This window comes from Sorex araneus, chromosome 5 (assembly GCF_027595985.1).
Source record: "Sorex araneus isolate mSorAra2 chromosome 5, mSorAra2.pri, whole genome shotgun sequence".
NCBI lineage: Eukaryota > Metazoa > Chordata > Mammalia > Eulipotyphla > Soricidae > Sorex > Sorex araneus.
Window position 1 is genome coordinate 3787168 of NC_073306.1, and position 106422 is coordinate 3893589.

The 106422-nt window shown below is 60.7% G+C and overlaps 2 protein-coding genes across 4 annotated transcripts; one reads left to right on the forward strand and one right to left on the reverse strand.

Moving 5' to 3' along the window:
* The first annotated feature begins 20409 nt into the window (after nt 1-20409).
* On the forward strand, nt 20410-44209 carry PIK3CD (phosphatidylinositol-4,5-bisphosphate 3-kinase catalytic subunit delta). 2 transcript variants are annotated; one of them, XM_055137606.1, is made up of 24 exons: nt 20410-20595; nt 21818-21936; nt 34693-34864; nt 36022-36250; nt 36607-36836; nt 37611-37790; nt 37863-38012; nt 38214-38303; nt 38992-39213; nt 39643-39739; nt 39823-39953; nt 40176-40226; nt 40299-40466; nt 40557-40678; nt 40886-41029; nt 41142-41241; nt 41327-41505; nt 41574-41686; nt 41780-41858; nt 42104-42271; nt 42693-42816; nt 42905-43050; nt 43128-43260; nt 43564-44209. In XM_055137606.1, exons 3-24 carry the CDS (start codon nt 34724-34726, stop codon nt 43699-43701), a joined length of 3135 nt encoding a protein of 1044 aa, XP_054993581.1. In that variant the 5' UTR covers nt 20410-20595; nt 21818-21936; nt 34693-34723; the 3' UTR covers nt 43702-44209. The 2 variants fall into 2 exon arrangements, with proteins under 2 accessions (XP_054993581.1, XP_054993582.1); XM_055137607.1 differs by having other exon boundaries at nt 37629-37790.
* Nucleotides 44210-44503: 294 nt separating this feature from the next.
* Nucleotides 44504-95104, reverse strand: CLSTN1 (calsyntenin 1). 2 transcript variants are annotated; one of them, XM_055137608.1, is made up of 19 exons: nt 94832-95104; nt 71040-71162; nt 63508-63537; nt 62213-62408; nt 60364-60572; nt 59202-59351; nt 58932-59117; nt 58170-58418; nt 57948-58069; nt 52189-52351; nt 49367-49423; nt 47995-48152; nt 47384-47532; nt 46910-47136; nt 46634-46804; nt 46401-46546; nt 45837-45972; nt 45567-45751; nt 44504-45484 (listed from the first exon to the last, which is right to left on the reverse strand). In XM_055137608.1, the coding sequence occupies exons 1-19, from the start codon at nt 94914-94916 to the stop codon at nt 45290-45292; spliced, it is 2937 nt and encodes a 978-aa protein (XP_054993583.1). In that variant the 5' UTR covers nt 94917-95104; the 3' UTR covers nt 44504-45289. The 2 variants fall into 2 exon arrangements, with proteins under 2 accessions (XP_054993583.1, XP_054993584.1); XM_055137609.1 differs by lacking the exon at nt 63508-63537.
* Between the last annotated feature and the right edge of the window lie 11318 nt (nt 95105-106422).

The following is a 106422-nucleotide window of genomic DNA, read 5'->3' on the forward strand; positions in this document are numbered from 1 at the left end:
GGGTGCTGGGCTTGTGAATTGTTACCGTGTCTCGTTGCTCTCCCCGCCGTGAGCCCCAAGTCTGGGGTTTTTGCTCTTGGGCGGTGGAAATCCCCCCACAATCATATCAGAAATGCCGCGGGGTTTCAGTAGCAAAAACAAGCCCGGGACCACACGGACCTCCCTTCTCTCTCCTGCGCCCCCGCCATGGCCGCCCCCTTCAGACAGGATGGGGCGCCCCTCCCAAGGGGGTCTGGAGCTGGGGGAGGGCGTGGATGGGGGTGCAGCTTGGCTTCTTACACTGTGTTCGTCCCTCTCCTGCCTTGGGCGTTGCTTTGTACTGAGAAAGTCAAGGGGTGCCAGGCGGGCCGCCGGGGAGAGGAGACAGACACCAGGGGGCGCTGTCCAGTGTGCCTGTATGTCCTGGTTGCAGGGCTGCGGTGTTGGGGGGGTGAGGGGGGGTTGCTCTGTTCCTTTCTTCGGGTGTGTCAAGGAATGACCACGGTTTTGGCAGCTGAAAACTACAGAAAATCCATCTCTTTCGCTTCTTGGTGGGGTAGGTTCAAAACCAAGGTGTCAGGGGCCAGAAAGATAGTGCAGTGGGTAGCGCGCTTGCCTTGAACACAGCTGATCCAGATTGGATCCCCAGCAGCACGTATGGTCTCCCAAGCAAAGAGCCAGGATTCAGCCCTGAGCACCATAGCCAGGTGTGGCCCAGCCCCCTCTATTCCCGGCGATGCTCAGGGGACCCTATGGGGTGCTGGGGATTGAACTGGGGTGGCCATGTGCAAAGCAAGTGCCCTCCCTGCTGTACTGTTGCTCTGGCCCCTCTTCTGTTATAATGGACACGGGGAGCCCACAGGGGCCAGGGAGATAGCACAGTGGGTAGGGCCTTGTGTGCCTGCACACAACCCACCCAGGTTCAATCCCTGGCACCACATATGGTCCCCTGAACACTGCCAGGAGTGTCCATAGCACAAGGTCAGGACTAAGCTCTGAACATTGCCGGGTGTGGCCCAAAAATAAATGAAAGAATTAATTTAATTATTTAAATTTCTTTAATTTAAGTTTATTCATTTATTTTCATTTCACCCACCTCTTGAGAGGCAGTGCCTAGCCTAAGGTACTTCTAGAAGAGATGTATTTTTATTTTCAGAAACCAGAATTGTCCTTGCAGCCACAATGCATCCATCAAAATCAAGTTATTGACATGGCATTTTTGCAGCTAATACTCAGACCCCATTCATGTTTCACTTGTCCTAAGATGGAATATTCCAGGCTCATTCTTTCTTAGGGCTGGAGCGATAGCACAGTGGGTAAGGCGTTTGCCTTGGACGCAGCCGACCTGGGTTCGATTCCTCTGCCCTCTCAGAGAGCCTGCCAAGAGTGTCTCGAACCCATGGCAGAGCCTGACAAGCTACCCATGGCGTATCCAATATGCCAAAAACAGTAACAAGTCTCACGATGGAGACGTTACTGGTGCCCGCTCGAGTAAGTCGATAAGCAACGTGATGACAATGACAGTGGCAGTGACATTCTTTTTTTTTTCTGTCTTTATATATATATATATTTAATTCTTTTATTAATTCACCATGTGGAAAGTTACAAAGCTTTCAGGTTAAAGTCTCAGTTATACAATGCTCAAACACCGACATTCTTTCTTAAATCCAGTTCCTTACTTCACCTTGCCTTCCCTCTCTTTTTTCTTTCTTTTTTCTTTTTTTGCCTTCTCTTTTTTTTTTTTATCTGTTTTATTTTTCCTTTTAAAGCTCCTTGTCTTTAGCCTATCCAGGGATAATCCAAGATGAGTCAATTGATGATGATAAAGTATATCTCGCAGGACTCTCCCCACATAACTTTCACTCCGTATAAGCCATTGTTAAGGCTCGGACGTAGTTAGGCCAGAAGGACGGGGCAGCAGCGAGGGTGCTTGTTTTGCACGTGGTCGATCCAGGTTCGATCCCCAGCATCCCACCCCATGTGGTGCCTTGAGTACTTTCAGGAGTAGTAACTGAGTGCAGAACCAGGAGTAACCCCTGAGCATCCCTAAACGTGGCCCCAGAACAACAACAAAAGACAGAAGTTAGCTAGTGACTGTCCTATGCTAAGTTCCTCTCCCGCGGGGGAGTTTCTTTTCCTTTCCCTTTTCTTTTCCACTAAACTTATTTCCAAAAAACAGAACCAAAACAAAATAAAATGTGGAATAACTTTTATTATTATTATTATTTTTGCTTTTTTTGGGTCACACCCAGCAATGCTCAGGGGTTACTCCTGGCTCTGCACTCAGGAATTACTCCTGGCGGTGCTTGGGGGACCATATGGGATGCTGGGGATCGAACCCAGGTTGGCCACGTGCAAAGCAAACACCCTACCCGCTGTGCTATCGCTCCCGCCCCAAAATGTGGAATAACTTTTGAGGGAAACCATTCAACTGCTCCCGACAAGAGCCTGTCAGTCCTTGCTGGGAATGTCATTTGAACACAGAAACCTGAGACTTCTCATTGTTGCCACGAGGGGGGGGGGCAGGGGGCGCTCATTAGGCAAAGCGTCAGGGGTTCAGTCCGGGTTCCGTGCCTTCGCTGTGGTGCCGTGGCTGCAGAGGAGCAGAAATGACACATATAACACATGTTGCTGTGTCCCCAGGGGCCCAGAGGGCTGTGTTGTAGTGGCCACACTGCAGACAGAACTCAGGGCTTGCTCTTGGCACAGTGCTCAGGATCACGACTGGCAGTGCTCAGGGGCCAGAGGAGATGCTGGGGATCTAACTCAGATCAGCCATGTGCTATCGTTCCGGACCCAACTTTTTCTGTAGTTTTTAATTTAAAAATAGTTGGGGCCAGGGGCTGGAGGGATAGCACAGTGGGGAGGGCGTTTGTCTTGCACATGGCCGACCTGGGTTAGACCCCCAGCATCCCACATGTTGCACGTTGCCAGAGAGCCCCGTCCCTGGCTCCCGCGTGCAGACGCTCTTCCCATGAAACCGTCTGTCCCTGTCCCCCTCCCCAGACCCTGGCAGCCACTCTCCTGCTCTCGGTCCCTGTGACCTACACTCGGCCTCGTGTCGCAGAGAGAGTGCAATGGGGAGGGCGTTTGCCCTGCACGCGGCCGACCTGGGTTCGACCCCCAGCACCCCACATGCTCCCCTGAGAGCAGAGCCAGGAGTAACCACCGAGCATCACCCAGTGGGACCCAAAAAATCAAAAAAAAAAAAGTGATGTCATGTGGTTCTCTGTGTGTGCCTGGCTCGCCCCAGGGTGTGTGCTGGGCCCCAGGGGAGGGCAGGGCGTCAGGGGGGCTTTACCCCGCTTCAGGCCCTGGCACTGAAAAACTCCTGAGCACGGCCCGCAGCGCGCCCTGAGCACAGAGCCAGGACTGGCCCTTCATTCAGCACCGCCGGCGGGGGTGGGGTGTGTGTGGGGGGTCAGCGCTCCCCTCCCCCCAGAAAGCTTCTTCTGTAGCACATGGTACAATTTCCTCCTCCTCCTTCTCCTTTCTGGCAGCCAGTGCCGGGAATCCGCGCTGGTGTGTGGTCTCGTATGTGTCAAGTGCTCGGGCCACGTCCTCAGCCCTCCAGGTCCTCCATCCGCGGCTGGAGCCTTGGTCCAACGAGGGGGCGGGGCGCTTGCTCACATGCACAGACTCGGGTTCAGTCCCCGGCATCTCACACGGTCCCTGAGCAGCACCAGGAGTGCTGAGTGCCAGGAGTGACCCCTGAGCACCGCTGGAGTGTGGCCCCCAACAAAAACAGACCCCTCTATGTTTAGGGCTGAATCTGTGTTTTTTTTTTAAATTATTCTTTAGGGGGCCAGAGCGATAACACAGCGGGGAGGGCGTTTGCCTTGCACGCAGCCCACCCGGGTTCGATTCCCAGCATCTCACAGGGTCCCCCGAGTACCGCCAGGAGTAAGTCCTGAGTGCAGAGCCAGGAGTAACTCCTGAGCATCGCCGGGTGTGACCCAAAAATTAAAAAAAAAAAAATCTTTAGGAATGAGTATGTGTGTTCATTTTTTTTTTTGCTTTTTTTTTGGGGGGGGTCACACTTGGCTATGCTCGAGGGTTACTCCTGGCTCTGCACTCAGGAATTACTCCTGGCAGTGCTTGGGGGACCATATGGGTACCAGGGATCGAACCCGGGTTGGCCACATCCAAGGCAAACACCCTCCCCGCTGTCCTATGGCTCCCGCCTCTGTGTGTTCATTTTTAACAATTGTTGTGGTTTAGGTAACAAGGTTACAATAGTATCAGCATCTGCGGCTGCGATGGATACTTTCTGCACCCACCAGACCAAGAGGCCAGGGCCCTCCGCCAGCGCCCCGGGGCCTCTGTGACCCTCTGCCCTTCCCCCGCTGCTCAGTTTCGTAATCCTGGCCAGGGTCACTGTCACTGGACACTGCTGCTGGTCCTGTTGCTATATATCCAGCAGGCGAGTGAGGGGTCTGGAAGCGGCCTGTCCCCTCCGCCTTCCCCCCCCCCCAGTGCGGTGCCTCGAGTCCCAGGAGGGGCAGCCAACGCCGGAGGCTTCTGAGAGCGTTTCCTGAGAGCCGCTCTGTTCCTTTCTGCAGGGCGACCAGTCGCTTTATCTGTGCATCTGTCGTTGGGTGTTTGTGTTGTTACCATGTCCTGACTGCTTTTTGGAGTGGGAGGGACACCTCTGCAGTGTTCCGAGGTACTCCTGGTGCTGTGCTCACAGATTGTTCCTGGTAGGCTCGGGGGACCCTCTGGGATCCGGGGATCAAATCCAAGCTGCCATGTGCAAAGCAGGAGCCCTACCCACTGTACTATCTCTCTGGCCCCCTCTCCTATTGTAATAGTACAACAATAAACATTGGTATACATATACCTTTTTGTTTTGTTTTGTTTTGTTTTTGCTTTTTGGGTCACACCTGGTGATGCACAGGGGTGACTCCTGGCTCTGCACTCAGGAATCACCCCTGGCAGTGCTCAGGGGACCATATGGGATGCTGGGAATTGAACCCGGGTCGGCTGCGTGCAAGACAAACGCCCTCCCCGCTGTGCTATCACTCCAGCCCCCTATACATATACCTTTTTGAATTAGTATTATTGTTGTTATTGTTGTTATTGTTATTATTATTATTTGGGTTTTGGGGCACACCTGGTGAGGCTCAGGGCTTCCTGGCTTTGCGTTCAGGAATTACTCCTGATGGTGCTTGGGAGCATATGGGGTCGCGGGAATCAAACCCGAGTCAGCCACGTGCATGCAAGGCAAGTGCGCTACCTACTGTACTATTGCTCCAGCCCCTGCGGTAATGGCTTTTGTTTGGTTTTGGGGTTCCACCCGATGGGCGAGGCAAGCGCCTTACCTGCTCTGCAGTGTCTCCAGATTCTGAACCAGTGCTTCTATGTTTGGGGGGCAGGTGCCAAAATGCAGATTCTCTGGGTCCTCTGGAAATTCTGTACTTAACTTCTTGAGAACTTTCACTGCGGCTTTCCATGGAGGCTGAACCCGATGACATTCCCTTCAGCTGTGAAAGCGGGTCCCTGTCTTACCGCGGGCCCCCAGCTCTGGGTGTTTCCAGTCCTGGGTATTTGCACGCTCCCTGGCCGGAACTGTCTCTGTGTCATTCTGATTTGCATTTCTGATAACAAGTTCTCATACACTTTCTGTCTCTGTGCTTTGGGGGAAGTGTCTGTCCATCTCGCACCCGCTGTGGGGGGGCAGTTTTGGTGCCCAGCAGTGCGCAGGGCGTATGCCTGGCTCTGTGCTCGGGAATCGCTCCTGTGGGCTCAGGGGGTCACATGGGATGCTGGGGATCGAACCTGGGTCTGCTGTGTGCAAGGCAGGTGCCCTCCCCACGGCACTATCTCTCCGGCCTCCTCTCCCGTTGTTTCGATTAAGCTTATTGCTCTTCTCTTGTTGAGCTTCATGATGTGTTCTCCATGGTGTCCTTAGCCCCTCACGTGATGATGACGTGTGGCCGGAAGGTGACTCCAGCCCAGCCCCGCCTCTCACCAGAGTGAGTTGGGTTTTTTTTTTGTTTGCTTTTTGGGTCACACCCGGCGATGCACAGGGGTCACTCCTGGCTCTGCACTCAGGTATTATCCCTGGCGGTGCTCAGGGGACCATATGGGATGCTGGGAATCGAACTCGGGTTGGCCACGTGCAAGGCAAATGCCCTCCCCGCTGTGCTATCGCTCCAGCCCCCAAGAGTGAGTTTTGCTGTAATTGGTTTTTATCACAGCAACATCTCGGCATTTCTTCATGTTGCTTTATACCCTGGCCCTTCTTTTTTCCTGACATTATGGATGTCCTTTTTTTTTTTTTTTTTTTCTTTTGGGTCACACCCAGCGATGCACAGGGTTTACTCCTGGCTCTGTACTCAGGAATTACTCCTGGCGGTGCTCAGGGGACCCTATGGGATGCTGGGAATCGAACCCGGGTCGGCCGCGTGCAAGGCAAACGCCCTCCCCGCTGTGCTATCCAGCCCCTGTGATGGATGTTCTAAGGCAAAGGCTACAGCCTGTCCTTCTGCAGGCTCACGGGGGGTGGTTTATGGTATTCACACCACAAACACACACACCCTTACAAACACACCACGCCATTCTCAAAGACTGTTGTTGGCTTTGGCTTTTGTTTGTTTGGGGCCACACTCAGCAATGCTCAGGGCTTCCTCCTGGCTCTGTGCTCCAGGACCCCTCCTGCCGGTGCTCAGGGGGCCAGATGCAGGGCCAGGGGACAGGTGTGCACGGCAGTTACCTCAGCCGCCGTGTCCTCTCTCCAGCCCCGTCCTCAGCACACACAGACAGACATTTCCGACGTGTGAGTTTTCTCCCATTCCCACGGTGTTGCGTCAGAGCACCGGGAGGGGTGTGGGGAGGGCGGGTGGGGCGGCCTCACACCCTGGCGCTCAGAGGCTGCTCCCGCCTCTCCCAGGGCTGGCAGTGCCCTGGGGATTGAAGCAAGTTGCAGGATCGAGACGAGTGACCTGATCCTTCTCTCTCTCTGGTCCCAGACTGGACATTTGTGTTATTGTTGCTGCTGTTGTTGTTGGGGGCGAGGGGCTGTGCACGGGGCAGGGCTTGGAGCTGACTCCTGGCGCCGCACTCTGGGATCACGCCTGGGGGCCGTCTGCAATGCCGGGGATGGAACCCGAGCTGGCTGCCCGTAAGGCACGCGCCCTGCCCGTTGTACTATCATTCCGGCACAGTGCTGGACAATTTTTTTTTTTTTTTTTTTGCTTTTTAGGTCACACCCGGTGATGCACAGGGGTTACTCCTGGCTCTGCACTCAGGAATCACTCCTGGCGGGGCTCAGGGGGCCCTATGGGATGCTGGGAATCGAATCTGGGTCGGCCTCGTGCAAGGCAAACGCCCTATCCGCTGTGCTATGGCTCCAGCCCCCAATTTTTATTTTTTGCATGACTCTTAGAGCTCAATGTCTTTCCGAGGAAGAGCAGCACCGTGGGTCATAGGGAGAAGCAGTAAATAGCTTTACTCCCTTCCTGCAAGCACTGAATAACGTTGAAGCCATGTTTGGGGGCCGGGCCGGAGCGATAGCACAGCAGGGAGGGTGTTTACCTTGCATGCGGCCGACCTGGGTTCGATCCCCGGCATCCCGTAGGGTCCCCCGAGCACCGCCAGGAGTGATTCCTGAGAGCAGAGCCAGGACTTAACCCCTAGGCCTCGCTGGCTGTGAACCAAAAGGAAAAAAGGAAAAGGGAGACGTGTGTCACCGAGAGCCCTGTGGGGTCATCATTTCACGGGTCCCTTTTGCCGCCGTGGGCGCTGGGCCCAGCGAGAGGCCTGCCCCGCGTCCTGCAGTGGACGACTAGAATTCCCCAGGCAGAGCCAGGCGGAAACGCGAACCCCCCATCCCCAGCTGGGTGGGCCCCGGGTCCCAGCTGGGCCCCCTCTGCTCCGCCGGTTCCTCCTACGGCAGGCTGGGGGGACCGTTCCTGGGGTGGGTGGTCAGGCGAGAGCTCAGGTGGGTCAGGCTGCAGGGTCCGAGCAGAGCCTTGTGCTCTGAGGAGAGCGGCTCCTGTCGCTGTCACTAGCCGAGTCCCCTCCGCCCCGGGCCCCTCTGGCCAGGGCAGGGGGCCATGCCCACGGCCCGGTGGCCTCATTTTCTGCCCCTTCCCCTGAAGTTCCTCAGCGTCTTGCCGCAGAAGGGCCCGACTCTCCTCTGTGGCTGGATGTGGGTGCGTGTCCCCAAGCCGGGAAGTAAACTAAAGTGGCCTGCGGAGGGCTGGTGGGGGCTGTGGCAGTGGAAAGACCCCTCCTCCCCCGACCCCCCAGAAGGGTTGGGTTAAGCCCGACTGGTCATCACTTGTGACGATGCAGATGCTTGGCTGTACATTTTGGGAAACTGAGGCAGACTCAGGGGATTTGACCCTAGATTGGGCTACTTGGTGGCCCTCAGCCAAGGGGATGGGGCTGGGGTCTCTGGGTCTGTCTCCTCTGCCTTAACTCTACGCTGAGCGGGGTCTGAGGGGGAAGTCCTTAGAACCAGGACCTTGGTCGAAAGAAGCTGCTTTCTTGCTGGATCTCTTTCAGGAGGCCGGAGCGGTGGGGACCCCCAGCAACCATGTGACCTCCTCAGGCCAGGCGTGACCCCAAAAGCTCTTCTGGGGAAAAGCAACCCCAAAAATACAGCTTTCCCCTTCTCTGGTCCCACTCCCCCAAATAAATCCCACTAAAAAGGGGTTCAAAGTCTAAGATGAACAAGGCTGCTTCCCCCTCCCCGGACCCCAAACCTGATCTGGGCCTTGTTCTCCCTCGAGTGCTGAAGTGCGGCCTGTGTGAAATGAAGCGTCAGCTCTAGTCCGTCCCCCTCCTCCCTCTTCCCTCCTCCCCCTCCCTCCCTCCTCCCTCCTCCCCCTTCCCCCTCCCCCTCCCTCCCTCCCTCCTCCCTCCTCCCTCCCCCTCCCTCCTCCTCCCTCCTTCCCCTTCCCCCTCCCCCTCCCTCCTCCCTCCCCCCTCCCCCCTCCCTCCCTCTCTCCCTCCCTCCTCCCTCCTCCATCCCCCTCTCTCCTCCCTCCCTCCTCCCTCCCTTCCTCCCTTCCTACTTCCTCCCTCCCTCCCTTCTCCCTCCCCCCCTCCCCTCCCTCCCCCCCTCCCTCCCTCCCTCCCTCCCTCCCTCCCTCCCTTCCTTCCTTCCTTCCTTCCTTCCTTCCTCCCTTCCTTCCTTCCTTCCTTCCTTCCTTCCTTCCTTCCTTCCGATTTGGGATCACCCAGCGGTGCTCAAGGCTCACTCCTGGCTCTGAGCTCAGGGCTCACTCCTGGTGGTGCTCAGGGACCCTATGGGGTACTGGGCATTGAACTGAGGGCAGCGGCATGCAAGGCAAGCACCGTATCTGCTGCCCCGTCCTTACCCGCTGTCCTGTCCTTACCCGCTGCCCTGCCCCTCACCCTCTGTACTATCTCTCTGAGATGTGGGTCCTAAGATGTGGTGGCTTTAGTGGCCTCATAGTGCATTCCCGGGGACCAGGGCGTGGAAGAAGGCGCCATGTTTCTAGAGGAGCGAGAACGGAAATGTCTGAGGAGTTCGAGCTTCAGAGTTCGAGGAAAGTTAGAGTAACACAGACTCATGATGAACTTAGTCTCCGGAGCCTGGCGTGGTTCGGAGGAAGCACACATGCCCTGGGCCAGGCCTGGCTCATCCCCGATACGCCCGGAACAGTGAGATCTGGGGGATGGAAGCTCTCATAGGATTATTTATTACAAAGGCAGAAATAGTGAAAACTGCTCGTAGGGTACCGTAGGGTATGCATGCACACACACACTCGCGCATTTTTTTTTTTTGGTGGTTGTGAATACATCTCTTAGAAAATATACAACCAAATAATATTTTGCCATTAACATTTGTCATCGTAGAGAGAAATAAATACTTCGGCAAGCTACCGAGAGTATCCGACCTGCATGGCAGAGCCTGGCAAGCTCTCCATGGTATATTTGATATGCCAAGAACAGTAACAATAACAGGTCCCATGCCCCTGAACTTGAAAGAATCCTCCAATCGTTGGGAAAGACGAGGAAGGAGAGGCTGCTAAAATCTCAGAGCTGGGACGAATGGAGACGTCACTGGTGCCACTCGAGTAAATCGATGAACAACAGGATGACAGACACATGCACATTTTAATAAAAAGTTTCTTGAGGGACCAGAGAAACAGCACAGTGAGTCGTGTGCTTGCCTTGCTGGCTGACGGGGATTCAGTCCTCAGCACCCCACAGATCCCCTGAGCCCCCCAGGAGAGACCTCTGAGCACAGAGCCAGAAGTACGCCCTGAGCACTGCTGGAGTGACCCAGGAGCAAAACCGCAACAGCATGTTAAATGATCATCTGTCAGGGCCCGGCCACGTTCCGTCCCTGGCAATGCAGCACCCCGGGGCCTGAGCATGGGGCGGCCTGGAGACCCTGAGCGCTGACCCCTGCCCGTGGCTGTCCCCGTCCTCCGGGATGGCTTTGCATCCTCCCAGCTGGGCGGAGACTCAGTCGCCAGCTGCTGGGCCCTGCGCCCCCCCCCCCCCCCGCAGAACCCACGCACCGTGAGCACGGCCCACCGAGGACGTGCGTGCTGCCGTCGCGGGGACGGAACAGTCTTGTCCTTTGCTTTCAGCCCGTCGTCCATCTCAGATGTGTCAAAGCCAAAAGGTTTCGCTTTCTCAGCTTTTTCTGACGCCTCGAGGTCGCTGAGGCCAGTGGGGGTGGCTGAGAGGCCTTTCTAGACCACTTCCTTCTGTCCCCTCCAGGAGGCCTGCCTCACCTGACCATTCCCGGTAGGGAACTGAGGTCAGCCACCTATGGCCCTGGCCCTGTCACCTGGGAGCTGCTGCCCCCACACCAGAGCTCTTGGGAGAAAGCTGCACAGGAAGTGCAAGGGCCCTGGGGCCACCGGCCTGTGGGAAAGCCGTGCTTCTCCGACTTTCCCACCGGTTCCTGGGCCTGAGGAGCTGGGATGCAGAGTCCTGTCCTGTAGACACCCCCTCCCCGCCCCCCAGCCCCAGCCACGAGCCGGCTTTGAAGCTCGGGTTTTATTTTTAACAGTGTGACTTTCGCATTCTAGTCCAGGATAAGCCCCTGTTTGTTTGGCTGTGAGGATGATCTCCCCAGCGTTGAGTCAGATGGATGCTCTGGGAAGATGTTTGTGGTTGTGTTTTTTTTTAATGTGGCTTCCGCTATTTCCAAAATAGAGCTTCCTGACCATAGCCAGGCAGAAGAGCAGGAAAAATGAATGAGAGGTCGGCCCATCAGGAAGTGCCCGGGAGCTTTTAGTCCCTACGGCTCATTCACGGAGGAACTGGATGTTGGGACTAGGAGAATCATTAATCACTGGAGCACTGTCGTCCCGTTGCTCATGGATTTGCTCGAGTGGGCGCCAATAACGTCTCCATGGTGAGACTTGTTGTGACTGTTTTTGGCATATCAGATACCCCACGGGTAGCTTGCCAGGCTCTGCCGTGCAGGCGGGATACTCTCGGGAACTTGCCGGGCTCTCCAAGAGGGACGGAGGAATTGAACCCGGGTTATCCACGTGTAAGGCAAACGCCCTACCTGCTGTGCTATCGCTCCAGCCAGGAGAATTATTAATAATATTATTTAAATAATTTATTATTGTTTTATATAAAATACAAATATTTTAAAATAATTTTATTAATCTAATTATAATATTCACTTGTATCACTTGCCTTCCCGTTGATCTTCGATTTGCTCGAGCAGGCGCCAGTGACGTCTCCATTTGTCCCTGTCACATGCTAGTGTAGCCCAGTGGTATCTACACGCTCCAGGGACAGGAATCATCTTAAGAAAGATGAGCGATTCTAATATTATTATTTTAAAATAATTATTAAAAGAGGGGCTGGAGCGATAGCACAGCGGGTAGGGCATTTGCCTTGCATGCAGCCAACCTGGGTTCGATTCCCAGCATCCCATAGGGTCCCCCCAGCACCACCAGGAGTGATTCCTGAGTGCATGAGCCAGGAGTAACCCCTGTGCATCACCGGGTGTGACCCAAAAAGGAAAAAGAAAAAAAAATACCTCTTTATTCCTATGACAGTCCTACGCGAGGAGTTCTGGTGACCCGTGTTTTACAGAAGGGGAAACTGAGGCACAGAAAGGCTAACTCCCCGGCCAGGAGTGGGTCTGTTGTGGGGCTTTGAAGTGAGGGTTAAGGGTCGGGATCTGGTTCTGCAGCGTCTCTGCCCGCCCTCCTGCCCCTTCCCTTCCCGCCTCTGTTCTCCGGTCCCGGTACAGGTGCCTGCAGGGCTGCCCCGGGAGGGGGCCCTGGCTGGAGCTTCTGGTGGCCTCCAGCCCTCTCCTCACAGTGCTCCCCTGCTCCCCAGTTAAGGGAGTGCTCCTCCTCCTGCTCCTCCTGCTCTTCTAGCTTCCTCCTTCTCCCCCCTCCTCCTCCTGCCCCTCCCCCCTTGCTTTACCGGGGACGCAGCCCCCCTCCCCCCTCCCCCCCCATCGTCGTCATTTCCATTCCCCATGAAGCCTGCTGGCTCTGTCTCCTATTCCGGATTGCAGCTGTCCTTGTCATTTTCTCTGATTTATTTGTGTTCATGGTGCTGGGATGGAACCGAGGGTCTCACATATGCAAGGCAGAAACCGGACTGTTGCTGACCCCCCCCCCTTCCTGGCTCCGGTCATCCTTTCTAGAACATTCTCGTCCTTCCAAGCCCCTTGTACCAGGCAGGCAGCCACCTCCCCGCCCCCCTTCCCATCTTGAATTCGCCGCTGCTGCACCTTTGGGACTCAGGATGTGGGCCTGGGGGGCTGGCAGTGCTCACTCAGCCTCGTCCTGGACAGGAGGGATGCCTGGTCCCTCAGGACGGGTCACCCTGCTGCCAGCCTGGGGCGGAGGGGGGCGGTTCCCTGGCAGTTTAAGATGTCTCCTGGAACTTAGGCAGCGGTTCCTCTCCCGGCTCTGCGGGTGAAAGGTGGCGGGGCGGGGGTTGGTGTCGGGACCCAGTGGCTGATGGCCCAGTATCTCAGTTGTCGGCCCCTGGCCATGGGCACCTTTCAGGGGGCAGCTGGGGTGTCCTTGGGGCATGCTGAAGGCTTCGGAGAGGGAGTGGGTAAGGAAAGGCGGGGGATAGCACAGCGGGGAGGGCATTTGCCTTGCACGCAGCCGACCTGGGTTCGATTCCCAGCATCCCATAGAGTCCTCCGAGCACCACCAGGAGTCATTCCTGAGTGCAGAGCCAGGAGTCAGCCCTGAGCATTGCCGGGTGGGACACACACACACACAAAAGGGGGGGCTGACTCAGGTCAGCAAGATTCTGGCTGCAATGCAGACCGGCAGGACCCTCAACCCAGCTCCAAGCTGCCTCTCCCGCGCAGGGGCTGCTGAGTGCTGGCCACCCGCTGCCCCCCGCCCCTGCTCTTGGACAGACGCAGGCAGCGTCACGTGGGCGGCACCAGATTTCCCACTTCCGGCAGAAGAATCTACAGGCAGTGCCTCCAGGTATTTGAATTCCGTTTGCGTTTTACCAAGTTGACGCTGTGATTTGGGGATTTCTTTCTCTGGTGTTGAAGAAAGTGACTCTGAGTACTGGCCTCAGACCCCAGGCCTGTGGGTCCTGCCACCCATCCAACAGTTACCGGGGACCCCCCCTTTTCTTGGGTGGTCCCTAAGATGTTCTTGAGTGGCAGGATGCGGTCAAGGATAAAATGGGTATTTATCAGACATGAAATGTAGCTTGGTAGTTGAGCACTTGCCTTGAATAGATGAGGCTATGGATTCTTCCCGGGCACTGAAAAAAAAAAAGAGAGAGAGAGAAAGAAAGAAAGAAAGAAAGAAAGAAAGAAAGAAAGAAAGAAAGAAAGAAAGAAAGAAAGAAAGAAAGAAAGAAAGAAAAGGAAAAGGGCCATATATCATGCAGCAAAAGTGAAGCCCTGAGGGCAGAAGTGATGGTCCAGCAGGGAGGAATTTATCTTGCTGGCGCCTGACCGGGTTCGAAACCTGCACCCTGTATGGTCCCCTGAGCCCACTAGGAGTGACGTCTGAGTGCAGAGCTGGGAGTAAGCCCTGAGCATTGCCGGGTGTGGCCCCCAAATAAACAAAAAAATCAAGCCTTGGGACTTGGAAAAATAATTCATTTTTATTTATTTATTTATTTATTTATGTATTTATGACTTTTTTAGTCACATTCGGCAATACTCAAGGCTTACTTCTGGCTCTGCACTCAGGAATCACTCCTGGCAGTGCTCAGGGGACTGTGTGGAATGGCGGGAATCGAACCTGGGTCAGCCACATGCAAGGCAAATGCCCTGCCCCCTGTACTATTGCTCCGGCCCTAGAAAGTTAATTCAAAGAGCTGAGTGCAGGCCTAGAACGGCATGGACCCCCAAGCACCCAGCGTTGTGGTCCCCCCATACTGAAACAACAACAGACTGGATTCTGGAGGCCAGACCTTGGTAGGGGTTGGAGCTCTTGCTTGGGCTTACACAGGGCCCTGGGTTCGATTCCTAGTACGGCGAGGGGTCCAAACAATGGATATTCACTATTGATTGAAAATTCTTATGAGCTGTACCCTTGTTAAATTCACCTTGAGTGTCTGGGGGTCCTGATCCCCTGACTCGGCCAGGCCCACTGCCTCCACTTTCCTACTACATGGCTATTGATTTAGCTTTGTCTGGGGGGATCACATCCAGTGCTCACTCCTGGTGGGCTCCAGGGACCACCTGGGCTTCCGGGGATCAAAGCTGGCTCAACCGTTTGCAATCCTAGGTGCTCCGCCCACTAAGCTATCTCTCTGGCCCCTGCTGGCCCTTTAGACATGGCTCCCTCCTTTGCTCTAATATTGCCAGAATTTTTACTTTCTTCAAGTTTGGACCCGCAGGGCTGGCCTTTCATGGGACCAACCCGGGATCAGTCCCTGGCACACAGCTTCCCTGAGCACCGCCAGGAGCAGCCCTGAGCACAGAGCCAGGAGTAAGACCTGAGCATGCCGGGTGTGGCCCCCAAACAAAAAGAATAAAATTGTTCCCTGTCCTCTGGTTTCTTGCGCTCAACGGTTTCTCTGAGCCGCACACAGAGGCTTCCTGGGGAGCGTGTGGAATGTCAGGGTCCCCGAAGCCCAGCTGAGCCCGCCCGGGACCCTCCCCCTGCTCCTCTCCTGTCCGCACTCTGTCCCCCGCGGGTGCAACACAGGGTGTCTGCTCAAGAAGAGGTAGAAGGAAGGGGCCGTCCCAGCGCTGCCTGCCCCTGAGCACTGCTGGGAGGGAAACCAGGCAGCCAGGTGGGAGTCGCCCCTGAGGACTGTCTGGTGTGGGCCCAAAACTGGGGGTGGGGGAGAGAGGGAAAGAGGGAGGGAGAGAGAGCGAGAAGAGAGGGAGAGAGAAAGGAGAGAAGGTGAGAGCGAGAAGAGAGAGGGACAGAGGGACAGAGGGAGAGAGAGAGGGGGAGAGAGAGCAAAAAAAGAGTGAAAGGGGCTAGAGCGATAGCACAGCGGGTAGGGCGTTTGCCTTGCACGCGGCTGACCCGGGTTCGAATCCCAGCATCCCATAGGGTCCCCTGAGCACCACTAGGAGTAATTCCTGAGTGCAGAGCCAGAGTGACCTCTGTGCATCGCCGGGTGTGACCCAAAAAGCAAAAAAAAAAAAAAAAAAGAGAGTGAAAGAGAGAGAAGAGGGAGAGCAAGCAAAAGAGAAAGCGAGAAGAGAGAGAGAGAGAGAGAGAGAGAGAGAGAGAGCGCGCTAGAGAGCAGTCTGAGGCCTGGGGTCCAGCCTGCCGAGCACCCTGGCCCACTGGAGGCATCCCCCGGCCCCACGTTTGCACCCCCTTTCTCGGCGAGGGAACAGGCTCAGGGCGGATGGCCATCCAGATCCACGCGGAAGGGCCGGAGGGATAGCACAGCGGGGAGGGCTCTTGCCTTGCTCGCAGCTGACCCGGGTTCGATCCCAGCATCCCATGTGGTCTACCGAGCACCGCCAGGAGTAATTCCTGAGTATCTCTGGGTGTGACTCAACAAACAAAAAACAAAAACAAACAAGAAAACTCCACATAGGACTCAGAGCTTTGGCCGCCTGTGGCTGGGGGGTTCTCCACCAGAGGGTATTTTGGGGTCTGCAGCTGAGGAGCTTTTTGCCCCCCGGTGCTGCTCCCTCCCCCACCTCTGGAAGCTGCAATTAAGGGAGACTTTGGTCTCAGCCTTGAGAATTGGTGAAGAAAGGAGCTCCGCGCTCTAATTAACTCGGCTTCTTAACTACAGATGAGCCTATCGGAGCTCGCGGGGATGAACGTCTCAGAGGTCCCCGTCAGGACAGGTCTCACTCCCACACCGAGCCCCCTGCCCTGGGCCCCGGGAGGAAAGGGCCCGGGGGAGCGGAGTGAGTACGGCTGGAAGCACCCGTGCAAGGATCATTTTCCAGGCCCCTGCTGCTTTTCCTGGGAGAATTCAAAGCCAGTCCTGAGCCAGGTTAGTTCCTTCTGTCTTGGGGGAGGGAGATTTGGGCCACTCCCGGCTCTGCACTCCTGGCAGTGCTCGGGGGACCAGGTGGGAGGCGGGGGTCGAACCCAGGTCCGCTGTGGGCAAGGCCAGTGCCCTCCCCGCCCAGTGCCTTCTAGTTTCAATTCTCTCCCCGCTCCTGCCATCACGGGGGATCACACACCCGCCTGGCTGTGGGCTTGGCACGTTTGGGGCTCTTGAGGTGTTCGTGGGGGTTGCATGGAGGTGCCCGCCAGGGGTGGCACTTCCTGGAATGGCGCTCACGCGTCCTTTCAGGTGTGGTGCTCACAAGGGGACCAGCCCCATCATGTGCACGCGCGCGGGTGCTGGGGACAGGGTGCCCCTTGGCGCCTTGATGACACTGCGCCTGAACTCCTCACAGCCTGTTGAGTGCTCCCGGGCCCGGTCCTGACGTTCTGACCAAGGCTCGGCTCCTTTCTGTTGGCCGCTTGGCCCACACTCGCACAAAGGGTACACCTGAGGGGACCACGAATAATCCGGCGACTTTTTCTGAAGGGGTGGGGGGGAGGCACACCCAGCGATGCCCAGGGGTGACTCAAGAATTATTCCTGGCAGTGCTCAGAGCATCCTGTGGGATGCCGGGGATTGAACCTGGTGCAGAGCAAGCGCCCTCCCCGCTGTGCTGTCACCCTGGCTCCCACACTCGGGAGTCTGCTTCTCTCCCTCCCTGCCGGCCAGAAGCTGGCTGACGTGGGGTCACTCGTGTCTCCTGCACGTTGGTGTGAGCCACCTGCTCTGGAATATTCGCTGTCCTCTGTCCACCACTCCTGAGATCTCCAGGCATCTGCTCCTCCGTTAGTCCTTCCCCCAAACTAGCCGTGTTCTGGATCCTCCCGGGACTTGTCTGTCCAGGCGCGGCCCATCGCTGTAATCCATAGAGGACGTTTGTGCCTTTTGGCCATTTCGGATTCCGAGGCACCTGCATTGCCTGTGGCCACCGTGGCCCCGATTCTGGTTCAGATCTCGGCTCTGCATGTGTTCCTGGGCTGCCACCAAGGGTCACTCCCAGGCAGAGCCAGGACAGTGTCCCCTGCTGGATAGGTCCCAGCCACTCACAAGTAATAAAAGTTGGAAGAAGAAAAAGTATAGTGGGTTGGAGCGATAGCACAGCGGGGAGGGCGTTTGCCTTGCACACAGCTGACCTGGGTTCGGTCCACAGCATCCCATATGGTCCCCTGAGCACTGCCAGGAGTGACTCCTGAGTGCAGAGCCAGGATTAAGCCCTGAGCATCGCTGGGTGTGACCCCAAAATCTCTTTTTCCCCTGTGGGTCTCAGAATACCCCAGTGCCCTGTTAGGACCCCGAGACTGTTCAGCACCTGGGTGCCTCTGCTCGCGGGGCCTTGTCTGAGCTTTCCCTTCCTCTCCGACCGCAGGAGGGAGCAGGAAGCCTTCGGGCCGGGCTCCAGGCGGGAGCACCCCCAGGCGGGAGCACCCCCAGGCGGATGGCAGAGCTTGCCAGGGACTTTTTCTTTCTTTTTTTCTGTTTTTCTTATTTTTTTTCTTTTTGGGTCACACCCAGTGATGCTCAGGGGTGACTCCTGGCTCTGCACTCAGGAATCACTCCTGACAGTGCTCAGGGGACCATATGGGATGCTGGGGATCGAACCCAGGTCGCTGAGTGCAAGGCAAATGCCCTCCCCGCTGTGCTGTGGCTCTGTTGGCCCTGTTTTTCACCCTGGTTGGGGTCCTTAGGGGGCACACATATATCCCGAGCCTCTGGTAGCTTTTTTCCCTCCTGGCGCCCCCACTCAGTGGGCAAGGACAGCTCTCAGCCCTACCAGCCTCCCCCCACCCCGCACCACCCCCTGCCCGACTCTTGCGCCCCCCACCCAGTCTTCTGCACTGTTGCCGGCCCCCAGGGCGAGGTGGGGACGGGGACGCAGCATCTAGCTGTCCCTCCACAGCGTCTGGTCGGCTTCATGGGCCAGGCAGGGGCGGTGGGTGGACAGTGGCAGCGCCTGACTGTTCATGGCAGCTTCTGTTATGTTGGGCGTATGTAGGTGTGTCTGAAAGATGTGTCTGTGTGTGTGTGTGCACGCGCGCGTGTAGCTCATTCGTCTGTGTGTGAAGGACTGTGATTTAGAGTGTCTTTTTTTTTTATTGGGGGTTGGGGGCCAGAGCTGGTGGTGCTCAGGGCTTACTCCTGGCTCTGTGCTCGGGGCTCACTACTGGGGGCTCGTGGGACCGTATCTAGTGCTGGGGATTGAACTGGGGTCAGCCGTGTGCCGGGCTAGTGCCTCATCACTGTCCTGCCCCCCTGACCCTAGAGTATGTCACTGTGTGTGTGTGTGTGTGTGTGTGTGTGTATGTGAGAGAGAGAGAGAGAGAGAGAGAGAGAGAGAGAGAGAGAGAGAGAGAGACCCCCCCTGAGGGCAGATGGGGGTGGTACCTTCTCAAGCCCTGGCCCCACCCCTCTGCCTTCCACTTGCAGGTGGCAGTGAGCCCAGCCCAGGGACGCTGGTCATGAGGGTTCCCCCCTCCCCAAGTTCTGACATCCCTTATGACAGGCTGGCCTGGTCTCCCTGGAGGTGAGATCATCAGTGCCCCCCAGGGTGCCCGCTGACCTCTCCCCCTCCCTCCCTCCCGCTCCCGCGCCGCCTAAGCCGAGCCAGGACTCGGACCTCTGGACTGGGCAGAGCGGGGCTGCCCATAACGCCCAAGCGGCCCCAAGCTCTGCTGCGGACACGTGTGTGCCCGTGTGTGTGTGGAGGCTCTTTCCGTCCTCGGAACTTCGCTTTTCTCAGTCCCTAGCAGGGGGACCCCAGCTCCCACCTGCCTTCCCGCCTCGGCCGGCTTCCATCCCCGGCACCCCATCGGGCCCCCAGCGCCCCGGGAGTGAGCCCTGGGTGCAGGGCCAGGAGAAGCCCCCAAACCCAGCAGCCAAACAAAAGCAGCCTGCGAAACGCGCGGGGCTGCAAGCGCCCTGCGCTGGGCGCTGTCCGTGGCAGAGGTCTTCAGGGAAGGCCGTTTATTTTCTCAGGTCACCAAGTGAAGGGACTGTGAGGAATATGAAGGCCCAGGGGCGGGGAACAACCCTTTCCCTGGACGGGAGCCAGAGATCGGGGTGACCCCTACGCCCGGTCTGACCCAGACCCACGCCCCGCCCACTGGCGAGTCCTGGAAGCGCTGGTGGGACGGTATGTCTTCGGTTGTGCAAAAGGCACTTTCTTATCCTAGGCTGGAAAGGGAAAGGGAGGCCGGGGCCAGCTTGCGCACGCGGTCGGGGTTCTACTGAAGGGACCCCGGCACGGGTCTCCAGCCCCGTGGGTCCCGCAGAGCACCAGGGGTCGGGGAGAATTTGCAGACAGCGACTTGCGGCGCCTCGTGGCCCGCGCGAGCCCTGGAGTTTCGTCTGCCTGCAGGCATGAGAATTTGCCAACGGTGCCCACGCAGCGACCCGGCCCCGCCCTGTCGTCCTGGCCCCGCCCCGGCCCGCTCCAGCCGGCCCCACCGCCCTGACCCCGCCCCGTCCTGTAGGACCCGCCCCCTGGACCCGCCCCTGCCCCGCTCCACCGCCCTGGCCCCGCCCCCGGCGGCGCCCGCCGTCTCCGCCTCACCCCTCGGGCCCTGCCCCTGCCACGCCCTCCAGACTCCACCGTCCTGGCCCCGCCCCTGTCACGCCCCACAGTCCCACGCCCTGGCCCCACCCAGACCCCGCCCGCGCCGGTCTCACGCTCGTCCTCCCGCTCTGGCCCCCACGCCGCCATGGCCCCGCCCCCGCCGGCCTCACTGCTCCGGCCCCGCCCCCACGCCATGACCACGCCCCTTGGCCCCACCCCCGCCAGTCTCATCGCTCTGGCCCCGCCCCAGTCCCGCCCCCGCCGTCATCACCGCTCAGGCTCCGCCTCCGCTTGGCGCACCGCTCTGGCCCCGCCCCGGTTCCGCCCCCGCCGGCCTCATGGCTATGGCCCCGGCCCCGCCCTGGCCCCGCCCCTCCGGTCTAACCGCCCTGGCCCCGCCCCCGGCCCCGCCCGCGCCGGCCCGTCCTCCCGACCCCGCCCCGGCCGCGCCCCTCGCCGATGCCCGGCTCGCCGGCTCCGCGCCGCGGGCCTGCCCTCAGGCCCCCGCGGGCCCCGCGCCGCCGCCGGGAGGCTCGCGCTGTCCTGTCGCTCCGGGACCCGCCCGCCGCGTCCCCAGGGCAACCGTCTCCAGGGAGACCGGGCCCCGCCCCCGACACCGACTCCCGGTACGGAGCCCACCTGTGCGGGCGTCTGCGGGGTCCGGTGCCCCGGGCGCCGCGCGGGGCTTTGTCCGCCCGGGGCGACCCCGGGGGCGTGGGGAGGCGGGCGCGGCCCGGGGGGCCGAGCGGGGCGCGGGCGGCGCGGCGGCTCGGGGCGCGGGTGCGGGTGTCCCGCGGCCGCCCTTGGGCGCCGCGCCGGGCCGCGCCTGTCCGGGCGCGTGTTTACTCGGCGCGCGCCTCCCCGCCCCCAGCGGCCGGAGCATCCCGCGCCCGGGCATCCCGCGCGCCGCCTCCGCCCGTGCCCTTGACGCCCGCGCCCGCGCCCGGCCGCCCTCCGCGGATGCGCCCCGGCTCGCGGGCGCTGACCTGGATTCGCCGGCTCGAATCCCGCCCGCGCCCGCGCCCGCGCCCGCCCCGCCGCTCCTCGCTCCGCCGCCCTCCGCTTTGTCTCTCCGCCTTCGTCCAAGTGCTCGCCTCTCCCGCCCGGTCCCATCTGCCCGCGCCTGGACCCGCGGACGGTGCCCCCCGGCCCCACCCGCACCGCGGGGTGACCCCACGGGCCAGCGGGGTTCTGAGCTGAGCGCCCGCTCGCTTCTCCGGTGCCGCCTGGAAGTCTTGCCAAGGGACCTTCGGCCCTCCCAGCCGGGACTCCTGTCCGGGTTCCCGGGGGCCCTTCCAGATTGGGCTGTTGGGGGACACACCTTCCCAGCGCCCCATGGGTTGACCTTTCTGCTCTCAGGAGCCTGCCAGCCTGTCCCTACCATGGGGGTAACTGTGCCAGGGCGGGGTCGGGAACAGGCGGTCCGGACACCGGAGCCTGGTTATTTGGGGTCAGGGTATTTCCACAGTGGAGCAAGAAGCACCAGACAGGCAGGGAAAAGCCAGTGCCCTCTGCCTGTTCCGGATCAGTCTCCCTTTGATGCCATTTGTGCCCTGGATCAAGCTCCCCCACCACCTCTGGGCAGCTCAAGCCCAGGCTAGACTCAGAACACATGGAACCAGCCAGCAGGGCAAAAGCGTCCAAGTGCCCTGTGTGCTCTTCTGCCCCCCCCCCCCACACACACACCTCGTTGCTCTTCTGTGCCACATGAAGACCGGAGTGCGCTGCATCCACAAGAGGGGTCCTAGGTGACCCGGAACTTTCTGAACCAAAGTCCCTGTGGAAGAAGACACCCAAGGCTTCAGAGACACTTTTTAAATTTTCTTTCCTTTCTTTTTTCCCCCCCAGACCCATAAGGCGTTCGGAGTCAGGCCAGGGCGGAATGATGTTCATTGATTCCGAGCAGGCTTTAATCTGCCAGGAAGAGGGGCCTTTGCAGCTGGTCTTTCTCGGGCCACCCCAGAGAGGTAGGTGGGATCAGGAGATGAGACGGGGCAGTGGGGTAGAAGAGGTGTTTCGTTGCTTTTTGGTCTGGGGGCCATAGTTGGTGGAACTCAGGGACCATGCGGTCCCAGGATCAGATTGGCCGCACCCAGAGAGGCTATTTTGTAGCTTGCTGAAGATTTTGAACAAAGTCCTTGACCATTCTCTGGCTGGGGGAGCATCTCCAGGTGGGGACCAGAAGCTACTGGGGGGCAGCGAAGATCTCAGATCTGCTCTAATGTTGGCGAGGGTGTGTGTGACAGAACCTCAGCCAGCTTCTGGAGGTGACACGGCTGCCTGGGAAAGCGGTCGCCCTTGGCTCTAAGGAGCCCTCGAACCCCATGTCAGGCCTTGGGCATCTGCGTTTCTGGATGTGACAGTGTTGGGGTGGTCTGTTTGGGAAAAGGAAAAAAGGAAATGGTCTTCCAAAGAAAGCGGCTTGAAAAAACGGTTTTTCTGGGGAAGGAGTTTGGGCCACACCTTGCGGTACTCAGGGTGTACTCTTCGCTCTGTGCTCCCGGTGGTGCTCCGGGGACCTTAGGAAGTGCCGGGGATCGAACCAGGGTTGGCTTGTGTGCAAGGCAAATGCCGTCCCTACCCACTGCATTATCTCTCTGGATTCAGTGCTTGGAAATTTCTTAACTGCCTGTTCCTTCTCCAGGGACCCTAAGGTGGGTGTTCCGATTCTTCCTTGCCAGTCCCTGTAGCGGCTAATTGGAGCGCCCCAGACACCCCACCATGGGAGGTAGCTAGGAAGACGCTTGAAGTTCTTGAGTTGTAGATGAAAAAACGGTGGCTGAGCTGGCAGGCTGGGCCCCTTCTCTGCAGCTCCCATCCAGGTCAGAGGCTGTCATGCAAGCAGCTGACCCCTATTCAATCCCCTGCACCCACACATGGACCCCAAGCCCTGCCAGGGATACCCCCTTAGACCAGAGCCAGGAGTCAGCCCTAGGCAACACCAGCCATGGCCAAAAAGCAAACATAAAAACAAACTCAATTAAAATAAATAAAAGCCCTTCCAGATGGCAGGGGGAGCTGGGCTGGCCAGTGGCTCCCGGTTGGCCACCAGCACCTGGAATATGTCCTGGGGACCTCTGTCCTTCCTGGGAGATGCCCAGCTGGTCCCCTCATTTCAACTTGGAAGGGCATCTGAGCTTCTGGGCGAGGTGTCGTCCTTGGAGGCCTCCGCTCCTCGCCGCCTCATTTCTTTCCCTCTTCATCGGTATTTCCCAGAGCTCCCGATGTTTTCACTCAGAAAGCAAAGTGGACAGACAGTGTGGGGAAAACAGGGTCAGCCTGGAACCCACCAGCTTCAGAAAGCAGACTCTCAGAGTCCCTCTAGCAAAGGCAAAACCAGGCCGCTGTTGACCTGTGAGTACCGGTGTAGACCTGTGATGGGGAGTGTAGACCTGGGAAGGACAGTGTAGACCGGTGATGGGCAGTGTAAACCTGTTATGGATGGTGTAGACCTGGGAAGGACAGTGTAGACCTGCGAAGGCCAGTGTAGACCTGTGGGTGGACAGTGTTGATCTGTGATGAATAGTATAGACCTGTGAAGGCCGGTGTAGACCCGTGAAGCGCAGTGTAGCCTTGTGCAGGCCGGTGTAGACCTGTGATGGACAGCTCTTTCGTGTAGCTTTGTTTGTTTGCTTGTTGGGGCCACACCCAGCATCACAGTCACTCAGGCCTCTGTGCTCCAGAGTGACCTGGTGGTATTTGGGGGGGCTGGGTGTGTCACGGGTGGAACTCAGGCTGGTGTGGGTGTGTGTCCTGGTCTCCTATTTCGGAAGATGCTGATAATCTTGAGCTCTCTTCTCTCTTCTCTCTGCTTCTCTCTTTATCTTTGGGGGCGTGGAGGGCCACACCCCAGCTATGCCAGGGCTCCATCCCCCAGTGCTTGGGGGAACATATGTGGTTGCCAGGGGTTGAACCCAGATCGGCTGCGTGTCCGATTCGTGCTCTAGCCTCTGTGCTATCTCTCCAGCCCCCCAGGTTATTTTTTTTTTTCTTTTTGAGTCACACCCGGCGATGCACAGGGGTCACTCCTGGTTCATGCACTCAGGAATTACTCCTGGCGGTGCTCAGGGGACCATATGGGATGCTGGGAATCAAACCCAGGTCGGCCGCGTGCAAGGCAAACTCCCTACCCTCTGTGCTATTGCTCTAGTCCCCGCCCCCCCCTGTTCTTTTTAATGTCTAAAAATGCCTATTTACAGTCAGAGGGAGAGCTCAGTGACTTTGCGCAGGAGGCCTGGCCTCAGTCCCTGGCGGGGCATGGTCCCCCAAGTACCTCTTGTGCCTCCCTTCCCTCCCCCTGTCAAAAAAGCAAAGAGCTCAAGGGTTGGAGAGGTGGCCGGGGGCCTGGCACAGCCTTTGATGGGAGAGGTCCTTCTTCCACCCCCAGCTCTGGCCGCGTGCCCCAAACCCAGGCCAGAGTGGAACAAAACAAACCCACCTCCCGCCCCACCTCCACCAGACTTACTGGTGAAAAGGTGTCAAGTGTAGAGAAATGTGCGCCTCCCTCTTCCACAGTCTCCCCCCCCCCCCCCACTCAGATTGGAGGGCTCCCCTGGCTGGGGCTGCGCTTCTGAAACATGATTTCTACTTATTGTTACGTGTTTACCTGGTCTTGCCCATAACCAGCCCTGACTGCACACGACTGTTACTCTGTTTCAAAATCCCAGGAAGATGAGAGTAAAGGAATAGAAAAAGTGTAACCGCTTAAGAGGAGAGAGGTTGGTGGGCGGGAAGGGGAAGCAAACACTTTGAAAGAGAAAGCAGGGGTGAAGGAGAGGTCAGGCACAGAGTCAGCTGCCCCTAGCTGTCCCGAGCGAGGTACTGGCCCTGCTGGACCCGCCAGAGGCTCAAGAAGGCGGGGACAGTGTTTCTGAAGAACGGGGTCCAGGGGGGCTGAACACAGCAGTCGTGGCGGAAGGTGTGACGCCAGCGGTCCTGCCTTTCTGTTTTCCCGGGATTGAGTTTTCTTTGTGTTTTCTTCTCTTTCTTTTCAGTTTTTGTTTTTAGGTTTCGCACGGACTGTGCTCAGGGCTCACTCCTGCTGACGGAGCTTGGGGACCCTCTCCAGCCCCCTGCTTCGTTGTCTGGAGACCCTCATAAGGCGGGGGCATAGTACAGTGTGCAGGGCACTTGCCTTGCCTGTGGCTGACCCGGGTTCATTCCCTGGCACCATGGATAGTCCCTGGACCTCTGCAGGGAGTACTCCCTGAGCACTGTCTGGGGACGAAGCCCAGAACACAGCCGGTGTCGCCCAGAAACAAACATGCAACGGGAGGGGGGGTGGAATCAGGGGCTGGAGCAATAGCCCAGAGGGGAGGGCGTTTACCTTACATGCGACCAACCCAGATTCGATCCCTGGTATCCCATATGGTCCCCCAAACACTACCAGGAGTAATTCCTGAGTGCAGAGCCGGGAGTGTGCCCTGAGCATTGCCAGGTGTGACGCAAAAGGAGAAAGAAAAAAAGAAAAATATCAGTGTACCAATTTCTCCGTTTTCCTCGAACGTTCCAGCAGAGAGGGGAGACGTAGCAAGCAGCGTCGCTGTGTTTCCTGTGACTGGCCGTCACAATATCACCACGCCCGGTTTTCTAGCCGGAACATTGGTTTTCCATCTTTGTTTTTATGCTTTCTTTGTCTTATCACCCTGACTTACTGAGTTCCTGGGTTGGGCCCCTGCGGGCCGCATTCCTGCACCCCCCCCCCAAGAGCGGCTGCTTCCCCCCACCTTCTCAGGGTCGCCCCCCCTCAACTGACACCCCCTCACCCCGTTGTCCCTGTTTTTTTTTTTTTATTATTTTTTTGGTCACACCTGGTGATGCACAGGGGTTACTCCTGGCTCTGCACTCAGGAATCACTCCTGGCGGTGCTCAGGGGACCATACGGGATGCTGGGAATCGAACCCAGGTCGGCCGTGTGCAAGGCAAACGCCCTACCCACTGTGCTATTGCTCCAGCCCCCCCCTCCGTTTTTAATCATGAAAAAGCCTCACATAATGGCAACGCAGGGTTTTTTGGTTTTGGCTTTGTTTTTTTGTTTTGGGTCACACCGGGCGACGCTCAGGGCTTACTCCTGGCTCTGTGCTCGGGAGTTTCTCCTGGCAGCCTCGGGGACCCATGCGCGTGTGAGGAGCAAACCCAGGTTGGCTGCATGCGAGGCCAGCACCCTACCCGCTGTCCTGTCTCTCCAGCCCCACACCCCACTTTTGTTTGCTTTAGGGTCACACCCAGCAGTGCTCAGAGATTGCTCTTGGCTCTGTGCTCAGGGATTGCTCCTGGCAGGGCTCGGGGGACCATATGGGATGCCGGGGATTGAACCTGGGTTGGTCCCATGCAAGGCTAACACCCTCCCCACTGTGCTATCACTGCAGCCCCAACACTCTGCTCTATGGCTGAAAAAATTTGGCACAAACTGTGTGGCAGTCCTGTGGTGAGATACGGTACGTGAGGTCAGCTGTCACCTCCGTGCCCGCGCCATCCCTGATAGCGACTTCTTGTCCCCACGGTCTGCGGGTCCCTGGCTGTGGCTCTAGCGAGTCGCAGGAAGGCTGAGGCCCCGGGAGGGACATGTCCAGGGAAAGATGGAGCAGAAGGGTTGTCCCTATCTGCGGTGGGAGAGGAGTTTGTACGAGTCTGTTGGGGAGTTGGGGACGTCACACACTGATTCATAGAAAACAAAGAAAATGGAAAATGAAGGAAACGTCAACCATGGGAGTAACAAAAAGCTGAGAAAATAAAATTAGAAGATGCTGCAGGTTAGCATGGAACAATTCCTGCAAGCATCAGAATGTAAGCACTGAATGAAAACCATTGCATAGCTGTATTCAAACTAAGAGGGAGGGTGTGTGTGTGTGGTGTGTGTGTGTGTGTGTGTGTGTGTATGTGTGTGTGTGTAAATGAGGGGCAGAGGAAACCACAAACTCATCTTCTGTTTATTTTTTAAATTCTACAGAATCTTTTAAGTTGGGTGTCTTGCCCAGATTTCTCAGCGCGCTGCCTGGGGCCATAGTGGGGGGCTTGGCAGGCGGGCATCGAACCCACAGCTCCCTCTGTGGAGCGTTGGCTCCTGCCCTCTGAGCATCTCCTCTGGCCCCCTAAGTTCTTCATGTAAGAAGCTGCGGCTGGGGGCCCAGAACAATAGCACAGCCAGTCTTGCATGTGGCTGACCTCAGCTCAGTCCCTCGCACCACACATGGCCCCTCCAAGAGTGACCCCTGATTGCAGAGCCAGGACTAAGCTCTGAGCACTGCTGGATGAGGCCAAAAACAAAACCAAAGCAAAATAAGATTAAGTTCAAGTTGAAAATCATGAGCTGGAAGAAAATTTTTTTTTTTTTTTTTGCTTTTTGGGTCACACCCGGCAATGCACAGGGGTTACTCCTGGCTCTGCACTCAGGAATTACTCCTGGCGGTGCTCAGGGGACCATATGGGACGCTGGGACTCGAACCCGGGTCGGCTGTGTGCAAGGCAAATGCCCTACCCACTGTGCTATCACTCCAGCCCCAAGAAAAATATTTTTTAATTAAAATATAATTAAATAAAATAAGGAAAAGAAAATCACAAACCAAAAATCTAGATGTTGCACTTGTGACTGACCCACTTCAGTCCCCAGTGTCACCAGAGGGACCCTTGAAGGCCCCCGGCCCTGGGGTGGCTGAGCTTTAGGGTGACCTCTGACCCTGGCATGCAGGGCTCGTTCGGCCCCAACATCCAACCACTGGCCCAGGGGACCTAGAATTGGCCAAAGGGGTCCCCAGATCCACCAGCCAAAAGCTGAAATGTAAGAAATATTGGTATAAGGGGCTGGAGCAATAGCACAGTGGGTAGAGGTATAGGGCGTTTACCTTGCCGACCCGGGTTCGATTCCCAGCATCCCATACGGTCCCCTGAGCACCACCAGGAGTAATTCCTGAGTGTAAAACCAGGAGTAACCCCTGTGCGTCACCTGGTGTGACCCAAAAAGCAAAAAAGAAAAAAAGGAAAAAGGAATATTGATATAAGTCTGATATTTGGAAAAATAAAGGTAACCCCAAATGGTGAAAATTGGTTCTGACTGGTTTAGTTAGTTGTGGAGGTCAGAGGTCAGATGTATGTGCTGTGTGTATCTGCACATATAGAATACAGCAGGGCCTCCATGTCGAACTCTCTCTCCTGCTCTGTATATTTAACTTTTTGCTGGAAACATTTAGTTTTCTTGTTTTGGGGCAACCTAGCAGTGCTCAGGGAACCATGTGAGGTGCCAGGGATAGAATCCTACCAGCTGTACTATTTTTTTTAAATGTATGAGTACTAGTATTTATTCAACCATTGATTAAGCTGATTGCATTGGGCATGAACTCCACATTACTTTTTAAAAAAATTGTTTTAGGGGCTGGAGCAATAGCACAGTGGGTAGGGTGTTTGCCTTGCATGCGGCTGATCCAGGTTCAATTCCCAGCATCCCATATGGTCCCCTGAACACCGCCAGGGATAATTCCTGAGTGCAGAGCCAGGAGTGACCCCTGTACATCGCCAGGTGTGACCCAAAAAGCAAAAAAAAAAAATTTTTTTGTTTTAATTGAATATCCGTGAGATAGACCATTACAAAGCTGTTCATAATTGGATTTCAGTCATACAATGACTGAATGTCTCCTGTTTCCCTCCTACCACCCCCACCACGCCACCCCATCCCCCAGCCTCCCTCTATGGGAGGCACTTTCCTTCTTGCTCTCTCCTTTTCTTTTTGTGCATTATGGTTTGCAATACAGGTGCTAAGAGGTCATGGTATTTGTTCGGGGCATTCAGTATTTTTATCGGGACAGTAAGGCTGGAGTAGCTTTTTAATTGTGTGGCAGCTTTGGTGTATGGATGTGACTGCCAAGGCTTCCAGAAGTACAGGGAGGTGGGGGAAGGTAGCCCATCCCAAACCCGAGAAAGCCTGGAGACTTCAGTCACAAAACCCGCATACCAGAATTTTCAGCAAATTATATCTTGGTGAGGTCCATCCTGAGACAGTGGAGTTAGGGCAGGGGTATGGCAGTGATTTTGGATTGTGGGAACAAGTGGCTGCTGGGGGCTCTGCTTATGTGGGCACTAGGTTGACCTCCCCCCTCCCCCCATTTACTCTGGTCTGTTCAGCTATGCAAGGGTCCGAGATTAACTGCAGTTTCTGATGTCTATTGAGATTTACTTAGGGGTCTCTGGAACAAGGCCAGTAGTACAGCTTACGTGATGACATTGGAGTTGGTTCGTGGGGGTGACTACCAGTGCTTCTAGGAATATTGGGAAGTGAGGGGAGGTGGCCCTTCCCAACTTGGAGAAAACCCGGGGATTTCAGTCACAAAAACAGCATACCAGAATTTTCAGCAGATTAAATCTCGGTGAGGTCCGTCCTGAGATGGTGGAGTCAGGCTGGGGGTGTGGCGGCGATTCTAGATTGTGGGAGCAAGTGGCTGCGGGGGCTCTGCTTGGGTGGGCTCCAGGCTGACCCACCCCCCCCCTATGATTTACCCAGGTCTGTGCAACCATGCAAGGGTCTGAGATTAACTGCAGCTTTTGATCTCTTTCAAGACTTATTTATGGGTCTCTAAAATAAGGCCGATAAATGCGCTTATATAGCTGAGCCGAGGTGGTTTGTGGGCGTGGCTTCCACTTACCTAACTTTTGGCGTTTAATTTCTTGGTAAACTTGGTCCCAAGTTGTTGGGGTCTGGCCAAAGGCACAGAAGCAGTTTTGGAGTATCAGGAAGCCTGAAGGCCCCATCAGGCTGCTGACGCACTCGCCCCGCAGGTACAGGCTGGCCTGCTGCGACACCAGACCCCCCTGCTGTACTATTGCTCTGGGTCTACTGCAAACATTTAGTTTAATTACAATTTTTAAGTTAATTTTTATTAAAAACACCGTGATTTATAAAGTTGTTCATTATAGAGTTGTTTCAAGCATGACTTTTAGTTACCTTTTAAGATCAGGCAGTGGCCCGACAATCAGAGAAATAAGGAGTTTGAGAGTTAAAGCCGTCGTTCCCTCATCGCTCTCTGTCCCGCTTGGGGCTGCTTTCAGCCTCCGCTGTCGGAAGTGTTATGGCCACAAACATTAGGTCACCATGGCGATGGCGTGGGGGGGCTCCGGGGCTTCTCATGGCCACGCCTGCCGTGAGCTCTGCCCAGGATCCACGCAGACCCTGACCTGGAATTTTGTTTCTTAATTTTTGTGGGGCCACATTGATCTATAACTTTCATTTCTATTTATTTTTGTTTTGGGGGCCACACCCAGCAGTTCTCAGGGCTGAATCCTGGCTCTGTGCTCAGGGCTAAGTCCTGGCTCCATGCTCAGGGTTCAGTCCTGGCTCTGTGCTCAGGGCTGACTCCTGGCTCTGTGCTCAGGGCTGACTCCTGGCTCTGTGATCAGGTCTCACTCCTGGCTCTGTGCTCAGGGCTGACTCCTGGCTCTGTGCTCACTCCTGGTGGGGTTCAGGGGCCAGGGATCAGGCCAGAGTCAGCCACATGCAAGGCAAATGCCTGACCCCGCTGTACTGTCACTTAGCCCAGGACCCCCAGGTTCAGCTCCCATCTCAGATGGTCCCCTGGGCCGGGGAGTGAGCCCCGAGCTGCCCCAAGCACCTCTAGCTGCGGCCCAGAAACCAGGAAAAAGAGAAAAAATGATGGTCCTATTAACAGCAGATGCTGAAAGGAGACAAGGAGGGAAGAGGAGAGAAGCAGCGCCCTCAGGACGGAGGAGCTGGACAGGGACACAGTGCCTGGCCCTGGCCTGCTGGCTCTTGGGCTTCTGGAAGCTTCCCTCCCAGCCCCTTTCTGGGTATCCCTGCCTCCCACTGAGCTCCACGGTTGCCTGAGTCCTGTGAAGGCAGAAGGGGCTGCCTGCCTGGGCCTGAGGCCTCGTGTGTGCAGGCGGCCAGGGGGACACGCTTCCCCCAGCCCAGATCCTCCCCCGGAGACTCACGGAGTCTGTGTTTGGGAAGACCACCTCTGCCGTCCTGGGAGCAGAGCCAGAGTAACCCCGAGCATCACCAGGTGTGACCCCGCCCCCCCCCCCAAAAAAAAAGACAAGCCCAAGGCTCAAGGCACCTTCCTTAGCAGCTGGAGGAGCAGTTGTGGGTGTGGACGCTCCCGCTCCCGCCGACCCTCGGGCTGGGGAGTCCTTGGAGACCGCCCCCCTCTGTCCCCGCTCTCCCCCTCCCCCTCCCCCGTCCCCTTCCCCTCTCCCTTCCACGAGGCCACTGCTGGGGGCTGTACTGGCGGGGCGGGGGGAGCAAGTCTCCCAGATGCTCCCTGCCCCGCTGCTTCCCAGGGGCCAGCCTAGCCAGGCCTGGTGCTGGGCTCCCTGTCCAGTGCCCCGGGCGGGGTGATTGGGCGCGGACCCTCCGCCCCCATCGCCCGCCTGCGCAGCAGCGCTCCTGTGGTCCCAGAGGTCGCTCGCAGCCTCCTCTGAGCCTCTCTGCTGGGATGCGGAGATCCAGAAGCGAGAACTTCCGGCTCTCCCGCGAGCGCCCGCGGCCCCGCCCAGCCTGGCCCTCGCCCACACCTGTCCTCATCGGCACCCCACCCTCTCCACCGCCCAGATGTACCTTGAGTCCCCTCGTGGCAGCAGCCCCGGGGTCAGGCGCCTCCCCTGAGCCCGCTTGCAGGCCTGCTTCTTTCCGGCCTTGGTACTGTTCCGCACACGCTGGGATGATCGTGGGTCCCAGCCCAGCTGCGGGCTGAACCGCCGCAGGGCGGCAGGGGTCCCCCGGGGGCTGTGGGGGCCTCTCCTCGGCTGGAGCTGCCGCCCCTTGCTCCTTGCCGGTGGCAGTGAATCACCCCCTTGTCCCCGTGTTAGGGACCTTCGGGGAGGCCCCCCCCACAAAAAAATTTTTTACTGTGCTACCCTTGGTGGGGGCAAGATGACTTGCATGAAATACTTGCATGAAATAAAGCGTATGTAAGCTTTAAAAAATTGGGAGGGCTGGAGCAGTAGCACAGCGGGGAGGGCGTTTGCCTTGCACGCGGCCGACCCGGGTTCGATTCCCAGCATCCCATACGGTCCCCTGAGCACCGCCAGGAGTAATTCCTGAGTGCAGAGCCAGGAGTAACGTCTGTGCATCTCCAGGTGTGACCCCCCAAAAACAAATAAATAAATAACTGGGAGGGGGAAAATTGGGAGGGAGCCATACCCAGAGGTGTTTGGCCTTGTTCCTGGCCCTGCACTCAGGGGTCACTCCTTTTGGGTTTGGGGGACCATATGGGGTGCCAGGGACTGCCAGGTTGGCTTCGGACAAGGCAAGTTTTACTCCTGTGCTATCTCATTGACCCCTCTGGCTACCTTTTAAATGGGTCGAAGAACAGAACCAGACGCTACCAGGTTATTTGCTGAGGGGCCCAAGCAATAGTGCAGCGGGGAGGACACTTGCCTTGCACGCGGCCGACACAGGTTCGATTCCCAGCATCCCATATGGTCCCCTGAGCACCGCCAGGGGTGATTCCTGAGTGCAGAGCCAGGAGTAACCTCTGTGCATCGCCAGGTGTGACCCAAAGAAAAGCAAAAAAAAAAATAAAATAAAGTGAGAGGACCCAGATTGGAGAAGAGAGTTTCAACTCTTTAATCCATCACATATTTGAGTCCAGCATGTACCGACGTCCACACAGCGACCTCCACGGGAAAGGGGGCTGGATCTGGGGTGCCCTGTGCAGCAGATATCCCCTGGGGGGTCCGGGGAGCACAGGCTGGACCAGCAGAGGCCTTCAGGGCCGTCACCTTGGTGGGCGCGGGCACTCCCGGGCTGGCTGGTGCCACGTGAGCCAGCCTCCAACCTGACGCCAGGGAGCGTGTGAAGTGCAGTGCGGTGGGGGACAGATTTCTGTTTTGTTTTGTTTGGGGGCCACACTCGGCCGTGCTCAGGGCCGTCCTGGCTCTGCACGCAGGGTTCACGCTTGTTGGGCTCAGGGGATGCCAGGGGTCGAACCTGGGTCGGCCGCGTGCAAGGCCCTACCCACTGTACTGTCCAAACCTGAATTATATGTAAAACATCCTAAGACAATCACATAGAAAGGTAAGAAATCCATGTAACTATTTGAATCAAACTACGAACATTTTTGAGTCAATCAGATAACGACAATAAAGTAATTTTGGCCTGTCCCAGGAAGGGAGCAGAGGGGTCAAATCTAGTGGTTTGGGTGACAAAGGCATAGACCCTGTGTCTTGCAGGGCCCAGTTGAGAAGGCAGGGGTGGCTCGGGCAGGCCTAGGAACTGGGGGGCAGCTGGAGCAACGGCAGGGCCCCCTAGAGCCTCTGCTCACGGCTAATTATCTCAGCAAGGGGGAGTCTCAGTCATCCCAACCTCTGAAATGGGGCTGTGGGTGGCGCAAAGGCAGCAAGAATGTGCCCCTTAAGGGGCCAGCCCAGGGGACTGGAGCAATAGCACAGTGGGTAGGGCATTTGCCTTGCACTCGGCCTACCCGGGTTCGATTCCCAGCATCCCATAAGGTCCTCCGAGCACCGCCAGGAGTGATTCCTGAGTGCAGAGCCAGGAGTAACCCCTGTGCATCGCTGGGTGTGACCCAAAAAGCAAGGGGCCAGCCCAGAGAGCTGGAGGGAACGGGGCGGGTGGGCCCGTTGGTGGACGCCCACACTGGTGTGGAGCTGGAGTCAGACTGAAACTCCTGCTGACAGCTCCGTAAGTCATGGCGCCTAAGCATGGAAAAGGAAAACCTGGTGTCCGAACTGCAATGTGTTGTAAGCATGAAATAACATGCTGGGGGTGTATTTGATGCCAAAGAACATCAAGCCTCACAGATTTAATACCCAGCCAAAATGAGTAAAATATGAATAATTTTTCTATATCGATAGTATATTGAAATACCCTATTTTGAATATATTGGGTGAAGTAAAATCTATTACAAAATTTTTTCTTTGATTTTTGATTTTTTTTTTCTTTCTGAGGTCACACCTGGGGATGCTCAGGGGTTACTCCTGGCTCTGCATCCGGAATCACTCCTGGTGGTGCTCGGGGGACCATATGGGATGCCGGGGATCAAAACCGGGTCGACCGCGTGCAAGACAAACGCCGTCCCCATTGCACTACTGCGCTGGCCCTCTATTTTGCTTTTGCCTCTACCAAGGCTCCTGCCAAACACTCCTGTTGGGTTATGGGCGTGTGGCCTCCCGGGTGGACAGTGGCCATGTGAGAAAGACCCTGCACTGTGGCACTGTCAGAGTAGAACAGGCTGGAGACACAGCAGCGGGTGGGGGTGGCCGATGCGGCTGGCTTATACAGTGAAACGCCTCCAGAGTTCAGATGAGTGACCGAGAACATTCACCCCGGGAAACGAAAGCCGCCTGGTGATAAACACCAGGCCAGGCGGTGACCCGGGGGAGCTTGCTGGGGGGTCAGGGGCCGTGGGAGATAGCAGGAGGCCTTTAGTTGTGTCTTAACTTTTTGTCACTTCCGGGGAAGCTGGTCTGAATGGAGAGGGCTGGCGCAGTGTGGAATGGTGGAGACTTTTCTAGAAATAGTTTGGACAGCTCACCAAGGCCACTGGTGCGCGGTCCAGTTTCCCGTTAGAGCGTTCTGTCTCGCTTTCCGGGAAGTCCCAGGAAGTCTGCCATTTGCCAGCCGCTGGCTCTGGGGGGGCGCCTCGTGTGTTCCTGGGAAATGGGGCCCAGACGGGGCTGCGTTGGCGTCTCGGGGAGAGGGGCCAGGATGCCCAAGAGCGCGTGAGCGGGGACTCACTGGGCCTTTGCTTCCCTCTCAGGACTGCGGGTGTCGGAGGAGTGAGGCGCACGATGCCCCCCGGGGTGGACTGCCCCATGGAATTCTGGACCAAGGAGGAGAGCCAGAACGTAGCCGTGGACTTCCTGCTGCCCACGGGGGTCTACCTGAACTTCCCTGTGTCCCGAAATGCCAACCTCAGCTCCATCAAGAAGGTATAAGCGGACCCCCTGCCCGTCTGCAAGCAGGGAACTCAGACACACACAGAGACATGCGCATGCGCACGCACACACACACACACACACACACACACACACACACACATGCGCACACGCATGCGCACACTCCTGAGCTGTGAGTGGAGCTCCACCCGCTTTCCCAGCTGGACTGCACGGAGGGTTCCAGGTGCGGGTCCCTGTCCTCCTGTTCTTCTATCTGGGCCATGCCATCGCTCTGGGAACCACCCCTGACGGTCACTCCAAGGCTTTATTTCTTTTTTTTTTTTTTTTTTTGGGTCACACCCGGCGATACACAGGGGTTACTCCTGGCTCTTCACTCAGGAATTAACTCCTGGCGGTGCTCAGGGGACCATATGGGATGCTGGGAATCAAACCCAGGCCGGCCGCGTGCAAGGCACACGCCCTACCCGCTGTGCTATCACTCCAGTCCCACTACAAGGCTTTCTTGAGCTTTCTTTTTTCTTCTTCTTCTTCTTTCTTTTTTTTCTTTTAGGCTTTTTGGGTCACACCCGGCGATGCTCAGGGCTTACTCTTGCTCTGCACTCAGGAATCACTCCTGGCGGTGCTCAGGGGACCATACAGGATCCCGGGGACCGAACCCGGGTTGGCCACGTGCAAGGCCCTCCCTGCTATACTATTGCTCTAGCACCTCTTGCCTTTTCTTTTAAATTTTCGTCATGGGTGGCACGATAGGATAGCAGGCTGGGGCTTGGTTTGCTGCTGCTGATTCAGGTTCTCTCCGGCATCCCTTAGGGTCCCCTGGACAGTCCCAGCAGTGCAGAGCCAGGAGTAACCCCTGAGCATCAGGGGGTGGCCCAAAGCCCAATTTCTTTTTAAATTGTCATCAAAGTAGATCTCAGCTGGGGTTGGAGAGAGGGAGGGTTAAGGCACTTTCAAACAAAATAGAAATCGGTGTGATGAACCCCCGGGTGCGTGGCCCGGGGTGTGCCTGGGGTGCACCTGCAGGTAACTAGACTAGGGGACTGTGGGGTGGCTCAGCTTGGTTTTGACATGAAGCTGCCCCTCACCATTCTGGGGCTCTGCAGGGCCAGGACCGCGGGCTGGCGGAGGGTGGCCTGAAGCCGGCCGCCCAGCGCCACTGTCCCCTGGCTGACACGTGGCTCTCCCGGCAGGTGCTCTGGCACCGCGCGCAGTATGAGCCGCTCTTCCACATGCTCAGCGACCCGGACGCCTACGTGTTCACCTGCGTCAACCAGACGGCGGAGCAGCAGGAGCTGGAGGACGAGCAGCGGCGGCTGTGCGACATCCAGCCCTTCCTGCCCGTCCTGCGCCTGGTGGCCCGTGAGGGCGACCGCGTGAAGAAGCTCATCAACTCGCAGATCAGCCTCCTCATCGGCAAAGGTGATGCTCTGGGCACCCTGTCGAGGGCCCCGCCCCCAGCGCTGGGCCCCTGTCACCCACGCCCCGCCCCCACTGTCAAGGCCCCGCCCACCACCTAAGCCCCGCCCCAAGGCCCCGCCCCTGCCATCACAGCCCTGTACCCTTTAGCCCAGGCCCCGCCCCCTGTAGCCCGGGCCCCACCCCCTGTAGTCCGGGCCCCGCCCTTCGAGGGCCGGCCACTCCCTGCATGAATCCAGGTCCCAGGGTCCCTGCTCCCGCTCAAGCCCCTGCCCAGCCTCCACCCTGTCTGGCCCCGCCCCCTTCGCACCCGGGTGTCTGCCCCCACCCTGCCCAGACCCTCCATATCTGCCTCCCAGGCCTCCACGAGTTCGACTCCCTGCACGACCCGGAGGTGAACGACTTTCGGACCAAGATGCGGCAGTTGTGCGAGGAGGCGGCGGCGCGGCGCCAGCAGCTGGGCTGGGAGGCCTGGCTGCAGTACAGCTTCCCCCTGCAGCTGGAGCCCTCGGCGCGGGGCTGGGGGCCTGGCACCCTGCGCCTCCCCAGCAGGGCCCTCCTGGTCAACGTCAAGTTCGAGGGCAGCGAGGTGAGCCGGGAGCTCCCGCCAAGTCCAGTGTGCCGTGTTCCTGGGGCCACTTGCCCCATAGGCTCCCCCATCTCCTAGCCAGTCCGGGTTCGATCCCCGGCATCCCACATGGTTCCCTGAGCACCGCCAGCAGTGATTCCTGAGGGCAGAGCCAGGAGTCACCCATGATCCTTGTTGGGTGTGGCCCCAGAATAAAAATAAAATCATTTTAGTGTTCCAAGCAGTGCTCGGGGCCCTGGGGCCACTCCTGGTGCTGCGGGCCACCAGGGCTACTCCTGTCGGTGCTGGCTGGGGAATATGCCACGTCAGAGCTCGAACACGAGACTTGCACGTGTAAGGCACGTGCTCCAGTCCTGGTTCCCAGGCCCAGAGTTTATTTATTTATTTATTTAGTTATTTTATTTTTTTTGTGGTTTTTGGTTCACACCTGGCGATGCACAGGGGTTACTCCTGGCTCCGCACCCAGGAACCACTCCTGGCGGTGCTCAGGGGACCATATGGGATGCTGGGAATTGAACCCAGGTCGGCCGCGTGCAAGGCAAACGCCCTCCCCGCTGTGCTATCACTCCAGCCCCGCCAGGCCCAGAGTTTAGACTCAGCCTCTGTCGGTGGCAGCAGGTGGCATTCGGGGGTATCCCTGCCTTGGGAGGGGGGGTGACAAGCCCACCTGGGTTGGCCGGATCCCTGGTACTACCGGCTGCTCCCCTCCATCAGACCCTGCCCAGTCTCCGGTGCCCGGTGCACCCCAGAAACCCCGGGCCCCCTCCCCCCTAGGAGAGCTTCACCTTCCAGGTGTCCACCAAGGACGTGCCGCTGGCGCTCGTGGCGTCGGCCCTGCGCAAGAAGGCCACGGTGTTCCGGCAGCCACTGGTGGAGCAGCCCGAGGAGTACACCCTGCGGGTGAACGGCAAGCACGAGTACCTGTACGGCAGCCACCCGCTCTGCCAGTTCCAGGTGAGGCCCGGGGCCCGGGGCCGCCCGGGGAACACCGCCCCCCGGCCGCTGACCGTGCCCTGCCCGTCTCAGTACATCTGCAGCTGCCTGCACCGCGGGCTGACCCCGCACCTCACCATGGTGCACTCCTCCTCCATCCTGGCCATGCGCGACGAGCAGGGCGAGCCCGCCCCCCAGGCCCAGAAGCCCCGCGCCAAGCCGCCCCCCATCCCCGTGAAGAAGGTGAGCCGGGCCCCTGCCGGGCCCCCTCCCGCCCCAGCCCTGCTCTCTGGGTGGGTCGGGGTCCGTGCGCCCGAGCCTCTGCTCTGAAGGCGTGTGTGTGTGTGTGTGTGTGTGTGTGTGTGTGTGTGTGTGTGTGTGTGTGTGTGGTGGGGGGCTGAGCCGGGCACACCTGCCTCACCGCCCTGCCCCCCTCCCCCCCAGCCCTCCGCGGCGTCGCTGTGGTCCCTGGAGCAGCCTTTCTGCGTGGAGCTGATCCAGGGCAGCAAAGTGAATGCGGACGAGCGCATGAAGGTGGGGAGCACCGTGCTGCTCTGCACGAACACGGCCCTGTGGCCGGGGGGGCGGCGGAGGAAGAAGGGGGGGTGATCCGGTGAAAGCCACCTGACCACATTACCCGGCATCCAGCTGCAAAACAGGAAGGGGGGAGGGGGCAGGCCGGCGGCTGGAGGGGCCGATTCGGAGAAGCCAGGCCCACGGGCTTCTGGGTACTTGGTGGCAGTGGCGGGGCCGGGGTGTGGAAACCACAGTCTGGGCGGCAGGAGGCACGTGCCAGCCGGGCCAGGGCCAGCGGGTCCCTGAGGTGCCCCAGGAGGGCCGCGCCGGGGCTCCGTGGCTCCCTAGGGAAGCGGCAGGCCCTTCCCTGGGGAGTGCGGGAGACGGGAGGGGGCACACTCGGGGGGTTAAAACTTCCGTACATTCTGCACCCCCCCACCCCCGCTTCCTGTGGCGCTAAGCAGTGCGGGGAACTTTGACTGGACACTCCACATTCTGCCCTCTGCCCCCTGGGGAGGTCGCCCAGCGCAGCAAGCGCCCCCAACAACAGTGCTTGCAGCAGCGCCAGCCCCCGGGGTCCCAGCACCCGAGGCCCCGTCACCGGGACGGGTCCCAGCGCCCCCTCTCGCCCTGGCTGACCCCCTCGGGCCGTGGGCTTCCCCGCGGTGCCCCGGCCCCACCGCTGCCCGCCCCCCGCCCCCCGCAGCTGGTGGTGCAGGCCGGCCTCTTCCACGGGCACGAGCTGCTGTGCAAGCCGGTGGCGAGCTCCGAGGTGAACGTGTGCTCGGAGCCCGTGTGGCGGCAGCGGCTGGACTTCGACATCAGCGTGAGCGACCTGCCGCGCATGGCCCGCCTCTGCTTCGCGCTCTACGCCGTCATCGAGAAGGCCAGGAAGGCGCGCTCCACCAAGAAGAAGTCCAAGAAGGCGGTGGGTGACCCCCGAGGACAGGGTCTGGCTGGGGCAGGGGCACAAACCTCCCGTCCCCGAGCGCGGTGTCCTGAGTGTGTGAGCGGGCGCCTCGCCTGGGGGTGGCCGTGAGGGACCCCCGAGCCATATCTGCCCCATACTGAGCTGGCCCAGTGCTTAGGGGGCTCCTCGAGAAGTCAACAGAGGGGAGGGCACTTGCCTTGCCTGAGGCCGACACGGGTTCGATCCCCGGCATCCCATAGGGTCCCCTGAGCACCGCCAGGAGTGATTCCTGAGTGCAGAGCCAGGAGTGACCCCTGAGCACTGTTGGGTATGGGGGGAAAAGAAAACGGTCAGCAGTGGCCGTGTGGGGGGGAGCAAAGGGCAGCAGGTGCGGGCAGCGCGTGCCCAGGGAGGCTGAGTGCCCGCCCGCCTGCCCTCCCCTCCCAGGACTGCCCCATCGCCTGGGCCAACCTCATGCTGTTCGATTACAAGGACCAACTCAAGACAGGGGAGCGCTGCCTGTACATGTGGCCCTCAGCGCCAGGTGGGGCCGACCCCGGGGGCCGTGGGGGGAGGGGGGCCCGGACACGGGGCTGGCCCTGCAGCCCACCTGTCCCCCATGTCCAGATGAGAAAGGGGAGCTGCTGAACCCCTCCGGAACTGTGCGCAGCAACCCCAACACCGAGAGTGCCGCAGCCCTGCTCATCTGCCTCCCCGAGGTGGCCCCCCACCCCGTGTACTACCCTGCCCTGGACAAGGTCAGTGAGGGGCCCCTGGCCCGCCCCGGGCTCCCTGGGCTTGGCTCCAGGCTGTCAGTAGGGGGGGCCCCTGGAAGCATGCCCCAGGGCACGTGGCAAAGTTCAAGTCCTGTTCAGCGGGAGGGGCGGGGGTCAGCAGCCCTGGCCGCTCAGGGCTGGGCCCGTGAGCCTGGGACAGGCCACCACCAGCTGGGGACACTGAGGCCTGGCCACTTGTTGTAGATCCTGGAGCTGGGGTGCCATGGGGAGCACGGGCACTTCACAGAGGAGGAGGTGAGTAGGGGCGCGGGGGGGAGGGGGTGTGAGCAGAGCCGGGCCCAGCCTCACCCCACCCTGCACCCCCAGTTCCTGCAGCTGCGGGAGATCCTGGAGCGGCGGGGGTCCGGGGAGCTGTACGAGCACGAGAAGGACCTGGTGTGGAAGATGCGGCGCGAGGTCCAGGAGCGCTTTCCCGAAGCGCTGGCCCGGCTGCTGCTTGTCACCAAGTGGAACAAGCACGAGGATGTGGCCCAGGTGGGCAGGGGGAGGGGTGGCCAGCACTGTAGTCTCTCCTGACCCCTGCACCCGTGCCTGATCTCAGTGCCCACCCCCCCCCCGCCCCAGATGCTCTACCTGCTATGCTCCTGGCCGGAGCTGCCCGTCCTGAGCGCCCTGGAACTACTGGACTTTAGCTTCGCTGACCGCCACGTGGGCTCCTTCGCCATCAAATCCCTGAGGAAACTGACGTGAGCACCGGGCAAGGCCCCGCCCCTGGTCTGGCCCCACCCCTTTATGCCTGACCACGCCCTCTCATCTGGCCCCGCCCCTCCCAGCTGGCCCCGCCCCTGGACTGCCCCACGACACTGGGCGCCAGTGGGCCCTGCCGCACAGCCTGAGGGCCCGGAGGGTTGGGGGGCTCCGCCCGTCCTCTCGCCAACAGCCGCTCCCTGCAGGGACGACGAGCTCTTCCAGTACCTGCTGCAGCTGGTGCAGGTGCTCAAGTACGAGTCGTACCTGGACTGCGAGCTGACCAAGTTCCTGCTGGAGCGGGCCCTGGCCAACCGCAAGATCGGCCACTTCCTCTTCTGGCACCTTCGGTAGCTGGACTCCCCTTGGGGGCGGGGGAGGGGGCCCGGCCCGGCGGGGAGGGGGTGCGGGGGTGCGGGGTGCGGCCCCGACGCCCGGCTCAGCCCCGTGCCGCACTGCCAGCTCCGAGATGCACGTGCCGGCTGTGGCCCTGCGCTTCGGCCTCATCCTGGAGGCCTACTGCCGGGGCAGCACGCACCACATGAAGGTGCTGATGAAGCAGGTGAGCCCCCGCGCCCCGCCCGCCGCCCCCCGCCCGCCAGAGCCCGCGGCCCGCCCTCCACGCCCGCCCTGCTCCGCCCTCGCAGGGGGAAGCGCTGAGCAAGCTGAAGGCCCTGAACGACATCGTCAAGGTGAGCTCGCAGAAGATGGCCAAGCCCCAGACCAAGGAGGTCATGCACCTGTGCATGCGCCAGGAGGCCTACCTGGAGGCGCTGTCTCACCTGCAGTCCCCGCTGGACCCCAGCACCCTGCTGGCGGAAGTCTGGTGAGCACCCGCCCCTGGGGCCGCCTCCCCGGGCGGGTGGGGCCCGGCTCACGGCCCTCTGCCCCCAGTGTGGACCAGTGCACCTTCATGGACTCCAAGATGAAGCCGCTGTGGGTGGTCTACAGCAACGAGCAGGCAGGCGGCCACGGCAGCGTGGGCCTCATCTTCAAGAACGGGGACGGTGAGCTGCCCTCGGGACGGGGGTGGGGGGCTGGGCTAACGGAGAGACCCCCGCTGAGAAGCCCCGGGCGTGCCCTTCTGCCCGGCCGCGCAGACCTCCGCCAGGACATGCTGACGCTGCAGATGATCCAGCTCATGGATGTGCTGTGGAAGCAGGAGGGGCTGGACCTGCGGTGAGGCCCCCCGGCCCAGGGAAGCCCCTTTGGTTTCTCTCCCCGTCTCCCGCTGGGTTGTTGGGGGGTTGAGGGTGGGGTTCCTCCCAGGAAGCGCCTGGGGGCCCCACACCAGTGGCCCTCAGGGGAGCCTGTGCCCGGCCACCCCTGGCCACTGCCCCTTCCCGCTGTCCGCGCTGCCCCTCCCGGGGCTGTTTCGGGTTGGGGCCCCAGACAGCTGTGGAGCATAGTGTTTGCCCGGCCAGGATGACGCCCTACGGCTGCCTGTCCACGGGGGACCGCACGGGCCTCATCGAGGTGGTGCTCCGCTCTGACACCATTGCCAACATCCAGCTGAACAAGAGCAACATGGCGGCCACGGCCGCCTTCAACAAGGACGCGCTGCTCAACTGGCTCAAGTCCAAGAACCCAGGGTGGGTGTCGCGGAGGGCAAGGAGGGGGTCTGCCCTCATCTGTCGCCGTGACTCTCGGCTCGACTGGGACCAGCCAGTGGACCCCCTCGGGGGCATCAGGGCTGTTTCCCCTCATCCCAGTGGTCCATGAACGTGTCCTTCTCATGGGGACGGACCAGCTGGTCATCACTGGCCCACAAACCCGCGGCGAGGTTCTGGGAACTCACTCGTCCAGTCCGGGGTGATGGGGGCGGGGGGCCTCACTGCAGGTCCCTGCGCGGCCTCCTCGCGTGCCCCCTCACCGAGCAGGCCCGCCTGGGTCCCCACCACATCCTCTGGGTCCACTGAAGCCCCGAGGCGGATTCAGGGGAGGGGACCGTGGTCTCAACTCTCGGTGAAGCTGGTGGTGTGACCAGGGCTCCCCCACACCCCCGAACCCCAGGGAGGCCCTGGACCGGGCCATCGAGGAGTTCACCCTCTCCTGTGCCGGCTACTGCGTGGCCACCTACGTGCTGGGCATCGGCGACCGGCACAGCGACAACATCATGATCCGGGAGAGCGGGCAGGTAGGCCCCGGGGACGCCCAGCCCCCTCGCCCCCTCCCGCCCGGGGCCGCGACCCTTCGGCCGAACCCTCTGCCCTGCGTCCCCGCAGCTCTTCCACATCGACTTTGGCCACTTTCTGGGAAACTTCAAGACCAAGTTCGGGATTAACCGGGAGCGGGTGCCGTTCATCCTCACCTACGACTTCGTGCACGTGATCCAGCAGGGCAAGACCAACAACAGCGAGAAGTTCGAGAGGTGAGGGGCGCCACGCGCCTGGGCAGGGCCAGGGCCGGCGGCCTCCGCCCGGCCGGCGCTCACGGTGCTGCCCGCAGGTTCCGGGGCTACTGCGAGCGGGCCTACACCATCCTGCGGCGGCACGGGCCACTCTTCCTGCACCTGTTCGCGCTCATGCGCGCGGCGGGCCTGCCCGAGCTCAGCTGCTCCAAAGACATCCAGTACCTCAAGGTAAAGGCGCCCGCCCGGGAGCGCCTCCCCCTGGGGCGGGGGCGAGGAGCACGGTGCACCCCGTTCCCAAGGCCAGTTGCCGGGACTGTGCCGGGGCCGTGAGACGGACGTGGGCAGCTGCCAGCCTTGCCAGGTTTCCGGTGGTGCCCAGTGCCCTGGGGGAGGAGCCAGTGCCCGGAGCCGTGCTGGTGACCCTTTGGGGAGCGAGTCAGGGAAGGCCCGAGCTGTCTGGGGAGCAGAGGGAGCAGTCCTTCCTCCGGGAGTGACGAGGAGGGGCGGCCTCACGGCCTGACCTCCATGCAGGACTCCCTGGCTTTGGGGAAGACGGAAGAGGAGGCACTCAAGCACTTCCGGGTGAAGTTCAACGAGGCCCTGCGGGAGAGCTGGAAGACCAAGGTGAACTGGCTGGCCCACAACGTGTCCAAAGACAATCGCCAATAGCAGGAGGACTGGCCACCTTGTCTACACTGGCTATTCGACACTGGTTATTTATTCACGACTTGAAGCGCTTCAGGCAGGAGACAGTCTCGCTCAGTGGCGCAGTGAGGAGACTGGGCGGGTGTGGGGGACCCTCCCAGCCGCATCTGGACTGCAACCCCGAGTCTTCCAGCTGGCGGGTCCGGACCAGCCTACACTCTTCCCACACCGGGGAGCCTGCCTTCTCCCCGACTCCGGACATGGTCTGTGCCTGTGCCCACACAGGGCACCCCCACCCCCTCCCCTCTGACCTCTCCGTTGACTGGTTTGGGGCGCCCCCAGCCCCCCTCGATTCAGGGATGCTTGCTTGCCACTTTGAAAGTGACTCATGGGTACGAAAACTCTTGAGCTCTGCTATAGAGCTATTTTGTTTGCGGGTAAGGAAAAAAACACAACAGAACTACTCACTGGCCCTCCAAGGCTCAGGATGGCCCTGTCCCCCTAAAGTCTAATATATGCTGGTCCCTGGACACACCGGCGTCCTGAGTGCTGGCACATGTGTATCTCTGGAGCCCAGTTTCCAGGGCAGCTGCGGATGAAGCGTTGGCCTGAAAAGGTGCAGCCATGACCGCAGGCCTCTCAAATGCCCTCACGGGGCTCAGGATGGGGGAGCCAGCCCTGGCGGCACCAGGTGGGCTGTGGCACCCCTGGTCCGGCAGAGGCTGGGACCCAAGTGAGTGTCCCTGCACAGAGAAGGAAGGGAAGCCAGGTCCTGGCGAGGGGCTGGGCTAGGGGCAAAGAACGACACCGCACAGCAGGCTCAGCCTCTGGTTAGAACCGCAGCTTTATTGGGGGAGCACGCGCGGACCCGTCACCATGTACACGACGCGGGCACCCTGCTCTCGTCTACACAGCACTACAGCGACAACAGCACAGAGCCACACCGGCCCGGCCCGGCGGGGTTGGGGTGCTCCAGCCAGGCCCGCCTCCTTCCCACCCCCTCGAGCCAGCGCCCAGAGCTGGGGGGGGGTCTCCAAGCAGGTGGGCAGTCCACACCACCACGGCTGTCTCCTCAGAGCAAGGGCAGGAGGGACCCCAGTGCCCGCCCCCAACCCCCCCATCACAGGCTGGAACATCAAAGACTCAGTCGCTACCAGCTTCCAAATGATGGTCCCCAACCTCCAGAGCAGGGCACCCCGTCTCCGCCAGCAGCCCAGCCCGCCCCACACGGAGGGGCAACGGGGGGGGGCTGTGGGTCTCCTGCCCTCGGTGCCCCCCACCCAGCCTGCTTCCAGCCCTGGGTCACACTAGGGCGAAGGACATGAGGAATCCCAATTTATTTACAAAATATTAAAAAGTCAGTTTGTCATCTACACATTAATCCCCGTTCTGCCATTTTATACATGCACTAGTTTGGAAAAAATAAACACTTTTTTTTAAAAAAAAAAAGAAAATAGGGTCACCAGGTAGGAGGGAGCAATTCCAACCCTTGGTCCACGAGTGTGTGGTGGCGGCTTCCTGGCGGGGCCAGGGGCCCATAACTTAGAGATGCGGGGCGGGGGCGGGGCCTACACCAAGCGGGGCGGGTGCGTTGGGGGCTTTGTACAGGGGCTCAGTAGCTGAGGGTCGAGTCGTCCCACTCCAGCTGCTGCTGCCGGGTCCCGCGCGGCTGCTCCCCGCGGCCGCCCTCCTCCTCCTCGCTGCTCTCCGACTCGGCGCTGGTGATGTCGTCCTCCTCCTCCCCGTCCTCGCTCTCCTCCTCCTCTTCCTCCTCTTCCTCCTCACTGCTGTGCTGGTCCTCGTAAGTCTGTGGGGACGGGCGTGAGTCAGCCGGCCCGAGGCACCGATGCCTGCCCACCCCGATCCCCGCCCCACCCCCGGCCGCCTACCTCCATGGGGTTCACGGTGATGGTGAGCGCCGAGTCGTCCCAGTCCATCTCGTTCTCCTTGCCTGCGTCCTGGTCGCGCACGGTGCGCTGGTGGGCCGCGCGGATGCGGAACACGCCCAGGATGATCATGAAGACCAGGAAGCTGACGCACACCACGATCACCACGGTGGCCGTGCTGGGGACCACTGCAACAGGCAACAGGCGGGACCCGCTGTGACGGCGGCCGGGCCCCCGCCGGGCATCCCCGGCGCCCCCTCACCGCGGCCCTACCTGCGAATGGGTGCGGGTTGGCCAGGTTGTGGCCCGAGAGGTCCACGAAGGCGCGGTGCTCGGGGTGGACAAACTGCGGCTGCGCGGCCATGTGGCTGGCGTGGTCCACGGGGTCGGCCGTGTGGATCACGTTCACCTGCGGGGGGCACGGGGCTGACAAGGGGCAGCAGCCCGCGGGCCCCAAGGAGCGGCAGTCTCTGACACGGCCACCTCCACGAGGGGACGCTGTCCTGACACGCTCTCCCGGACTCGGGACGCTAGGGCGCCACGGTCCTCCCCGGCACTCGCTGGACAAGCACTGACCTGGCCTGGACACCAAGCCCCGCGGCCCCTCACTGGACTGAGCACTGGCCCTTGCGCCACAGCCCCAGGATGGTCCTCGGGCAGCAGGGGTGGGGGAGGGAGGGGCTCTGGCTAGCACTGGGCTCCCGGGGCAGAGCACGGCTGCGAAGGTGCCTCCGAGCTAGCACCGCCGGCAGGCACTGAAGCCGGGCGCGGGGGCGGGGGGGGGGGCAGGCAGGCGTGAGGCCGGGGGCAGCCCTGCCGGGAAGGGCCCATGCTCACCTCCACCTGGAATTCGTTGCTGACGTAGCGGCCGCTGAGCTCCGAGCAGACGAGCTTGAACTTGCGGTCCAGCAGGGACCTGGTGTGCCAGTTCCGGTAGCGCAGGAGGCGCAGGGCCTGCTCGTAGCTGGCCATGGTGTCCACGCCTGCGGGGGGCGGGCAGCTCGGTCAGGGCGCGGGGGCCGCGGGGAGCTCGGGGCGCCCCTGTGCCGGCTCGGCCAGCCCGGGCTCACCCGTGAAGACCACGCCCAGGCCGGAGCTGCTCACGCCGATGCCCCTCTGCTGCAGGCGGCCCGTGTCCACCTCCAGGCGCTCGTGCTCCGGGCTCAGCTCATCCCCCTCCACTGTCACCTCGCACGAGTCCAGGTTGTGCACGATCTCCTCCGACACCAGCGACTCTTGCACTGGGAAACGGGAAACAGCAGGGCTGCTGGCGCCCACGCGCCCCCCGGGGCCACCCACCGACCGGCCCCGACTCCCCGCCCCCCGCCCAGGCCCGAGGGGGTCACCTGTGGGGTCCTCGCCGCCGTCCCCTTCGGGCTCCACCTCTCTGGTGACGGTGCTGATGACGTGCAGCTCGGGGAACAGGAAGACGCCCTCGGGGCTCTCGAACTCCGAGGCCGCCCGCGCGAAGTGGTGGACGCCGCTCAGGCTGATCTTGGGCTCCTCGGGCTGCAGCACCAGGACGGCGGCGTCCAGCGGGGGCACGGAGATGCAGGCCGCCTCGTTGAAGCACCTGCCGCCGCCGAGCGGGGGAGGCTGGGACGGCTGGTTCCGCGGCCTCCCCCAGAGGCAGCCCACACCCACCGCCGCCGGCTGGCCAGTGTCCCCCCACCCCGGCCACCCCCCACGGCGCACGCACCCGCGACACCCTCGCGGTCCCCCAGCAGGAGCCCAGCAGGCCGGGGGAGCGCCCAGGCGGGGCGCAGGCTTCGCGGGAGGGTGTTGCCAGCCCCGGGCGCGGCCCGAGAGCAGTGACCTACTGGGCGGAGCTGCTGAGGCGGAGGCTGCGGGTCCCGGGCGTGGGGAACTGGCGGGAGTTGAGGTAGGCGGCGCGCTGCAGGGCCTTCTCCAGCTCCCCGACGTCCTCGCTCTCCACGGTCAGTGCCGACCGGCTGTGGCTGACCTGGATCTGTGCCGGCCAAGGGGACAGCAGAGCGCAGGGCTCAGCGGGAGGCGGGACCGGCTGTCCCCACCCCCCGGACCCCAAGTGGCCGGGCCCTGGAGGCCAGGAGGGGCGAGGGCTGCCCGTGGAGGGAGCTGAGGTGCTCCTCGCACAGCCCTGCCCTGCCCTGCCCGCCCGCCCGCCCGCCCGGTACCGCCCAGCCCTGCCTGTGTCCCCTCCATCTGACTGGTGATGCTGGGACTCGAACCCAGGCCCCGCACATCAGGGACAAAGGGCTCCATGGAGACCTGAGTCCAGGCGCCGTCGCAGTTTGAGAGGGGCCCCACACTGCACACAGGCTGGACGGAGGTGTGGGCGACCGGGAGCCTGTCCTCCAGGCCAGCAGTGCTCCGGAGCCCCCCAGTCCTCAGTGTGACCAGGGAACAGGGCGGCGGGTGCTGGAGCACTGGCTGGGGGGTCCCTCGGTACCTTCACACCATGGTCACCGTCCTCCGGGGCCTGCAGGTCCAGCCCCTCCTTGCAGGTGTACAGACAGTCGATGACCTTCTTGTCGGTCAGCTTCCCCGCCCGGAGGGTCAGGCCGGCCAGGTCCCCTCGGAAGAACTGCGCCATGCGCTGGTCGCCACCTGAGGGCGGCAGGACAGGGGTGAGAGTGGCCGGGGCTGGCGTGCGGGAGGGACATGCGGTTAGTTCCGGCCGCTCCGTTAGCCCCCGCGAGTGTCTACAGGAAGCGCGTGAAGAATGAGGTGGTCGATGCCATGCACGTGCCAGGGCCTGGCTCAGGCGGCCCCCAGGGTCCCACCCCGACGCCCCACTGCGGTGGGTGACACCCCAGCTTCCAGCCTGGCTGGGGGGGTCATGAGAAACTCTGGTGACCGTGAAAGGTCTCAGAAGGGAGAAGCAAAGCTGATCCCCACCAGCCGTGCCCGGGCCGGGGCCTGTTTATCTGCAGGACCGCGGGGGTGCGTGCCCCCAGGGTGCGCCCCCCAACAGAGGGAGCGGGGAGGGATGCTGAGCACCTCTAGTCTCGGCCGCCTCCTCTCACCGACGAGAACTGGGCAAGGAACGGGTCGGGGACAGGGACCCCCGAAAACAGCCCCCAGACAACTGCAGGGCCGAGCCCATGTGTCTCGTGTTTGGGGGGGGGTGCGCCGGGTCCAATTCCCAGCACTGCGTGGTCCTCTGACACAAGTGGAGCAGTCTAGTGCTCGGCACAGTCTGAGCACTAGACTGGGAGCAGCCTGTGAGCACTTACATGGACCCAGAAGAAAATAAAAAGGGAAAGTACAATGCCGGCACACGGCCTGCCTGGTTCAATCCAGCAGCCTTGGAAGGCCCCGGCAGGGCCGGGGGGGCTCGGGGGTCTCTGCACAAGCTCCAGCAAAAACAAAACAGAACAGTGCACAGTGCCTGGGGGCCCAGGAGACCCCTGAGTGGAGGGGCGCGGGGCTCGGGGGCTCAGCTCCAGGCTCACTGTCCCGAGCAGCACCGGGGTGGCTCAAAAACCCACCCAACCCACCCAACCCACCCAACCCAGCTGCAGCGCCGGGGCGCCCCGGGGGCTCCTGTCGGGTCCAGCCACGCGAGCGCCCCGGGCCCCCGCCCGGCCTGTCTCCAGCGGGGCCCCCATGCAGCGCGGGGGTGTCGGACGCGTGAGGGCAGGCCCTGGCGACGCGGCGGGGTGATGAGGGGGGGGGCAGGCGGGGGGCAGACGGGGCGAGATGAAGGGCAGCGGCTGATGGTGTCTGGGGCCCGACGCAATGAGGCCGTCTCATGCGCGACATGGCGGGGGGGGTGGCCCGGGCCTCAACACGACCAGGGGAGAGAACATTCCAGTGACCTGTGGGGGCCGGAGGCCCGGGCTCCGTGTCATTCTCACTCTCAACGCCCGCGTACTCTGCAGGAGGCAAGACAAAGACACGCCGGCACGGGGTCAGGCGTCCCAGCGGACCTGGGCTGGAGTTGTGGAAACACAGCGACACCCCGCACGGCCCCCTGCCCCCAGTCTGGCTCCTGCCACACCGCCTCTTCCTGGGCGCCCCCCAGCTCCCCGCACCCTCAGCCCAGTCGCCACGGGCCAGCAGGGTGCTTGCTGCCTGACCGCGATCCGAGCTCGGTGGCCCGGGCTGAGCGACAGCAGCTACGGCAGGGGACGGGCCCCAGGGAGCAGAGCTAGTCCAGCTGGGCCGTGAGAAGGAGGCCCGCCCCCGGGGAAGCCTGCAGGGGCTCCCGCTTGGGCCTGCACACCAGTGGCGCCTGGTCATGGGGCCTGGCCTCGCAGCCTCAGCCCTGCACGGCCGGGGCTTGGAGCCACAGCGGAGCGTCCAGCCCAGGAACTGGACAGCTCCTGCTCTGCAGTCTTTCAGGGGGAGTGCTGTCTGCAGGGGGGGAGGGGAGGGAAAGCAAAGGGGAGGGGGAGGGGGGAGAGGAAGGGAGGGAGGGAGCCGCTGTCACACACAGCTCCGTACAGGGACCCAGACCCAGGCCTCTCACCACACTGCGCCCCTCCCCGCCCTCCTGTGGCGGCAAGCACAGCACACGCGTGCACCCGCAGGCATATGTGTGCACTGAGGGTTTGGGGATAAGGCTGTCGGGAGACGCTGGGAGACGCTGAGAGATGCAGTGGTCACAGCAGGGCCAGGAAAACCGTCACCTGCCTGCAGAGACGGTGACGGGGCAGGAGCCAGAGGCCAGCAGGCCTTTCAGCCCAGACCGGCTGGGCACGATTAACAAGCAGGCTTGTGCCCTCCTGCCTCACCGAGTCCTGGGCTCACGCAGGCAGCAAACAGCCTGAGCGGCGGGGACGGTCCTGACCCCGTGCTCGGAGGTTCCAATACTACTCGGCCGCTTTTCCGGGGAAAGCGAGGCCCAGGCTGCACGGGGCCGGCCGTACACGCTGACCCTCTCCCGAGGGGCAGCACGGACCACCATGCACAGCGGGTACTTGAACGGGAAAAGCTCCCAGTGGTCCCCACGAGCTCGGTGCCGACGTCAGCTGCAAGGCTCTGGAGGAAGCAGGCGCGGCCGGGCGGGACCCCGCGCCACGCTAAGTCAGGCTGCTGTGGCCCCGGGCGCGCCCAGCAGCAGCGCCGGCGTCAAGCCCTGCACCGGCTTGGGGGGTTCAAATTTTGGTGCCACAATAAATCACTGGGAACCCCCCCGCCCCCAGACTTTCTGCTTCTCTGAGCCTCAGTTTCCCTGGAAAGAAAAGGAGGGGCTGGAGCACAGTGGGGAGGGTGTGTGCCTTGCACGCAGCAGACCCAGGTTCGATCCCCGGCATCCCTTATTCCCGGACCCCACCAGGAGTGATTCCTGAGCGCAGAGCCAGGAGTCAGTCCTGAGCAACGCCAGGTGTGGCCCAAAGACCAAAAACAAAAGCCCACTCCAGGTTAAGAAGTTAGACTGGTCCCAAAGTATGCGCGCTTCCTGGGATGGGACACACAGGCTTTGGGCCCCAGCCCTCCCAGCTGGGTTTAGACCCACGGGCACGCTTACAGGCCGTGTGCTCACCGACTGCTCAGGATAATGGCAGTAAGGGCAGCTTCGCCATGGACAAGGGGAATTTATTTATTTTTTTTCTTTTCATTTTTTTTTTCTTTTTAGGTCACACCCGGCAATGCATAGGGGTTACTCCTGGCTCATGCACTCAGGAATAACTCCTGGCGGTGCTCGGAGGACCATATGGGGTGCTGGGAATCAAACCCGGGTCGACCGCGTGAAAGGCAAACGCCCTACCCACTGTGCTACGGCTCCAGCCCCCGGACAAGGGGAATTTAAAAAGAGATTTCAAATGCTTTGAAAGCGGTGGGACTATAAAAAAGAGAGGCCGGAGCGATAACCAGCAGGGAGGGCGCCGCCAGGTTCAATCAGCGTCATTCAATACGGTCCCCAAGCACCGGCAGGAGTGACCCCTGAGCGCAGAGCCAAGAGTAAGCCCTGAGCATCACGGGCTGCCACCGCGGCCCCCACCCCTGGGGCAAAAGGAAAAGGTCCAAAGTGGAGATGCTGGTCTCCTGAGGAACAGCTTCCGGCCTCCAGGGCGGGAGGGAGCGAGGGGCAGGAGGGGGCGAGGGGCAGGGAGGCAGGAAGGCGTGTCTGTGTGACTCTGCCCGGACCTGCACTCGTGTATGAAACAGGAAAGTTTCAGTATTTGCTAAAGGCTTTTTAAACCCTGGGGAACCTTTAAGATGCTGAGAGGATAAAGCTGGGGAAAAGAAAGTGTCACTTCCCTGTCTGGATGCCTAGGGAGCAGCAAGACCCATCCCCGCGGCGAGTGAGCTGGACAGTGCTGCACGGCAGCACGTGGCCCAGCCCCTCCGTCCCCAGACGGTCTCTGGGAGCCCCTCTGGGCTGAGACATGCCACCACTGACAGGCCTGCCCCACCTTCTCCCCGGGAAACTGCATCCGCACAGATGTGCCAGCAGACGGATCTAGAAAACCTCCTCCACGCCCGCCCTCCGCGCAGTGCCAGGCCCAGGCCTTGAGCCCGGACAGAGCCACACTGGGCTCTCTGGGTGCGGTGCTTCGGAAGCTCAGGGGACGGGCAAGAAACGCGGTGGGTCCAAGAATCGAGCCCGGAGCACAGCCCGACCCCCGTCCCCCCACCCCCGTCCCCCCCTTGCCCCAGTCTCACAGGGCTGGGGTCCGCGCCGGACACGCACCTTGCCAGCACGCCCCGACCACCAGCTGCGTCTCAAGCCGAGACGGGTGGAGCGGGCGATCTTCGGCCACGGAGAAGGGCTCGTGGGGGACACCGTCCACGTAGAGAGTCATGCTCGGGAGGTCCACGTTGAGGACGTAGTGATGCCACTCCTCGTCACAGACCTGCAAGTCACGCGAACGGTCATGGCGGGAAATGGCCACAGTGCCAGCCACAAAAGCAACGCCGCCGGACACGAGCGGACGGGCCACCGCCTCCCCAGGGAAAGGCTGGTGTGTGTGTGTGTGTGTGTGTGTGTGTGTGTGCCCCGCCTCCCCAGGGAAAGGCTGGTGTGTGTGTGTGTGTGTGTGTGTGTGTGTGTGCCCCGCCTCCCCAGGGAAAGGCTGGTGTGTGTGTGTGCCCCTCCTCCCCAGGGAAAGGCTGGTGTGTGTGTGTGTGTGTGTGTGTGTGTGTGTGTTTGTGTGCGGGGTGTGTGTGTGTATGTGTGTGTGCCCCGCCTCCCCAGGGAAAGGCTGGTGTGTGTGTGTGTGTGTGTGTGTGTGTGCCCCACCTCCCCAGGGAAAGGCTGGTGTGTGTGTGTGTGGGGGGGGGTGTGTGTGTGTGCGTGCGCGCGCGCTCGCGGACGGGCCACTGCCTCCCCAGGGAAAGGCTGGTGTGTGTATTTGTGTGTGGTGTGTGTGTGTATGTGTGTGTGCCCCGCCTCCCCAGGGAAAGGCTGGTGTGTGTGTGTGTGTGTGGGGTGTGTGTGTGTGTGTGTGTGCCCTGCCTCCCCAGGGAAAGGCTGGTGTGTATGTGTGTGTGTGTGTGTTTGTGTGTGGTGTGTGTGTGTGTGTGTGTGTGTGTGTGTGTGTGTGCGCACGCCCCAAGCAGGGCTCCTGGTGGAGCCCTCCAGCGACTCTCCACCTGGCCAACGGCTCAGGGGGAGGGTCCGAGGACGCGATGCTGCAGGGATCTGCAGTTACAACCCGCAGTGCACGGGCGTTCCGGGCGGCTCCCGGTGGTGTCAGAGAGGTGTGGGATGGCAGCGCCTGACCCTGGACTCTCAGGTCCAAGCATTTTTTTTGGGGGGCGGGGGTAGGAGGGTGGAGTGCCAGGAATCAAACCCAGGCCATCATACACATGAGGAAAATAGAACAGATTCTTCTTTGCAGGGTGCCTCACCCAGCTCAGGGCTTCCTCCTGGCTCTGCACTCAGGAATCAGTCCTGGCAGTGCTCGGGGACCCCTCTGAAACGCCAGGGATTGGAGCCGAGTCAGCTGCGCGCAAGGCAAGTGCCTACCCGCTGTCCTAGCTCTGGCTCTCAAGCGACCTGATTTCTTATAAAGTAAAAGGACGAGAGCCAGAGTTACACAGGGTGTGCGGGTGCCTCTCTGCACGTGGCTGGCTGCGCCCCAGCCCCATCAGACTGAGCCCTGCCTGAACGGCCGTGACCCCGGAGGCACACAAACCAATCTCAGAACGCAATGGCTGCCAGCAGAAATACCTCCGGACTTAATTACTAAAATACCAGAATTTCAAAACCGCACGGCAGCGACATCACATGCTCTCCATTCTCAGTGATGAAAAACAAATGGTCTAACGATGCCCTTTCGGCAGGTCTGATTGTTGGGGGGAAATCCCAAATAGTAAGGTGGGTTTTCTGTCGAAAACTGAATATAATCAGAGAGAGTAAAGTGAAAATCACCTTCCACACAGGCAGGGTGGGGGGTAGGGGAGGTATACTGGGGTTCTTGGTGGTGGAACATGTGCACTGGTGAAGGGATGGGTGTTTGATCCTTAGATGACTGAGACCTAAACCTGAAAGCTTTGTAACTGTTCTCACGGTGATTCAATAAAATAAATAATAAATAAATAAATAAAACAACTGCATGGACACACACAAAAAAGTAAGCCCTGAACACAGGAAGGTGCGACCCATAAACAAGACAGGAAGAAAAGAAAAACGAATACAACAGGAATGACATTTTATACGTCAGTTCTATTCTATTGCAATTTCACAACAGAAGACTCTGAATTCTTGGGCTGCAGCAATAGCACATCGGGGAGGGCATTTGCCTTGCACATGGCCGACCCAGGTTCGATTCCCAGCATCCCATATGGTCCCTATGCATCACTGGGTGTGACCCAAAAAGCAAAAAAAAAAAAAGAAGACTCAGAATTCTATCGCTGGTAATTTTTTGGGGGAGGGGGTCCAACACCTGCAGTGCTCAGGGTCCATATGCGGCGCCAGGCACCGAGCCAGGGTCAGCCACAAGCAAAACAAGAGCTTTAACTCCTGTATTATTTCTTAAGCCTCTATTCTTGGTGATTCTCAGTGAAAAACTATGGTTAGAAAATATGTCTGAGGGCTGGAGCGATAGCACAGCGGGTAGGGCGTTTGCCTTGCACGCGGCTGACCCGGGTTCGATTCCCAGCATCCCATATGGTCCCCTGAGCACCGCCAGGAGTAATTCCTGGGTGCAGAGCCAGGAGTAACCCCTATGCAGTGCTGGGTGTGACCCAAAAAGCTAATAAATAAATAAATAAATAAAATATGTCTGTGCATAATTTTCCTTTTCGTTGCCAACTACACCTGGATGTCTCAGTCAGGACCCGAGAGAGCCAACGCGGTGAAGGTGTCTGCCTTGCACGTGTGTGGCCACGCTTCCTTCAGTTCTCTGAGCATCACCAACTGAGCCCCGAGCAAAGCAACAGGGGCGCTGAGCACCTCTGGGTGTGGCCCCGTCCCCCGGAAAACAGAAAACCCCAAAACAACAGCAACCGAATGCCTCCGTTAGCTCTGCCCTTTCCCGAGCTGCCCGAAGTAGGATCTAGGGTGGACGGGCCACCACACGGCCTCCACGGGGCCACCGCCCCACTCAAGAGCACAGCACGGTGCCAGGAGCAGGCCCCGCGGGAGCACAGGGACAGGCTCGAGGGCACCTCACCCCACGGCCAGGCCCCTCTGCATGCAGCCCGAGGGTCTGAACCCGCCTCAGCTGACCTGCGGAGTGGACCCAGGGGCGCTGCTGGTCCCTGGCCTCTCCCTCGCTGGTTTCAGGGAGGGGGCATGTACCCAGGAACAGACAGGCCGGGAAAGGGACCGCGCGGAGAGTCTCTGGGATGGAGTCTGGGGCCAGAGGAGCAGCACAGCAGGCGAGGCCCCGGCCCGCAGGCACGCGGCCACTCTGCTCCCCTCCTTTTTCCTTTGGGGGCAATACCCGGGGGTGCTCTGGGTACTGCTGGCTCCACCTCAGTGATTACTCCTGGTGGGGCGTGGGCGCCATGTACGGAGCCAGGGATCGAACCCAGGGTGGCCACGGGCAAGGTAAGCACCCAGCCCCTGCTGTTGGGACCCCCGGCACCCAGAGGTGCCTTCAACACTTGTGAGGGTGGCCCCAAAACAAAATGATGAATGGATTTCTACAGTTTTCCCAGTTTAAATTTAAATACTAAGGAACTGTGGCTCCATGAGAAGCTGAGGACATCAGAACAGACCAGTACTCATGCGCCTCACCAAGAGCCGATCACCCGCCTGCTCTGAGACAGTCGGGCCTAACAGCGCGTGCACGTACCCAGGGCTGCTCAGAGACAGTCGGACCCTACACCCTAACAGCGTGGGCGCTTACCCAGGGCTGCTCAGAGACAGTCGGACCCTACACCCTAACAGCGTGGGCGCTTACCCAGGGCTGCTCAGAGACAGTCGGACCCTACACCCTAACAGCGCGTGCATTTACCCAGGGCTGCTCTGAGACAGTCGGACCCTACACCCTAACAGCGTGGGCGCTTACCCAGGGCTGCTCAGAGACAGTCGGACCCTACACCCTAACAGCGCGTGCATTTACCCAGGGCTGCTCTGAGACAGTCGGACCCTACACCCTAACAGCGTGGGCGCTTACCCAGGGCTGCTCAGAGACAGTCGGACCCTACACCCTAACAGCGCGTGCATTTACCCAGGGCTGCTCAGAGACAGTCGGACCCTACACCCTAACAGCGTGGGCGCTTACCCAGGGCTGCTCAGAGACAGTCGGACCCTACACCCTAACAGCGCATGCACGTACCCAGGGCTGCTCAGAGACAGTCGGACCCTACACCCTAACAGCGCGTGCATTTACCCAGGGCTGCTCAGAGACAGTCGGACCCTACACCCTAACAGCGCGTGCACGTACCCAGGGCTGCTCTGAGACAGTCGGACCCTACACCCTAACAGCGTGTGCACGTACCCAGGGCTGCTCAGAGACAGTCGGACCCTACACCCTAACAGCACGTGCACGTACCCAGGGCTGCTCTGAGACAGTCGGACCCTACACCCTAACAGTACATGCACTTACCCAGGGCTGCTCAGAGACAGTCGGACCCTACACCCTAACAGCGCGTGCACGTACCCAGGGCTGCTCAGAGACAGTCGGACCCTACACCCTAACAGCGTGGGCGCATACCCAGGGCTGCTCAGAGACAGTCGGACCCTACACCCTAACAGCGTGGGCGCTTACCCAGGGCTGCTCAGAGACAGTCGGACCCTACACCCTAACAGCGTGGGCGCATACCCAGGGCTGCTCAGAGACAGTCGGACCCTACACCCTAACAGCGCGTGCACGTACCCAGGGCTGCTCTGAGACAGTCGGACCCTACACCCTAACAGCGCGGGCGCTTACCCAGGGCTGCTCTGAGACCGTCGGGCCTGACAGCGCGTGCACTGGCTCCCTGAGCTCAGCACTCGTGTCAGCAGCCCACAGCACAGGAAGTGTCTCCTGATAAGGGCACTGTGCCCCGGCCAGCTTCCACAGATGGAGCCTTTCATTTTAGCTCCATCTCGACCTAAGGCAGAAGGCAGTGCAGGCTCCATGAGGAACGGGCTCTGCCACAGCCTCAGTTCCCAAGCACTGCCATCCCCAACACAGAGCGACAGTGTCGCTACGTGAGTAGCCACATTCGGGCCAAGACCATGAGAGCGAGGACAGAGGACACGCCGAGGACACGGTCCCACTACTGCACAACCCACGAAAGGAAACAGGAAGGGGCCAGAGCGCAGGACGGCGGGGAGGGTGCCGGCCTGCTCGCGGCCAGCCTGGCCCGCTCCCGGCACCAAGTGTGGCGCCCTGATCCCGCCAGCAGTGGAGCCCAAGCACCGCTGGGCCGGCCCAGACCCACACCAGACAAAGAACACAACAGAGAAGACAAAAGCACGCAGCTCCTCGGGAGAGGAGGGCGACTCTGAGGGGCAGCGAGACCAGCAGATGCCGGAGACAGTGCGGGGACATGCAGTCGGGCTGGCCCAGAGGGGAACATGCCCTTGAACTCAATTTTTCCATATGCAGGGAAAACGGGTCCAGAGCACCAGAGAGAAGGAACGTCCTTCAGTCATCCAGAGAGGCCGAGTGTTTTCCAAGGGGAGGAAAATCAAGACCGTCCGTCACCAGGCGTCTGGGGGAGGGCACCCGAGATCTGCCCCAACAGACAACTTCGGGCTGGTGGTATGGTATAAACTACGTATTAGAAAAATAAAAGAGGCTGGAGGATAGGACAGCGGGGTGGGCGTTTGCCTTGCACACAGCCAGCCTGGGTTTGATTCCCGGCATCCCAGATGGTCCCCGAGCACCACCAGGAGTAATTCCTGAGTGCAGAGCCAGGAGTAACCCTGAGCATCACCAGGAGTGACCCCCAAAAAGGCCCAAAAATATAAAATAAGAGCTGGCTTCCAGGGGCAGTTCCAGGAACTGAGCTGCGAACCGTGGTGCTTCCTGGAGCCCGGCGGAGCCCCCGCGCGCTCTTCCCGCTCACCTGGTTGAGCTTCCAGTGGAACTCCGCGGGCTTGTACTTCTTGTCCTCCGCTGGCTCCTGGCGCAGCAGGAAAATGAGGCGGCAGCCGTGCACGGAGAGTGAAAAATGGTGTCGGTTCATGTCTGCAGAAGAAGCCTCCGGTGAGTCATGTGGGAGCCAGGGACAGGGCCGGCTCGGCGGGGGGACATGCAGCCCGGGGCTCGGGGCGGGGCCCCCACGCACCCGTCCGGTCGGAGCTGCAGAGGATGGCCTCCTTCCTGCGGCCGAAGGGCCCGTGCCGCATCCACACGGACAGTGTGAAGGGCTCCTCGGGGCGCACAGAGGCGACCCCGTCCGGGACGCGCACCGCCTGCGTGCCGTTGAACTCGAACACCTGGTCGCTGTCGTGGCCGTTGTCGGTGGGGAGCCCGAGCGTCCAGTTGGCGGTGCTGCTGGGCGCGGGGAGCAGCTCGGTGGTGCCTGATGCTGCGCCTGCAGGACAGAGGGACGCTGGGCCGTGCGCCGGCCAAGGGCCTCTGGGGAGCCCACCTGTCTCCCACCCAGGACTCAGGGCATTTGTCTGTGTGGGGCCACCCAGGGCCGGGCTCAGGGGTCACTCCGGGTGGGGCTTGGGGACTGGACCCAAGCTGGCTGTGTGCAGGGGAAGTGCTTTCCCCCTGACCACCTCGCCCGCTCACGAAGGGGCTTAGCTATAAGCGCCTGACTCACACACAACTGTAGGTACTTGGCTTATTTATTCTGGGTGCTTTCTGGGTCACGCTTGGCGCTGTTCAGGGCTGACTCCTGGCTCTGCACTCAGGAATCACTCCGGGTGTTCGTTTTCATTGGTTATTGGGGTGACTCCTGGCTCTGCACTCAGGAATCACTCCTGACAGTGCTCTCTCCCTGCCTCCCTCTCCTCCCGAAGCTCCCTTTCTCCCTCTCTCCCTGCCTCTCTCTCTCTCTCTCTCTCTCTCTCTCTCCCCACCCCCTCTCGCCTCTCACCGCAGAGCTGGTGCAGGGACTTCTCGGAGTAGGTGTCTCGGTCGCAGCCTTTGCCGATGTGGCCCGTCTCCAGCTCCAGCGTGGCCCGCACGGAGGCCACAGGCTCGCCGCAGGTCTCCAGGTGGAGGTTGGGGAAGAGGGTCAGGGCGCCGGTGCCCGGCTCATACTCAAGCTTGTCGCTCCAACCTGCAGACACACACACACGTGGGTGGCAGGGGGCACTCGGAGCCCAGCAGGGCCGCCTCGGGGCCGGCCGGGGCAGCGGCTCACCTTGCCAGCCGGGCGTGCAGGTGGGCCGGACGCTGATCTTGACCAGCACGTCCTCGGCAGCCCTCTTCTTCCCGCAGTCGTAGGCCGTGACCATCAGCTTGTACTGATGCTCCTTCCCGTAGCTGAGCTTCTCCGTGTTCCTGATGTAACCTTCCGGGGGACCAACCGTGAGCCCCAGCCCCGCGGGAGCCAGGGGCACGGCTCCGCAGACCCCCACGAAGGGAAAGTCCCGCACCTCCCCCTGCATTCACCCGCAGGGGGGTGGCGGGGAGGGGGAAGTTGGTTTCAGGGTTTCGCAGTGAACATGTGAGAGAGGAGCCAAAGAAAGGAAGGCAGGTGCCTGGACTATGAGTCCAGCAGCACGGAAAGGCCCGCTGCGGGGAGCCAGCGCGGTCCCCGAGACCAGCGTGCCCGGGTGCCCTGCGCCGAGTGACTATTACAGCATGGCGTGTGATGCCGTGACGTCATCAGAGCCCTGGGCCGTCCCCGTGAGGACACTGTAACCTAATCAAGCGGCTCTAAAATAGCTCCTTCCGGCCAGTTCCTGAGGACGCAGAGGGGCCTGGCTCTGCAAGACGAGACGAGCGGGAGGGGCAGGGCCAGCACGTAGCGCCCAGTTACTCAGAGGCCGGACCCTAAGTGGACTGAGGGGGCCCAGGGATGACCCCTGGTTCCCGGGCATTGTCCATCAGCCTGGCTGGACAGCTGAGGGCCAGGCCACAGAGAAGGTGATGCTCAGGCTAGTGTGGGGGTCCCACCAGGGCCACACCCAGGAGCGCGGGGCCAACCGGGGTCAGGGAGCAGAGCCCCTAAGCCAGGTCCTGCCCCTGGGGCCCTCGTGGGGACTGTTGCGAGAGTCAGAGGAAGAGAGCACTGGCCTCAGGAGTCGGGATCAAGGTGGGTGCACCTTGGCTGGGGGAGGCAGCAGGGCTCAGCACCTGTCCTGGGCTTCAGGACGGTAAGAAAAGAAGAAGGATGTGTGTCCCGCCCGCATGGACACGGAGAGAAGGCCAGGGTCCCCGAGACCAGAGCCACGCACACGCCTGCCGCTCCGGCATGTGGCACTCACACACACCCCTCTCTGCGTCCCCTGACACGCCGGCAGAGCTGGGGCTATGCCCAGGGGGCGTCCCCGGGCGTGGAGCAGGGGCCGGGGCCTCACCGTCTTTGTCCACGGCGAAGGGCACGTCGGGCGTGACGATCTCGTAGCTGCAGATCTGGCTGAACTGCGGGGAGCAGTCGGCGTCCACGGCTTCCACCCGCACGATGCGGTCGGGCTGCCGGCCCTCCGCCACCGTCGCCTTGTACGACTTCTCCTTGAACACGGGCCCGAACTCGTTCACGTCATTCACCCGGATGTGCACGGCGGCCCTGTGGGCGGAGGACACGCGTGGGCACTCACGGGCACCGAGACGCAAATCCCGCTCGCTCTCCGCTTCACAGACTAGAGACTGGAGAGTGAGCCCTGCGCGCAGCCAGCCTGCGCCTGACGTCTGACCCCGCACGCCACGCGGAACTGCCCGGAGTGGCCCGAGACACCCCAGAACAAAAGAATAGGAATCTGAGTTGATTCCTGCAGGTCCCAGCGAGTCGGGCTGTGCACAAAGGCCCAGCACACCACTAGCTGCGCTGGCGGAGTAGACGGCAACGGACACATCCGACCCGAGCACACGCCGGTGACAAGGCAGGACAGGGCGGGCCAGAGACAGAGGCTGGAGTGGAGGCGGGCGGGGCCGCAGGGGGAGCCGCAGGCTCCATCCGCAGACAAGGACGGAAGGAGGAAAACGCTCAGGAAGCGGCGTCGGGGGTCTCACGGGCACCTGTGCCGGGGCAGAGACCGGGGGTCTGCAGGTAGCGGCCCTGCTGCCTGGCTGCTCCCTGCGGGGCCCAGGGGGGCTCCGAGCACCCCCTTGGGACGGGGACCCCAGTCTCTGGGCGGTTTCGCCGGCTCTCCTGTCCGGAACAGTGACCCCACCCCGGGTAACCAGGATGAGGGGTACCGTGGCCGCCCGGCCCCCAGCCCACACGAGGGACCTGGCACCTTCTCGGCACCCCCCCCCCTCGCCGCACAGACCCGCCAGGACTGACTCGGCCAGAGAGGAGCAGGCGGTGCGGGCGCCGGGAAGGCAACCACAGCGCGTGACTGCGGGTTACTCTGCTCCTAGCAGAGAGCAGCCAAGGGGCCTGGAGCCCCCCGCCGATACGGGAACACAGGCTGAGGCGGGACCCCGACGGGGACACTGAGGCCAGCGTCCCAGCCACAGGCCCTCACCCCGTCTCTTACCAGCCTCAAAGCCCCAGACGGGGCATCTGGGCGAAAGCCTCCCCCTCAAACCCGCTCTGCCGGGGCTGGACGGTCCCCCAGAGGCGCCTCTGGGCTCTCCCCTGGGAGATGCCGGGCTCTCCTGACCGCGCCTCTCTCCTTCCTCCCGTCCGGAAAACTGTCCCCTTCGCCCTCGGTCCCCTCCTGCAAGTCTTCTCCCCCGAGGCCCAGGGCAGGGCGGGGCCGCGCTTCCGGCCCAGGTTCCTTTGCCCGTTGCCGGGTGGGGGATCACGACCCAGGCCGTGGAGAGCAAGTGGGACCCAGGCCCAGCTGCCTGGGGCGTGTGGGGCTGGGGAGACGGCAGGCTGTGCCCTGCGGATTCCTCGGTCCTGAGCCCCAGGCAGGCCCCGAGGGAGACAGGACGCCCCTCCCGGCTCTCCCACAACATTAGTGTCAGAGGGCACACACGTGCCGGGGAGAGAGAAGAACGGGAACTCCGCTGTGCTGGCAGGAAGGGGGCGCGGGCACCCAGAGGAGCCCAAAACTCTTCCGGGGAGAGAGAAGAACGGGAACTCCGCTGTGCTGGCAGGAAGGGGGTGCGGGCACCCAGAGGCGCCCAAAACTCTTCCGGCACACAGTGGGGGTCCCCATGTTCCCCACGGGCGAGCTGGGGAAATCCAGCGGCCTCATGCCGCCCACGGGCCAGGCCGGGGCCGTCTCTCGCCCACACCGCCCGGCAGGTACTTACTTGTGAGACTTCTTGCCGCCCGCGCCGTCGGGCCCCTTGCCGCAGTCGTAGGCCTGCAGGGTGAAGGAGTAATCCTTCTGCAGCTCGCAGTCCAGCTTCTCCCGGGAGCGGATGAGGCCCTCGCCCGTGGACTTATCCACGACCACGGCGTCGAAGGGCACATTCTGCCCGTGAATTTTAAAGCCGCAGATCTCGCCTGGGGAGTCAAAGCAGCGGCCGTCAGGGCCCCGCCCGCAGCGCTCTGGCTCGTGCCCCTCCTCTGCCCCGCCCACCGGCACACAGGGATGACAAGGGCAGCCAAGGAGGGGGGCGCCCGGGGGGAAGCGAGGGCACTGCCGTCCCGGGGGCGGGGCTCAGGACGGAGCAGCACGGTCCGGCTTTCCAGGCAACTGGCTGAACTTTGCATCCAATCATGCAGGGATACAAAAGAGCGAGAAGACAGACAGGCATTTCACAGGAGACGTCGGGGCGCTCCCGGGGAGGGGTCTCACTGGCCAGCGGCAGAGGCCTGCCACGCCACGGCACCCCGGCTCCGGCGAGCGGGGGCTCTCTGGGTCTGACCAGAGGGGAGGCTGGAACGCAGTCAGGTGTTGAGAGAGGAAAAGCGTGAGAGCGAGGTGCAGCACCGTAATTACAGGAATTCTGTCACCCCCCCCAAAATCACCAGAAACACGTCTTCCTGTGCAATGAGCCTGGCCAAAATTAGGGAATCAAAAACAAACCACTGAATGAGAAGGGTAGAAATACCGGCTGCTCAGGCATCCACTTCAACCGCCCCGACGGGGGGGCAGGCCCTGGCTCGAGACCGGGCCCCCACCAGACCCACAGACGCAGCTGCCGGGAGCTCAGGCCCTGGTGGGGGGGCGGGGGGCTCCCCGCTGACAGGTTAAAGATCTGGATTTCCGTTCCTGTGCACGGGAGCAGAACTCAGCACTCCGATAGTCCGCATGAAACCTTCCAGAGCGGCCTCACGTGGAAAGAAGGCTGACCTCGTCCCAAGTCACAGCTGACCGCAAACTCTGACGGAAGCCAGAGTCTCAGGGCCGAGTGTTTGAAATGTCCGGTGTTACCCATGAGTTCAAATGGATGTCTGATTTCCAGATATTTCTAACCCGGGGTTTGGTTACAGACAGTTTCCATCCATATACTTAAAAAAAAACAAAAACGAAGTAGGAGGATAAACCAAGGGTGAAAGAAGCATGACAGTGTTTTCTGTTTAGGGGCTGATTCCCAATTTTATAAACAGAGTTAGTGGGTTAATACGCAAAAGAGGGAGAGAAAGAACCCGTCATCACCTTCCTTGGTGACTGTCACCTCAAAACTCTCTAAAGGAGAAAAGATAAACCCATGTCAGTACCACAGGCAGGTGAGGCTGGGGCCGCAGGCGGAGGCTGCACACACACACGCGGGGTTGCCGGCACGCTCCGGAGCCAACTTACCGCCGATAACGGCCAGCTGCGACCGCGCTGCTGGACTGGGCGGCTACGGGCTGCCCTGCCCTCCCGGGCCCAGGACTTGCCCTGCAATCACCTCTCAGTCTCCACTCTCCTGATTTTCCGTGCAAGTGGACATCGGGGGGGTAGTTCTGGCAACATTCACCTCCGCAGATTTCCCCGGAGCCACGGGTCTGAGCCCTTCCTCCATTCTTGTGACCCGGCGCCAGCGAGACCCGGGACACGGGTCTGACCCCGCAGCCCCTGAGTGGCACACGGCTGGACGTGGCTACCTGCGGCTGCTCTGACCGTGAGGGTGGCCTGAGCCACTGGCCGACAGCTGCGACGTGCGCAGCCCCGTGAGCTCGAGGGGGCGGGCTGGGGCGGAGAGGGGGTAAGGCAGAGGGCGGCTGGGGGGTGCTTGTCCTTTCTGCTTCGGGTGTTGGGGGGCTTGGAGGACACGATGTCTTGGCAGGGACAGAGGGACAGAAGAATCCTGATTGGGGAGGAATTCTAGATACAGGGACAGTATGAGGACAGCCGGGGCCGGGGATGACAGGAGCCAGGGGCGTCACGGGGCCGTGCTGAGCAGCCCGCAAATGCCCGCCCCCGTGCCATGTCCCTGCCCTCCGACCCATCCTGAGCCCCTCCCTTCCCCGCCTTGGTGTCCACAGCTGCCGGCCAGATGTGCAGACCTGTGGCTGACCCCTGGCCCACTGAGTCCCAAGGGTTAAACCCAGCCGCTCACATACCCAGCCACCACCCTCCTGCCAGCGCTTCCAGCCCCTCTGCTCAGCGGTTTCCCAGAAACTTCCACACACAGTGACAACAGGCCAGGGAGATAGTACAGGGCTTAGGGCTCCTGCCTTGTCTGTGGGATGACCCGGTTCCCTGAGCCCCGACAGGAGTGAGCCCTGAGCACAGAGCTGAGAATAAGCCCTGAGCACTGCTGGTGTGCTGTAAACCTGCTCACCTCCAAAAAAAGAGAAAACCCAAAAAAACAAAAACAAAACAGGGGGCAGAGAGATGTATATGTATAGCAGTGAGCCCTTTCCTTGCCTTCTGCTGACCGGGGTTCGATCCCCCACACCCTACATGGACGGTCCCCTGAGCTACCAAAAGTGATTCCTGAGCACAGAACCAGGAGCAACCCCTGAGCATTGCCAGGTGTGACCCAAACCTTCCCCCTCCCCCCAGCCCCTAAAAAAAGACCCATACATTGAAGGGCCAAGGAGACAGCACAAGCCTTAGGAGCAAACCTGCACCCCACCTACCCTGATTTCAATCTTGGGCACCACGTATGTTCCCCCACAAACCACCAGGGGTCACTCTTGAGCAGAGTCCGGAACAACCCTGAGCATGGCCAGGGGACGTGTCCAAACACTGCAGAACCGTCCAAGGGCCAGGCTGCCACCAGCAGGCCTCGAGTCGGGCGCTGAGAACTCCAGGCTGTGCGGTAAGAACACGGCTGGCTCGAGGGGCGGCCAGTGCGGGGCTGATCCCCATCTGGTCCCCGTAGCACTTCCAGGGGTGACTACCAAGCACAGAACCAAGAGTAAGCCCTGAGCATCACCAGGCGTGGCCCCCAAACAAAACCAAAAGAAGACAGTCTGCCTGGCTGTACCCTGAGACCCCGACCCCACGGAGGGGGAGACGCTGAGCAGAGGCTGGGGGCGCGGCCACGCTGGACGTGCACGTGTGTGCGAGGGCGGGTCCTTCCCACGGAGCCAGAGCCCGCCCACCACACCTGTGTCCCCCCTCCACTCACTGCCTGCTCCTCCCAGTGTGGGCAGAGGCTGGCCCAGCCGGGCACTCGGTCCACATCATGCCCTTCCTCTCTGCAGCATCTCCGGGAACGGAGACCAACTTTCATTCTTTCAAATTTTCTCTTGAAGGTCTCATACGTTAAAAAAAATTTGTCTTTTAATTAAAAAAAAATTTTTTTTTTTGCTTTTTGGGTCAACCCGGCAATGCTCAGGGGTTACTCCTGGCTTTGCACTCAGGAATTACTCCTGGCCCAGGGGACCATATGGGATGCTGGGAATCGAACCTGGGTCGGCCACGTGCAAGGCAAACGCCCTACCCGCTGTGCTATCTCTCCAGCCCCCAATTAAAATTTTTTTTTTAAACTTCTGGTTGGGGGAGCAAGTTTGGGTCACAGCTGGTTAGTATCCAGGGGTCATTCCTGGGGTGTGTGTGAGGGGTGGGGTCCGCTGAGCCCTCCCCCCCGCCCCAGCCGCCGTTCAGTGCTAACTGAGCCTCAACCTTGGACGGCCTCCACGCACTCCCTCCGAGCCCCACACCCCAGGTCTCTCTCTCCCTCTCCACCACCCACCAACGGCAGATCCACACGCCCTGACCCATCACCCCCACTCGTGGGTGCAACCCAAGGTCGCCAGCCCAGGAGGCTGGTGGAAGAGCAAAGCTGGAACCTGGTGTGACCCAGGTGGCAGGGCACGTGTCTCACACACAGGCTCCACGTGCTCCCCTCCCCCCTAAAAATAAAGAAGAAAGCAAAACTGGGCAGAGTCCTCCCCAGGCTACCCTCGGGCCCGGCCACGGGAGTTTCTGAACACAGCAGCTGGTCCCCGTGGAGCCAAGTGAAAACCAAGGCCCTGCTCTTCCCGAGACTCGTTGGTGCTGAGTCAAACTCAAGGTCACAGCCAGAAATGACCAAAGGTCAAGTGAAGCTCCAGACCAGGACTCTGCCTTATCTAAGAAATGGGTGGAGGGGGGATGGCTGGAGCGATAGCATAGCAGGGAGGGCGTTTGCCTTGCACTCTGGCCGACCCGGGTTTGATTCCCAGCATCCCATATGGTCCCCTGAGCATCGCCAGGGGTGATTCCCAAGTGCAGAGCCAGGAGTAACTCCTGTGCATCGCCAGGTGTGACCCAGAAAGAAAAGAGAAAAAAAAGGGGGCTGGAGCGATAGCACAGCGGGCAGAGCATTTGCCTTGCACTTGGCCGACCCGGGTTTGATTCCCAGCATCCCATATGGTCCCCTGAGCACCGCCAGGAATGATTCCTGAGTGCAGAGCCAGGAGTAACCCCTGAGCATCGCCGGTTGTGACCCAAAAAGCAAAAAAAAAAAAAAAAATGAGGGGGGGGGAGCCAAGGGAGGGCAGAGCGGGGAAGGGGCTGGCTTGCGTGCACCACGCATGATCCTCTAAGCCCCGCCAGGAGTGATCCCTGAGCACAGGTGGATGTGGCCACAAACCAAAGCTCCACAGTAGAGCACCTGCTTCAAACGTATGAGATCCCCAAAAAGTAAGTCAACAATTCTCGGGCTAGGAGACAGTACAGTGGGGGAGGGGCTGGGAGACGGCACAGTGGGTGAGGCACTTGCTTTGCTCACAGCTGACCCAGGTTCAATCCCTGTTATCCCATATGGCCCCCTGAGCCCCGCCAGGAGTGATCCCTGAGTACAGAGCCAGGAGTAAGACCTGAGCATCGCTGGGTGTGGCCCCCAAATAAAACAAATACACATATCCTGTGAGAACACAGGAAGTTATGAGAACAGTTGTAGACACATGAAAAAATATTCTGACAGAATGTTGAGTAAAAAAAATACTATCTTAAAGATTCTATTAGTAACAGAAGCAAACAGTGAATACAGCACTTAACAGTTACTAGGCTCTGGTTCACCTCTTCACACGTGCAAAGAAACTCCCAACCCCTCTGAGCTAGGTGCCGTCATTATTTTCATTGTATAAATGATATAACTGGGACACAGAGAGGTTTGGTAACGTGCCAGGGCACACCGTGACTCTGGGGTCTGTCCTCAGGGCACAGCAAAAGGGCTGAGGCTGTCCACCCTCCTCAACCCCAATCCGGACAGCAGGGCCCTGGGGGACACGGCAGGTGTCCATCCAGGGCTGGGGTGTCCACTCCCCACCCCAGGTCAGGGTCCACACATCAGTCCCAGCAGGGCTTCTACCCTTGACAGCCAGGCCCACGCAGGAGGCCACAGCTGCAGGAGGCCACGCCCACGCAGGAAGACCACGCCCATACAGGAAGGCCACGCCCACACGGGAGACCACCAAGGGCTCCACCTTGAGTGGAGGTGCTAGGGGCATGGGGTGGGTGTCAGGAAGAGGAGCTGACCCATTCTCCCACTGGCGCCATTGCCAAGTGTCACATGCTGCCACGTGTCCGGGTCCCAGACGGGCGGATCCACAGATACAGAGCACCAGGACTGGGGAATTGTGGTGCATGTTCTGGACTCAGAGAATGATTGATGGCTGAATTAGACTTTAAAAGGAGAGATTCTGAGCCACAGAGACAGGAGAGCAACACAGGGTTGGTCCCTGAGCACGGGGCCAGGAAGGGCCTCTGAGCACCTCTAAACTCCCCAACCCCCTAAGACAAAGAAGACTTTAGCAAGGGACACATGCCAGTGTTTGGGCACTTGCCCTGCACGTGAGGCCTGGTTTGATCCCCCACCCTCCTTCCAGCAGGAAGGGGGAAAATGCTACAGTTACTGTTTCCCTTGAGTTCTCTGGAGGACACCCCGCCTGGCCCATCCAGCGCAGCAGCACGGCCGGCCTCTCCCTGGTGCGGCCCTGGTATAAACACACTTCGGGGGCAGGGGGGTTCCAGGACCAAACTTCTGCACCTCAGTGAAAAATGGGGGTAAATCCCCGCCAGCACAAACCCTTCTAGCAAGGTTTCACGCGTGGTTCTGGTGCGTGACAGTATGACACAAAATCCCGCGAGAAAGAGAACGAGAGACACTCCAAGGACAGATCTCCCCTCCCAAGTCAGGATCCCACCGTCACGGCATCTACTGCTGCCTTTGGAAGTTTCTGGGGGCCTGAGAGGGCCCAGCGCGCAGGAGAGAGCCACTCCCGGGGTCGGCCCCTGCACGGGCCTGGAGCAGGCACGCCAGCCAGGCTGTCCCTTTCACCGGAGTGACTGGGGCTGGAGCACAGGGCGTGCGTGAGGGAGCCCTGGGTCTCACCCTGGGCCCCACAAGGCCCCCGGGCACCTCGGGAGCAACCCCCAAGCACCACTGGGTGTCACCCCAAACCCCCCAAAACTAAAAAAGAGTGAAAGTGAAATAAAATGGAGACGGCCATGAAGTATACCTCTGGGCCACTGCGCATGAAATGCAAGTTCGTCTGGGTCGGGCGCTAAGAGCCAGGACCCGGTGAGCTGCAGGGGTTTCCTGTCTCTGGGGACGGACACCAGCGCCCCACAAACCAGAGCACCCGGCTGACCGTCAGGCGCCCAGACACCGGGAAGAAAATGCAGAAATGGTCGTGGCCAATCCTTAAACGCAAGAAATCCTGTTCTCCCAGACGAAGGCAAGATCGTGCTTTCTGTTGGGTGGTTGAGGCCACGCCCGGCAGGCTGGGCACTCCTCCTAGTTCAGTGCTCAGGGGTCACTCCCAGAGGTACCTGGGGCCTACACACAAAGCAAGTGCTCCAGCCCTTCGAGCCATCTCTCTGACCCCTAGGTCAGCTCGGTGGCTTTCTGCCTTCACACATGCAGGTGGGCACCACCTTAGGGAGCCACTGAACAAGGGCCCACGAGAATCAAACACTGCTTGTGAGCAACAGAAGCACTGCATACACACGAGTACATATGTGTGTACATGCACACATAGAACCGCTGTCACAGAGGAAACCGACAGTGAACGCTAACAATGGCTTTAAGTCTGGGGTGTCAGAATCCCACCTCATCACCTCGGTGTGAGACGAAACATCCACCTCATGAATTTCTAGTTAACAAAAGCCAAGTAAAACAAAGAGGCAGGGTGTCCTCCCCTGCTGCCTCCAGTGGCAGCAGCCCGTCTCGGGACTCTTGCCCTAACTGGGAAGCGGGCTGAGTTGCATCAAGAACAGCTGTGTGTTGGGGCCGGAGTGATAGCACAGCGGATAGGGCGTTTGCCTTGCACACAGCCGACCCGGGTTCGATCCCTGGCATCCCATATGGTCCCCCAAGCACCGCCAGGAGTAATTCCTGAGTGCAGAGCCAGGAGTAACCCCTGAGCATCGCTGGGTGTGACCCAAAAAGCAAAAAAAAAAAAAAAAAAAAGAAAAAAAAGAACAGCTGTGTCTTCCAAAGAGCCCGCCCGAAGGCAGTCGGCGGTCCTGGGGCTCAGACCAGTCGACAGCAATTTTCTGACTTATGTGCAGGCAAACAGAACTTGCTCTTTAACTGGAGAATTTTTGTTGTGCAGAAACATAACTCAAAAAAAAACTCTTCCCGGGCCTAGCGGGATACCACAGCAGGTAGGGCGTTTGCCTAGCACACAGCTGACCTGGGTTCGATCCCCAGCATCCCCTGTAGTCCCCTGAGCACCGTCAGGAGTAATTCCTGAGTGCAGACCCAGGAGTCAGCCCTGAGCATCGCCAGGTGTGGCCCAAAAAGCAAAAAAAAAAAACCAAAAAACAAAACAAAAAAAAAACCACCTCTTCCCCCATTAATTTAGTAACGGCAGTCTGACTCTGGGACAAGAGGGATGGGAGCACATTTCCGCCAGCAGAGCGCACGCCACGGCCGTGAGATGCCACAGCGCGGCTCGGAAAGCTTGCTAATGGGGACACCAGCGAAAGCAGTGGCCGGGCCCCACCCTCTGCAGTGCCCTCTCCAGCTGACTGACAGGCAAAAGCTGAGCTTCTTCTTGCCAACACGGGACGACAACTAGCTGTGACTCCCGTGGGGGGGGGGGGGGCGGGGGGACACGGCGGGGGGGCTGGTCCCAGGCTGCGGGATCTGCCTAGGGGGCGTCTTCGCCAAACAGAAACAGATGGGACTCACACTTGGCCGCACTCCCGCTAAATAAAATGCTCAGCTTCCTCGCGAAACCCCCGCAGCTGTCATCGCTAGCTCGGGGACCTCACCCTGTCCCCACCTGCCCCATGGCAAGCGAGCCTACGTCTCAGCAGGGCCTCAGGCGCTACCGCCCCCGTGCTACCTGGTGACAAGCAACACGACAGTAGCTTTAGAACCAGGACAAGCTTCTGGCGGGGAGAGTGGTCAGGACACCCAGCTGTTAAAATTGTAAGGGAAGGGGGCTGGAGCAATAGCACAGCGGGTAGGGCGCTTGCCTTGCATGCGGCCCACCCGGGTTCGATTCCCAGCATCCCATATGGTCCCCTGAGCACCGCCAGGAGTCATTCCTGAGTGCAGAGCCAGGAGTAACCCCTGTGCATCGCCAGGTGTGACCCAAAAGGCAAAAAAAAAAAAAAATTGTAAGGGAAAACCAGTGCCCTAAAGGTCCTTAGCTAGACACGGACTCTCCCCAGCGACATTCCCGGGACCAGTGGCTCGGCCCCGCCCCTCCCGGCAGGTCCCGCCCCCTCCCCGCAGCCCCGCCCCTCCCATTACGCCCCACCCCTCTATCGGCACGCCCCGCCCCTCCCAGCATGCCCCGCGCGGCGCCTACCTGAGAAGCGCAGGGGCGCATCCTTGTCCAGGGCGATCAGCGGCGGATCCAGCAGCACCGCGTTGTCATTCTCGGTGACGATGCCATGGTAGGTGGGCTCCAGCCATGGCTTGTGTTTGTTAACTGTGAAAACAAAAGGGGAGCAAGGCCGTGAGTACGGGGGAGCCACCACTAAGCGTCACTGGGTGTGGCCCGAAAACGCCGCAGTGGAGCTCCGGAGCGCACACAGGTTAAGGCGCTTGCTTGCATCCTGCTGAGCCGGGTTCAAACCCTGAGTACAGAGCCAGGAATACACCCGAGTGCGGTAGAGCGTGGGTCCCCGCGCCAAAAGAATTAGAAAATACTTGGAAATGAGAGTACTCGGAGACTTCTGGCCCCTGTCCAGACCACACTCGGCACAGGCTCCACCACTGGTCCCTGCACACAGGAGCCAAGACATCGCTTGACACTCCAGATGGTTCCCTTCTGGTTTATTCGTTGGTAACAAGAAATCTGCCCTTTCCAGAAGCTTATGTGGGCCTTTTTCATTCCACACCTAGGCCGGCGTATTAGCCCGAGAACAACCCAGTAGCTGGATGCGGGCAGAAACAAGCCATTCCACCTGGAATCCCTAGGTGAGGTGACACGTTTGCACCTGGAACAAGGTGCAAGGAAAGGACCTGTAATAGCTGGGTGCTGGCACTAGGTGGCAGCAGGGGCCTTTGGCTGCAACTGTTCAGGTTTTGGCGTCAAGCTGCAGCGCGGATACTCTGTGGGTGTGATGCAGCAACACTGTATTCCAAAACCATCCCTATGGACACTGTTATAAATCATAGTGCACACTTTTTAACATACAGTTCTTTGGGACAGAGTGATAAGTGGGTAGGGTTCTTCCTCGCATGTGGCCAGCCGGGGTTCCATCCCCATGGCACTGCTGGCTGTGACCCCAAAGCCAAACAAGATCCAGGTCTTTTCTCACTTAAAGGATCAGAATGCAGTTTGGGTGGGCAGGTCCTGGCCAAAGAGGTCACATGTTACAAGGCGCCACAGACTACTGGTATGGAACCTCCAGCTGTTTTTGCCAAAACCCTTGGGATTCAGGAAAATCTCCGTCTGTTCCAGAATCAGCATGGAAAGGAATGGCTTCTCCCGGGCACCACCCATGGCACATCCCTGTCCCACGCCACCAGTCTGGTCCCTGCACGCGCTGAGTCACCCTGAACCCACACTGTGTGACGGAGCACACATGCCGTGTCTCTGTTCCGAAGGTCAGGGCCTTGGTCAGTCTGGGCATGAGCGTGGGTGCCCCTCAGTGCTGGGGACTTCCGCTAGCAGGGAGGAGACACTAGTGGGATGGTGCCCCCACCACAGGGACACCCAGCGTCACTTCTGCCCCCAACTCAAGGGCCAGAACTAGTTACATGGCCCCGGGTGCTGAGGTGAGGCAGGGAAAGGCAGGTACTGAGCGGAAGGAAAGTACCCACACAGGGCCAGAGATGCGGCTAAGGGCTGGCGCAGACGCTGCGTGTAGGCGGCCGGAGTCAAACCCGGGCACCATGTGGGCCCCTGAGCACCACTAGGTGCGCACCCAAGACACATGTTTAAAAAGTCACATCATCCCACGAGGGGTGACATGCTGCAGCTTAAGAAGCAAAGATTTCGGGTAACGGCGAACTAAGCTCCGGTGAGGGCCACACCGCCAAGCTCCAGAGTCATGGCAGCATCAAGCTGCGGGGAAGCTGGGTGAACGGGAGGCCGGTTAGAGCCCAGTTTCTGCCCACCCAGGGGGCAGCCAGTTAACCAGGCCCCGCCCAGGGCCGCCCACAGATGCAGGCGGCAGTCACGGGGTACTGCCCGGGGAGCCCGGCGTCTCCGAGGCCCCTTTCATTCAGCAGAGGAGGGCAGAGGGGCAGCCACTCAAAACGCACACACCACAGGTATGCAGAACAGGAGGAAATTCTCTTTTTCTGCCCAGGGGGTGCTTCTCGAGGGGAAGGGACGAGGGTCCGCCTCGTACAAGGCAAGTCTCTCACTCCAGCGGCCCCTCGGCCTCAGGAGGAAACACCATCAACCCCAGCAATCACAAAGCCCCTTCAGCGGCTGCCCCGGGGCTCCCTGCCACGGTGAAACGCTCTTTTCATTCCCCTTCTGCGTTCCCTCCCCAGGCGTCTCTAGCCAAGCTCTCCCGTGGGGGCTCCAGGGCTCTTGGTCACGATCCCAAGTAAATTTCATAAATTTCATTTTAAATCCGCGTATTTCAGGAGCTGAAGCAACAGCACAGTGGATGGGGCATTCGCCTTGCAGGCGGCCGAGCTGAGTTCAATCCCTGGCATCCCATATGGCCCCACGCAGTGCCAGGGGAAATCCCTGAATGCAGAGCCAGAGCAAACCAAGACCAACCAAACAAACGAACGAACCTCCATCTTTCCAGGAGGGTTTCCCACCGGGGCCCGAAGCTCCGGACTCGACGCCCGGATCTGTTTGGCTGTGGGAGCTTAGGGCGTTGAACGAACAGCATCCCCTGTTCATCCATTCAGTGCCAGTAGCAGCCCGAGTTGCGATGACAAAAACGTCTCCAAATGGTGACCAGAGTCCCAGGGGCAAATGCCTCCCAGCAACCCTGAGAACCACCAACTAAGAGCCTCCTCCTTTGGGAAAACCCAGGTTTTCCACATTAAAATCAGGTGTGGACTTCAAATGAACCTACTGAGACTACATGTGAAGATCATTTTAAAGTCCCAGTTCCAGAGCTGGAGAGACAGGACAACGGGGAAGGCGCTTGCCCTGCAGGTGGCAAACCCCAGGCTCAATCCCTGGCAACATACACGGTGCCCTGGGAAATGCCAGGAGTGATCCCTGAGCACAGTGCCAGGAGTCAGCCCTCAGCACAGCTGGGTGTAGCCCAAAAACAAATTTAAAAACAAAACCAAAACACAGTCTCTGTACTCTAAGAGAAACTTATGTTCAAGCTGACTAAAATAATACATCTGAGCACAGTCTGCAGATAAACTTTTAAGAAGCAGCACCTTTAGTCAATGGCGGAATAAAGAGCAGCATTATTAAAAAAAAAAAAAAGCAGCAGCACCTTTCTGTAATGCAAGTTTTCCAGCTTAAAGGGGCCACATCTAATTATTCCTCCAATTCAGAAAACACAACAGAAAATGCACCTTCTTGGGGCTGCAGTGATAGCACCGAGGGGAGGGCGCTTGCCTTGCACACGGCCGACCTGAGTTCTATCCCACCATCCCATATGGCCCCCAAACCCTCTGGGAGTGACCTCTGAGCACTGCCAGGTGTGCCCAAAAAACAAAAAGCAAATGCACCATCTTAACGTGCTAAATCTGTGGCACCCCCACGCCAGCCATGCCCAAAGCCCCTTCCATCCTCCGTTCTGGGGAACACCCTGTCCCCTTCAAGCCCACCTCCCTTGGCCGTCTCAGGGGCTCGGGGAAGTCGCTGCCTGCCTTTGGACGGGTTTGAGACTGACCCACAGAATAAGGGTCAGAATCCCCTTCCTCTGGGTGGAGCCAGGGGCCCTGGCAGTCACTCCCAAGGAGGGCTCAAACAGGCGTCAGGGACTTGTGAGCTCAGAACTTCTCACTGAATGCAGTGCTGGGGCCAGAACCCAGGACTCATCTGTGTGAGGTCAGGCTGGGCACCGCCTCTCCCTGCGACAGCGCCCCCTGCAGGCCAGGCTTTCTGGCACACACCGGCCCACCCCACTGGCTATCACCCAGGTGTCTTCCTTTACAGCGAATCAAAACTCGGCCACTCTTTCTCCCCATCCTAAGACTGGCTGGCTGGTCGGAGAAGTGAACTTGAGCTGGGTGCTAATGAATAACGGCTTTCAGAACCCCACCTACAGCCTGCAAAGAACTTCAATGACTTAGTGTAAAAGCAGAAACTAAGGTAAGACATGCCGACGCTTTGCAAGCTGGTGGAGAGAAGTATTTTTGGAACAAAGCCCTTTAACGCCTCTCAGCTCCCATCTTAGTGCACAGAAATTATTCTGAGTGCATATGCTTTTATGCCGTTTTCTGCAGAATTAAATATACAGCATGGCAGGAACAAATCTCATGCCAAACTGCTATTAAAACATTTCAAGTTGCTGATCTGGTGCATCCATTTATCAAGTGTTTCTTATCATGTGAGTCAGTCAGAAGTTGAGTTACGCAACCAATGCATCCACGATTTCCTTCAGTTCCCTAGTTCGCAATGTTATCAGAAAATACAGACCAAGTCTGCCCTTTTCTTCCTTATCATTTTCACATTCGTCTTGAATTAAAATACAACGGGGCACAGTCCTGGAGCGTAACATAATAGTCAGTGGCAATTTCCAAGTTCTGTGTGTATTTTCAGTCTCCTGACCTTCATGTACAATGGGAAACGTTATCATATAGACATGGTCCCAGGCGGCCACGCTCGGACCCACTGACCTTCGCAATCAGCGCCAGTCCCTAGCAGCTGCCCATGCCCTGCCAACGGTCAGTGACATCGTTAAATGAATCCAGTACCACTGAGGGAAAACAAATGAAGATTCTGTCTCTGCCCCTATTTTGGCTCCTTTCTTACCTACGAACCCACACCACCAGTGACGGCGAGATAAAGGCTTTGGGTGCTGCTACATCATTTGTAAAGTAAACGTGCTTCAGTGATAAAACACAGAAAACCAAACAGCTCGACCTTACTTGGCCCCGATTCCAGAAGTATGATTATTTTTATTAGAAAGAGCAGAAATCGGACCAGAGCTGTATAGTTCAGGCTTGTCTTGCATGATGAAGCCCTGCAAACATACAAAACAAAACACGGGGCCAGCGGGCACAGGAGATCAGGCACTTGCACTGAACCAGCTCACGATCCTGGTTCAAATCCTGGCAGCACGTATGGTCCCCTGTGCACCTCTGGGGTCACTCCTGAGCACCCACCCCAAGACAGAAAGTGGGCCTGGGAGACGGTTTAAGAGCAGGGGCATAGGGCTGGAGCGATAGCACAGCGGGTAGGGCATTTGCCTTGCATGCGGCTGACCCGGGTTTGAATCCCAGCATCCCATATGGTCCCCTGAGCACCGCCAGGAGTAATTCCTGAGTGAAGAGCCAGGAGTAACCCCTGAGCATCGCCAGGTGTGACCCAAAAACCAAAAAAAAAAAAGAGCAGGGGCACGTGCGTCACTTGTCAGAGCACCAGAGTCTGACCCTCAGCATACCATGGTCACTCAAGCACGGAGCTGGGCAAAGCCCCCAGGACAGCCAGGGGTGGGCCCCCCCCTAAAGGGACGGAAGCACCCCTGCAAGTGCTGAAGGCTGCAGAGTGTTACTCACAAGACTGAGAGGGAGGAGCAGCCCAGCGCCCCAACAGACAATGGATAAACAGAGGGCACAGCCACACAGCCAGGGCAGATGAGCACCGCCCTCAGAGGCTTCCCTGTAGGCGAGGTGCAGCCCAGCCGGAGCAACAGGGCGGGAGGGCACTAGCCCCGCACAGGGCTGACCCGGGTTCGATCCCAGGCATTGCCAGGAGTGATCCCTGAGCACTACCAGGTATGGCCCAAAGCAAACGGAACACTAACCGGTGCCAACGATGTGGTTCTGAGTAAAGCAAACACCTGTGTGCTGACCTGTGTCCAATCCCCGGCACCATGCAGATACACACATGCACATAAACACACATGTGACTCACGGCATTATGTGAGACACAGCAGACAACAACGGTCACATTGTCGCCTGGTGCTACTTACGTGAAACCCAAGAGCAGTCTGCTCCACAGAGGCAGCGGAGAGAGGGGACTCAGAGGGGGAGGGGGACAAACTGTTCAGGGGGCACAACACTCTCCCTTTGGGGGTAACAAAAATGTCCTGGGAGCAGTCGGAGGTGGGGACCACCGCACGACACTGGCACGAGCAGCAACCGTCCGTTCTGCAGGGCGTCCTGAGAGGCCAGCACTGCGGCCTGACAAGCGCAGCGCTGCCCAGGGCGGGGTGGGCGTCTCTGGGCTGACCCCGGCCCCCGTGGCCTTCCCGTGGCTCTTCGCCAACGACCGCTGTGTCCGCAGAGAAGCTGCCTGAGTGGCTGCGGCAGACGCAGCGAGCAGTCAGGAGACGGCGGCTGCCTGGGCACCGGGGGGGGGGCAACCCGCCACAGGAACCAGAGCCCCGCGGCAGGACCCCGCCCCGCGCACACGGGTGGGACTGAGCGCTGCTCACTGCTCCACCCAACAGAGAGCAGCACCCTCCGGCCACAGGCACCAGGGCGCGGCAGTCTGGACGCGACACACCTGAACAAGTTCAACTTAGGGCTGGAAGAATAGCACAGCGCGGAGGAGGCTCAATCCCCGGCATCCTCTATGGTCCCCCGAGCACCAGGGGTGCTCTCTGAGCACAGAGCCAGGAGTAACCCCTGAGCACCACTGGGTGCTCAAAAAAAGGTGACCCCCCCAAAAAATGAATTTTTTTTAAAATCACTGTCAGCTCTGACCACAAAAGAGGTAAACCAGAATCTGACTGAAAATACAGCTAGAAAATTCCAAATTACTAGGAGATTACTAGGAGATTAAAGACGTTTCTAAGTAGCACATGGTTTGAAGAACTCACAGGGAAATTTTAAAATGAAAATTAAAATACAAAGTGCAGGGGAGGGGGGCGACGGAGAGATAACATAGCAGGGGGGGCACAGGCCTTACACGTGGCCAACCCAGGTTCAATCCGGGCACCACAGACAGTCCTCCGAGCCCCCTTGAGAGGTGATCCCTGGGGGCGGAGCCAGAAGTAAGCCCTGAGCATTGCCTGGTGTGACCCCCCAATCAGGAGCCTGCTCAAATTCCAGCCCTGCAGTGCCCCAAGCATCATCAGACGTCCCGAGGACCACCAGGTTCGACCCAAACTCCCCACTGGGAAAAACTACAGAAGAGACTTAAAAGCCTTTAGAAGCCGTCTACGCGAGAGTACATTATAGGTGATATTTCCTGCCAAGATCAGGACCCCAATCCCAGCCAACACACACAACCAGAAATGCGAGTCCGATGTACAGGAAAGGCTCCGGGCCTGCGCGTGGGCCTAGAGGCTCGCGGCGGGGACCAGTTCGTCCCCCCTCCCCGCAGCCCGGAGTCCTGTCAGGAGACCCTGGCAGAGTCAGGAGGAAGCCCCAAGCCCGGCCAGGTGGAAATGAAGCTGTCTCTGTCTCAGGTGACCAGACCTTCGGAGGGGGAGGACAAAGACCCTGCCTACCGCGCGGCCGCAGGAGGGCGCAGGGCACAAGCCCCCTCCCTCGCCGGCCGGAAAAGCAGCACAGCACCACCCCGGGGAAATACGCAGGCACAAGGGCTTTTTTTTCGGGGGGGACCACAGCTGGCAGTGCTCAGGGATTATGGCTGGAGGGCCTGGGCTACCATACGGGGTGCCAGGATCAAAGCTGGGTGGATCGTGTGCAAGGCCAACACCCCACCCGCTGCACGACGGCTCCAGCCCCGCTGAGACACAGATCTAACGAACCATGCGCAGGTCCCCAAGTGGAAAATCACAAAACTGGGGAGACATGAAAGAAAGAACTAAATAGGCATTCTGTGTTCGCGGACAGGCAGTATTTTCAAAATGTGTCACCTTTCCTCAGCTAGATTATAGATCTGGGGCCTGGGAGACAGTACAGGTGCCTGCCTTGCACACATGTGACCCACCTTCAGTACTCAGTACCCCGTATGGTACCCAGACAGAGCCCACCAGGAGTGATCTCTGAGCACAGAGCCAGGAGTCAGCCCATATGGTCCCCAGCCCGCCAGGAGTGAGCCCTGGGCCCTCTCAACCCCCACCCACTTCCTGGTGCCAAAACAAACCAAAAAAACTTACTTTATACAATGTATTCAGAACAGTGTGATAGATAAGAAAGAATAGGAGACGGAATGACAGTGATAGTACAGTGGGTAGGGAGATTGCCTAAAGTCTTTTCTCTATTTTTTTTCCAGGTGGGGGTGTTGTTTGGGTCACACCTGGCAGTCCTCAGGGGACCCCGTGGTGTCAGAATGGAACCAGGGTCTGTCATAAGCCCAGCACTCGAATCCCCGTACTCTCTCTGGCCCGGAAACCGTCTTTACAGCAACCTGGAAGAACACGAATCTATGCACAGACCTTGCACACACACTCCAAGTGGTCACTGGCCTAAGTGCAAAACACAGACCTAGGAAACTTCTGGAAGATAATCTAAGAGAAACCTAGGGAAACTTGGAAATAGCGCTGAGTATTTGAAAACATCAAAGGAAAGATCCGTGAAAAAATTATCAATAATCTGTATTTCATTCAAGCTCAAAAACAGGACCTGAGTGATTCGGCACTTGGGCTTGCAAATGCCAGCTGGACTCTGGGCGCCCCATGTGGTCCCCAGAAGGCAAGGACCCCACCACCCTACCGCCACTCCAGCCCCACAGCACAACGACTTGGACAGACACCTGCGAAGCTCTAGCTACGGGCTGAGCCGTACGCAGCGGCTACGCCTCTGCCTTCATGTGGCAACCCCAGTCAGATCCCCGAGCACTGCGGGTGGGATCCCACTCCCCCACAGATGAATGGTAGGCGGAGAGATGGTTCCACGGGCTGGTTCAGGCTCGTGTGGCGGAGACCAAGGCTGGAGCTCGACACCTTCAGGAGCAACCCCTGAGCAGAGTCAGGTCCCAGGGCCAGGAGTGACAGCACAGTGGGGAGGGTGTTTGCCTTGCACGCGGCCAACCCGGGTTCAATCCCCGGCATCCCATATGGTCCCCTGAGCACCGCCAGGAGTTAATTCCTGAGTGCATGAGCCAGGAGTAACCCCTGTGCATCGCCGGGTGTGACCCAAAAAGAAAAAAAAAAAAGAATCCGGTCTCAGCTGTTATCTGAACTCTTCCCCGCATCGGGGAAAGACGCGGACTTGAGTTTCTAGCCCAGCAGGCAGCGTGCCCACTGACGGTGCTCCCCAGGAGGTACTTAGCCCCCTCCACACACAGAAACGGGCGGAGAGAGCGCAGCACCGGGCACCAGCACCGACGGAGGACAGGGCGCAGGGGCTGGGCTCCCAGACGCGGGCCTCCCCCTGCAGGACGGGCGGCAGCTCCAGGGAAGACCACGGGCTTCGGCAGAGAGCCGGGGGCTGAAAGGACTGCTGCCCCCTGACCCGGGCCCGCTGCCGGGGGCCGGGGCACTGGCCCCGTCGCAGACCACACCGGGCACGGCCCCCAAACCAAAGCGCCACACAAAGCAGTTCTCGAGCTCTCGGGTGCGAGCAGGCCAGGACGTGCTCATTCCCGAGGGCCGGCCTGAGAGCACTGCGGACGGTGAAGGGCTCCGTCCCCTTCTCCAGACGCTCTCACCCCGGGACTGCACCCACTGCCCGACCCAGCTCGGCCGCAGGTCGGGAGCAAAGCCCGGCGTGTGCTTCCCAGCCACCTTCAATGCAGGAGCTGAAGTCGGCCGGGGCCGGACCCCCGCCCCCCACACGCTGGACTGCAGCTTCTCACTTGCTAAAGCCATAAAAAACTCACCCTGACAATAACTTCATTTGTGTCCTCTGGTAAAATGGGCTGATTGAGTGCAATGATTTCTAAAGTCGTTTCCATTTCTAGAATTCTAGCCCTATAATTTAGACATTGATTTAAACATAGGTCCGTGCAAATATACAGGAAGCCCGTAAACATAGGGGCACACGGGGTGGGGCGGGCGGGGGTCTGGTCTAGACAGACTTGAACTGTAATAATTCAGAAGGCAAACGGGGGGATGGATAGAAGAGCAGATTGTTCCCCCAATGTCTGGGATTCTGAAAATATGTGACACACTAACGCCACAGGAGGGGAGGAACAAGGGCACCCCCGGGCCAGAGGAGACCCCGGGCTCTGGAAGCACCGTCACGGGGCGGGGCTGCAGCGGCCTCTCGGGGGAACCTGGGTTCACGGATAATTGAGGGACAACACAAACCGCACCCCACAAACCAGCCCCCTCTCCCCAAAGGCCCGCAGACAGGCTGTGCGAGGGGGCTTGTGCCCTGGACTCGAGAAACCCCGTGGGCTTGTCAGGAAGCAGATGGGGGCAGGGAGGCAGGGGGCACCCCGGGCTGTGGGGGAGACACGGCAGGGGGCACCCCGGGCTGTGGGGGGACACACGGCAGGGCGCACCCCGGGCTGTGGGGAGACACACGGCAGGGCGCACCCCGGGCTGTGGGGGGACACACGGCAGGGCGCACCCCGGGCTGTGGGGGGACACACGGCAGGGCGCACCCCGGGCTGTGGCGGGCCGCAGGTGGCCAGGCCTGGCCCCTTGCAACTGGGCGAGCGCCTTGCAACAGGCCGGGCCACTGCCGAAGAATGACCCGAATAAACCTGGTCTTCAGGCTGCCTGACACTTTCCCACCCACTCCTGCTTCTTCACCACTAAGAACGCCAACTGGGGGCCGGAGAGATGGGACAGTTGAGGTGGCGGACACGGGTTTGGCCTCCCGCAGAGAACCAGGAGCAGCCCCTGAACCACTGCCAGGTGCGACCCCAAATAACAACGATCTCAGAGAGGCAGGGTTTTTAGCCCTTTTAACTTCAATTTTAGCACAGCAGAATTGCTTTATTTAGAGAAATCTGAGGAGAAAGAAAGGGCCGCGCCGAGAGAGAACATGGGTTTCTCCGGGGAAGCGGGCGGGGGGTCGCCCCGCGCCAGACACAAGTGACACCGCGGGCAGCAAGGGCTGAGGGGCGCAGGCCGCTGCCTCTACTGAGCTGCCCTCCCGGCTCTGCCCAAACGGGCCCAGGGACGGGGCCCAGGGGGCCCAGGGACCCAGGCAGGGTCACCTCACTGGTCTGCCCCAGCCCGTCACTGACTCCTCTGCACGGAACCACTTTCCCTCTCCGGATGGAGAGGAGGAGGGGAGGGGGGCTGCCGGGAAGGGCCAAGGACAAGGCAGTGGACGGATACAAACACACACCACACACACCACACACACACCACCACACACCACCACACACACCACCACACACCACACACACACCACCACACACCACACACACACCACCACACACCACCACACACACCACCACACACCACATACACCACACACACACCACCACATACACCACACACACACCACCACACACCACACACCATCACACACACACCACACACACCACACACACACACCACCACACACACACCACCACACACACCACACACACACACCACCACACACACACACCACCACACACACCACCACACACACACCACACACACACCACCACACACACCACACACACACCACCACACACACCACACACACACCACCACATACACCACACACACACCACCACACACACCACACACCATCACACACACCACACACACCATCACACACCACCACACACACACCACCACACACACCACCACACACCACACACCATCACCACACACACACCACCACACACAGCACACACACACCACCACACACACCATCACATACAACACCACACACACACCATCACACACACACCACCACACACACCACCACCACACACACCACACCCATCACACACCACCACACACACCACCACCACACACACACCACACACATCACACACCACCACACACATCACACACCACTACACACCATCACACACACACCACCACACACATACATCACACACACCACCACACACATACATCACACACACCACCACACACACACCACCACACACATCACCACATACCATGCCACTACACACACTACCACACATACACACCACACACACACCACACACACACACCACCACACACACACCACACACACCATCACGCGGCTACCTGGCGACCTTCAGCACGTGAGCGTGCACAGAAGGTTCTGCGGAAACGACCGGACGCGCCCTGCGCTGCAGCGTGGACCGCCCAGCAGCCCTCTGGGAAAGGAGCACTGGCCATGTGCCACTCAGTGGCCGTGTGGGACACTCTGGGGTCAGGGTACAGCCTCCAGCAGGAGGCCGGGGTCACTCACCAGGCACCTTCCTGAAAGGGCACTGCTGGGGCGAGAGCGACAGTCCAGCAGGTCGGGCATCTGCCCTGCACACGCCAACCTGGGTTCCACCCCCGGGACCCCATACGGTCCCCTGAGCACTGCGGGGAATGAGCCCTGAGCACCACTGGGTGTGGCCTCAAAACAAAACAAACATCTGAGGGTGTCATGTGCGATTTTCCTGGGGGGCCCTTTCCAACAGGTGCTGGGGGGTGAGGAGTCACCCCGACACTCGGCCGACGGGGCTGTGGGTTCAACGCTGGACCCTGCGGGGCTGGCAGCGCCAAAGGGACTGTCACAGACCCAGCCCAGCGAGACGCGCTGGCAAGGTCACCCAGCCAGTCACTCCTTCGGAAGCTCAGGGGCCTGGGGGGCCAGTCCCAGGAAGCCAGGCTGGGGTCCTGCTCAGGTCCTGGGGGGTGGGAGCTACCGCTGCCACACCCACCCCCAGTGACGCTCAGGGACCAGTGGGGCCAGGGACCGAGTCAGAGTCTGCCACATGCAAGGGTTGTGCCTTTACCCTGATCAGCACTTTTGGTGGGGTTGGGGGCGCACGGTGGAGAACGGGGCACACCCAGTGATGCTCAGGGGTCACTCCTGGCTCTGCGCTCGGGAGTTACTCCTGGTGGTGCTAGGGGACCGTATGCGATGCCAGGGATTGAACCTGGGTGGGCCGCATACAAGGCAGGCGCCCTGCCCGCTGTGCTATCGCTTCGAACCCCTCCACCCCACGTACATTTTTTGGTTTTAGTTTTTGGGTCTACCGAGAGTATCCCACCACACGGCAGAGCCTGGCAAGCTCCCCATGTTGTATTCGATATGCCAAAAACAGTAACAGTAACAGCATCATTCCCCTGACCCTGAAAGAGCCTCCAATTGTTGGGAAAGATGAGTAAGGGGAGGCTGCTAAAATCTCAGGGCTGGGATGAATGGAGACGTTACTGGCATCCGCTCGAGTAAATCGATGAACAATGAGATGCCAGTGATAGTGACACAGTTTTTGGGTCACACTTGGCAGGGCTTAGGGATCATTCCCGGTGGGGGCTGGGGACCATATGGGGTGCCTGGGATTGGGCCCGGGTTCTCCCAAGGCACTTTTTTTTTTAACCCGTGCTTTGTTAATGCATCCACAGAACAGTATTAATTTATACAGACTTGAGGACTTGGGAAACTGCAGGAAAGATCTACGCTTAGGTAGAAGTGTTCTTTAGTGAGACGCGAATGGCTGCGAATCGTTCTTGCAACGGTGCTGCCGGCCAGGGCCTCTCAAAGGGCATCTGCAGGCGCGGGCCAACTCCTGGGGTGCAGGCACTGCCCGCCCTGCGGGGCCCTCAGCAATGGGGTGCGAGTCCCCTCCCTCCTTCCTCTCCGGGTGACCACACCCGGGGTGCCCGGGGCTCACTCCTGGAGACACGGGCGACCATCTGGGTCAGCCGCGAGCCCAGGTCCCGGGACCTGCCCCTGGACTCTCTCTCCAGCCCTTTCCTTCTCAGGACCCGGAAGCAAAAGTCTTTCCAACCATCCTCCTAAGCCGCCAGGGTCACCGAGAGGCCAGGTGCAGCCCCCTCCTACCTGGGCTTCCCTGTCCCTGCCTGGCTGGCCGGCCCCGCCCAACCCCACAGGGCCACTCCATGATGCCCCCACGGCCGGAACAGGCACCTGGACGGCTGCTCTGCCACAGCACGCACACACGTGCGCGCAGACACACAGCATGTAAGTGTATGTGTGCGTGTGGGGAGCGGGGAGGGGAAGAGCTTCCAAGGGGGTCTGGTGCTTCCGGGAAGGAGACGGGCTCTCCCAGAGCACTCTGGGCTTGAGCAGTGCCTACAAGCCTCACCCTCCTGAGCTGCAGAGAGGCGGCTCTGGGGCTACAGCACCGACCTGCGCACAGCTGACCCTGGTCAGGGCCCCGGCACCACCCTGCCCCCCCCCACACACACTGCTCTGGCCATCTCCAAGCACAGGCCTGGGAGCTGCCCCCCCCCCCCACCTTCCAAAATACTGCCGGGTGCCAGGGCCCCGGGCCACCCGACTGAAAAGCCTTTCAATCCGGAGCCGGAGAGGTAGCACAGCGGGTAAAGTGCTCACCCTGCATGCGGCTGACCTGGGTTCCATCCCCAGCATCGTACAGGGTCCCCCGAGCCGTGGTTCCTGAGGGCAGAGTCCGGAGTAACCCCTGCACATTGCCAGGTGGGGCCCCAAACAGAAACAAACAGTAGCTACATCTCAGCCCTAAGCGGAGCAGAGCTGAAAGAGCCAGTGGCCACTTCAGCACAGGGGAGGGGGGGGCCAGGTCCCGGCCCAGTAGTGCCTGGGCCCGGAGCACTGTCCGGAGCAGCTGCGGAGCACAGACGGGTGCTGGTCCAGAAACCAACCGAGTGAATGAGTTAGGAAGCAAGCCCAGGGCTGGCGAGCCACCGCAGGCCAGCTCAGGGAGCGTGCAGGGGCTAAGACCCTCGCCAGCTCTCGCAGCTGACGCGGCACCCGTTCAACCGTCCCCGGTCCCACAGAGGGCCACCGGGAGCCCGCCGGGAGCAGTCACTGAGCAGTCAGAAGCGAGCCCTGAGCACTGCCAGGTTTGGCCCTCCAAATACACAACCCGCTTGATTTCATGTGGGAAAGTCACTTTTTTGCGAGGTTTTGCAGACACTCATCAGCTGCTCCCCTGATGGAGCGGAAGCAAACGCTCGTGCCGGGCACGGCCGGGGCCTCCTTGCCAAATGGCACGGCCTGATTCAGAGGCTGGGCAGGAAGCGACAGATATTTGCAAACAGTTCAGAAGCGAGACCCGAATGCGGCCAGACCCAGTTCCAGGAGCCAGAGGAGGCCCTGGCGGCCAGGGCTCCTGCTCACCGAGGGACGGGGCCTCCACCCGGCCAAAGTGCACCTGTAAGAGGACCTGGGCAGGTCTAGAGATAAACACACCTGCCAGAGGCCCGCCCCCACCCATCAGGCCACCCAGCCCGCCCTCCTTCTCAGCATTGTCCACTGTGAACGTCCTTTGTTAGGTGCTGGGCACACCTCCCGCTGGGGAATAAAAGGCTTCCGAAGAAGGCGCCCCAGGGAGCACCTGCGTCAGCTGGAGGCAGGACCAGGCCCTGGGCCCAGGGACCCCCCCCAGCCCTCCAGGTCAGTCTGTCAGGCCAGTTCCTATCAGCCCTTCCACCCCCCCTCCCGGGCAGCAGCGCCTTAGTCCTCTCTGGCGACATCTGAACTCTGCAGGAGGAAGGCACTGGGTTCTGCATCTCACACGCGGAATAAACTGTGTCCTTTCGAAGCCACCGAATGCACTCTACAAATCATTCTCTAGTTTGACACACCTTCCAATTAGCATACGATATTCCATTTTTTTTTTCCTGTGTCGGTTGTTAAAGTAAAACCACAAGAAAAACACTTCTATTAAGGAAAGCTCAGGGGGCTGGAGCGATAGCACAGGAGGGAGGGCCTTCGCCTTGCACGTGGCCAACCCAGGTTCGATTCCCAGCATCCCACATGGTCCCCTGAGCACTGCCAGGAGTTAATTCCTGAGTGCACGAGCCAGGAGTAACCCCTGTGCATCGCCGGGTGTGACCCAAAAAGCCAAAAAAAAAAAAAAAAAAGCTCAGATTGGGGCCAAGCGACAGGACAGCAGGGAGGGCGCCTGCCTGGCACATGGCTGACCCATACGCCCCTGGGCACTGCCGGGAGTAACCCCTGAGAATCGCTGGGTGTGTTTCCCACCTCAGAAAAAGCTCAGACTAAATATGTCTCTGGTGCACGTTAAGTAGATTTCAATATCAAATTATTACCTTCATTTCTCCTGAGTTTTAAAATTCACTCTGAGGCACCAGAGAGCTACACAGCAGGAAGGCCGTTTGCTCTGCATACAGCCAACCCATCTGGTCCCCCAGGCCCTGCTGGGAGTGACCCCAGCAGAGAATCAGGGGGAACCCTGCGCATCGAAAATAATAATATCATTATTTTATTAAAATTATTAATAAAAGAGTCTCTTGCCCCCGCGCCTGGCTGTCTTCCCTGGGGCCCCTTCGGAGGGGGTGGGCTTCAGTTTCCCTCCCTGCCCAGGGACTGCCCCCGGCACCGTGTAATCCCACCAACGGCCAACATCCAGAGACTATCAAACCAAGCTCCCAGAAGACATCTTATAGCCTAGTCCTCCCTCTGGAGAACCTGGCAAGCTACCGAGAGTTTCCTGCCCACATGGGAGAGCCTCGCAAAGTCCCCATGGTGTATTCATATGCCAAAGCCAGTAACAATGCCGGGTCTCATTCCCTGACCCTGAAAGAGCCTCCAAGCGGCACCATTGGAAAGGACGTGTGAAGTGAGGCTGCGAAAATCTCAGGGCCAGGACGACTGGACACGTTAGAATGGATACATTACCGAGACCTCGAGAGAAATTCGAAAATCAATGGGATAATGATGATGATGATGATGATGATGATGTTGATGATGATGATGATGATGATGATGATGATGATGATGAATAAAGTTCACTTTGAACCTAGACCTATTTCTAGGGCCAGGGATGTGGCCTGGGGCAAGAACAAGCCCTGGGTTTGACACCAAGGGAAAAAGACAAGCCGTGTCTGATTTCTACACGGGGCTCAGGTAAGCTAACTAAGAATGAGCCGGCGAGCTGGCCCAAAGGGCTGGACACAGGTGTCCCATGCAGGAGGCCCAGCCCCAACCCCACACAGCAGCATTTCCTGTCAGCGTCTGGGGATGCTGACCCCCGGGGGGCCTCCCACCACCCCACAGGGCAGAGGCAGCCTGGGCGTTCCCACCTCAGGGCCACACCCGGTCTGGGGACGGGCACTGTGCAGCGTGCCTGCGGGGCTGGGGGCGTGAGCCCGGAGGGGGGGGGCACCGGCTTCAGGAAGGTTTCCTTTGGGAGAGGCAGCCCTGGGCACCGGATGCCCAGCCAGGGGCCTGAAGGACCCTCTGTGTCCCGCCAGGCTGCTTCCAGCTACAGCCCAGTCCTGAGAGGGAGGCGGAGGCAGGGAGAAAGGGGTGGGCGAAAGGCCAGGAGAGGGAGCAGGGCAGAGCAGAGCCCACACCCACCTCAGGGCGTGGCCCAAAGGCCAAAGGGGGGGCGCTGGACCAGCAGGGCCAAGTTAAGCACTTGGCGCATAAAAGTAGCCAAAAAGAGGAAACTCCTAGAGCCCTGTGAATTCAGCATCCCCGGCACCACCAGGAGTAACTCCTGAGTGGGAAACCGAAATCGGAGTAACCCCTGAGCATCACCAGGTGTGACACCCCGCTCCCCCCGCAAAATGAGAGAGGTAGAGGCGAACTCACGGGAACGTTTCTGGGCCAAGAGTGAGTGAACAGGGGCTGGAGCAATGGCACAGGGGGGAGGGCATTTGCCTTGCCAGGTTGAACCCGGGTTCGATCCCCAGCATCTCATAGGGTCCCCTGAGCACCACCAGGAGTAATTCCTGAGTGCATAAGCCAGGAGTAACCTCTGTGCATCGCCAGGTGTGACCCAAAAAGAAAAAAAAAAGATGAGTAAAGAGGGGCTGAATAGCGGGGAGGGCGCTTGCCTTGCACACGGCAGACCCAGGTTTGATCCCTGACGTCCCATAAAGTCCCTACAAGCCTCCAGAAGTGATCCCGGAGGGCAGAGCCAGGAATAAGCCCTGAGCACCAGGGGCATAGCCTTTTAAAAAAAACAAACAAACATAAAATTTAAAATGGTGAGGGGCTGAAGTGATAGTACAGCGGGTCGGGCGTTTGCCTTACACGCAGCCGACCCGGGTTCGATTCCCAGCATCCCATATGGCCCCCTGAGCACTTCCAGGGGTAATTCCTGAGTGCAGAGCCAGGAGGAACCCCTGTGCATCGCTGGGTGTGACCTAAAAAAATAAAGCAAAAAAAAAGATTTTTTTTAAATGGTGAGTAAAGGGAGAGCAGGGGTGTGGCTCAGTGGTGAAGAAGGAAGAGGGGTGAGGGCACCCTGAAACCCACTCCGGCCGTCTGTCAGGGGCTAAGCAGGGGTCTCGGAACCCTGGCCAGAAGGGCAACAGCCCTGCCCAGAAGCGGCAGCAGCAGCGTGCCCACCTCCTGCAAGACAACCCCGACGGTCACCAAGTGGCCACGTGGGAACAAAACCATGGACCATGGCCTGTAGTTAGGACATCCCACGGCAGGCGGTGGACACACGCCGGGGGCTGCCTGCTTTCAAGCACTCACGGCTCTGGGAACAAGAAGCCCGAGGCCGAGGGGCAGCAGAGGCAGAACGGGTCTCCTGGGGTCTCGACGGCATGGCGTGATCCCATTCCTAGGGCCTCACTCTCAGGACCTGTCACCTCTCTGAGACCCACCTTGCAACGCCTCTGGACGGGAGGCGGGTTTCAGCCCGAATGCTCTGCACTGGGAGGACAGCGGCCTTGATACACAAGCTGGACGCACCTCGAAATCCCAAAGGGTGGGGCCAGAGTGATAGCACAGCGGGTAAGGCGTTTGCCTTGCATGCGGCCGACCCGGGTTCGATCCCCGGCATCCCATATGGTCCCCCAAGCACTGCCAGGAGTGACTCCTGAGTGCAGAGCCAGGAGTAACCCCTGAGCATCGCTGGGTGTGGCCCAAAAAGAAAAAAAAAAAAATCCCGAAGGGTGTGAAACAGCCACCACAGAAGGCCCAGGGCTCTCCCCCTGGACGGGCCTGTCCAGCTGCAGAGCCAGACTCGAGGAGGCCAGAGGCTGGCCCCAAGGGACGGCTTCCAAGAGGGGGGCAGCGCCCTAAGAGGAGGCGGGGCCGGGGCTGCACCACCCTGTGCACCTGAGAACATCGAGGATTTCTCTATTTCCAGCGGAGTTTTGTGGCGTGTGAACTGCCTTTCAATAGGGTACAAACTTTAGAGACAAGTCTTTGGTCCTGAAGGAGGGGCTCGGGGGAGTTTACAGCAAGGCCAACTTGCTAAGAAGGGTGGGCTGGAGAGACAGGGCGGGGGCAGTCAGCCTGGGCTCCCCTGAGCATCACCAGCGGGAGGCTGAGCACAAGGCCAGGAGTAAGCCCTGCGCCTTGTCAGCTCGGGCCCAAAGGCTGAGAGGAAAAGGAGGGGTGCAGAGGCTGGAGGGGCAGGCTGCGGGGGCAGGTGCCGGACCCACGCGCCGCGGGGTCGTCCTGGCCCGCCCGCTGTCTGGGCTCCGCAGCCCGAGGAGTCAGGAGCCTGCGGGCTCGGAAGCTCGCGAATTCCCTTACTTGGAGGGAACTGAGTCTCTGCCTGGACTTTAAAAATAACAAAGTAACAAAGCCTTAGCAACAGATCTTGTGAAAAATTTTTAATCTAATAATAATATCATCCTACAGCAAAATGAGAAAAGGGACAAAAATACCCTAAAACCCTAAAAGTGGAGAGAAAGGACCCTTCACGTCAGGGCCAAGGGAAGGACGTATCCAGGGCCCCCCCCGCCCCCCACTTCCCCAGCCTGTCCGGGGCTGGGAACTGACCGTCCATCGGACAGCGCCTATTTCTGGTCTCGGCGTATCTCGGCCAGTGTCAAAAGGTCATTTCTGAAGAGTTGGGCATTTGGGTTCTTCTGCAGTGCGAGACCATCCTGCCAAGACCCTCTCCCCCCTGAACGCACACCTAAAGCTCTGTGGTCTGCGTTTTATAACACGTCAAGCTGCAACCTCATTTCTAATAACGACACAATTCATTAAGTGCCTCTGCTCTAACCAAACCAAGACCGCAGGAAGAGCAAGCGATCCTCTTAAGAGCACAGTGAGCGGGGCCGGAGCGACAGCACGGCCAGGACGGCGCTGGCCTTGCACACAGCCAACTCAGGTTCAATCCGGGGCATCCCATATGGTCCGCTGAGACCACCAGGAGTGATTCCTGGGTGCAGAACCAGGAGTAACCCCTGAGCACTGCCAGGCATGGCCCCCAAACTAAAATAAATCAAAATAAAAACACAATGAGCTGGGGGGTGCAGAGATAGTACAGTGGGTAGGCGTCTGCCTTGCGCGCACTGAGCTGATTCAATCCCCAGCTCCCCATATGGTCCCCAGGCACCGCCAGGAGGAAACCCTGAGCTCTGCCAGGTAGGGACCTAAAACAAAAAAACAACGATCTAAGACTTCAACTAAATCAAATATGTGAGAGTCTGAATATATGACAATTCTATATATACATCTGTTAAAAAAAAAAAAACAGCCAAAAACTGGCCCACCTTACAAAACCAATAGTGAAAACATGTTATTCCTATTTGTGTGCTCAAAACACTTCCTTCCCTCCAGGGCTTCCCTTGCACACTGAGAGTGGGTCCAGCAAGCTCAAGCAAATCCTACGATGTCACGGGATTTCACCCTTCTATAATTTCAAGACATGCACTCAACCCGGTTCAATCCCCAGCAGCACAGATGCCCCAGGTACCACAGAAGGTGGGGGAGGGAGGGGTACGGTCCTGGAAGTCCTTAAGTGCCACCCCCCAAAACAATGTTAAACACTGGGGCGAGAGAGCTAGTACAACAGCGAGGGCACTCGCCTTGAACATGGCCGAGCCGGGCTCAATTCCTGGCACATGCTCCCCCAAACCCTGCCAGGAGTGATCCTGAGCACAGAGCCAGGAGCAAGCCCTGAGCATAGTCAGGTATGATCCCCAAACCAAAGATAACTGTTTTTTTTAATTTACAGATTCTTTTCTTTAATCCCCGGACGGGAGAGACTGCTCATGGGCCAAGTTCAGCTTTGCGTGCAGGACGCGGAGGTTCAATCCCAGCACCGCGTGGTCCCCACAGCACATCCGGGAGTGACCGAATCAGCAGTTCCCGAGCACTGCAGACTGTGGCCCCCAAACAAAAGACAGTCAAAAGGACAAACCCTTTCAGTCTGCTGCAGCGTGGATGGAACCAGAGGGTTATGGCCAGAGGAGGCCCAAGGCCAGACGCCCTCACTCCTCCGAGCTTCAGAGAAGGGGAGACGGGCTGAGGAGGGCTGGCAGTGGGGGGAGGACAGGGCTGGGGCCAGGGATGGCCAGGCTCCCGGTGAGAGAGGCGACGCTCCCCACAGCGCGTGAGGGCAGCCTTGCGGGGAAGCAGCCACCCGGAGCGGTGGCACTCGAAAGCCCCAGGATCGAGCCCCCCCCACCACATGCCTGACCGCAGTCCCCGGTAACCCTAACTTTCTTCACAATATTCATATCAACTCTGAAGTTTCTTCATTTCAAGTTTCTGTTTCCAGATGGAGTCAGGAGGCCGGCAGCAAGGGCACGACAAGGATACTGCTGCTGAGATTTGGGCTGACTCAACCCTGAGCACGAGAGCTGCACTCTCACTGTCATCCCGTTGCGCACCGATTTGCTCGAGCGGGCACCAGTAACGTCTCCACTGTGAGGCTTATTGTTACTGTTTCTGGCATATCGAATACACCACGGGGAGCTTGCCAGGCTCTGCCGTGCGGGCGGGATACTCTCGGTAGCTTGCCGGGCTCTCCGAGAGGGACGGAGGAATCGAGCCCGGGTCGACCGCGTGCAAGGCAAACGCCCTACTTGCTATGCTCCAACCCATTCTCTCTCTCTCTCTCTCTCTCTCTCTCTCTCTCCCCCCCCCACCCCTCCTTCTCCCGTCTCTCTCACAGGAGCTACAATTTAAGTGACATACAGGAGCCAGACAGTCCAGAGGCAGGGCTCTCGTGTTGCTTGCAGCCGAGCCAGGTGCAATCACCCATCCCCTAGAGTCCCCCAAGCCCACCAGGAGTGATCCCTGAGTGCACAGCTGGGAGTAAGTCCTGAGCACCACTGGGTGTAGCAGGCATGAGCACACACACACACACACACACACACACACACACACACACACACACACACACACACCCCAAGTCAAATACAGTGGCAAAGGACGTGGCTCCTACAGGCAGGATAAAGGCAGGGTACCTGAGTTCCATCCCTAGCGCCACATTAAGAAAAAAGAAATCAATCTTAAAAGTGAAATTTAGGGTTCTTCCATAAGATCTAACTAAGGGCCAAGAGCTAACGAAAGCGGGGCCGGCGTGACAGGACGTCAGACAGGGCGTCTGCCCTGCACACGGCCCACCCGGGTTCAATCCCTCGCATCCCAAACAGTCCACCCCCACCCCATCCTGGCAGTGCTCGGGGGCACTACCAGGAGCAGTTTCTCAGCACAGACCCAGGAGAACGCGCTGAGCACTGCTGGGTGTGATGCTCCCCTGTCCCCGCAGGAAAAAAGGATGTGAGGCAGAACCCAAAGCATAACACCACAGCTGCTCCGGGGGGTCTCCCCGCATCACTAACGAGAGCGGAGGGTGGGACACGGCTAGGCTAACGGGGACAAACACAGCTGAGGGCGCGCCGTCCTGCGGCCAGAGAAATTCAGGTACCAGGTGAATGACCATCTCACGGGCTCTGGTTCTGTGGGGTGGGGGCTACTTTTGGCCCCCTGCCTGCGGAGAGGGGCCAGGGGCTCCTGCAGAGAGGGCTGCTCGTCTGTCTCCGCCGGCCAGGCCCTGCGGAGACCGCCCTGGAGACCGCCCTCGTCATCACCCTCGTCCCCGTGGCTGAACTCGCGACTGTAAAGGTCACCTGGTCCGTTTCAGGATGGACTCAAGGCATAAGCACTCATGTACCAGACCCCATTTCCTCTTTATTTTCTTTGGGGGGGGCAAAACATTTGACTGGGAGCCCCCCAGGGGGGAGTGGGAAGCCACCCAGCCGGACCTCTGCCAGCCCGACCTCCGCAGGGAACCGCCGCAGGAAACAGACACCATTTTCTCACCTGAAGGGGGTCGCACGACACACGCAAGCAGCGACCCTCGCCCAGAATGCTTTATGGCAGGGGCCCCCGGGTCTCTGCTCAGGGGCCACTCCGGGGCTGGCACCGGCCCAGCACCTTAACGCAGGTACTGCCGGTCCTCTGCGGACCAAGAATTCCGTTTTCCCCGGGGGTGGGCTGGAGGGGGGAGGCGGGCGGGGCGGCCAGAGCAGGGCTGGAAGCCCCCTGCCCCCTCGGCCCGCTGACCTGGCTCGCGCCTCCGGGAATTCTTTGAGGAATAAAAGGATCAAGGAAAGCTTAGAGCCCGGTAGCAAATCACTGCGGGGTCGAGTTTCTCCCGCTGGGCCGGCGGCGACAGTCGCGACAGTCGCGCGGCGCGTCCCGCATCCCCGCACCCCGCACCCCGCACCCGGGGGCGGCTGGACCGGCCCCAGGAACCGCCGCCGCGACGGCTCCCCCGACACCCGGCCAGCCGCGGGGCTGCAAACGGGTGGGCCCGACCCCACAGCGCGAAGCCCCTCGGCACCGACTCGAAGCACGTTCCCCAGCGGGCCCCGCGGGGACCCTGCCCTGGAGCCCACGCGGGGCCCCGGGCGCGCGGGTGGACGGTCCGGCTGGAGCCGCCCGCCCTGCCCTGCCCCGCGCGGGGGGGCGCGTTCCGCTCGGCTCGCCCGGGGGTCCGGGCGGGCCCGCCGAGCCCCCGCGACCCTCCGCGACGCGCCCCTCGCGCTCCGGCAGAGGCGCGGGCAGCGCGGGCAGCGCGGGCAGGGCCATCCGCAATGCGCCAGGCCGGCCGGGAGGCAGGTGCGCCCGCACAAAGGGCCGGGGGCCCGCGAACGGCGCGTGGGGGCGGCGGCTCCGCGCCCCGCGGCCCCCGCGGCCCGCGCCCCCCGCCCCACGTCCCCCGGCCCCCGCGCCCCGCGCGATCCCCGCGCCCCAGCTCCGCGCCCCGCGCCCCCCGCCCCGCGCCCCCTGCACCCCGCAGCCCCGCGCCCCCCGCGCGCCCCCGGCCCCCGAGCCCCGCCGCCCCGCGGTCCCCGGGCCCGGAACCCCGCGCCCCCGGCCCCGCGCCCCCGGCCCGCCGCTCACCTCGCGCGGCCCAGACCCCGCCGCCGCACAGCAGCCCGGCCAGCAGCAGCCCGGCGGCCGGGGCGAGGGCGGGCGGGCGCAGCATGGCGGCTCCGGGCGCGGGGGGCGACGGCAGGGCGCGGGGGGCGCGGGGCGCGCCGAGCGGGGTCGCTCCGGGCCGGCCGCCGAGCCTGGGCCGCGCGCTCGGGCCGCGGCGCCTCCCCTCAGCGGGCGCGGCGTTCGCGGGCGGCGGCGGCGGCGACCAAGATGGCGGCGCGCGCGCGGCTCCGCAGGGACCGGCCGGGGGCGGGCGCGGGCGCGCGCGGCGGGGGCGCGCGGCTCCGCAGGGACCGGGCGCGCGGGCGCGCGGGCGCGGCGGGAGAGGGGTGCGCGGGCGCGCGCGGCGGCGGGGGTGGGGCGCGCGGGAGCGCGCGGCGGGGCGCGCGGCGGCGGAGACGCGCGCGCGCGGAGGCGAGGACCGGGCGGGCCCCGGGCGGCCGCACCACACGCGCGTTCCCACGCTCCGGGACCCCCGGGGCCCGCGCCCCCGCCGCCCAGACCCCGCCCCCGGCCCGCGAAGCGCCCCCCACCCCGTGCGAAAGCCTTTCAGGGGCTGCGGCGCCTCTTGGCGGGGTCCCGAGGAGGGTCCCCAGGGGCCCGGCCCGCCTCCGGGGGCCGCAGCAGCCGCTGTCCGAGGCCCCCTTCCCGCGCAGCCGGGGATGCTGCGGTCCCCCGGGCGCGCCCTCCCCCAGCCTCCACCCACCCAGGGGCCGTGGGGGGCGGCGTCTTGCACACGGTCCAGTGGGCTGCGCGCCAAGGGGCTCCCCCGGCCTCCCGTGGAGGGGGAGCCGGGTCCTGGACTGCGGGGTGTCGTGGGGGACGCCCCCGTGCCAAAAGCGCGGCGACTCTGCCCGGTCTGGCGGCGGAGCAGCGGGGCTGGCGGGCGCGGGGGGCTTTGGGGCAGCCCTGGAGGCCTGTGGCCAGGAGACTGTCCGGTGCTGGACGGCAAGAGAAGCGCTTGGGGCTTGCGCCAGTCTGGCCACTGAAGACCCTCAGTGAGCAAGAGGGAGTGCAAGGGGGAGTACCGGCAGAGCGGGGGAGGGGGGGGATTGTGCCTCCCTTGTCAGGCCCAGCTCCCTCCCCCCTGGGCTGCGGGCTCCCTCCCCCCTCCCCTGCGCCCAGCACCAGCTCCCCTGGGGCTACCTGCCCGGCGCCCTCCTGCTGCACTGGCGCCAAGCGCCAGGCCCGGACAGGTCAGCCAGACATGCCCTGCAGCCCAGTCCCCACCCAGCTGACCTCAGGGCTGGCTGGCTTTCCGCTGGGAGAGCTGAAACTTCCTGCTCTGCCCTGAGCCTTCAGTCCCTGCAGCGGGCATTTGGGATGCCTCCTTCAGGAAGCCCCCCTGACTGTCAGGCCGGCCCTCCCCTAGCCCCTTGCCTTCGTAGGGAGTCTGCAGGGGCTCATTGCTGAGCGGTGGCACGTGGCTGGCCAGGCACTGCAGAACACATACTCCACGGCCCCACCTCAGGGGTCCGGGGGCACAGAGCCTAGCTGGTGCATCAGGGATGGAACGTGAAGCTTCAGGACCGCCTGGGCCCTCCCCGTTCAGCCGTCCCACCCCACCGCCTCCTAGTACTTAATCCAGGAGCCCAGCCTGGCAATCTGCTACTTTGTGCTGGAAACTAATCCGTAGGTGTCCTCTCCCCTGCGGTAAGTGGCATTACCAGCCAGATGGTCAGGTGGGGGGCGCCAGCAGACGCGGGTTGTGCTGGGACTGGGTCTCTTTTCCTCCTATTTCCTAGAGTCAGTCCTTGAACAAAAGTGTGAGCAGCACGTCCAGAGAGCACTGACTGGGCTGAGGGGCCCGGGGCCCCGAGTGCTTCCAGGAATGGCTCCTCTGATCACTGCTGGGTGTGGTCCAAAAAAACAAAAACGGATTTTTTTTTGGTATGCTCCCTGTGGCAGTGTCCCTTTGTCCCTCCAGGCCCTCGGCCACGGCTGACCACGCACAAAGGTCCTCAGTAATAGGCAAGAGCGCAATCACTGGTTGGTTGGTTGGTTGGTTGGTTGGTAGTTGATTGGTTGGTTGGAGAAAAAGCACCTTGTAGGTTTCCGGGGACCTTTGAGGTTTACAAAACAAAACCAGAGAGTTGCTGTCTCTGGACTCGCTTTGCGGCCCTAAGCTGAAAGAGGCCTAGGAGAAATGGACCCATTTCTCTTCTTATTTTGGTCTTGGAGCCACACTGGGAGATGCTTTGATGCTTTCCTCCTGGCTCTGCACTCAGGAATTATTCCTGGCGGTGTTCGGGGAACCCTATGGGATGCTGGGAATCGAACCCTGGTTGACCACATGCCAGGCAAGCGCCCTTCCTGCTGTGCTATGGCTCAGGCCCCTGGATCTATTAGAAACACAAACAAAAGCTCGCTGGTGTCTGGACTCCTGAGCCTTTATTTTGTCCCCCTCCCCAGGCCCTTCAAGAAAGAAGAAAGGAGGGGCTGGAGCAATAGCACAGCAGGGAGTGCATTTGCCTTGCATGCGGCCAACCTGGGTTCGGCCAACCCGGGTTCGAATCCCAGCATCCCATATGGTCCCCTGAGCACCGCCAGGGGTAATTCCTGAGTGCAGAGCCAGGAGTAACCCCTGAGCATCGCCAGGTGTGACCTAAAAAATAAAAGAAAAAAAAAAGAAAGAAAGAAGAAAGGAAGAGATCAGAAAGGTTGCGGGCAGGCGGGCAGATGGGCGGGTGCTCGGAGAGGCCCCCCCACAAGGAGTGTCTGGCCAGCATCTCGGAGGTGCAGGAAGGCGGAAACTCACCTCTGGGCGGCCCCACAGCGGCCTTGGGCAGCCTGTCGCTCTGGGAAGGTCCCCACATGTTGGATCGGTGACTGAGGCTCAAAGGTGCTGAGCAGGGGTCCGTCCAGGCTATGGCTGGGCCTGGGGGCTCGGAGCAGGAGGAAGCAGATGCCCACCCTGTCTGTCCTCTGTGTGTTGGGGACAGGGGCTGGCACCAAAAACAGGGTGAAGTGGCTTTACCCGCTGGACAAGGAGCACCTGACTCCCCTGCAGCCGGCCTGGCGCCGATTCACGCGGGGGGCTGTGCTGCGGGGTTTTCACGTGTCTTTTTATCTTTATTTGTCTTTTGTTCGGGGGCCACAACTGGCTGTGCTCAAGGCTTACCCTCGGCTCAGGGCTCCCTCCCGGCGGGCTCAGGGGAACACGTTAGTGCCGGGACCGGCCGGGTCTCGAGGCCAGTGCCCTCCCCGCTGTACTGTCTCTGGCCCCTTTTCAACTTTTCTTTGGTTTGGACTCACACCCAGAGTGCTCAGGACTCACTCCTGGTTCTGCGCTCAGGGTTCCCTCCCGACGGGCTTGGGGGACCCTGTGGGGTGCTGGGGATTGAACTGGGGTTGGCAGCGTGCAAGGCAAGGCAGCTCCGGGGCGCTCCTTTGGAAACGCCGTGGGAGTACCCACGGCCTCCACAGTGACGTCCTCACCTGCCCACGGGTCCCAGACGGTGCTTCATTGTTCCAGGTGAGGAGAATGGCAGCTGGGCTGAGGGGCTGGAGCAACAGGAGAGCCAGGAGGCGCTGGCCCGGCACGCAGGGACGGTCCAATCCCCGGCACCACGCACGGGCCCTGAGCCCCGCCACAAGCGACTTCTTTTTATTAATATATTGTTTTACTTCTCCACGTTTATTCATCTTTATTCTCACACCACGACTTGCCAAGTTGTTGGCAATCCGGGTGTTTCCGGCATTCGCTGTTCCACCACCATCCCAGGGCAGTGTGACCCACCCGCCACCACTGTCCCCAGCTGCCCACCCCACACCCCAGTCGGCCCCCTGCAAGAACAAACACATTTACTTCCTATTGTTACAGCACAAAGGCCCATGGAAGGATCAAATCGGGGATCAATAAGAGTCACGTGACCGTTGCTGCATCTCGCGGATGTTACTGAAGTCGCTGAGGGTCAGGGCGCTGCTGGAACCTTCTGTTTCGCTGTATTCACTCGCTGGGCTTGGTGGGGGTCTCTGCGCCTCTCCCGGCAGGCCGGCCGTGGCCCTCCGGAGTTGGGAGGTGCCCCCCGCGCGGTCCAGGAGCTGTAGATGTGGAACTCCGTGGTGGCCTGGCAGTTTGCTGAGGGTCAGGCGTGCCGCTGGGCCGCTGCTGGGGGAGGGTGTTGGGGTGGCCGCGGGCGCTGCTGCCCGTTCCGGAAGGGCCCGCGTTCCTGCCCACCCGCCTGGGAAGGCTCCACGCACCATGCTCCTTTGGGGACTGACGCTGGGGGTGGGGGGCGGGGGCAGGGGGTGGGGGGCGGCTGCTGGGGTTTCTGGCCACGGGAAGGGGCTGGACGCAGCCTCCCACCAGGGCTGCTTCTGAGCTCAGAGCCAGGAGTGAGTGCTCAGAGCACTTAAGAGCCCCAAAGCCAAAACCAAGGAACCCCCCAAAAATGTGCTCGTGGAGGCCTGGGGAGGTTATGCAACGTCTGAGCACAGCTCTGCGTGCCGGCGCCTTGTCCCCGCAGCGCCCGGCGAGCACCGGCGAAAGCAACCGAGAGTCAGATTTAGTATCTCTGCTCCCTTGCAGGCTACGGCTCATCTGTTGCTTGGAGAGACCTCCTCCCCCTCCCCCCTCCCTTCCCCCCTCCCCTCCTCCCATCCTCCCTACTCCTCCTTCCCCTCCTCCCCCTACTCCTCCCTCCTGTCCTCCCCTTCCCTCCTCCCCTCCTCCCCTCTTCTTCCTCCCCTCCTCTCTCCCCTCTACTCCCCTCCCCTCCTCCCCCTTCCCTCCTCCCTCCCCTCCTCCCATCCTCCCTACTCCTCCCTCCCCTCCTCCCCCTACTCCTCCCTCCTGTCCTCCCCTTCCCTCCTCCCCTCCTCCCTCCCCTCTTCTTCCCTCCCCTCCTCCCTCCCCTCCTCTCCCCTCCCCTCCTCCCTCCTTCCCTCCTCCCTCCCCTCCTCCCCCACCCACTCCTCCCTCTTTCCCTACTCCTCTCTCCCCTCCTCCCCCCTCTCCATTTCCCCTCCTTCCCTACCCCTCCCTCCCCTCTTCCCCCTCCTCTACTCCTCCCTTCTGTCCTCCCCCTCCCCTCCTCTTCTCTTCTTCCCTCCCTTCTTCTCCCCTCCCCTCCTCCCTCCTCCCCCTCCCCTCCCCTCCTCCCCCTTCTTTCTTCCCTCCTTCTCTCCTCCCCTCCTCCCTTCCTCCCCTCCTCCCGCTCTTCCTCCTCCTCCTCCTCCCCCTCCTCCTCCTCCGTGTAGCAGCATCACTCACCCCAGAGACCATCGACCAATAGGTCCAACTCAGAGTGGATTTGGGGTGGGTTTGTCCCACGTGGGACACCCCAGGGTGACCCAAGGCACCAGCAGCATTGCAGGCCGTGGCCGTGACTTCTGCAGGGAACTGAGAAAGTCGTTTGCATGGGCCCCGCTCAGTGGCAGGACCTGGGGTCCCACCCACTCAGCGCCCCTCAGAGCTGGTGCCCTCCTGTGGCATGGGGGTGGGCCGGGCTGGGCCCCCACAGCCGACTCCCGCCTCCAGCTCTGCCCCTCACAGCCCCCCATGGAAGCAGCGGCCGGCCCGATGTCCCAGGGACACACGTGCACACACAACCTTCTTGGCTCCTCGCTGTCATCTGTCAAAGGCCATCGGGCCAGGCCCTGGGGAGGGCGGGGGGCTGGCGCAGCCTCCAGCACAGGGGTGAGTTCTCAGTTGGTGCAATCTGGGGGCCCACTTCAAGGGTTATCAGAGCCCCAGACCCCTAACACGACCCAGGACCCCCAGACCTGCTGGAGGGGGCGGCTCAGCTAGGGAGGGAGCCCACCTCCCCTCTGGGACGCCTCTGAAGCGGGGAGGGGTCTCTGCCTCCTCCTCGCCTGCCCTCTTGTCACTGGGTTGTGGGGCGCCTCCTGTTCCCGAGGGCTCAGAGTTTGGGGTGCAGAGGATGCGGCTGCGCTGGGAGCAGCTCTTCAGGCCCGGGGGAACAAACTGCCGAGAATTCCAGCTCAGCAGATGGGGGGGCGTCTGCCCAGGCCCCTCCGTCAGCACCCCTGGCCCCAGGGGCCCCAAACCAGCACCCCCCAGCCACTGCATCAGCCTCCTCCAGAGCCGGGGCCTGGGGGGCGTGGGAGGGAGCAGCTGAGGAGGAAGCCAGGTGCCCCAATGCGGGGCTGCGGGCAGCTGCTCTGTTTCCCTGGCAGGAGGGGCTGGCATGGGAGGGGGCGGGGGGGGGCCCAGGAAGGAGGGGGTTGGGCAGGGGTCTGGGAGGGGAGGCCTAGGGGTGGTGGTTCGGCATCTTCCTGCTGTGTATCCCCCACACAGCTCACCCGGTTCTGTCCCCGAGAATGCTTTGTCCCCCAGCCCCGCCAGGAGAGACCCTGGCACAGGGCACCACCAGGTGTGGCCCTACGCCCCCTAAGACGAGGGACTCCGAGAGGAGGGCGGGGTCTGGGGGCACACGGGAGTCAGCCAGGACAGCCAGGACGCGGGAAGGGGCGGACTTGGCACTCCTGCCCTCGGCAGGTCCCGCCATGGGAGGGGTGTCCACCGTCTGCAGGAAGCCGGGGGAGCCTCGTAGCCGCACTCCAGAACCTGCGCCCAGTCAGCAGACGCCCCAGCCTGGTGGGTGTCCGGGGAGGGGGGTGCTCTCCCTCTCAGGACTGCGGGGAAGGGCTTCAGTCCTGTGCCTTTGGCTCGGCACTGTTTCGTGGGCAAGGCCTGGGCTAGGGCATCTCCTGCGCCCCCCCCCCCCGTGCCCGCCCAGCGCCCCAGAACTCCCCTCCCCCTCTGAGCAGGGTGAAGGGGAAGCCCAGACCCTGGGAGCAGCAGCAGGCAGCACCCCTGCACCCCTGGGGGCTCAGTTCCTCGCCCCAGGGTGTGGTTTATGCCGGGATGGTGTTGGCTCTTTGTTCTGGCATTTTAATTGTGGGTCTGCTGTTGGGCAATTAGCACAATTACAGGCCCGCCAGCCCCCTTGGCAGCCGCCATGCACACTTCGGGCCAAGGGGTTGGGCCTGTGAACTGGAGCCTGGAGCCCCCAGGAAGGCAGCCCGCACCCCGCACCCACTCCCACGTCCAGGACCTCCAAATGGGACCTTCTTTGCTGGAGGGTTTGGTTTGTTTGGGGGGGCCCCACCTGGGGGTGCGACTCCTGGTTCAGCGCTCACCTGTGCAGTGCTGGGGATGGACGCCATTGACCTCACACAAGCAAAGCTCTACCACTGAGGCACCGGCCCGGCGGGGCGAGCAAGTTAAAATGAGGCCCTTGGGGGTTCAATTCAACAGGACTGGTGTCTGGGCTGGAGCGATAGCACAGCGTGTAGGGCGTTTGCCTTGCTCGCGGCCAACCCGGGTTCGATTCCCAGCATCCCATAGGGTCCCCTGAGCACCGCCAGGAGTAATTCCTGAGTGCAGAGCCAGGAGTGACCCCTGTGCATCTCCGAGTATGACCCAAAAAAGCAAAAAAAAAAAAAAAAAAAAACCAGGACTGGTGTCCTCATAAGAGGAGGAGGGAAACTGGGGGATGCCTCGGTCATAGAGCAAATGCCTCCGGCTGTGGGTTCAACCCTCAGCGCCCTAGAAAACGGGAAGGTCCCCCCTAGAGGGGAAAGTTGGAGGGGGCCTAGGGAAGCGCCCGGTGCTCTCAGAGCCAGCCAGAGCCCCCCAACGCCTTGGTCTGGAGGTCTAACCTCCTCACACCTTGCACACAGCCAACCTGGGTTCCATCCCTGCACCCCATTTGGTCCCCTGAGCCCCGCAGGAGTGATCCTGAGCACAGAGCCAGGAGTGACCCCTAAGCAATGCTGAGTGTGACCCAAACACCAAAAAGAAAAGAAAAAAAAAAGAGAAATGTCTTTGGGGCCAGAGTGGAGATAAGAAACTCCCTTGCAACTGGCCGGTCTCAGTCTGACCCACCAGGAGTGACCCCTGAGAACAGGGCCAGGAGTAGAGAGGAAAGGAGGGAGGTGGGGGAGGGGGCCTCAGGCCGAGTAAACCCCAGATGCATCCGTCCCACCCTGAGTCCCCGAGGGAGGAGGCTGGGAGGGCAGCATGGCCGTCCTGTCTCTGCCCGGCCCTGCTCCGACGATGGGCAGGAGGTCCAGGCCTTGCACGGTCTCTCTGGAGGGACCTGGGCTCAGGGATCCGTCACTCGGCTGGGACACTCGCCCATTTCCCTGACGGGGACACGGAGGCTTCGGCTCCTTCCCCGTCCTCGTGGCTCTGCAGAGGCCTGTGAAGTCAGCAGAAGTGTCCCGCGGCCAAAGCCTCGACGGCAGGATGCGCCTTGGAACCTTCGCCAGACCTCAACTCCCCCAAAGCAACTCTCCCGCCTCGACCCTCTGAGGGTCCAGCCACTCCGGCAAGGCCCAACCAGGTCTGCGCGGGGAGGCGGAAACTCTGCTTTCTGTCTGGGGGCCACCCCAGCGGGGCCCGGGGCTCGGGGCTCACTCCTGGCCCTGCTCGGAGATCAGTCCCCGGGGGGTGCTCGGGGATGCTCGTGTGGTGCTGGGGCGGGGGGCAGAGGCTCCCGCGCGCAGAGCCCGCCGCGGCCCTCCCTGGCTCTGTCCTCCATGTGTCGGGAGAGAAAGGGAGATTTTCCTTCCACCGGCGCTGCCAGGAGCACAAGCCGAACATGAAAGGACAAGAGGAGGCCAAAAGGCAACGCCAAGTTGAAACAAGCAGAAAAGAACGTTCCAGAATGATCAGAACCTGTTTCCTGTAATCCGAGCCTCGGTCCTGTGTGGTACCCCCAGGTCCTCCCTGGCAAACCAAGGAGTCCAGCCCCTGCCAAAGCCGGACTGATTCACCCCCTGACACGCCCACAGGGCTGCCCCCTCCCCCCTCCCCCCTGCCACCCCTCCCCCCCGGGGCGGCCAGCCCCAGGAGCCTCCATCAGAGAAGGGGGTGTCCTGTGCAGGTCCCCGATTTCTTACTACGGTTTTTCCACACCCAGCAGTGCTCAGGGGTCTCTCCTGGCTCAGGCCTCAGGGGTCTCTCCTGGCTTAGGCCTCAGGGGTCTCTCCTGGCTCAGGCCTCAGGGGTCTCTCCTGGCGGGGCCTGGGGGACCCCGAGGGCTGCCAGGGATGGAGGGAGGGTGGGCCGTGAGCAAGGCAAGCGCCCTCCCCGCTTGTCCTGTTCCTCCGGGTGTTTTGTTGCTGATTTTTGGGTTTGGGGGTCACAGGGGGGGACGCTCGGGGCAATTCCGGCTATTGTGTTTGGTGGCGGGGTGGGTGCCCTGGGGATGAGACCGAGCCCCCCAGCTTTCAAAGGCTGCACTGCAGCCCTGCATGGGGTCTCCCAGCCCCTAGGAACTAACTTGGTTTTGTTTGGGCGGTGCCGGGGCTACTCCAGGGGCAGCAGAGGGAGACTGAACCTGGGCCTGCACCCCACCAACAGGGGCTGGATCTCCTAAGCCGTCTGTCCCCACAGCCCTCAGGAGGAGGGGGGTCAAGAGCAGCCCCTCTTGGGGCCCCGCCTAGATCTCACAGGCAGGCGGAAGCTGGCCCGAGCGGGCAGGCCGCTCCAGGGCACGGTGAGGTCCCCTAGCGCGTGAGGGATGCTGCGACGTGGTCCCCTGCCCCCAGCCACCCCGGCTCCAGCCGCAACCCCACCCCCGAACGTTGCTTCCTTCTGGGCTCCTGGCTGCCCCCCCCACGCCCATCTGGCTGGGGCGACCACAGGGCGGGGGGGGGGGAAGGACGGGGACCCCCTCTCCCGACTGCCCCTGCTCTCACTGGGGCACGAGCACTGCTGCCCCTCTGAGTGGGACGGCCCAGTGGGCACCAGGTGCTGCCCGGCTCACCTCTGAAGCAGGAAACTTGAGCGGGGCGGATCCGTGAGCTGAAGAAGGAAGATTCCAGAGCGAGAGCAGGGTGGGCCACTGCATCCGGCCAGTCCGGGACGACCCCAGGAGTGGCCCCCGGGCCAGGAGAAAGCCCCGGGGCACTGCCAGGTGTGCCCCTCCCCCCGCAATACAAAGGAAACCCACGGAAACTCCGGTGAGGTTCGGGCCCACCCAGGCCACCCCTCCTGCCCTCTGCAGGCCCGGGACCGAGCCCGCCCGGACCTGCCGCAGGACAGAGCCAGTGCCCAGCCCTGCCCTGTCTCCCCCGCAGGTCTCACCCTCCCGGGCGGTGGGCCCTGCCGAGCCCAGTGCCCGTGGGGGGCGAGGGGCAAGGGGGAGGGCGGGGGTGCAGGGGCTCCCCACCCAGTGCCTGTCAGACACCCGTGGAGACTATTTTGGGGGAACAGTGAGCCCCACCCCTCCCTGTGTGGGCACCTGGCCCTCAGCCAGGCGGGCGGTGGGTGGGCAGCGGGCAGCCTGTGGGCGAGAGCCTTGAGGGGCTGTTCGGGCGGGAGCCAGACTCCCGGGCCCCCCACAGCTCCGGGCAGCCGGGACCTGGCGGGTGTTTCAACCGGATCATGACCGCGGGTTGAATTTCAGCCTCTTTTCTGCTGCTCTTGGAGTTTAAACGGGGGGGGGGGGGGGGGAGGTGGGGGGTGCCCTGGGAGGTGGACATTGAGCCCAGCCTCTGCCAAGCCCGCCCCGCTCTGGGCTCTGCTGCAGGGCCGCCCTGCCCCTGCCCCTGCCCGCACACAGGGCTTGGGGGGGGGCGGGGCTCCTTCCTGTCGGGGATCAGGAGGGGGCACAGTCCCAGACTTACGAGCAGAGCGAAGGGGTGGGGCGCCCCCTGCCCATGGAGCTCACCCCAGTCTCTGGTCCCTCAGGCACTCGGTCACACCTCCCCCTCCAGTGTCCCCGCCTTGAACCCCTGTCCCAAATTCTCAGCCCTCTCACCTGCCACCTGGGGACAGGTGAGCTTTGAGGCTGGGCTGGCAGGTGCTGGGGGAGGGGGCGGGAGGAAGAGGCAAGACAAAGAACAGGGACTATTCTAGAAAAACCAGCTGGGCCAGAGCAGAGAGGTCAGAGCCACAGGAGGACCTGGGGAGGGGGGAGGGGTGAAGAGGGGGGTGGAGAGGAGAGGGAGGAGGGGGGGAGGGGGAGGAGGGGGAAGGGAGTGAGGAGCAGAGGAGCAGGAGGGAGAGGGGAGGAGTCACGGTGGAAGGTCGGGGCTGTGGGGGGCACCCCAAGTTGATGGCAGACCAGCACCTTCTAGGCCCAGGGAGAGGAGGAGGGGGAGGGAGGAGGGAGAAGAGGGAGGGAGGAGGGAGAGGGGCTGGTCTGGGTCATGCTGCGCCTTCGCCCCATGCACCCCATCACCCCAACACACGGGGCAATGGCGGGGCGATGGCGGGGTCCAGGGCAGCGTCCAGGCACAAGCCCTGCCCCCACCTGCCCATAGGAAGCCGGGCGGGCCTACCACTTCCTCAGCCCAGGAAGGGCTGCAGCCCCTCAGGGTCGCGGGCAGGTGCGGGGCTTGCTGGGAGACAGAGCCCTGCGCCCCTCTGGAGCACTGGGGTGGGGTCCTGAGGAAACCAGCTGCCGTGGAGGGACCCTGCCCCTGCCCGGCCCAGCCCCTCCCAGGCTCCCCGGTCCTGCTCAGAGGAGCAGTAGGGCCCAGGCACCCGCACTCAGAACACGGGGTGGGGTGGGGTGGAGTGGGGGAGGGCCCGTTATGCCGCCCTGAGCTGTTTTGGTGCGGGGGCAGCGAGG

What these genes read in the sequence shown, in the direction of transcription:
- PIK3CD (XM_055137606.1), top strand. Translation starts at nt 34,724, where the DNA reads ATGCCCCCCGGGGTGGACTGCCCCATGGAATTCTGGACCAAGGAGGAG. An exon ending in ACTACCCTGCCCTGGACAAG is followed by an intron (nt 39,954 to 40,175) that starts GTCAGTGAGGGG and finishes CACTTGTTGTAG; the next exon opens with ATCCTGGAGCTGGGGTGCCA. An exon ending in CAGGAGGGGCTGGACCTGCG is followed by an intron (nt 41,859 to 42,103) that starts GTGAGGCCCCCC and finishes TTGCCCGGCCAG; the next exon opens with GATGACGCCCTACGGCTGCC.
- CLSTN1 (XM_055137608.1), bottom strand. Translation starts at nt 94,916, where the DNA reads ATGCTGCGCCCGCCCGCCCTCGCCCCGGCCGCCGGGCTGCTGCTGGCC. An exon ending in CGGGGTCTGGGCCGCGCGAG is followed by an intron (nt 71,163 to 94,831) that starts GTGAGCGGCGGG and finishes TTGTTTTCACAG; the next exon opens with TTAACAAACACAAGCCATGG. An exon ending in TCCACTGGAAGCTCAACCAG is followed by an intron (nt 52,352 to 57,947) that starts GTGAGCGGGAAG and finishes CGTGACTTGCAG; the next exon opens with GTCTGTGACGAGGAGTGGCA.